This window comes from Oncorhynchus gorbuscha, linkage group LG04 (genome assembly GCF_021184085.1).
Source record: "Oncorhynchus gorbuscha isolate QuinsamMale2020 ecotype Even-year linkage group LG04, OgorEven_v1.0, whole genome shotgun sequence".
Lineage (NCBI taxonomy): Eukaryota > Metazoa > Chordata > Actinopteri > Salmoniformes > Salmonidae > Oncorhynchus > Oncorhynchus gorbuscha.
Genome location: NC_060176.1, coordinates 13893586 through 14037764, shown reverse-complemented (window position 1 = coordinate 14037764; position 144179 = coordinate 13893586). Strand labels below are relative to the sequence as shown.

General features: G+C 41.9%; 4 protein-coding genes across 8 annotated transcripts; 1 reads left to right on the top strand and 3 right to left on the bottom strand.

The window, feature by feature from the left end:
* Positions 1 to 36655: 36655 nt before the first annotated feature.
* Positions 36656 to 44001, bottom strand: LOC124033685 (interferon regulatory factor 8-like). 4 transcript variants are annotated; one of them, XM_046345869.1, is made up of 9 exons: positions 43803 to 44001; positions 43413 to 43586; positions 41273 to 41456; positions 40462 to 40553; positions 40107 to 40215; positions 39351 to 39398; positions 38829 to 39233; positions 38521 to 38636; positions 36656 to 38005 (listed from the first exon to the last, which is right to left on the bottom strand). In XM_046345869.1, exons 2-9 carry the CDS (start codon positions 43584 to 43586, stop codon positions 37808 to 37810), a joined length of 1326 nt encoding a protein of 441 aa, XP_046201825.1. In that variant the 5' UTR covers positions 43803 to 44001; the 3' UTR covers positions 36656 to 37807. The 4 variants fall into 4 exon arrangements, with proteins under 4 accessions (XP_046201825.1, XP_046201823.1, XP_046201822.1 ...); XM_046345867.1 differs by having other exon boundaries at positions 40462 to 40556; positions 43803 to 43998; XM_046345866.1 differs by having other exon boundaries at positions 40453 to 40553; positions 43803 to 43998.
* Positions 44002 to 45025: 1024 nt separating this feature from the next.
* On the bottom strand, positions 45026 to 101285 carry LOC124033104 (dual specificity protein phosphatase 22-A-like). 2 transcript variants are annotated; one of them, XM_046345042.1, is made up of 7 exons: positions 100992 to 101283; positions 97802 to 97835; positions 96956 to 97038; positions 96314 to 96363; positions 71045 to 71119; positions 70778 to 70949; positions 45026 to 46040 (listed from the first exon to the last, which is right to left on the bottom strand). In XM_046345042.1, exons 1-7 carry the CDS (start codon positions 101010 to 101012, stop codon positions 45924 to 45926), a joined length of 552 nt encoding a protein of 183 aa, XP_046200998.1. In that variant the 5' UTR covers positions 101013 to 101283; the 3' UTR covers positions 45026 to 45923. The 2 variants fall into 2 exon arrangements, with proteins under 2 accessions (XP_046200998.1, XP_046200997.1); XM_046345041.1 differs by lacking the exon at positions 45026 to 46040 and adding an exon at positions 54119 to 55435 and having other exon boundaries at positions 100992 to 101285.
* Positions 101286 to 101711: 426 nt separating this feature from the next.
* On the bottom strand, positions 101712 to 110298 carry LOC124033684. The gene is made up of 5 exons (XM_046345864.1): positions 110216 to 110298; positions 106129 to 106205; positions 105598 to 105762; positions 103222 to 103353; positions 101712 to 102027 (listed from the first exon to the last, which is right to left on the bottom strand). The coding sequence occupies exons 2-5, from the start codon at positions 106202 to 106204 to the stop codon at positions 101891 to 101893; spliced, it is 510 nt and encodes a 169-aa protein (XP_046201820.1). The 5' UTR covers position 106205; positions 110216 to 110298; the 3' UTR covers positions 101712 to 101890.
* Positions 110299 to 111721: 1423 nt separating this feature from the next.
* Positions 111722 to 114449, top strand: LOC124033683 (ER membrane protein complex subunit 8-like). Its single transcript, XM_046345863.1, has 5 exons — positions 111722 to 112235; positions 112549 to 112625; positions 112721 to 112790; positions 112895 to 112989; positions 113450 to 114449. The coding sequence occupies exons 1-5, from the start codon at positions 112017 to 112019 to the stop codon at positions 113607 to 113609; spliced, it is 621 nt and encodes a 206-aa protein (XP_046201819.1). The 5' UTR covers positions 111722 to 112016; the 3' UTR covers positions 113610 to 114449.
* The last annotated feature ends 29730 nt before the right edge of the window (positions 114450 to 144179 follow it).

Sequence of the window (144179 nt, the reverse complement as noted above, 5' to 3'; positions counted from 1 at the left end):
CATGTGTGTGTCCATGTTCACGTGTGTGTGCGTGTGTATGTTGTTGGTTGGATTAAGAGAGGGGGATGGGAGTGTTTGGTGCCTAATCCTTTGATTGATTGGGTAAATTGGGTGGGCTAGGGCTTGTCTGGGAGGAGAAGGGAGAGTGGGTCTTGTCTGGCCTCCCTCTGTCTCCTGTCTGATCCAGACTGCTTGGTGGCTATGTCCCTACCCCCACTGACTGATGAAGCCCTACGCCCAAACATGTCAGTGTGCATGTTATTTGATATGTCCATAAATGGATGAATGAAAGCTGAAAAAGCTTTTTTTTAAGTACACCCTACTTTTATCTCTTTGCAATGTCTCTCTGCTTGCAGACACTTTTTGTAAGTACTGTAGTTCACATTCACTTGTACTTGTTTTTGTGCGCAGGGACACTTTGCCAGTTTAAACTGAGCTCTGGTTGCTGAGTTTATGAGGGGGAGAGTTCTATCTGGTCTCTCTCTGCATGTCAGGGTGACTTTACTGGGATGATCTGACGCACTCCCTGTCCTAACATCCCTCTATCTCTCGCTCTTCTATCTCTCCCCCTCTATCTCTCCCTCCTCTGCTCTTCTATCTCTCCCTCCTCTGCTCTTCTATCTCTCCCTCCTCTGCTCTTCTATCTCTCCCTCCTCTGCTCTTCTATCTCTCCCTCCTCTGCTCTTCTATCTCTCCCTCCTCTGCTCTTCTATCTCTCCCCCTCTATCTTTCCTGTGCTGTCTCCTTGACATCTCTCTCTCTCTTTCTCTCTCGCTAACTCCTTCTTTCTTTCGCCCGCTTCTCTTTATTTTTCTATTTGAACTATCTCTGCCTCAACCATCCCTCTCCCTTGTTTCTCCTTCCTCCTCTCTCGCTGACTTTCTCCCTCTCCATCTCTCCCTCTCTCCTCTATCCCTCCATCCCCCTCTCCCTCCCAGTGTGTATGGGTCTAGAGGGAAGGGATGACATTCCCAGTCGTCCTAACCACCAGTGCCTGTGTGGCCTCCTTTGTTGGGATGTTACTCTTGGTGTTCCTTTTCCAGAGAAACCACTGTGTGTCACAGCTACAGAAATAGATCCCTGTTTATATTGCCCAGATCCCAACTGCATTTTTGTTTTCAAAGATGTTCAATGAAGAACTCTGTGAAATTAAAAAAATCTTTATTCTGGTTTGAACTTAAAGCACCAGGTGTACAGTATGTCTCCAATGAGGCTGTATTAACAGTGATCTTTGCAGCTATTCGTGTAACATAATAATAATTTTAGTAGCCATTGTTCTTTGTTCCAGTGGTCTGTAAGCTTTCTTGTCCTGTGATCCACCTAAACCATAGTTATCCATATTCTATTACGCATAGAATATAAGGTTTTTCTACCTCAGTCCTCTACTCCAGCTATTTTCAACTGGAATGGGTCGCTGGAGTCTGAGTTAAAAAACAACCAGATAAAAAATACATATTTATATATTTTTTTTACTAGAGAGAAAAAACTCCAGTTTAAACTTAAATGACTTAAACCAGGTAGAAAGTGTGTAGAAAGTATAATGAACCTGTTGTTGTTAAATAATTGTTTGATAATTGAATCTCATTAAAAAATAGTTTCAAACACATTATTTTCAATGTAAAGCTATTAGCAACAATGCAAACCAGTGAGTTTAACATTCTTCATCAAGAATATGGGCAACATTTTATTATTGACATTGAAAGAGGTGGGATTGTTGTTCCCTTGTCAAATAATTGGCATATGTACAATCAATATAGCACCAAAAATAGTTTTCCTGATTGTATTTGGTCAATTTTTTTTTTTACGATTAAAATATTGTGTCGCGACTGAGACAACCTGGTTCAATTTGGGTCCTGAGGCAAAACCAGTTGAGACCCAGTGCTCTAGTCAGAGAATGTGATGAGTGGTGTGGTGCAGGTCTACCAGGTCCTCTTACTGTCTGTCTTCTGTCTGATTGCATTGGTAAGGGCCCCCCCTGCTGGAGATAGTCTGCATTGCTCTATAGACAGCGTATGCGCACGTCTCCAGTTGGAAACGATGCAGATAGAGATTTTGCTGAGTTTTCATGCTGTTTATTGTAAATCTGGAAGAACCTGAATTTCGTAAAAAGGGGAAGTTTTGTCCTGATGAATCGTGCTCCAAGTATTGTGACCTTGTCACCCTTAGTGTCTGAGAGGTGAGTAAGCGTGATCTCTCAGTATGCTGTGTGTGCAGACTGTAGACTCTAAGTGTAGTGTGCTTCTTGATGTGGCAGCCTATCCAATACAGTCCCATACAGCCATAGTGATGATAACACGGTAGGTCAGATCAGAGTGGTCATCTCCTCCCCACACTGAGAACTGACCATAAATCACATTACAGTGTATGTGTGGCGTCCACCCACTCCTGGGAGGCCAGGGTAAATGTTGCTTTGTCTTCTTCTCTAGTGACAGATGACAGAGTCTGTGACAGGGAGTGAAGACACGAGAGAGACTATCACTGTGGACAAGCAGACAAGTATTCACTGGTGTCCCTGTTAACGCTGTGTGTGTGTGTGTGTGTGTGTGTGTGTGTGTGTGTGTGTGTGTGTGTGTGTGTGTGTGTGTGTGTGTGTGTGTGTGTGTGTGTGTGTGTGTGTGTGTGTGTGTGTGTGTGTGTGTGTGTGTGTGTGTGTGTGTGTGTGTGTGTGTGTGTGTGTGTGTGTGTGTGTGTGTGTGGTGTGTGCTCAAGCGGTTACAAAATAAAGAATAGTAACAGTAAATAGTAAAATAACAGTAAAGTAACAGTAAAGTAACAGTTCTGTAGTTGACTTGATGTTCCAAGAATAATTGTGTATGGCTTACGTGACTTTCTCCACATCTTTATGCAGTGTAATCATTCTCTCTCTCAGTCTCTCATTCTCTCATTCTCATTCTCTCTCTCAGTCTCTCTCTCTCTCAGTCTCTCTCTCTCTGTCCATAGAAGAGGAGAATACAGCCCAGCACTCTGTGGCTAAACATAGTAAGTCCCAGTGGCTTTGTTCATCTGTCTTCCTCTGACAGCATTGTAATCAGCGATAGAGGATCCAGGCTAGGCCGGGCCCAGACCAGGGGCTCGCCTAGGATCCAGTCCACTGGACAGCTGCCAGCAACTGGGAGGCGTGTGAGTAAACATTTCTTTAACCTCATCTGCTATTTAATGCCAGATAGAATAGTCATGGACAGCAGAGTATACACTGAAACAGAGTGCTGTTGTCATGGACAGAAGAGTATACACTGAAACAGAGTGCTGTTGTCATGGACAGCAGGGTATACACTGAAGCAGAGTGCTGTTGTCATGGACAGCAGAGTATACACTGAAGCAGAGTGCTGTTGTCATGGACAGCAGAGTATACACTGAAGCAGAGTGCTGTTGTCATCTACAGCAGAGTATACACTGAAACAGAGTGCTGTTGTCATCTACAGCAGAGTATACACTGAAGCAGAGTGCTGTTGTCATCTGGACAGCAGAGTATACACTGAAGCAGAGTGCTGTTGTTATGGACAGCAGAGTATACACTGAAGCAGAGTGCTGTTGTCATGGACAGCAGAGTATACACTGAAGCAGAGTGCTGTTGTCATGGACAGCAGAGTGAAACAGATACACTGAAGCAGAGTGCTGTTGTCATGTGAAACAGAGTGCTGTTGTCATGGACAGCAGAGTATACACAGAGTGCTGTTGTCATGGACAGCAGAGTATACACTGAAGCACTGAAGCAGAGTGCTGTTGTCATGGACAGCAGAGTATACACTGAACAGAGTGCTGTTGTCATGGACAGCAGAGTATACACTGAAGCAGAGTGCTGTTGTCATGGACAGCAGAGTATACACTGCAGAGTGCTGTTGTCATGGACAGCAGAGTATACACTGAAGCAGAGTGCTGTTGTCATGGACAGCAGAGTATACACTGAACAGAGTGCTGTTGTCATGGACAGCAGAGTATACACTGAAGCAGAGTGCTGTTGTCATCATGGACAGACAGAGTATACACTGAAGCAGAGTGCTGTTGTCATGGACAGCAGAGTATACACTGAAACAGAGTGCTGTTGTCATGGACAGCAGAGTATACACTGAAGCAGAGTGCTGTTGTCATGGACAGCAGAGTATACACTGAAACAGAGTGCTGTTGTCATGGACAGCAGAGTATACACTGAAGCAGAGTGCTGTTGTCATGGACAGCAGAGTATACACTGAAGCAGAGTGCTGTTGTCATGGACAGCAGAGTATACAGAGTGCTGTTGTCTGGACAGCAGAGTATACACTGAAACAGAGTGCTGTTGTCATGGTATACACTGAAGCAGAGTGCTGTTGTCATGGACAGCAGAGTATACACTGAAACAGAGTGCTGTTGTCATGGACAGCAGAGTATACACTGAAACAGAGTGCTGTTGTCATGGACAGCAGAGTATACACTGAAACAGAGTGCTGTTGTCATGGACAGCAGAGTATACACTGAAACAGAGTGCTGTTGTCATGGACAGCAGAGTATACACTGAAACAGAGTGCTGTTGTCATGGACAGCAGAGTATACACTGAAGCAGAGTGCTGTTGAGTAACTCAATGAAATACACAATGAGTCCTGTCTTTCTGTGTTAATATTGCATTGCATAATGCTGGTCTCATAAATGGACTAAATTTAGCAATTCTTAGTAAATCTCAAAAAGGTTTACATTCTGTATGGGGGGATATCTCATCACATCCACCTCCAATATTAAGTGTCCATTTGCAAAGGAGTCATCACCAAACTCCCAAAAATGTAGCTCATGGTAACACAGCATTGGAGTCTCCTAAATAACCGTTATGGGGTGTGATGCACACAGTGAATCTATTCTAAGGTATTAAAGGCCCAGTGTAGTAAAAACATGATTTCTTATGTTTTATATCTGTTCCTGCACTATGAGGATGGAATGATACGGTGAAATAGTAAAAATGCTGATAATGCCCTTTTAGTGCAAGAGTTGTTTGAAAAGACTTACCAGGTGGTAAATGAACAAGAAAGAGAGTTCTAAACCTCTCTGCCAATAACAGCTATGTTTCAGTTTGCCTCCCCCCACTCCCAGACAGTCCCAGCAAAACTCTTACTTCAGGAATTGCTATATGCAAAGTTATTTTTGTTTCTTTTTGACCATTCTAATTGAAAACAATCACAATAAGGTACTTAATTGTGACCCAGAAATGATTTGATATTGAGATTTTTTTTGAACCCAGCTGCATTGGGCCTTTAATCAGTTCATGGACTCGAGGCATTTTGCGCCTTACCAACCACAAGTCATTTTTTGGTTCACACCTTATTCCATTATTACTTGTGAATCAAACCATTTTAATAGCGTCAGTTCACTAATTGCTAAAGAACTTGCCTCAAACACACACACACACACACACACACACACACACACACACACACACACACACACACACACACACACACACACACACACACACACACACACACACACACACACACACACACACACACACACACACACACACACACACACACACACACACACAAACAGGGGCTTCAGAGAGAGAGAGGTGCTTCAGTGCTCTAAATTCCCAGCCCACATTGTGTTGGCCTCCCCTGCGTCATTCTGTTCAATCTGTGTAAGAGACATATTGACGCTCGTTGCAGTGGTCATTTCCTGTAATAAAAGAGCAGTTTGTGGGGATGAGGCTCTCAACAAGCTGATGCCAGGCTGTGATACCTGGACACTGGGGGATTCTGTCCTTTCTCAACCTCTCAGAACACTCTCCCATCAGAAAGAGGAGTCGTCTATTTCATTATTTGATCTTGTAAAGATGAGTATGATTAATCTATTGGGATAATGTGTATGGTAATGTATGTTGGTACACTCCTTGTCTGTCACTAATGATTTACACTGGTATAAGAGGAATCCTCTGTTGCAATACTCAACAATATAATGTTACAACTCTTGTTATCAGATGTCAGATGTGTGTGTGTGTGTGTGTGTGTGTGTGTGTGTGTGTGTGTGTGTGTGTGTGTGTGTGTGTGTGTGTGTGTGTGTGTGTGTGTGTGTGTGTGTGTGTGTGTGTGTGTGTGTGTGTGTGTGTGTGTGTGTGTGTGTGTGTGGTCAGCATAGGGCGATGTCTGTGAGATACTCACTGTTGCTCAGTCCTGGGAGAATACGGGGGATTGTTTCAGCCTGGTAGAAGAGCAGGAAGACCCCCCTGCCTCCCAATCATCGCCCTCTGCCCTCCCCTTTCTCCTCTGTCCTGTCCATCCATCGTGGGTCAGACTGCCTCCCCCCTCCATCCCCCAGACACCCGGTCTGCCCCGGCCCCTCCCCTTTCCCATGTGAACCTGCACCATGTGAGGGGTTACGAGCATTTAGCAAGACTGTGGCTCTGGGCTAATTCAGTCAAATCTCTCTCTCTCACACACAACACACACCACTCTCTGAGCCTGGCCTGGCTGTTTTATTCCCTCCTCCCTTATATCAATCACCCTGTCAGGTTCAGCTAGTCCCACCACACTGAGAGAGACCCCATCTGTTGACATGGGCCTAAAGAGAGAGGGAATCACTTTACAAGATATGCTAAGACAAACACACTCACACACAGTCTCAATGTGCTCACCATTGTGTAGTAAATCAAAGCCACAAATTCAGAATTGGAAGAGAATTCATCACTGACGGCTGTGGTACAACTGAGTATTCTCCATCATAACTGGTGTTGAGGGTAAAATAATATCAGACTCCAGGGAACTCTGTGTCAACACCATTGGTTAATGTGCTGTATTTAAAAACTACAGGAATAAAATGCATAGCAATCTGGCAGACCAGCTATGTCTGACATAATTTACTGTCACACCGTGTCTGTGTGTGTGTGTGTGTGTCAAGGAGAGCTCAGACAAGGAGATGAGGACAGAGAAATGATTGCAATTTTCATGAGCTGAGCAGACACAAGGCACATATTTAAGCTCCCAGCTCCAAACACAGCTGTTCTAGATATGGGGGGGGGGGCTGCATTCTGTCATACTGCAGTTCTTTCAGCAATAACATATGGTGTGTCTATATTGCTCAGAGAGAAATGTAGAGATTGAGTTTGTTGATTTGGAAAATAGCTTGGTATGGGTACATGGCAGCTAGATCATGTGATCTGATATCTAAAGTTGACACACACGCACACACACACACAAACACACACACCTTTCGAACAAGCTCTCTTACGGCTGGGTTGTACCCGGTTAAGGTCAGGGGTTGTCTCTAAGGGGTTGTCAAGGCCAGGGGGTCGCTGTCTCTACATACAATCACCATCGGGTCACTCAGACAGGATGTCGATAACATCCTGCTAGCCTTTACCTCCTCTACCTCCTTTACCTCCTCCACCTCTCTGTCTTTACCTCCCCCTCTCTGTCTCTACTTCCCCCTCACTGTCTCTACTTCCCCCTCCCTGTCTCTACCTCCCCCTCTCTGTCTTTACCTCCCCCTCTCTGCCTCTACCTCCCCCTCTCTGTCTCTACTCTCCACTGTCTCAACCTCCCCCTCTCTGTCTTTACCTCCCCTCTCTCTTTACTGTCTTTACCCCCCTCTCTGTCTCTACCTCCCCCTCTCTGTCTCTACCTCTGTCTCTACCTCTCTGTCTTTACCTCCCCCCTCTGTCTCTACCTCCCCCTCTCTGTCTGTCTTTACCTCCCCCTCTCTGTCTCTACCTCCCCCTCTCTGTCTCTATTTCCCCCTCTCTGTCTCTACCTCCCCCTCTCTGTCTCTACCTCCCCCTCTCTGTCTTTACCTCCCCCTCTCTGTCTTTACCTCCCCCTTTCTGCCTCTACCTCCCCCTCTCTGTCTCTACTTCCACCTCAATGTCTCTACCTCCCCTCTCTGTCTCTACCTCCCCCTCTCTGTCTCTACCTCCCCCTCTCTGTCTCTACTTCCCCCTCTCTGTCTCTACTTCCCCCTCTCTGTCTCTACCTCCCCCTCTCTGTCTCTACCTCCCCCTCTGTGTATTGCTGTCTCTCTCTCTCTCGTCTCTACTGCCCCTCTCTATCTATCTCTCTCCCCCCTCTCTATCTATCTCTATCTCTCCCTCTCCCTCACCCTCACCCTCACCCTCTCCTCTCTCTCTCTCTCTCTCTCTCTCTCTCTCTCTCTCTCTCTCTCTCTCTCCCTCCCTCCCTCTTGCACACCCTCAATGTTATACATATACATGACACACACACTACAGTACTGTTACCCAAAATCCTTTGCTTACTTTGCAAAGAGAGATTTTGAATACATTTTCTTTGAGCCCATAAAAGGAAAAAAAACTGAGAAAGAGGACGTCAAAGTTACATAAGAAATCGCTCAAATATGTCTGTGTGTATTATTGTGCATATATGAACATGTGTGTGCCTGCGTGCATGAATTTGGGGGATGGTTCCAGGACAGGTTGTAGACTAAACCCAGACATTACAGATAGAGATAGAGAGAGAGGGCATCAGTACCTCTGCCACCCAGCCAGCCTCTTCAACCAACAGACCAGACAGACACTACTCAGACTAGTTAATCATCCATCCAACTGGCAACATGATGTCAGGTACTGGTTGAGATTGATTTGACCTCGAATGAAGTCTTTTAGAATGTCCTTGAGGTTAACATAATGCTCTATAGCTGTTGAGTTTTATCCCATCACTGTTGCCATCAACACTCCCAGATTACCATATTAAACTACCTCTGTGGAACTATTTCACTTTCATTTCATGATTTACTGTGCGGTGTTACTGTGTTTCCGGTGTAGGCTGGAAACACGGTGTGGAAGTCACCCCTCTCCTGACCCCTCTGTGTGCCCAGCGTTAGGGTTAGGAAAGGGTCACACATTGTTCAGAAGGATGCAGAGCTGCAGACACAGTGGCTGATGGATGGCAGTTCAGACTTGTTCCCTGGTTCAGTCGCAGACGGGAAACCGTAATTCACAGTGGAGGAACATGAACAAGGACAAGGCCTCTCTCTGCGGCTCTGCACAAGTTTATTCCTGAATTCAGGAAGAGATGAAGAGGTTCTGGGAGAGGGAGGGAGGGAGGGGTGATGGAGAGGGAGGGAGGGGTGATGGAGAGGGAGGGAGGGGTGATGGAGAGGGAGGGAGGGGTGATGGAGAGGGAGGGAGGAGTGATGGAGAGGGAGGGAGGGGCGGGAGGGAGAGGGAGGGAGGAGTGATGGAGGGAGGGAGGGATGGTGGGGGATGGAGGGAGGGAGGATGGGAGGGAGGGAGGGATGGAGAGGGAGGGAGGGATGGAGGGAGGGAGGGGTGATGGAGGGAGGGAGGGAGGTTAAAGATGGTGGGAGTGATGGAGGGAGGGAGTGATGGAGAGGGAGGGAGGGATGGAGAGGGAGGGAGGGATGGTGGGAGTGAGTAAATCTGCTCACACATCTGTCCTCTATCTTCTGTAGTAGGATACCAGGACACTGCAGGTGATGCTATATACATACTATATACATACTATCTCACACTCATTACTATCATGAAACACCTACACATGACTGATGTACTGTACAGTCAAGTCTCATTTACTGTACCTGTCCGCTTCCATCACAAACACACTATCACACACTTAGAATGGTCAGCAAACAAGCATATTGGTGCACCACATGTGTGCACTCTCAATGACCCCAACACACATAGACACTGTACTGTTGACTAACCCCATTCCGTACCAAAACCGCGGCATTCAAACAAGGCTGCAATGAAAACTAATGAGACCGTAGCGACTGTGTTGGCATCAAAATCTGGGGTGTGAACTACGTTTCTATTAAAGCATTGATTGACATGGTAATGGCCCAATAGTATTGGAGAAAAGTGGAAAAAACTGACCCCTCTGACGCTGTACGTTAAATTGTGACATGTCATGACATAACATACAGCACGCATAATGCAAAGGATTACAGCCTCTCTCCACCAGGTATAGCGCTGCTCTCACAGTTTAAAAACAAGAAAGGGACAGGGACAGGGACAGGGACAGGGACAGGGACAGGGACAGGGACAGGGACAGGGACAGGGACAGGGACAGGGACAGGGACAGGGACAGGGACATCTAGTCAATTGTACAACTGAATGCATTCATTTTTTGCATCATCACTTTATGCCAACATGACTCTCAAAAGCCGCGATAGCTGCTGTTAACTTCAGAAGATAACTTCAGCGCCGCCCTAAAAAACCCATTCAAATTCCACACAGACCTTCAAATAGGTATGTCATGACACATTACATAAACTCTTTATAGTGTTTATTTACATTTTAAAAATATTGTTTCCCCACACTGGAAATCTATCACGAATTAGGTTTCTCTTCCCCACTTGTCAATTTTAAAAAGACGCGACAGAGCTCATTGCCTTCTTCAATCATGCAGAGACGAGCAGCATGAAGGTCTCGTCATTCATTTTCCTGGAAAGGGGAGAAGTTGTGCTTCACAATGGTATTCATATTACAGTTGACCTGGAAGTATTACGTTTTCAGGCTGCTAAAATAAGGTAAATTGTACGTTACAGCACGATGTACAGAACTTTTATCTTGGCCAGATCGCCAAGATAAAACTTGTTCTCAACTGGTCTACCTGGTTAAATAAAGGTGAAATAAATACCATTTCAAAAAAGTGCGTTAGCTAACTATAGTAGAGTGAGTATTCAATCAATATTGAAGCCGTGGCTTCTGTGTATACACCTCATTGTCCCTCTATGTATCTCTCTTTACTGCAGAAAGAGCTGAGGAGGAAAATGGCAGTCACAGAGGAATTTACTCTAGTGTTCCAACCACTTTAATCACAACCACTTTAGGAATGTCTCTCTCTCTCTCTCTCTCTCTCTCTCTCTCTCTCTCTCTCTCTCTCTCTCTCTCTCTCTCTCTCTCTCTCTCTCTCTCTCTCTCTCTCTCTCTCTCTCTCTCTCTCTCTCTCGCTCTTCAGCCCTATATTTAACCCCCCCTCTCTCCCTCTCTCTCTCTATCTATCTATCTATCTATCTCTCTCTCTCTCTCTCTCTCTCTCTCTCTCTCTCTCTCTCTCTCTCTATCTATCTATCTATCTATCTATCTATCTATCTATCTATCTATCTATCTATCTATCTATCTATCTATCTATCTATCTCTCTCTCTCTCTCTCTATCTATCTCTCTCTCTCTCTCTCTCTCTCTCTCTCTCTCTCTCTCTCTCTCTCTCTCTCTCTCTCTCTCTCTCTCTCTCTCTCTCTCTCTCTCTCTCTCTCTCTCTCTCTCTCTCTCTCCAGCCCTATATTTCTCTCTCTCTCTCTCTCTCTCTCTCTCTCTCACACACACAAAACATTAGAGTTCTGTCAATTGTATGAACACTAATTTCCTGAAGTTGGAAGACAATCTATGCATTATTGGCATGGGAAACATGTGTTAACATTGCCAAAGCAAGGCTCTGTGGGGTGTGTTTGTGAACAGAGCCCCAGGACCAGCTTGCTTAGGAGACTCTTCTCCAGGTTCATCTCTCTGTAGGTGATGGCTTTGTTATGGAAGGTTTGAGAATCGCTTCCTTTTAGGTGGTTGTAGAATTTAACGTCTCTTTTCTGGATTTTGATAATTAGTGGGTATCGGTATTTGGTGTTTTTCGTTGTACACAGAGGATATTTTTGCAGAATTCTGCATGCAGAGTCTCAATTTGGTGTTGGTCCCATTTCATGAAGTCTTGGTTGGTAAGTGGACCCCAGACCGCACAACCATAAAGGGCAATGGGCTCTATGACTGATTCATGTATTTTTAGCCAGATCCTAATTGGTATGTTGAATTTTATGTTCCTTTTGATGGCATAGAATGCTCTTCTTGCCTTGTCTCTCAGATCGTTCACAGCTTTGTGGAAGTTACCTGTGGTGCTGATGTTTAGGCCAAGGTATGTATCATGTTTTTGTGTGCTCTAGGGCAACAGTGTCTAGATGGAATTTGGATTTGTGGTCCTGGCGACTGGACCTTTTTTGGAACACCATTATTTTGGTCTTACTGAGATTTACTGTCAGGGCCCAAGTCTGACAGAATCTGTGCAGAAGATCTAGGTGCTGCTGTTGGCCCTCCTTGGTTGGTGACAGAAGCACCAGATCATCAGCAAACAGTAGACATTTGACTTCAGATTCTAGTAGTGTGAGGCCGGGTGCTGCAGACTTTTCTAGTGCCCGCGCCAATTCATTGATATATATGTTGAAGAGGGTGGGGCTTAAGCTGCATCCCTGTCTCACCCCACGGCCCTGTGTGAAGATATGTGTGTGTTTTTTGCCAATTTTAACCGCACACTTGTTGTTTGTGTACATGGATTTTATAATGTCATATGTTTTACCCGCAACACAACTTTCCATCAATTTGTATAGCAGACCCTCATGCCAAATTGAGTCGAAAGCTTTTTTAAAATCAACAAAGCATGAGAAGACTTTGCCTTTGTTTTGGTTTGTTTGGTTGTCCATTAGGGTGTGCAGGGTGAATACATGGTCTGTTGTACGGTAATTTGGTAAAAAGTCAATTTGACATTTGCTCAGTACATTGTTTTCATTGAGGAAATATACGAGTCTGCTGTTAAGGATAATGCAGAGGATTTTCCCAAGGTTACTGTTGACGCATATCCCACGGTAGTTATTGGGGTCAAATTTGTCTCCACTTTTGTGGATTGGGGTGATCAGTCCTTGGTTCCAAATATTGGGGAATATGCCAGAGCTAAGGATGATGTTAAAGAGTTTTAGTATAGCCAATTGTAGCCATCAACACCACATGCCTTTTTGGGTTGGAGGGTTTTAATTTTGTCCTGTAGCTCATTCAAGGTAATTGGAGAATCCAGTGGGTTCTGGTCGTCTTTAATAGTTGATTCTAAGATTTTTATTTGATCATGTATATGTTTTTGCTCTTTAAATTGGAGAAGTGGTTTACCCATACATCTCCATTTTCGATAGATAATTATTTGTGTTGTTGTTTGTTTAGTGTTTTCCAATTTTCCCAGAAGTGGTTAGTCTATGGATTCTTCAGTTACATTGAGCTGATTTCGAACGTGCTGTTCCTTCTTTTTCCGTAGTGTATTTCTGTATTGTTTTAGTGATTCACCATAGTGAAGGCGTCGGCTCAGGTTTTCCGGGTAGACTGTGATTTTGCTGTGGTCTGATAGGGGTGTCAGTGGGCTGACTGAATGCTCTGAGAGACTCTGGGTTGAGGTCAGTGATAAGTTGTCTACAGTACTACTGCCAAGAGATGAGCTATAGGTGTACCTACCATAGGAGTCCCTCGAAGCCTACCATTGACTATGTACATACCCAGCGTGCGACAGAGCTGCAGGAGTTGTGACCCATTTTTGTTGGTTATGTTGTCATAGTTGTGCCTAGGGGGGCATATGGGGGAGGGAATGCTGACACCTGCAGGCAGGTGTTTGTCCCCGTGTGCTGAAGGTGTCAGGTTCTTGTCCGGTTCTGGCATTTAGGTTGCCACAGACTAGTACATGTCCCTGGGCCTGGAAATGATTGATTTCCCCCTCCAGGATGGAGAAGCTGTCTTCATTAAAGTATGGGGATTCTAGTGGGGGGATATAGGTAGCACACAGGAGGACATTTTTCTCTGTTAAGATCATTTCCTTTTGAATTTCTAGCCAAATGTAAAATGTTCCTGTTTTGATTAATTTAATGGAGTGAGTAAGGTCTGCTCTATACCACATTAGCATACCCCCTGAGTCCCTTCCCTGTTTCACACCTGGTAGTTTGGTGGATGGGACTCTCTGTAACCTAGAGGGCAACTCGTGGGTCTGCCTCCTCTATACCAGGTTTCTTGCAGGATGACAATGTCTGTATTAACGATTTCTTTGGTGAAGTCCAGGTTCCTGCTCTTTAGGCCAAAGGCAGATGACCTCAGGCCTTGGATATTCCAGGATGATATAGTGAAGACTTTGTGTTCCATAAGGTGTCCAATGTTGTTGGTCGTGGTTTGGCCTCAGGCCAGTAAGTGTGAGCAGAGCCTGCTGAGCATCTGGTACATGCCATTGGCTTGGGCGAGTGTGAGAGTGGGGGTTGGGACTGTTTGCCCGCTCACTACCTGGGCATATGTGTGACTTCCATGTTGAGGCCCTCTTTGCGGGGGTGGGGTGCATGGGGTGGGCAGGAGGGGCATAGGTCTGATCTGAGGGGGCCTAAATGGGGTGTGGGCATGGTTGACGTGGGGGGTGTTGATTGGTTGGGGTGGGGGTGTGGATGTGGCTGGGGGTGATGTGGTCTGGATGTAAGTCCTTTTGGGTGGGTCCTCTATGTGTAGGTCCGGGGGGGGGGGTCCCGCAGGTCTGGGAGAGTGTCTTGCTGGTCTGGGAGAGTGTCTTGCTGGTCTGGGAGAGTGTCTTGCTGGTCTGGGAGAGTGTCTTGCAGGTCTGGGAGAGTGTCTTGCTGGTCTGGGAGAGTGTCTTGCTGGTCTGGGAGAGTGTCTTGCAGGTCTGGGAGAGTGTCTTGCTGGTCTGGGAGAGTGTCTTGCTGGTCTGGGAGAGTGTCTTGCTGGTCTGGGAGAGTGTCTTGCTGGTCTGGGAGAGTGTCTTGCAGGTCTGGGAGAGTGTCTTGCAGGTCTGGGAGATGGTCTGGGAGAGTGTCTTGCTGGTCTGGGAGAGTGTCTTGCTGGTCTGAGCGGGTGTCTATTGATCTGTTCCTCCTGTGTGAAGTGTTGGGGCTGCGTTTGAGAGCGATATCCTTTAGAGTCCGGGCGAAGGTGGACACATACACACACACACCTACCCCTTTGATAATCTGGTTGGGTTTGACCAAAACCATAAAATGCAGAAATCACACTCTCACAGCCCCAAAAGCTGAGGGAACTCTCACACTCAAATAAAACTAGAAAATAACTTTCACTATTTCACTCTATTTCACAAAAAGAGGAATAGGACTTATGACCACAAAGCACTAAACATTTGTTTTTCCTCAATGATATTATGATATTTCTAAGATTTATGTTCAGAATTCATCTTTCTACCTTCTTCGCAAGCTATGTTGGCATACGGTCAATGTGTCCTGGTGTCAAGGTATGAGCATTCATCCCAGTGCCAACTAGCTCCCTCTCATGGCTGAGTCTCATACTACAGTTGAGATATTCAGTCAACAGGATTTTTATTTATTTATTTCCAAACAATATTATCTCTGTGGGCACCACTGCCCATCTTTGACACAAAATGTAACATCAATACGTTTTTATTAGACTTGTATTGTGGATGAATATCCTGGGAACCTCTTGGACCCCATTAGACCCAATTTGCCAGCAGCATACCACACTGCATCCTGCTGCTGGCTTGCCTCTGAAGCTAAGCAGGGTTGGTCCTGGTCAGTCCCTGGATGGGAAACCAGATGCTGCTGGAAGTGGTGTTGGAGGGCCAGTAGGATGCACTCTTTCCACTGGTCTAAAAAAAAATCTCCCAATGCCTCAGGGCAGTGATTAGGGACATTACCTTATGTAGGGTGCTGTCTTTCAGATGGGATGTTGAACGGCTGTCCTGGTACTCTGTGGTCACTAAAGATCCCATGGCACTTATTGTAAGAGTAGGGGTGTTAACCCTGGTGTCCTAGCTAAATTCCCAATCTGGCCCTCATACTGTCATCTAATCATCCCCAGCTCACAATTGGCTCATTCATCCACACTCCTCTCCCCTGTAACTATTCCCCAGGTTTTAAGTTCCTCGGCGTACACATCACAGACAAACTGAATTGGTCCACCCACACAGACAGCATCGTGAAGAAGGCGCAACAGCGCCTCTTCAACCTCAGGAGACTGAAGAAATTCAGCTTGTCACCAAAAGCACTCACAATCTTCTACAGATGCACAATCGAGAGCATCCTGTCGGGCTGTATCACCGCCTGGTACGGCAACTGCTCCGCCCACAACCGTAAGGCTCTCCAGAGGGTAGTGAGGTCTGCACAACGCATCACCGGGGGCAAACTACCTGCCCTCCAGGACACCTACACCACCCGATGTCACAGGAAGGCCATAAAGATCATCAAGGACAACAACCACCCGAGCCACTGCCTGTTCACCCCGCTATCATCCAGAAGGCGAGGTCAGTACAGGTGCATCAAAGCTGGGACCAAGAGACTGAAAAACAGCTTCTATCTCAAGGCCATCAGACTGTTAAACAGCCACCACTAACATTGAGTGGCTGCTGCCAACACACTGACTCAACTCCAGCCACTTTAATAATGGGAATTGATGGGAAATGATGTAAAATATATCACTAGCCACTTTAAACAATGCTACCTAATATAATGTTTACATACCCTACATTATTCATCTCATATGTATACGTATATACTGTACTCTATATCATCTACTGCATCTTTATGTAATACATGTATCACTAGCCACTTTAACTATGCCACTTTGTTTACATACTCATCTCATATGTATATACTGTACTCAATACCATCTACTGTATCTTGCCTATGCCGCTCTGTACCATCACTCATTCATATATCTTTATGTCCATATTCTTTATCCCTTTACACTTGTGTCTATTAGGTAGTAGTTTTAGAATTGTTAGCTAGATTACTTGTTGGTTATTACTGCATTGTCGGAACTAGAAGCACAAGCATTTCGCTATACTCGCATTAACATCTGCTAACCATGTGTATGTGACAAATAACATTTGATTTGAGGTTGTTGCTGTAAATGAGAATGTGTTCTGAGTCAACTTACCTAGTAACATAAAGGTAAAAGACAATGACATCATAGGTCACTACAGTTGCCCAATGTGGCCTGAAGACCAAGACAGATGCTCTGGACCCAGGCATGCAATCCTCTCTCCCTCATACATACACATTCTCTTACTTTACTTCCTCCTCCCTCAGTCTGCCAAGTCTTCAATTTGGTGGCCCAGTGAGTAATTGTGTGTTGTTGATGAGTAAGTGAGAGTTGGTCATTAGGCTGGATGTGGAAAGTCTCTGCATGGGAAAGCCTTGTTTCCCCTGTCGTGTCCAGGGTGACAGTCTGAGAGAGGGTTTCTAAACACATGCCATTGTAAACACACTCTGAAGAGGCATGCAAGCAGTCCACCTAGCCTGTACAGTATACTTCTCCCTGGGTTATCATCCCCTCTGGTTGCATGGTGCTTTAATGGAACCAAAGATAATGGAAGATGCCAGAGAGCTGAGGGAGTCCTAGGTAGGGCCAAAGACCCCTTAAGCCCTTAGAGACTAGGTGGGAATACATTTCAATTTAAGTAATTCAGATTTTTTAAAATCAGATTTTTATATTGTTGTCATATCAACGTTAATAACACAGTAATCAAGACGCTGACCTCATTGTACAGGGTCACATTAATATTGGAACACCTGCCAATTCATTTGAGGTCTCTCCCTCTGCATGCAAGCAGTAAAATTATATTTAAAAAAAAAACAGATTAAAAAAACACCTTATGGAACAGCGGGGACTGTGAAGCAAGACAAGCATAGGCACACACACACACACACACACACACACACACACACACACACACACACACACACACACACACACACACACACACACACACACACACACACACACACACACACACACACACACACACACACACACACACACACACACACACACACACACACACACACACACACACACACACACACACACACACACACACACACACACACAGAGAGCAGGCTGAGAGCAGCAGAGAGCAGCAGACAGCAGGCTGAGAGCAGCAGAGAGCAGCACATAGGGTATTAGAAGTCATTGATGTATTTATAGAAAAAGCTGTGATTGTAAATGGAGATGGGGCTTATCTCGAGCACTGTCACTATCCCTGCAGGGGAAACAGCCTGGCCAACACACACACACACACACACACACACACACACACACACACACACACACACACACACACACACACACACACACACACACACACACACACACACACACACACACACACACACACACACACACACACACACACACACACACACACTATACATACATGTGGATTTACTACTGTAGATATGTGGTGGAGTAGGGGACAGAGGGCACACAGTGTGTTGTGAAATCTGTGAATTTATTGTAATGTTTTTTAAATTGTACAAACTGCCTTAATTTTGCTGGACCCCAGGAAGTGTAGCTGCTGCTTTGGCAGCAGCTAATGGGATCCATAATAAATACAAATGGAATTACAGAGAGCGAGAGACTGACTGTCAGGGGACTGTACAGTAGGGAATGCCCAGATACATGCCACAGCTATATTGGTGGAAACATGCAAACGTGTGCAGTTCTGATTTGACAGTTCTGATTTGACAGTTCTGATTTGACGGTTTAAGGGAAACTGCCTGTCAATCTACTAAACTGTTCCATCATTTTGATACATGAGCTTAGGGTTTATTATTGAGTTATCAAATGAATTATGAAAGAGATCGTTTTTTTGTTTTTTTACTATCTAATCATGGTATGGGGTTGTTCAATAACAGACATGTATTTGTTTAAAATCGATAATTTTAGAGTAACAAATAATCATGTTTTTTTTTGCAAAACGCTGTATATCTGCCTGACTCTCAGAGAAATAAATAGTACTGCTAGGTGTACACAGTCAAATGGAAGAAATACGTTTTATAAATGTATTAAGAACTGTACAAATGATACATTTGTGACATCAATATTAATATATATATATATATATTCAATAAAGTAATATGAGATTTGTGTGTAAAACATTTTACATTTGTCATTTTAGTAATTTAGCAGATGCTGTTATCCAGAGCAACTTACAGTTAATTAGTTCCTCTTAAGATAGCTACAGTACATGAGACAAGCACATATCAGAGTCAATTATACAGGATAAAATGGATGTATAGCGTTTTGCAAAAGAACACATTTGAATTCAATCTAAAATCTGTGAATTAAAACATCAGAGAAATTGGTGGATATAGTGTTGTGGAAATAAACTCTTCAAATACGGAGTTGTATTTTAGTTTCACCCTATGCCACTAATCCTGTATGTTTTGGGATATAAATAATGCTGTTGAGTAAACTACTGAATAATTGTTCCTCTTCAAGAAACTGTTGGATTGGTCACAAGTGTATTGGGTGCTGCTCACTCTAAGACTGTTTTCATGGAAAAGAAAATAATCAACCTTGTTTAAACAGATAACAAATAAGTGAAAAGATCTGTTTGTTCTGAAGGAATCATTTTGGGAAATCAGGGAATGTAATGTATTGTGTGGTTTGTGTCAGGAGCAAAGTTATCATGGACGGCATACTGCAGCTGCGTCCAGGTCTGAACGAACTAGCGATAGGAAGATTAACAGTAGATTTGATCTACTAAAACCTTTTCTCTCTCAAATACTGTTACTATTAAATAACTTACATAATATTCTGAATTTGATTTTCATTATATAAGGAATAGTGTTATTTATTCAGTAAATGTACTCATTTAATTCAGTAAATGATACATAATAGACATCCACTAGTTCCATCTTTAAAGTTTCCATACGTGACCCACTATTCATACATTTTGCAGGTAATGAAATAGCAGTCATTTTCTGATATTAAAATGAAAACACATTTGCTCTGTAAATATGCAACTTGAAAACATGGAAGTAAAAAGCAGAAGTGAAAGCAGAAAATCCCTCCGTATTTCAACATAGGTAAATAACCATGGCTAATGCTGTGCAATGGTTATTTTCATTTTAGTCACATGATTTGTCTCACATAATATTTCATTTGCCATTGCAACAAAGTCCATTACCGAGGACTACTGTACATTTCCGGGAGGTTTCCTGCACACAGATTAAGCCTAATTCTGGACTGAAAAGCATGTTCGATGGAAATCCTCCACTGTGTTAGCTTTTTAGTCAAAGACTTGTCCTAAATAGGTGTCTGGGAAACTGGCCCTTTGTGTTTCATGTCTTGACTCAATAAGAAGTAGTCCTGAGTAGTACCACTAGAGGGTGATGTGGTAACATAAACTCTGATGGTGGATTCGCTGGACTGGCTCGCGGTTTATTACAGAGTTGAATAGGGCAGAGAATTACCAAGGTCACTTAGGCTTTACCAAGGTGTATGGAAATAGCATTCGTACCCCATTCACTTGTTTTCCTCTTTCACAAGCTATCCTTAGCTTGTTTCGTGTCTTTGAAAGATTCCCCATAGCATTAAGGTAGTACTTCTTGGTTACATAACAGTGTTTATCCTCTACAGCTAGTGTAGCCTTCACTAGCATGGTTAGCCAGCCATAGGGGATGTGCTTCAGTGAGCTCTACAGCTCTGTGTTACCTTCCCCTCAAGCCCCAGTGTGGTGCATGTTAGACTTACATGCAAATGAGCAGACAGAAATAGACTTTCCCCGCTCACCTGGCTGCTGTTTATAACCATGCAAATGACTCCATGTTACCCTGCCAGGCTGTCGATGAGACTGTGTTTACTGGGAGATTATTTTAGCTCAGTGTTTGTTACGTTTGTGAACCATGACGTTGATATTCTTCATGGGTGGCGGGCTGAATGGTGGCTGTCAAGATCTTGTTAGCATGAAAACCTTCCAGATTGTTATCATGTGTGGTTCTTCTTTCAATTCATATCAGAAAAGTTCCCAGGTCCCTTTTTTATTTTCTCGTAATGATCATTGATTACAGAAAATTGTCCTTCATACTAAATAGTAGCCAAAATGTATTTACATCGACAACAGAATATTTTACAACTATTAATTAGCTAGTGATGTGTTTACATTATATTCAACCAATTCTTACTTTTCAATCAAAATACATCAGGATATTACAGATTGCAAGATATACAACCTTTGTTCAAATGTGTTTATATAATAGGTGGCTCATGTTCAGGTTCCGGTCGACCTCAGAGAGGGAAGCGTGTCCTACACACAGGCATTCCGCAGTCAACAGACAACCCTGTAGCCCTGTAGCTGAGGTTGGACCACATGCTCCTCCAGCTGCACTCCAACCGTTATAGACCGACTTTTATTCATATCCATCCCAGCAGCACCTGTGGCCTGGGCAGGCGGTTCTTCCTCAGTAAGAGGTTGTGTAATCACGGTAACATATCTGGGGTCTGACGTGGTGGTTTCACCTTCAACAATCTTGTTCCTCTATCATACATGACAGGGTTGGATCATTCCATTTTGAAGAAAACATATATATCAACATTAGTTTCAGGGGGTATAATGTGCATAACGTATATATCAACATTAGTTTCAGGGGGTATAATGTGCATAATGTATATATCAACATTAGTTTCAGGGGGTATAATGTGCATAACGTATATATCAACATTAGTTTCAGGGGGTATAATGTGCATAACATATATATCAACATTAGTTTCAGGGGGTATAATGTGCATAACGTATATATCAACATTAGTTTCAGGGGGTATAATGTGCATAACGTATGTTTATAAATGTTTGCTTTATGTTTTAGATTTCTTCAAATTGTGCTAAATGTGCTAAAGTCTTTTAGTGCAGGTCTGCAGGAAGTTATTTCCACCTCCTTGTTACCAACTAGCTTTTAATTCCTTCACAAAGCTGTGACCTCAGTCACCAAGACACTTGTGATTCACACATCGTAATACTGCTTGTTTACAACCTATTCTATAGAGAGAAATATGAATGGCCTCTTTTTGTAGGCACTAACTCCGCCCTGGTTCGTTGGACAAAACCTATGGGAAAACGAATGCCGTTTTTGTAGGGGTTTTTGATAAACGCCGAAAATAAGGTCTGTGGTAAACACAGGTTTAGGAAATGGTATATATTTTGCTCTATGAGATCATCTTCATCAGCTAACGTCACATTCTGTGAATTTTGAAGCATTTATGTAATAAAAAAAACATTTATGTTAACTGACTGATATTATGTGATTGAACAAAATGTATAAGATCTCCTAGGCCTGTGTTAACCTCAGACCTTATTTTTTGGATTTTAACCCTAAACTCTATTCCTTCCCTATTAATTTTCCCCATAGGAATGGATGAACAAACCAGAGTCAACTAATTTACGTTTTTTAGGACTACAAGCTATGAGAGCAATATACATATCATATACAGTACCAGTCAAAAGTTTGGACGCAGATACTCATTGAAGGGATTTTACTGTTTTCTACATTGTAGAAAATAGTGAAGACATCAAAACTATGAAATAACACATATGGAATCATGTAGTAAGCAAAAAGGTGTTAAACAAATTTAAATATATTTGAGATTTGAGATTCTTCAAAGTAGCCACCATTTGCCTTGATGACAGCTTTGCATAATCTTGGCATTCTCTCAACCAGCTTCACCTGGAATGTTTTTCCAACAGTCTTGAAGGAGTTCCCACATATACTAAGTACTTGTTGGCTGCTTTTCCTTCACTCTGCGGTCCAACTCATCCCAAACCATCTCAATTTGGGTTGAGGTTGGGTGATTGTTGATTCCGGGTCATCTGATGCAGCACTCCATCACTCTAATTATTGGTAAAATAGCCCTTAAACAACCTGGAGGTGTGTTGGGTCATTGTCCTGTTGAAAAACAAATGATAGTCCCAAACCAGATGGGATGGCGTATCGCTGCAGAATGCTGTGGTAGCCATGCTGGTTAAGTGTGCCTTGAATTCAAAATAAATCACAGACAGCGTCACCAGCAAGACACCCCCACATCATCACACCTCCTCCTCCATGCTTCACAGTGGGAACCACACATGCAGAGATCATCCGTTCACCTTCTCTTCGTCTCACAAAGACATGGAGGTTGGAACCAAAAATCTCAAATTTGCACTCATTAGACCAAAGGACGTATTTCCACTGGTCTAATGTTCATTGCTCGTGTTTCAGGGCTCAAGCAAGTCTCTTCTTCTTATTGGTGTCTTTTAGCAAATCAACCATGAAGGCCTGATTCACGCATTCTCCTCTGAACAGTTGAATTTGAGATGTACATTTTACATTACATTTAAGTCATTTAGCAGACGCTCTTATCCAGAGCGACTTACAAATTGGTGCATTCACCGTCTGTTACTTGACCTCTGTGAAGCATTTATTTGGGCTACAATTTCTGAGACTGGTAACTCTAATGAACTTATCCTCTGCAGCAAAGGAAACTCTGGGTCTTCCTTTCCTGAGGCGATCCTCATGAGCGCTAGTTTCATTATAGAGCTTGATGGTTTTTGCGATTGATTGACTGACCTTCATGTCTTAAAGTAATGATGGACTGTCTTTGCTTATTTGAGCTGTTCTTGCCATAATATGGACTATCTTCTGTATACCTCCCCTACCTTGACACAACACAACTGATTAGCTCAAACCCACTCAGAAAGAAAGAAATTCCACAAATTAACCTGTTAACTGAAATGCATTCCAGGTGACTACCTCATGAAGCTGGTTGAGCGAATGCCAAGAGTGTGCAAAGCTGTCATCAAGGCAAAGGGTGGCTACTTTGAAGAATCTCAAATATAAAAGATATTTTGATTTGTTTAAATCTATTTTGGTTACTACATGATTCCATATATGTTATTTCATAGTTTTGATGTCTTCACTATTATTCTGCAATGCAGAAAATAGTAAAAATAAAGAAAAACCCTTGAATGAGTAGGTGTGTCCAAACTTTTGACAGGTACGGTATACTTCAGCTATCCTCATCTCAGGTGCTTTTCTGTGTCTTTCACCTATCGGAACCCTATGACTGTCACCTGTCTTTGAGCTGGCCAACCACATCCTGTCCCCTGACACACACACACACACACACACACACACACACACACACACACACACACACACACACACACACACACACACACACACACACACACACACACACACACACACACACACACACACACACACACACACACACACACACACACACACACACACACACACACACACACACACACACACACACACACACACACACACACACACAATCCAGTGAGCACTGAGCCGTTTGAGATGGCCTGGGTCAGAGCGGCAGGTTGGAGCAGAAATCCCCTGTACTGTGACCCTGTGATCACTGTGGCAGCCCCCATACTCTCCCTTGGGACTGGCACCCCACCCCACTCTACATCACCACCACCCACCCCCTATTACCCTGCTGACACTGTAAGTTTTGTTTCATCCGAATTCACCCGAATGCGAACAGAAGTGAAAAGGGTCAACCTAGGACTCAAGTTTTTTTTAAACTATTTAAAAGTTGTCTATATTTCAATGGAGAACAATTCCTGTTCAGCAATGTCCTCTCGATATGTACAGACACCTTCCCGACACACAATTTCCCCTTTCACTTCTATATGTAGTATTATCTATATGAGTATAATCTATGTGCTCCAGCCAGGGTCTTTGATTCCTTGACCACTGTCTGTCTCTGGCTCCAATGCTCTGTGTCTTCTTCCTCTTTTCTATAGGGAAGTTGCATGCTGCTCAGTCAGATTCTCTCCGGTCCACATGCTCTTCCTGTCCAGGTCGGGGCCAGATGAGGAGGTCACAGATCACTCCTCCGGACAGGAACACCAGATGCTGCAACTCTCAACTGACTTTACACAGTGAGAGCTCTATGTATTTGATGTTCTATGGACTTTAAACTGGGATCTGTATGTGCATGTTAGCTAGTAGGAGATGGATACAGTGTGTTATATGTACTGTATAACTTTAGGGCTTTTCAGTTAAAAAAAGGTTAAAACAAAATAAATACAAGTAATGCCTTTAGACAGCCTACTGTATGCATTTCTCACTCATTTTAAAGGATGTTTAACACATGTGCAGTATGTGTCTTCAGCTGGTCTTATCTAACTCTTATTTCTGACATTAAAGCTTGCTAATAAACTTCCTATGGGTACAACCCCCTGTAGAGGCTGGTTACTCATGGGCTCAGACCCACTGGCTTATAGCAGATCACCATGCGCAATGCCAAGCGTTGGCTGGAGTGGTGTAAACTCGCCGCCATTGGATTCTGGAGCAGAGGAAACACGTTATATGGAGTGATGAATCACACTTCACCATCTGGCAGACGGACAGACGATTCTGAATTTGGCGGATGGCGTAAGAACGCTACCTGCCCCAATGGATAGTGCCAACTGTAAAGATTGGTGGAGGAGTGATAATGGTCTGGGACTGTTTTTCATGGTCCAGGCTAGGCACCTTAGTTCCAGTGAAGGGAATATTAATGCTACAGCATACAATGACATTCTAAACAATTCTGTGCTTCCAACTTTGTGGCAACAGTTTGGGGAAGACCCTTTTCCTGTTTCAGCATGACAATGCCCCGGCGCACAAAGCGAGGTCCATACAGAAATGGTTTGTCAAAATCAGTGTGGAAGAACCCTGACCTCAACCCCATCAAACACCTTTGGGATGAATTGGAACGCCAACTGCCGGCAAGGCCTAATTTCCCAACATCAGTGCCCGACCTCACAAATGCTCTTGTGGCTGAATTGAAGACCACGTGTAACCACGCCAACCCAGAACCCAGGACCTCCACATCCAGCTTCATCACCTGCGGGATCGTCTGACACCAGCCACTCGGACAGCTGTTTGCACAACCGAAGAATTTCTGCACGAACTCTTATAAACCGTCTCAGGGAAGCTCATCTGTCCCAGTTCTTCCTGTCCCAGTTCTTCCATGTATACACACCAGACATGTCAACCATTGAGCATGTTTGGGATGCTCTGGATCGAAGTACAGTACCAGTCAAAAGTTTGGACACACCTACTCATTCAAGCGTTTTTCTTAATTTTTAGTTATTTTTAATTATTTTTAGAATAATAGTGAAGACATTACAACTATAAAATAACACATGGAATCAAAATATATTTTACATTTGAGATTCTTCAAAGTACCCACACTTTGTTTGATGTCAGCTTTGCACACTCTTGGCATTCTCTCAACCAGCTTCATGAGGAATGCATTTCAATTAACAGGTGTGCCTTGTTAAAAGTTCATTTGTGGAATTTCTTTCCTTCTGAATGCTTTTCAGCATCAGAAGATAGCCATATTTGGTCCATATTATGGCAGGAACAGCTGAAATAAGCAAAGAGAAACAACAGTCCATCATTACTTTAAGACATGAAGGTCAGTCAATGCGGGACATTTCAATAACATTGAACGTTTCGTCAAAATCAAATCAAATCAAATTTTATTTGTCACATACACATGGTTAGCAGATGTTAATGCGAGTGTAGCGAAATGCTTGTGCTTCTAGTTCCGACAATGCAGTAATAACCAACAAGTAATCTAACTAACAATTCCTAATCTACTGTCTTATACACAGTGTAAGGGGATAAAGAATATGTACATAAGGATATATGAATGAGTGATGGTACAGAGCAGCATAGGTAAGATACAGCAGATGGTATCGAGTACAGTATATACATATGAGATGAGTATGTAAACAAAGTGGCATAGTTAAAGTGGCTAGTGATACATGTATTACATAAGGATGCAGTCGATGATATAGAGTGCAGTATATACATATGAGATGAGTATGTAAACAAAGTGGCATAGTTAAAGTGGCTAGTGATACATGTATTACATAAGGATGCAGTCGATGATATAGAGTACAGTATATACGTATGAGATGAGTATGTAAACAAAGTGGCATAGTTAAAGTGGCTAGTGATACATGTATTACATAAGGATGCAGTCGATGATGTAGAGTACAGTATATACGTATGAGATGAGTATGTAAACAAAGTGGCATAGTTAAAGTGGCTAGTGATACATGTATTACATAAGGATGCAGTCGATGATATAGAGTGCAGTATATACGTATGCATATGAGATGAATAATGTAGGGTAAGTAACATTATATTAGGTAGCATTGTTTAAAGTGGCTAGTGATACATGTATTACATAAGGATGCAGTCGATGATATAGAGTACAGTATATACGTATGCATATGAGATGAATAATGTAGGGTAAGTAACATTATATAAGGTAGCATTGTTTAAAGTGGCTAGTGATCCATGTATTACATAAGGATGCAGTCGATGATATAGAGTACAGTATATACGTATGCATATGAGATGAATAATGTAGGGTAAGTAACATTATATAAGGTAGCATTGTTTAAAGTGGCTAGTGATACATGTATTACATAAGGATGCAGTCGATGATATAGAGTACAGTATATACATTTACATTTAAGTCATTTAGCAGACGCTCTTATCCAGAGCGACTTACAAATTGGTGCATTCACCTTATGAGATCCAGTGGAACAGTCACTTTACAATAGTGCATCTAAATCTTAAAGGGGGGAGAGGGAATACTTATCCTATCCTAGATATTCCTTAAAGAGGTGGGGTTTCAGGTGTCTCCGGAAGGTGGTGATTGACTCCGCTGTCCTGGCGTCGTGAGGGAGTTTGTTCCACCATTGGGGGGCCAGAGCAGCGAACAGCTTTGACTGGGCTGAGCGGGAGCTGTACTTCCTCAGTGGTAGGGAGGCGAGCAGGCCAGAGGTGGATGAACGCAGTGCCCTTGTTTGGGTGTAGGGCCTGATCAGAGCCTGGAGGTACTGAGGTGCCGTTCCCCTCACAGCTCCGTAGGCAAGCACCATGGTCTTGTAGCGGATGCGAGCTTCAACTGGAAGCCAGTGGAGAGAACGGAGGAGCGGGGTGACGTGAGAGAACTTGGGAAGGTTGAACACCAGACGGGCTGCGGCGTTCTGGATGAGTTGAAGGGGTTTAATGGCACAGGCAGGGAGCCCAGCCAACAGCGAGTTGCAGTAATCCAGACGGGAGATGACAAGTGCCTGGATTAGGACCTGCGCCGCTTCCTGTGTGAGGCAGGGTCGTACTCTGCGGATGTTGTAGAGCATGAACCTACAGGAACGGGCCACCGCCTTGATGTTGGTTGAGAACGACAGGGTGTTGTCCAGGATCACACCAAGGTTCTTAGCGCTCTGGGAGGAGGACACAATGGAGTTGTCAACCGTGATGGCGAGATCATGGAACGGGCAGTCCTTCCCCGGGAGGAAGAGCAGCTCCGTCTTGCCGAGGTTCAGCTTGAGGTGGTGATCCGTCATCCACACTGATATGTCTGCCAGACATGCAGAGATGCGATTCGCCACCTGGTCATCAGAAGGGGGAAAGGAGAAGATTAGTTGTGTGTCGTCTGCATAGCAATGATAGGAGAGACCATGTGAGGTTATGACAGAGCCAAGTGACTTGGTGTATAGCGAGAATAGGAGAGGGCCTAGCACAGAGCCCTGGGGGACACCAGTGGTGAGAGCGCGTGGTGAGGAGACAGATTCTCGCCACGCCACCTGGTAGGAGCGACCTGTCAGGTAGGACGCAATCCAAGCGTGGGCCGCGCCGGAGATGCCCAACTCGGAGAGGGTGGAGAGGAGGATCTGATGGTTCACAGTATCGAAGGCAGCCGATAGATCTAGAAGGATGAGAGCAGAGGAGAGAGAGTTAGCTTTAGCAGTGCGGAGCACCTCCGTGATACAGAGGAGAGCAGTCTCAGTTGAATGACTAGTCTTGAAACCTGACTGATTTGGATCAAGAAGGTCATTCAGAGAGAGATAGCGGGAGAGCTGGCCAAGGACGGCACGTTCAAGAGTTTTGGAGAGAAAAGAAAGAAGGGATACTGGTCTGTAATTGTTGACATCGGAGGGATCGAGTGTAGGTTTTTTCAGAAGGGGTGCAACTCTCGCTCTCTTGAAGACGGAAGGGAGTAGCCAGCGGTCAGTGATGAGTTGATGAGCGAGGTGAGGTAAGGGAGAAGGTCTCCGGAAATGGTCTGGAGAATGAATAATGTAGGGTAAGTAACATTAAGGTAGCATTGTTTAAAGTGGCTAGTGATACATGTATTACAATAGGATGCAGTCGATGATATAGAGTACAGTATATACGTATGCATATGAGATGAATAATGTATGAATAATGTAGGGTAAGTAACATTATATAAGGTAGCATTGTTTAAAGTGGCAGTCACAAAAACCGTCAAGCGCTATGATGAAACTGGCTCTCATGAGGATCTCCACAGGATAAGAAGACCCTGCTGCTCAGATTGCAGCCCAAATAAATTCTTCACAGAGTTCAAGTAACAGACACATCTCAACATCAACTGTTCAGAGGAGACTGTGTGAATCAGGCCTTCATGGTTGAATTGCTGCAAAGAAACCACTACTAAAGGACATCGATAAGAAGAAGATACTTACGTGGGCCAAGAAAGACGAGCAAAGGACATTAGACCAGTGGAAATCTGTCCTTTGGTCTGATGAGTCCAAATGTGAGATTTTTGGTTCCAAGCACCATGTCTTTATGAGACACACCTCCAAGTTGTGTAAGGACTATTTTACCAATAATTAGAGTGATGGAATGCTGCATCAGATGACCTGGCCTCCACAATCACCCAACCTCAACCCAATTGAGATGGTTTGGGATGAGTTGGACCACAGAGTGAAGGAAAAGCAGCCAAAAAGTGCTCAACATATGTGGGAACTCCTTCAAGACTGTTGGAAAAGCATTCCAGGTGAAGATGTTTGAAAGAATGCCAAGAGTGTGCAAAGCTGTCATCAAGGCAAATGGTGGCTACTTTGAAGAATCTCAAATATAAAATATATTTGGATTTGTTTAACACCATTTTTACACATTAGTAAAAATAAAGAAAAACCTGTGAATGAGTAGGTGTGTCCAAACTTCTGACTAGTACTGTATGTGTTCCAGTTCCCTCCAATATCCTGCACCTTTGCACAGCCATTGAAGAGAAGTGGGACAACATTCCACAGGCCACAATCAACAGCCTGATAAACTCGAAGGAGGAGATGTGTCGCGCTGCGTGAGGCAAATGGTGTTCACTCCAGATACTAACTGGTTTTCGGATCCACGTCCCTACCTTTTAAAAAAAGGTATCTGTGACCAATAGATGCACATCTTTATTCCCTGTCATTTAAAATTCATAGATTACGACCTAATGAATTTATTTAAATTGACTGATTTCCTTATATGAACTGTAACTCATTCATAAAATGTAGAGATAGGTGTGACTTAAAGGACGCATTGACCCCCAGAACTTGTGGCTCCTCCGTCTTGCAGGGACCCCTCCCAGAGGGGCTTGGTGGTGGGTTTGGGGTCAGAGGGACCTAAGTGAACCGATACTGATTAGAGGAAACAACCCTGGACTGCCGGCCAATGTGTGTGTGTGTGTTTGTGGTTTGTGTGCATGCATGTGGGTGTGTAAGTGTTTGATGGGTGCGGTCAGGTGTCTATCCTCCAGGTTCCAGGAAGTGGGTTCCCTCTCCACCTGTCTCTCCACCCCTCAGTGTTCTCGCTGCTCTCCCAGTTCCTCTCTTGTTGACTATTTTCATCTCACACATGCATGTGTCTAACCCCACTCCTCCCCAGAGACACAAGAGACTCCCAGCTCACTCTGATTGCATAATAAAGATCCTTTTCTTAGGAAATCACAGGTTCTAGCATAATAGTACATTCTGTTGTTTTGTGTATGTCTTGGTTATGCTTCTGCTTCTCACTTAGTATTTACTTTGCCAAATGTTTTTTTTTTACCTCTATTGTAACAGGAAGTGATGATGAGACCATCCTCTCTTTCACTGATTAGCCTTGTATACAAATCAATACACATCTATATACTCCCCAGAGGCGCAGCGGTCTAAGACACTGCATCTAAGTGCTAGAGGCATAACTACAGACCCTGGTTTGATTCCAGGCTGTATCACAACCGGCCGTGATCCGGAGTTCCATAGGGCAGCGCACAATTGGCCCAGCGTCGTTAGGGTTTTGCCGGGTTAGGCCGTTGTTGTAAATAATAATTTGTTCTTAACTGACTTGCCTAATTAAATAAAGGTTAAATAAATAGACATCAATACACGAAAAGCAAAACACAATTATAGAATCATTCTTCAGTAAAAAGGTCCCATAATCATCCTTTTGAAATGCCCCAAAGGCACCAATTCATCCTCCTTTAGAGAGCCTTGGAGATCATTCCACAAGGAATGTGCAAAAACACTAAAAGCAGATTTAGCTAAATCAGTAGAGATGGAATGGATCTCCAGATTTAGCCATCCATGAAACTGGGTCTGATACCTGTACATCTGGAAGTAAAAAATTAAGTAATGTATGTAGGAAGTTTATAAAGGAGGGCTTTAAAGGAGTGCTATATAAACAAAATAATCACATAACAATTGAACAAAACAATGATATAATTGAAACAAGCAGTAGAAAATACCATTTAGCAAAAAGGTTAAGTGGGAAGGCACCTGTAGATCTCACCAAGACCTTTGAACTTTAAGTCATCATCTATTTGGGTGGGGCAGCTAAAGCATCATCAACAACAACTGTCAATCTTTAATCTGGTTTGTATTTACTGTATCAAATTCAATCAAATTTTATTTATATAGCCCTTCGTACATCAGCTGATATCTCAAAGTGCTGTACAGAAACCCAGCCTAAAACCCCAAACAGCAAGCAATGCAGGTTTAGAAGCACGGTGGCTAGGAAAAACTCCCTAGAAGGCCAAAACCTAGGAAGAAACCTAGAGAGGAACCAGGCTATGTGGGGTGGCCAGTCCTCTTCTGGCTGTGCCGGGTGGAGATTATAACAGAACATGGCCAAGATGTTCAAATGTTCATAAATGACCAGCATGGTCGAATAATAACAAGGCAGAACAGTTGAAACTGGAGCAGCAGCATGGCCAGGTGGACTGGGGACAGCAAGGAGTCATCATGTCAGGTAGTCCTGGGGCATGGTCCTAGGGCTCAGGTCAGTTGAAACTGGAGCAGCAGCATGGCCAGGTGGACTGGGGACAGCAAGGAGTCATCATGTCAGGTAGTCCTGGGGCATGGTCCTAGGGCTCAGGTCAGTTGAAACTGGAGCAGCAGCATGGCCAGGTGGACTGGGGACAGCGAGGAGCCATCATGTCAGGTAGTCCTGGGGCATGGTCCTAGGGCTCAGGTCCTCCGAGAGAGAGAAAGAAAGAAGGAGAGAATTAGAGAACGCACACTTAGATTCACACAGGACACCGAATAGGACAGGAGAAGTACTCCAGATATAACAAACTGACCCTAGCCCCCGACACAAACTACTGCAGCATAAATACTGGAGGCTGAGACAGGAGGGTTCAGGAGACACTGTGGCCCCATTCGAGGACACCCCCGGACGGGGCCAAACAGGAAGGATATAACCCCACCCACTTTGCCAAAGCACAGCCCGCACACCACTAGAGCGATATCTTCAACCACCAACTTACCATCCTGAGACAAGGCTGAGTATAGCCCACAAAGATCTCCGCCACGGCACAACCCAAGGGGGGGGGGGGGTGCCAACCCAGACAGGATGACCACAACAGTGAATCAACCCACTCAGGTGACGCACCCCCTGCAGGGACGGCATGAGAGAGCCCCAGTAAGCCAGTGAATCAGCCCCTGTAATAGGGTTAGAGGCAGAGAATCCCAGTGGAAAGAGGGGAACTGGCCAGGCAGAGACAGCAAGGGTGGTTTGTTGCTCCAGAGCCTTTCCGTTCACCTTCCCACTCCTGGGCCAGACTACACTCAATCATATGACCCACTGAAGAGATGAGTCTTCAGTAAAGACTTAAAGGTTGAGACCGAGTTTGCGTCTCTGACATGGGTAGGCAGACTGTTCCATAAAAATGGAGCTGTATAGGAGAAAGCCCTGCCTCCAGCTGTTTGCTTAGAAATTCTAGGGACAATTAGGAGGCCTGCGTCTTGTGACCGTAGCGTACGTGTAGGTATGTACGGCAGGACCAAATCAGAGAGATAGGTAGGAGCAAGCCCATGTAATGCTTTGTAGGTTAGCAGTAAAACCTGCTAACCTACTGTATGTCCCTTATTTATGGAAATTCACACAGTCTTTCTCCACATCCTTCTGTCCCGGGTTTCTGTTGCCTGCAGGATTCACATGATACAGTATCATCCAATCATCAGGGGCGGCAGGGTAGCCTAGTGGTTAGAACGTTGGACTAGGAACCGAGAAGGTTGCAAGTTCAAACCCCCACGCTGACAAGGTACAAATCTGTCGGTCTGCCCCTGAACAGGCAGTTAACCCATTGTTCCTAGGCTGTCATTGAAAATAAGAATTTGTTCTTAACTGACTTGCCTAGTTATTTAAAAAATCAGCAACTTAATAACAGTAGTCACAATACAGTATTCAAAATACATCGTAATACAGTTTAGAAAGTGAAATACATACAGTGGGGCAAAAAAAGTATTTAGTCAGCCACCAATTGTGCAAGTTCTTCCACTTAAAAAGATGAGAGGCCTGTAATTTTCATCATAGGTACATAGACTTCCTCTATGACAGACAAAATGTGGAGAAAAAAATCCAGAAAATCAAATTGTAGGATTTTTAATGAATTTATTTGCAAATTATGGTGGAAAATAAGTATTTGGTCACCTATAAACAAGCAAGATTTCTGGCTCTCACAGACCTGTAACTTCTTCTTTAAGAGGCTCCTCTGTCCTCCACTCGTTACCTGTATTAATGGCACCTGTTTGAACTTGTTATTAGTACAAAAGACACCTGTCCACAACCTCAAACAGTCACACTACAAACTCCACTATGGCCAAGACCAAAGACCAAGGACACCAGAAACAAAATTGTAGACCTGCACCAGGCTGTGAAGACTGAATCTGCAATAGGTAAGCAGCTTGGTTTGAAGAAATCAACTGTGGGAGCAATTATTAGGAAATGGAAGACATACAAGACCACTGATAATCCCCCTCGATCTGGGGCTCCACGCAAGATCTCACCCCGTGGGGTCAAAATGATCACAAGAATGGTGAGCAAAAATCCCAGAACCACACGGGGGACCTAGTGAATGACCTGCAGAGAGCTGGGACCAAAGTAACAAAGCCTACCATCAGTAACACACAACGCTGCCAGGGACTCAAATCCTGCAGTGCCAGACGTGTTCCCCTGCTTAAGCCAGTACATGTCCAGGCCCGTCTGAAGTTTGCTAGAGAGCATTTGGATGATCCAGAAGAAGATTGGGAGAATGTCATATGGTCAGATGAAACCAAAATATAACGTTTTGGTAAGAACTCTACTCATCGTGTTTGGAGGACAAAGAATGCTGAGTTGCATCCAAAGAACACCATACCTACTGTGAAGCATGGGGGTGGGAAAATCATGCTTTGGGGCTGTTTTTCTGCAAAGGGACCAGGACGACTGATCCGTGTAAAGGAAGGAATGAATGGGGCCATGTATCGTGAGATTTTGAGTGAAAAACTCCTTCCATCAGCAAGGGCATTGAAGATGAAACGTGGCTGGGTCTTTCAGCATGACAATGATCCCAAACACACCGCCCGGGCAATGAAGGAGTGAATTCGTAAGAAGCATTTCAAGGTCCTGGAGTGGCCTAGCCAGTCTCCAGATCTCAACCCCATTTAAAATCTTTGGAGGGAGTTGAAAGTCCGTGTTGCCCAGCAACAGCCCCAAACCACCACTGCTCTAGAGGAGATCTGCATAGAGGAATGGGTCAAAATACCAGCAACAGTGTGTGAAAACCTTGTGAAGAAATACAGAAAACATTTGACCTCTGTCATTGCCAACAAAGGGTATAAAACAAAGTATTGAGATAAACTTTTGTTATTGACCAAATACTTATTTTCCACCATAATTTGCAAATAAATAAATAAAAAATCCTACAATGTGATTTTCTGGATTTTTTCCCCTCATTTTGTCTGTCATAGTTGAAGTGTACCTATGATGAAAATTACAGGCCTCTCTCATCTTTTTTAAGTGGGAGAACTTGCACAATTGGAGGCTGACTAAATACTTTTTTTGCCCCACTGTAGACAGATAGTAAGACTATACAAACATGTATAATATTGAACACAAGTGAGAGAAGAAAACAAAGTGTTTGCCACTAGATATGACTCCACCCATGGCTTTATCATGCATTGTTTCCTGTAAATGTTGTCTTTGTCCAAAGAAAGACAAACAATAATGAAGTTTCAGAGTCTCATATGTGGCCTAGTTACATATAACTGAATGAATGCAATTCTTATTTCACATCAAAATGAAATAAATGGAAAACATAGCAGTACAGAAAATCCTACTTTCATGTTCTGCTTTTACATACAACTGGGCTCACAGGAAAAAGGGCATATTTTTATTTCCTGTGTTTTATTTCCTGTGTTTTCGAGTGTCAATGGTGAATGTGATGAAAGAAGATGAGGGGATTCACAGACCAAAACATTGTGAGGGAAGAGGGGGGGGTCATTGCTGACTATACAGCCCAGTTCAGAGACATCTTTACATTCTAAGAGAAGTCAGCAACAAATCCAGCCACAAAACCAGAAAGAGAAAAAGCAGATTTTCAAGGAAATACTTTGGAGAATAGTAATTCCTCTTTATTTAATATTTCATTTCTTTGACGGTTCTAGTTAGTTCGTGAGAGGCTGAAGTGTATGTCAGTGTCTCTATATCTGGCATAATGCATGTGTAGAGACCATTACATTCAATTACTACTCTAGTGTCTGTATGCTACTACCACAGCCGCTGATGTTGAATGTAAGTCTTGCTTTTTTATGATAATTTATTGTGGGTAACCTCAGACGCCACAAGGCAGTGTTGCAACAGGAGACAACACACTGCAGACATTGCAACTATAGACAGAAAATCGAAGCTTGTGCTTTGTGCATAAGGGCACTCCAACACCCCCATACCCAACTTTTCTCATTATAATAACTAGGGACAGCAGTTTTTCCTGACCACTTCATCTGACCAGGAAGTCTGAGTTATTAGGCCTAGAGTTTGTCCTGCTCAGATCACATAAGTAGAGGCAATAGACCCAATTCTATTCTTCTGAATATTAGAGACACAGGGGTTTAAATTAGCCTAGTCTCAGACAGATCTTATTTGGGGGGTAGACTTGGTTTCCTGTGAAAGATTCTGACGGCTTGCAGTCAGTCCCTGCTTGTTGAAACCCTGTAGAGGGGTTCTGACAGATGTGTAACACCTCTACATGTCTCAGGACAACAACGCACGCACACACACACACACACACACACACACACACACACACACACACACACACACACACACACACACACACACACACACACACACGCACACACACACACACACACACACACACACACACACACACACACACACACACACACACACACGTATCTGAGCCAGCCCAGTACAGTTCTTGTCAGCCCTGTAGTGTTAATCAGGCACAAATCAAGTGAAATATATTACCTAGACTATTTGTAATGAGAGTGTGCATGTGCAGCTTGTTAGCAATGTTTTGTAGCTGAATTCCAAATAAATAACTGCTGTGTGACCTGAGAACTCTGAATCTGTGTGGGTGTGAAGTGGGCATGTTTGTGTAGGTTGTTCTTCTGTAATTTAGCAGTTTCTTGTGATATAGAATAGCCCATTCTCTAGAAGTTACCAGAAATGAGATGAACAATAAATGAACCCCCCACAGAGGGAATGGGGAGATCACAAAGACCTTTGTCTCTCTTCTTCTGCCCTCGTCCTCCTTTCTCCATCAGCCATGTCTTACTCACTGGGGATGTCCTAGACACTAGTTTCCCTCATCTATGGTCCATCCTCTCTATGGTTTCTGAAAATGTTGACTGTTGTTCCATCACTAATAAACTCATTCCTTCCCTCAGACACACACGATTTCACTTGTGGGATGTATGGTGACGGGTGCTATACCATGGAACTGAGAGTCTATGGTGGCTAGTATGGGTACACCTCTGGAAAAATTATTTTTTAGGCCGCCTGCGTCTTTCAAAGTATTCAATGAAATACACACACAGGAAAATTATGTAATTTGACCATTTATTCTGGTTTATTGTGTGCTGAATAGTTTTAGCTGTAAGTTTTCAAGCCATCATCAAAGACTCAATCAAAGATATGTTCAGTAAGTGACTTCATAGATATTGTTGTATAACAGCTTATAAATAAAATACAAGCCAAATGAACAGATTCACTGAAAAGTTTGATATTCATTTCAAAGTTTGAAAAATGAATTCAGAGAGTAAAACAGTGGGCAGAATAGGATAGTAAAACCTATCTATATCAAATACAATCCAAGCAATCATGTTGCTGTTAAAATCTCTCATACAGTATAAGAAAAAAATTATACAGTACAAATTGAAAAAATATAAAAGTTTTAAGGAGGTTATACATTTAAAGAAAATAAGTAATCTGGTGTACTGGTAGCTAAATGTCCTGCTATAGTGGCCCTTGATTTAACATGTATAAATGTATATACACTTTGACATGATGACTAGTATGGACTATTGGATTGAATATCAATCACATTTTCCATCATAAAAAAATACATTAAAAGCAGGTGAGAAATCTGACAAACAAGTCAATTGATAGTCAATTGATAGACACAAATTCTAATATAACATTCAATACTTCAGGGTTTATTGAATCACATTTACTGCTGTAGTAAACTCACCCAGTTGTTTAAAAATGAATAGTGATAACCTTGATGATAGTAGGTTTACAAGACAGAATAGTTAAAACCCCTATTTATTCAGAATTGTATTAATTAAATTTGTACTGTGTTTTATTTCTGGATTGGTATATGTGGTATACTTCCTGGGGTGGTATATTTGATGAGTAAACCCTTTAATACCGTTACAGCACCATTTTTAATATGGTTGTATCGTACTTCCCTTTCTTGACACACAGTGTCTCTGTAACACCCAAGCTGCATAGCGTTGGGTCCTATCAGTTCACACCTTGCAAGTGTTGGCTTTGTTCTGATCCTCTATCCCATCTCTTTCTCCATTCATCAAAGTATGCCCTCGCTCATTGGCTCTGAAGAATTGAAAAGCATTGCTGTAAGCAAGGGCTAAAAGGTGTGAGAGGCTGAAGTGTATGTTAGTGACACATTTCACCATATGTCATGTCAGTCCTTTCTTGTGTTATCAATGAGGGGGAGTGAAGGAAGGTGCTCTGTTCAGGCGGTGATGGGCATGTTGTCCCTGTAGCAGGCTGCCCTCTGGGGGGCGGTGTAGCTACACAGGTCCTGGTAGATCCGGGCCATCTGCTCCCCGGCATGCAGCTCGTCTGACTGGATCTCCAGGTTAGGACTGCTGTACTGGGAACGATGCATGCTCACTGCATCCAACAGCTGCTGGCAGTTCACTGGAGTGACCTGTAGCCGAACACAGACAGAGAAAGAAGAAAAGGAGGGGAGAGTGAGAGAAGGAGAGGGGCAACTGTAAGCTCAGTCTGCCAGCTCCTGACAGTAGACTGGAGTGATCTGAACACAACCAGACAGGGAGGGAAGAGAGGTAACTGTTAGCTCAGTTTGTATTTTTATGGTACACTCCTAGAAAAAAAGGTGCTAATCTAAAACCTTAAAGGGTTCTTTGACTGTCCCCATAGGAGAACCCTTTGAAGAACCATTTCTAGTTGCAGGTTCCATGTAGAACCTTTTTCTACAGAGGGTTCTACATGGAACCCAGAAGGGTTCTACCTGGAAGCAAAAAGGTTTGGGGAGACCCCAAAGAACCCCTTTGAAACCCTTTTTTCTAAGAGTGTAGTGGTGCCCTTTTGACCAAGTCACCTTGAAGACTAAAGTTACCTCTATTTACTCAAACACATTCTGGGACTGTGCTGGGGGGATACCACATGTTTCAGTGATCCAGGGGATATAACCTCTGTTACCTGGACGATGATAAGTTTGCTCTTGGCTGTGCTGAGGTCATGAAGCTCCTCCCCGAAACACAGGGTCACCATGGGGTCAGGGGCGGGAAGCTGGCCCTCTTGGTACAGCTGGAGAGCTGGGACAAACAAAGCAGACAGAGAAGAGTTTATTACACAGACAGAGACTGCTTCATCATAACTGCACACTGATGAGTAAAGGCATGAACTCCAAAGAGTATATGTCTGTCAGTCAAGAGTACATGAATTCCTGTCCTCTTCAGAGCACATCATCCTAAATCAAAAAACAACATGAGTTCCTTCCTCCTCACCTTCGAAGAACCTTCCTGTGTCAAAAATCTTGACCACAGCGTCTCTCTCCAGTTTGCATGGCCCCCCAGGGCTGTAGTGGGGGCCCAATCCACCCTGCCCGCTCCAGAACACACGACTCTGGCACAGCCTCTTGATGAAGATGCCCTCGCGGTTGGCACGGACCAGCACACCCCTCTCCAGGTGCCCCAGGAGCTTGCGAGTGACATGGCGTTGGCGCTCAACCTCGATGAGCTCAGCAGGAGGGAAACGGACGTTCTGCAGGCTGTCTGGGAGACAGTAGGGGGACCTGTGCTGGACCAAGGGAGACTGACCCGGAGAGATACGACAGCCATCAGCATGAGATGTCACCACGCTGTCCATCAGCTTCCCACCATAGAAGAAGTTAATGATCATCTGGGAGAAGGCTGGAAACAGAGGAAGGGAAGGGAAGTGTTGAGTAAGCCACCGCATTGTCTTCTATTAAGTCTCGCAGAGGAATGCAAATAAATACATCTGTATTTAGAAATAGTGAGGAAACATACCGGCATTGAAAGAACCCATCGGCGAGGGATCTTGATGCCCCGGGAAGACTGCAGGGTAATAACATTTAAAAAATATAACTGACTGTGGTATAGATTTTTTATATCATTTTATATTATATCTATCATGAAATTCAAATGTTACCTTCCTCTTACATATGCAATATGCTCGTTAAGATGCAATGATCTTGAGTGACCGTGAAAAACATCTGACCCCTCTATCATGTCATGATTTGTCATTTCATCAAAAAATACAGCCCGTCAAGCACAACAGACTCACAGGCTTTGTGACCAAGAAAAAAACACCTTAGTCAGCAAAGTGCTAAAGGAAATGAGCAAATCCTTCCCCCTCTAGGATCTAGAATCATGTAAACTAGCTTGTGTTAGAAGCCAAAACTGCAAGGTAGTGTCGCAGAGTTTTGCGTCGCTATATATGCAGTTATTTTTAAATGAATAAATCGCAACTCTCACAAAGGAGGAACTGTAGCCTCATAGAACATACCACAATAACGCCCATTTTGATACAGGAGTCATAAACATGCAAGTTTCTCTGCATCTTAAAAAATGTTCTCATGGAAAACAGCTAGACAGATACTTTTAACAAAGGACAATATGATGTATAGGCATTTGCTAACTAATTAAATAGATCAGATAATTCACATATATATGTTCCAGTTGCCACTGTATGAAAGTGTTTAAATGGACATGACACCACTGCATGTTGGAGACACTCCACTAGATTGGATGAAAGACCCTTACCACTGGCGCTGCCCTGGGACCAGTACTCCGGGCTGGGCTGCATCCTACAGCCATCCTCCTGGGGAGAGTGGCTCCTCTTGACGATGCCAAGGTACTCATCATTGGAAGACTGACAATGGAATGACACACCATGCAATTAGTCTCTAATAACCATACATCAACAATCATACATATAATCACACATATTTAGAAACAGAAGAGGTAAGATAGTTGATAGTGGAGGATTGCTGCAGAAAAGGAGAGAACTTGAGCGACAGTAAAACAAGAAAACAGAGAGAGTGAAGTCGGTGAGAAATATAGATAGAGAGAGGAAGGGAAGAAATGGATGGAAAAAAGAAAAGCATACCTGCTTCACCTCTTTGATGAGCTCCTCCAGGTGTGCAGAGCTGCAGTCCATGTCAGTACTGTCACCAGGGCTAGATGTCAAAACTGCTGCTGCACTTTTACCTGCTGGAGCAGAGGGGACAACATGGTTGTTAGTCTTATTATCACAACTATTCTTTCTATTTACTACGGAAAAGGCTGATGGTCAAATGTAAATCAAGTCTCAGCAGCAAGCTGTCTTTGTCCAGGTGTCTATGTTTTCAACTCTGATCAAGGCAACGTCCTGCTGCCCGAAACATTAGTGACTTTTAATAGATAATTTGGGTTTGTTTTAGTAGCTACTATCTTGTCTCATCGCTACAACTCCCGTACGGGCTCGGGAGAGACAAAGGTTGAAAGTCATGCGTCCTCCGATACACAACCCAACCAAGCCGCACTGCTTCTTAACACAGGGTGCATCCAACCCGGAAGCAAGCCACACCAATGTGTCGGAGGAAACACCTGGCAACCTTTGTTAGCGCGCACTGCACCCGGCCTGCCACAAGAGTCGCTGGTGCGCGATGAGACAAGGATATCCCTACCGGCCAAGCCCTCCCTAACCCGGACAACGCTAGGCCAATATTGCGTCATCCCACGGACCTCCCGGTCGAGGCCGGTTGCGACAGAGCCTGGGCGTGAACCCAGAGTCTCTGGTGGCACAGCTGGCACTGCAGTACAGCGCCCTTAACCACTGCGCCACCCGGGAGGCCCTGCATGGGCGCAATTTGACTCTACATCCATTCAATGCAGGTGTTTATAATGTTCATTATTCTAATGTCTCCATAGTGTAAATATGAACTCACTCTTCTGCTCCTCCTCGGGGACAATGCGATACACCTTGTAGGGCTCAGAGATGTCCAGCTGGGACCTGTCTCCCACCTCCTCGAAGTCGGGGCTCTTATTGAGGGCACACCGCAGCCTGGTCTTCCATGTAGCAGGCTCAGCCTTCTCCCCCTCCTTAAACTTCCCCTTAAACACCGCCCAGGCCTGCAGGGAGGGAGCAGGTGCATTAGAACGAGAGCCATGGTAACATACATCCAAACATAACACATACCTGCTGGTGAGGTCAACAACTTGTTATATTCAAAAAGGTCTGGAACTGAACGAAAGAGATTAGAAAAGTCCACAATGAAGCCATGCATAGAAGTAATTAATACAATTAATCACATGATAAATACAGGTAGGATACATGAAACAAAAGGTTGAATTGTAATGACATGAAACTGGACAGGTTCTGGTTTAAATGATTTGTCAACTATTAAGTTATAATTACACAAAGATATTAGATTTTCAATCTCTCTGCTTGACTTCTTATGGCCATAGGCTCTAATTTAGCTGGCTCCAAGGAGGCACAAGTGTCAAACGCAGATTAGTTTGCAATTTCATCATGTAAAAACTGGTGCACTGGCATTTTCCAGCCATTATGCCAGGTTCGGCAATTTACCTGTCTAACATCAGCTCACTTGCTGAGGGGGGAAGGGTGGCAATATTTGAGGTGTGTCCTTAAATACAAGCGCAAAAGTCACAATTTCATGGAGCGCTAATGGGGAGTTTAAAGAGCCACAAAAAGCAGGTCTTAACGGTAACACAGTTGATAATGGCATGGCTTTTGAGAGGTAGCCTATCCAGGCATGTTGCACAGTGCCCATGGAAAAGAGATGTGCCTTTCATGCCAGTGAATCTCGTATTTAGAAACATAAAAAAACTATGTTTAATTCAAAAATGTTTTTTAAATAATCATAGCCTCCCCTTATTCAAGGCCGATTTAGCAGCATTGCATAGATGCATCTTTTTATCCGGGCCATTAGCCAAGTAGCCGAATAAAGGGGCTTTAAGGTATGCTGAGAGTGCTTGGAAATATTTCGCCCTCATGCTTTCTCACAATTCACATACCTGCATAGTTAATATCGCTTGTTCAAGTATCCATCATCTCCACAGAGTGCATTTAATCTGGTTACCAAAAATACGCTCCTCCAAACGTATAAAAATTATTCAATTAATCAGCGGCTATATTTTGCTTATTGATAACGTGCCTCACACATACAATGCGATTTGTGGGAGCCTAGTATTTTTTATTTTAGATGAAGTGCGATGCGTAAAGAGATGTAGGCTATAGGCTATGCTCGTTGAAGCCAATTACAACACTGTTGACTGACACCATTCCAAACATAGACTATTGAGCTAACTCATGTTTTTTTTACTGTTGTTATTACTTATTACTGTAGAATATGCTATTTAATAAGCTGTAGTATAAATCCACAATGGACCAGGACGAGAATAGTCCATGGCCCCAGTCGAATTGGAGTTGTTGACAATACAAAGATCATCAATAACCTACAGAACTCGAGACAAATGCATGCATTATTAAGCCATGCAAATTGTTGAGGGGTCAAGCCCTTGTCACACCTACAACGTATTTATTTATCAAATCCCAGCCCTTTAGCGCCACTGCCACCTATCGTGCTTATAATTCTGGCTGTGAAAACAGCACAAATGTTTCTGACACACCCCCAGACCAAGAGTTACTGCCAGCACTTAGATTTAGCATTGTGTTAGGTTTGTTAAAATAGAGCCCCATGACTCATAGATCAACGTATTGTCAATTATGTCATCATACTCTGTCGCCTATTTATGTGCGTTACAGGTGGTGAGAATGTGTTAATAAACCAACAACACGTAATGCACACCTGATTTATTTGTAGGCGCATACTAAACAATTAATGTGTCGCCTATTTATGCGCGTTACAGGTGGTGAGACTGTTTTAGTAAAACCAACAAAACGTAATTCACACCTGCTCTATTTGTAGTTGCGAAAAAAAAGTTTGTGCTATATGTCTCTCCATAAGTGGTGCGGAAGGCTAAACATATCGGTGATCTAAATATGCTCTCAAATCTACCGCTATCAACAAAATCCTCGTTTGAAATGTATGCCGATGAACCTACCTTGAAGATAGAAGCGTCAACCTCCTGGTTGTAATCCTGCTTCCCAGCATGTTTCCAGGGGATGCGGAACATAGTGCGACTGTCGTCCTCCCAGAGCAGCCCCGGGTACTGGCCGCTCTGGATCTGCTCAACTAGCCACTGTTTCAGCCTCCGACCGCCCGGGTTTACTGACATCTGTCATAAACATTCACAAGACATGTCACTGTATGGGCTGAACGTTTGTTTTCATTTGATACTTCTTTGTGATAATTATGAACTTATTTCAAGAGAGAGAGAGAGTAAAAAGTAAAACAAGATAATATTGGTTTATTATTTCAAAACAACTATATTTTTATATAGCTAACAAGGGACCACTCTTGAAGAGTTTAAACAAAGACAACTAAACCTTACCTTTTATTTTTGTATTGATAAGTCCTTTAGATATCCTTGTGATATCCTTCAAATAGCTTATTGAAGACTATTAAACCCTAACACCAAATCGATGTCTCAGAGTCAATAGAATAAATCTTTACTCGCACAACAGTTTAATCTCTTCTTTCAGATGAATGAAGCATTGACTGCAAGCTGATTGGACAGATGCGTTTCACTTGTATCCAATCGGGTTTAGGAAATACTTATAGATAAACCAATTCGGAAGTCTTGTTCTTGGAAGCATGGGCATTTACAAGAAATTATCTGACAGGAGATATCGTAGTAGGGTCTATGCCACAGTTGGCTACAGACGGCGGGGGTATTGAACAATCCTGGATAATAATTAGTAAAGGATAAAGGGAATTTCACCGCGTCATAAAATGACATTTTACTGTAAAGGTCGGTCCAACAGGTATTGTTCCTTCGTCACCCCACTGGTGCAGGTTTTACTACAGCCTAGGCTGCATTCAAACATACTGTCGGTGTAGGCAGAGTGACTTTCATGTTGGCTATGTTGGACAGATATGTACTCTGAACTAGATGCAATTATAAAGTGTTTATCATGTTACCATGTGAATTAGTTTTTATTTTGTGGGAATAAGAGTGTAAAAAAAGAAGACGAAGTCTCTAATGCCAACATGCGTATTCATAGCCCTTATACTGAAAGGACTATACACAAAACATTAGGAACACCTGCTCTTTCCATGACATAGACTGACCAGGTGAAAGCTATGACCCAATTATGATGTCATCTGTTAAATCCACTTCAATCAGTATACATGAAGGCGAGGCGAGAGGTTGAAGAAGGATTTTTAAGCCTTGAGATATGGATTGTGTATGTGTGCCATTCAGAGGGTGAATGGGAAAGCAAAAGATGTACAGAACACCATACAAAGAACACCATACCTACTGTGAAGCATGGGGGTGGAAACATCATGCTTTGGGACAGCCCCAAAACATCACTGCTCTAGAGGAGATCTGCATGGAGGAATGGGCCAAAATACCAGCAACAGTGTGTGAAAACCTTGTGAAGACTTACAGAAAACGTTTGACCTCTGTCATTGCCAACAAAGGGTATATAACAAAGTATTGAGATAAACTTTTGTTATTGACCAAATACTTATTTTCCTCCATAATGTGATTTTCTGGATTTTTTTTCTCATTTTGTCTGTCATAGTTGAAGTATACCTATGATGAAAATTACAGGCCTCTCTCATATTTTTAAGTGGGAGAACTTGCACAATTGGTGGCTGACTAAATACTTTTTTGCCCCACTGTACATGCAACTTAAAAGTTAGATCTCACAAAATGTATATTTGAAAATGCTTGGACATCACAGCAACCTTGAGGGAATCTTATTTGTCAGAAAAGGGATGTTCATATGATCGGGAAGATATACAAAACCTTGCAGAGAGCATATCCAACTGACAATCTCTTAGAAAAAAAGATAAACTATTGAAACAAAGACTTTAAAAGACTGATGTTGGCACAAGATGGAAGTAATGTTAGCATAACTAATGAAATTACAGCTAACAAAAGAGTATGCTTAATCCAGTGTAAGATAATGTATAGAATTTATTATGCAAGAGACAAAATTCACAAATTATACAGTACAACGGCAGAATCATGTCTTCACTGTTAAACAAATAATGACTTAATAATCAATGCTTTTTATGAAGTCCGGAAGTTGTGGATGGAGCTAGAAAGTTGGCTGTCAAAAGTATTGCAATGTAAACTTAATTTGAATCTATTCTGTCTGCATATTTCAAGACATTGCATATGGGGGTGTAGTGAGATGGACGATTCTCTTCTCATCACTCATCTTGAAAAAATGGATACAAAAAACTTGGAAATCAATCAATTTGCCATCATTAACACAATGGGAAAATGATTTATTATTTAAATATTGAAAGTGCGTGGGCTACGGAGAGAAACAAAATGATGCAGTTTCAGGCCATGTGGCGGAAAATGACGTGGGCCCTGGAGATGGGGGTCTGTGCTAGTGGGTCTAGCCAGGTGGGATGTAGTTATTGTTTGTATGATGTTGTCATTTGTGTGTATGTTTTGTATTGTTTATAAAATCTTATAAAAAAGAATGGTTCACCACCCAATGGACATCCAGACAACTGTGGGAAGCATTGGAGTCAACATGTGCCAGCATCCCTCTGGAGCACTTTTCACACCTTGTAGTCCATGCCCCGACGAATTGAGGTTGTTCTGAGGGCAAAAGGGATGCAACTCAGTAATAGGAAGGCGTTCCTAATGTTTCGTAAACTCTGTGTATATGCTAAAAATAGCCTGCCCTACAGCAGAGAGCTGATTTCATCTGACTAATATTAAAACTACACAGGAATGGTTCAGTGGTTTCAACAGATACTGCAGGACTGAATGTTGGTGGAGGGGGTTAACTTGTTGTGCCCCATCCTCAGTACTGTATTCAGACAGCCTTTGTATGTATCATTTCGAAACTGAGGAAAGCAGTTGTGGTGAAGGTAAGGTCACATGTCCAGGGTGCATTTTGAGGATTTGAGCCATGTCGTGGTCTGGCCTCACCTGTATGGCGGGGGTGGAGTCTGTATAGGGGGGGACTGTTTGGGGAAGCTGGGGGTGGCATGGTATCTGGGTCAAAGAAGGACTTCTCACTGAGGGGAACAGAACACTCATTGTTACTCCTGTGTCCATGCCAGTCTGGGGTGGCACTGCCAAGGCACTCTGTCTCTGACCAACCCTCCATCTCTGGGTCTTTCCCTAACACATACACAAATAACATTTTATTTGTCACATGTTCTGAATACAGTAGGTATAGACTGAATCGTGAAATTATTATTTACGTGGCCTTCCCAACGATGCAGAGTATAAACATATATATTTTTTAAATGGTAACACTAGGAAAAAATACACAAGAATGGAGCTACACTACATGACCAATAGTATGTGGACAGCTGATCGTCGAACATCTCATTCCAAAATCATGGGCATTAATATGGAGTGGTTCCCCCATGTGCTGCCTACACTCTTCTGGGATGGCTTTCCACTAGATGTTGGGACATTGCTGCGGGGGACATTAGTGAGGCTGGGCACTGATGTTTGGCGATTAGGCCTAGCTTGCAGTCAGTGTTCCAATTCCTCCCAAAAGGGTTTGATGGGGTTGAGGACAGGGCTCTTGGCAGGCCAGTCAAGTTCTTCCACACCGATCTCGACAAACCAATTCTGTATGGACCTCGCTTTGTGCACAGGGGCATTGTCATGCTGAAACAGGAAAGGGCCTTCCCCAAACTGTTGCCACAAAGTTGGAAACACAGAATCACTAGAATGTCATTGTATGCTGTAGTGTTAAGATTTTTCTTCACTGGAACTAATGGGCCTAGACCAAGCAATGAAAAACAGCCCCAGACCATTATTCCTCCTCCACCAAACTTTACAGTTGGCCCTAAGCATTGGGGCAGGTAGTGTTCTCCTGGCATCTGCCAAATCCAGATTTTTCTGTTTCTGTCATCACTCCAGAGAAAGAGTTTCCACTGCTACAGAGTCCAATGGCGGTGAGCTTTACACCACTCCAGCCGACGCTTGGCATAGTGCATGGGGATCTTATTAAGCTTGTGTGCGGCTGCTCGGCCATGGAAACCCATTTCATAAAGCTCCAGACAAACAGTTATTGTGCTGATGTTGCTTCCAGAGGCAGTTTGGAACTCTGTAATGAGTGTTGCAACTGAGGACAGATGATTTTTATGTGCTATGTGCTTCAGCACTCGGCAATCCTCTCCTGTGAGTTTGCATGGTCTACCACCTCGTGGCTGAGGCTTTGTTGTTCCTAGATGTTTCCACTTCACAATAACAGCACTTGCATTTGACCAGGGCAGCTCTAGCAGTGCAGAAATTTGAAGAACTGACTTGTTGGAAAGTTGGCATCCCATGATGGTGCCACATTGAAAGTCACTGAGCCCTTCAGTAAGACCAATGTTTGTGTATGCAGATTGCATGGCTGTGTGCTCAATTTTATACACCTGTCAGCAACAGGTGTGGCTGAAATAGCTGAATCCACTCATTTGAAGGGGTGTCCACATACTTGTATACAGGTCCTGTGTAGCTCAGTTGGTAGAGCAGGTCACTTGCAACGCCAGGGTTGTGGGTTTGATTCCCAAGGGGGACCAGTATGTATGCACTCTACTGTAAATCGCTCTGGATTAGAGCGTATGCTAAATGACAAAAATCTCAAATGTAAATATATACAGGAAGTACCAGGTCAATGTGCAGTGGTTTGAGGTAGATATAGAAAGTCTACTCACCCTTTCAACATTTTCGTCTCATAGACTGGAATTAAAATGTCATTTGTTCCCCATTGATTTACATATCCTAACCCCACAACTACCAAGTTTAAAAAATATTCTGGAATTTTTTATTAAATCTATTTAAAAAAAATTGGACTGAAAAGCTTGGTAAGATAAGTGATAACAATCCTGAATTACCTCAGGTGTAACCAATCACCTTCAAAATCACACACTAAGTTTATTGGCCTCCATCTGTGTTAAATTGTAGTGATTCGCATGATTTCAGGATAGATGAAGCAGTTCAAATCAAATTGTATTTGTCACATGCACCGTTTTCAACAGGTGTAGGTAGACCTTACAGTGAAATGCTTAATTACAAGCCCTTAACCAACAATGCAGTTAAGAAAAATACCTACAAAAATAAATAAAAGTAACAAATAATTAAAGAAATAATAATAGTGAGGCTATATACAGTGGGTACTGGTACAGAGTTAATGTGCGGAGGCACCGGTTAGTTGAGTTAATTGAGGTAATATGTACATGTAGGTAGAGTTATTAAAGTGACTATGCATAGATAATAATAAGAGAGTAGCAGCAGCGTAAGAGGGGGGCAATGCAAATAGTCTGGGGAGCCATTTGATTAGATTTTCATGTGTCTTATGGATTCGGGGTAGCAGCTGTTTAGAAGTCTCTTGGACCTAGACTTGGCGCTCCAGTACCGCTTGCCATGCGGTAGCAGAGAGAACAGTCTATGACTATGGTGGCTGGAGTCTTTGACAATTTTTAGGGCCTTCCTCTGACACAGCCTGGTATAGAGGTCCTGGATGGCAGTAAGCTTGGCCCCAGTGATGTACTGGGCCGTACACACTACCCTCTGTAGTGCCTTGCAGTCGGAGGCCGAGCAGCTGACATACCAGGCAGTGATGCAACCTGCCAGGACACTTTTGATGGTGCAGCTGTAGAACCTTTTGAGGATCTGAGGACCCATGACAAATATTTTCCGTCTCCTGAGGGGGAATAGGTTTTGTCATGCCCTCTTCACGACTGTCTTGGTGTGCTTGTACAATGTTGGTTTGTTGGTGATGTGGACACCAAGGAACTTGAACCTCTCAACCTGCTCCACTGCAGCCCTGTCAATGAGAATGGGGGCGTGCTTGGTCCTCCTTTTCCTGTAGTCCACAATCATCTCCTTTGTCTTGATTACGTTGAGGGAGAGGTTGTTGTCCTGGCAACACACGGCCAGGTCTCTGACCTCTTTCCTGTAGGTTCCCTCTGCTGGGTAGTGAATTGCAAAGCAAACACTCAACCATAAGCACCAGGGAGCTTTCAAAAGAACTCTGGGACAAAGTTGTGGAAAGGCACAGATCAGGGATGGGTATAAAAATATATAAAATGCCTTGAATACCCCTTGAAGCACTTGGGAGATTCTATAACCATGTGGTCAAAATGTTTGTGGTCTGACAAAATGAAAATGAAACTATTTGGCCTAAAGGTAAAGCTTTATGTTTGGTGCAAACCCTACATGGCACATCACCCAAAGAACACTATCCCTAATGTGAAGCATGGTGGTGGCAGCATCATGTTATGGGGATGTTTCTCATCATCAGAGACTGATCAGGATAGAAGGTCAAATTAACGGAGCAATGTACAGAAAAGTCCTTGAGGAAAACCTGCTACCCTCTGCAAGAAAGCTGAAACTGGGAGTGAAGTTCACCTTTCAGCATGACAACAACCCGAAGCACACAGCCAAAACTACAGTGGTGTGGCTAAGGAATATAAAGGAACATTTCCTTGAGTGGCACAGTCAGAGCCCTGACGTAAATACAATCAAAACTTTGCAGCATGACTTGAAGATTGCTGTCCATCAGCACTCCCCAAGGAACTTGAAAGAGCTTGAACAGTTTTGCAAAGAAGAATAGTCAAATATTGTCAAATGTAGGTGCGCAAAGTTGGTAGAAACCTATCCCAACAAACTCACACCTGTAATTTCTGTCAAAGGTGCTTCCATCCACTCAGGGGGGTGGAGAGGTATAAAATTATGACATTTCAGTTTAGTATTTAATATATATATTTTTAGCGCTTTGGTACTATTTTCACAAGTATGTGGTACATTTTCAAAACTCTTAGTACAAAACTCAAAACTGGTCACACTTGTAAAGCAGTCAGTCTTTCATTCAAAACCTGTCACTGTGCATTCATTTGGAATGTAAACATCTCTCACTGCACAACCAACCATTGATTCAATATATACATTTGTGAAATGTAATGAGAACATTGGTTTAATCCCCAAAACACAACATTGATATCGTTTCAATCTGGTCGCTTTAACTACCAGTTAATCCAATACCAAACAATGCAAGATACATGTTTCGAATCACCCTTAGAAGTGATGAAAGTAATATGCTACAGTACAGTAAATTACAGTAGATTACAGTTTTCACATTAGGCAATACACTTAGATTACCCAACAAAATGGATAGAAAATCTATCATTTCCATAATATCTATCCAATGTGTAATCAAAGGTGTGATCAATGAAGATATCCTCTACAACCATTCATGCAACATTTAAAAAATGCAATATAGGTGTACTGTCTAATAAAATGTAAGAAATTAAATGAAACAAATTCAATTGATGAAAATAAAACACAACATTTAGCACGCATTCATTTGTATCAAGACTGTCTTGAGCATTTGGCCATAAATTCATCCACATCACAGTGAATGTCCTCATTGTTCATGCACCACGGGAAAAATATTTTGGCATGGCGAAGCCAAGCTTGACATTTGGTCGTCATTGATGTCATAACATGCCTCATCCATGGCCAGAAGGAGGGTGGCAAGCTCATGGGGATGGCGATCGTACAGCTTTGACCTTCAACCCTATTGAAAATCCTCAATAGGGTTGAAAGAATAGAGAGTATGGGGCAGATATAGCATCATGAATTGGGGATGGGCCCGAAACCATGCCTGAACCACCTCTGCATGGTGGAACGTAGCATTGTCCCACACAATGACCCTTCACCTTGACAGGCCCGCTCAATTTGATTGAGAAACACAATGAGCTGTGCAAGTAATGGCCGATGTCCGACCACAACATCTTCAGAGATAGCCGTTTCCCCCACGTTGTCCAGGCACTTGGATGGTCGCCAGTTGGCCGATGTCCGACCACAACATCTTCAGAGATAGTTGTTTCCCCCACGTTGTCCAGGCACTTGGATGGTCGCCAGTTGGCCGATGTCCGACCATAACATCGTTAGAGATAGCCGTTTCCCCCACGTTGTCCAGGCACTTGGATGGTCGCTAGTTGGCCGATGTCCGACCACAACATCTTCAGAGATAGCCGTTTCCCTCACATTGTCCAGGCACTTGGATGGCCGCCAGTTGGCCGATGTTCCGCCCACGGAGACGAGTTTTGGCCAGGTTGAAGTCCGCTTCTTCATCAACAAAGATATACTTGTGATTGTTCACAGCAGCATCAAGCACCCTCTTAAAATATATTTTGGTTAGTTACTTTTACAGTATAGTTCCAATATGATATTGTGATTCTGAAAATAGAACAGAGTATACTGTCAATAGATCATACTGTAAGAATACTGTAACATGTTTTGTGAATTTAAATACATTACAATGTCATTTACTGTACATGTAATGGTAATATGCATCGTTCATATTCTCTAGACTTACAGGTTTTCTTGGTGAAATGTTCCCATTATCAAATTGACAGTTGATCTTTTTAGATCGGGGTGAACTAATTTGGCAGCCTCTGCCATGGTAAGGCCTCTGTTTGCCACGAGGTCAATGACGATGACCCGGGCTTCATTAGACACAACAGTTTCCTGACGGGGCCCGTGCCCACATCTTTGACCTCTTAATGTTTTAAATTTGAGGATATGTTTTGAGTTTGTACTAAGAGTTGTGATATTTTACCACATACCTGCGAAAATAGTACCAAAGCGATTAAAAAGCAGCGTTTCCCAATCTCGGCTCTGCCCCCCTGGGTACACATTTGATTTGGATTCAAATCATCAAAGCTTGATGAGGAGTTGGTTATTTGAATCAGCTGTGTAGTGCTGGGGCAAGAAACTAAATGTGCACCCGAGGAGGGAGGGGTGCAGAACCAAGTTTGGGAAACCCTGCTCTAAAGCACTGACACAACAAAATGTGAAAAATGTTCAAGGGGGTGTAGACTTTCTATAGGCACTGTAGACATCAGCATAGATAATAAGAACATAAACAACATAGTAGCAGCAGCATATGATGTGTAGAAGTGTGTGTGTGTTTGTGTTATGTCGGTATGTGTGTGTGTGTGTGTGTGTGTGTGTGTGTGTGTGTGTGTGTGTGTGTACACTACCAGTGTGTGTGTGTGTGTGTGTGTGTGTGTCATTGTGTGTGTGTTGTGTGTTATGTGTTGTGTGTGTTTGTACATGTGTGTGTGAATACATACCGGTCAAATAGTTTTAGAACACATCAAAAGTATGAAATAACACATAAGGAATCATGTAGTAACCAATAAAAGTGTTAAACAAATCCAAATATATGTATATTCTTCAAATAGCCACCTTTTGCCTTGACAGTTTTGCACACGCTTGGCATTCTCTCAACAATCTTTATGAGGTAGTCACCTGGAATGCATTTCAATTAACAGGTGTGCATTCTTAAAAGTACATTTGTGGACTTTCTTTCCTTCTTAATGTGTTTGAGCCAATCAGTTGTGTTGTGAGAAGTGTGTGTGTGTGTGTGTGTGTGTGTGTGTGTGTGTGTGTGTGTGTGTGTGTGTGTCAAAAGTGTGTGTGTGTGTGTGTGTGTGTGTGGGGGGGGGGGGGGGGGGGGGTAGTGTACAAAAGATAGACGTATCTGGTAGAAGACCAGGTCCATAGGAATGGAAGACCCAGGGTTAAGGATAAGGATAAGTTAATTAGAGTTACCAGCCTCAGAAATTGCAGCCCAAATAAATGTTTCACAGAGTTCAAGTAACAACTGTTCAGAGGAGACTGTGTGAATCAGGGCTTCATGGTCAAATCAATAAGAAGAAGATACTTGCTTGGGCCAAGAAACACGAGCAATGGACATCAGACGGGTGGAAATCTGTCCTTTGGATTTTTAGTTCCAACCACCGTATCTTTGTGAGACGCTGTGTGGGTGAGTGGACAATCTCCACATGTGTATTTCCCACCGTAAAGCATGGAGGAGGAGGCCTATGGTGTGGGTGTGCTTTACTGGTGACACTGTCTGTGATTTATTTAGAATTCAAGGCACACTTAACCAGCATGGCTACCACAGCATTCTACAGCGATACGTCATCCCATCTGTTTTGGGCTTAGTGGGACTATCATTTGTTTTTAAACAGGACAATGACAAAACACAGGCTGTGTTAGGGCTATCTGACCAAGAAGGAGAGTGATGGAGTGCTGCATCAGATGACCTGGCCTCCACAACCTGCCAACCTCAACCAAATTGAGATGGTTTGGGATGAGTCTGACTGCAGAGTGAAGGAAAAGCAGCCAACAAGTGATCAGCATATGTGGGAACTCCTTCAAGACTGTTGGAAAAGCATTCCAGGTGAAGCTGGTTGAGAGAATACCAAGAGTGTGCCATGAAGGCAAAGGGTGGCTATTTGAAGAATCTCAAATATAAAATATATTTTGATTTGTTTAACACTTTTTTGGTTATTACAGTGAGGATTTTGCGTGAGAGTGTCAGTGTAGTGTGAGTGTGAGAGAGTGTGCATATATAGTCATGTGAGTGTGCATAGAATTAGTGCAAGATAGGGTCAGCGTGGATAGTCTGGGTAACAATTAATAATTTAGCAGTCTTATGGTTATTTAGCAATATTATGGCATGGGGATAGAAGCTGTTGCAGAGCCTGTTGGTCCAGCTGAGAGCATACACTTTCCAGCACAAGCTCTCTCCATCTCTGCACATACACACACACATTAGTTTAGTTATGATTTGATAATACTTTGGTTTGTAGCCAGCCTTATACAATTGCTGTAAGGTTGTTTCAGTCTCAATATGCTGCTTTGGCTTCATAATAGTATTTATTAGCATATATATTTTTGGCAAACAATGAAAGTGTACATTTGAATATTAATAAAGCATATACATACACTATGATACAACATCATTTGTACCACTAAACATTTAACAAAGATCTTAAAACTCCCTAAAACTAAAATAATATTTATAACTTCTGATAAATTGACAAGCAAATTTCCAAAGAAGATTTACGGTAGATTTTTAGGAAGACCCCATATTATGACTTTGGTCTGTGATGATCCTTCATTTTACTAGCTGGAACGAGGCATTCATTTTCTATTGGCAAAGCTGCTGTTATTTAAAGCTTTATCACATGCAGGTATACAGTAGCTGGATCAGTTTAAATTAGGGCGGAGAGCATCTTATGTTCATTCATATGTCCATTCAACCCTCAACACCAATCAGATCTTCCATCTAACCAGCGGACTGCATTTAACATGATGTAATCATGGTACCATGTAATAACATATTGATAAACATATTCATTATAATTAATGATAATGTAATGTTAGGTGTAGGACATTTTCCTGATCATGTGACCTAACCAGGTCCTCGTTATAGGTCTTAGGCAGATGATTAAAAACAGAAAATGCTAGTCCTACACTTCTTTATCTGTTTGGCCTTAAAAGTTGACATGTTGGGTTTAGAGATGAGTTGAGGCGACGTTATAGGACAGGTGAAGCCTCATGGTAGTATGTGGCTGCAAGGTCAAGGTGTTGAGGTGTGGAGGTGTTTGGATTAATGCTTCAGTGACCATCAGAGCTCCTGATCAGGCTGTACTAAGGTCAGTTTAGTGGCGAGGGACATGGGAGGTAGTGCAGTGGTGAGAGAGTCAGTTAGACAATACCCCTATGCACTTGGGACCTGCAAGTACTAAATAGTTACACGCAATAAGGTGACAATTCCACCTAGTCTATCAGAGGGCAGGGTGGAGCTATTCCCATATTGCTTAGGAGGACTAGGTTCTTGAGAATGTCTTGGTCAAGAGAAACCCCTGGCCCTACTTACACCCATCAGATCCTTTCAGATCTAAGTGCCTAGGGATTGGGAAATTGTCTCACTCTACAGGCAGGCCTGAGCTGGAGGTTGGTGGGACCAGGGAGACTCCTCTTTTTCGCCCAGAGCCGTTGTAGGCATTGTAGGGTAGAGGGTAGACACTGGAGACCTGGTTCATCCAGCCCTGGTCCCCTCCTCTCCTCTGGTTCTCCTGCTGCTGCTGCTCTATGTACTGGTACAGCAGCACTCCCACCTGCTCCTGGTCCTTGAAGGGACTGTGGCGGAAACTGGCCCGCAGCCACACCCGGTACTGGAGAGAAGACAGACAGAAAAGACCATTGTTTGATGGTTCAGATCAATTATTGTTCTATGGTCCCCCAAGGGTGGGATGTTAGAGCAGAGTGTTCTGGAGTCAGAGCAGAGTGTTCTGGCATCGGAGCGGTGTTCTGGAGTCAGAGCAGAGTGTTCTGGCGTCGGAGCGGTGTTCTGGAGTCAGAGCAGAGTGTTCTGGAGTCAGTGCAGAGTGTTCTGGAGTCAGTGCAGAGTGTTCTGGAGTCAGTGCAGAGTGTTCTGGAGTCAGAGCAGAGTGTTCGGGCATCAGAGAGGTGTTCTGAGTCAGAGCAGAGTGTTCTGTAGTCAGAGCAGTGTGTTCTGGCATCAGAGAAGAGTGTTCTGGAGTCAGAGCGGTGTTCTGGAGTCAGAGCAGAGCGTTCTGGAGTCAGAGCAGAGCGTTCGGGCATCAGAGCAGAGTGTTTTGGCGTCAGAGCAGAGTGTTCTGGAGTCAGAGCAGAGTGTTCGCGTCAGAGCAGAGTGTTCTCGCGTCAGAGCAGAGTGTTCTGGCGTCAGAGCAGAGTGTTCTGGCTTCAGAGTGTTCTGGTGTCAGAGCAGAGTGTGTTCAGAGCAGAGTGTTCGGGTGTCAGAGCAGAGTGTTCGGGTGTCAGAGCAGAGTGTTCGGGTGTCAGAGCAGAGTGTTCTGGAGTCAGAGCAGAGTGTTCTGGAGTCAGAGCAGAGTGTTCTGGAGTCAGTGCAGAGTGTTCTGGAGTCAGAGCAGAGTGTTCTGGCGTCAGAGCAGAGCGTTCTGGAGTCAGAGCAGAGTGTTCTGGAGTCAGAGCAGAGCGTTCTGGAGTCAGAGCAGAGAGTGTTCTCAGAGTGCAGAGTGTTCTCGCGTCAGAGCAGAGTGTTCTGGCGTCAGAGCAGAGTGTTCTGGCGTCAGAGCAGAGTGTTCTGGCGTCAGAGCAGAGTGTTCTGGCGTCAGAGCAGAGTGTTCGGGCGTCAGAGCAGAGTGTTCGGGCGTCAGAGCGGTGTTCTGAGTCAGAGCAGAGTGTTCTGTAGTCAGAGCAGTGTGTTCTGGCATCAGAGAAGAGTGTTCTGGAGTCAGAGCAGTGTTCTGGAGTCAGAGCGGTGTTCTGGAGTCAGAGCAAAGCGTTCTGGAGTCAGAGCAGAGCATTCTGGAGTCAGAGCAGAGCGTTCTGGAGTCAGAGCAGAGCGTTCTGGAGTCAGAGCAGTGTGTTCTGGCGTCAGAGCAGAGTGTTCGGGCGTCAGAGCAGAGTGTTCTGGCGTCAGAGCAGAGTGTTCTGGCGTCAGAGCAGAGTGTGTGGGCGAGAAGTTATTTTTCTATTACCACACTTTCACTTGGTTTATTTTCCTTACCAGTAGACGGTGATAGATGTAGATAGAGTTAGTTACAATCTAAGCAATTTATCTCTAGATCAATCTCTGTGTGTGGTTGGCAAACGGACAGCAGACATTCCTGAAAACAAGGTACTTTTCTCAGCAGCTCAGAGAGCCATAAGAGGTCCAACAGCTGTGCCCCCAACACACTCACTCTGGCTTTAACAACACTGCTTCTGGGCTTGATCCCAACTTGAAATCTGTGCACGTAAATCATGCATTGATGTCATTGCATGTGTAACTTGTGAAAATTCAAGTTACACATGCTGATCTCAAGATGAGATGTGACCTATGAGGACTGAAAGTATCATATATTTACATAGACAATGTCCTCTAAAATGGCCCAGTGTCTGGGTTTAACGGTACACAGGGATTAATCCTGGTGAGAGGGCCTCGAGGAGGCAGCAGGGATTGGGTGGGAAACCCCTGGCAGAAGTCCCAGGTATTTAGCCCAGCAGTCAGTGGGCCCACATAGGGACCAGTGAGTGCTGATGAAGGGGTGGGGGAAGCTAGCTCTGAATCAGACCTTTACCAAGAACCTGCCTCCACTTCCGTGACTCCTCCTCTGACGTTCCTGCTCACACATTAGCTACGGGCTCTCAAACAAAAACAGATCTAGGACCAACCTCGATTGTAGTGACTGTGTAAGTGACGTCACCCAATTCCATTGAAGCTTGTAGAAAAGTACACTTTACAAAAAATGACTTAGGAAAATTGCAATTGGTTCAGAACAGTGCAGCACAGCTGGCCCTTGGATGTACACAGAGAGATAATATTAATAATATGCAATATCACAATACTTATTTTCCACCATAATTTGCAAATAAATTCATAAACAATCCTACAATGTGATTTTCTGGATTTTTTCCCTCATTTTGTCTGTCATAGTTGAAGTGTACCTTTGATGAAAATTACAGGCCTCTCATCTTTTTGAGTGGGAGAACTTGCACAATTGGTGGCTGACTAAATACTTTTTTGCCCCACTGTACATACACACACACAAACAGTAGCATATGCACTATATAGACACGTACACATGGATTTTGTACTTTAAATACGTGAGGCACACAGTCTGTGAATGTATTGTAATATTTTAAAAGTTGTGTCACGACTTCCGCCGAAGTTGGTCCCTCTCCTTGTTCGGGCGGCGTTCGGGGTCGACGTCACCAGCTTTCTAGTCACCACCGATCCATGTTTAATTTTCGTTTGTCTTTATTATTACACACCTGGTTTCCATTCCATAATCAAATGTTCCTTATTTAACCCTCTGGTTTCCCTTTCTGTTTTGTGCGTGGTTGTCATTGTCATGTGGTTTCGTTATTTTGTGCTCTAGATATTTGTGATTTTCCTTGTTGGAACATTGCTTAATTATTGAGTAAATTCTCTGATTATTACTCATACCTGTGTCCTGCGCCTGACTAATCCATTCACCTAATCGTTGACAGAATCACGCACCATAGGATGGAGTTAGTAGGTGCAACCAGCCCTCCTCTCCCAGTGGAGGAGCGAATCCAGCAGCACGCAACTATGTTACAGAGTCTCGGTACAACATCGCATGCTGCAAACCATGGACCGATGGGAGAAAGGGGGTTTTCCGGTTAACCCATCATCATCACCCCAGCTCCCACAACAACCTACACTGATGTCCACCCCTCCTTCATCAGGATCCAGTGGGATTCGGCTCTCGCTCCCGGGAGCGTATGATGGAACGGCTGCCGGGTGCCAGGGTATCCTACTCCAGCTGGAGCTCTACCTGGCAGCCGTTCAGCCGGCCCCTCATCTCTTGTCTGACTGGTAAAGCACTGGAATGGGCCAACCTCATCTGGAGAATGTTGGACTCAGTTGGACAATTACGAGGATTTCACCCGCCGCTTCCGGGCGGTTTTCGATCATCCACCTGAAGGGAGAGTGGCGGGGGAAAGCTTGTATCATCGAAGACAGGGGATGAGGAGCACTCAAGAGTTCGCTGGACTTTAGAACTCTGGCTGCCGGTGCGGAATGGAATGAGCGGGCCCTGATCGACCACTACAGGTGTAGTTTACGCGAGGACGTTCATAGGGAGCTAGCCTGCAGGGACACCACCCTTAACCTTGACCAGCTGGTGGATCTATCCATCCGGGTGGATAACCTGTTGGCCTCTCGCGGACGTCCGGATCGGGGTCCGTCAGTTCCATCCCCCAGCACTTCTGATCCAACCCCGATGGAGCTGGGAAGTGCTGCTATGAGGGGGACCAGAGGATGGACCATTCCCTGCACCATCTTTGGCCGCAGAGGGCACAATGCTGGTCGGTGCTGGGGAGGTTCGCCAGGGGGTCGAGGTAGCAGGCGGAGCACTGGTGGATCATCCCAGGTGACTCACTCAGAGCTCCCTGTTGCACACACGTGGTTTTATATAGAATTTCCTGAGCTTTCCCCGCGTTCCCAGCATAAGGTGCTAGTAGACCGTTCCTTCGCACTTAGATTAGGGATCTCTATTGTTCCTGTTGATGTTCCCTTCCCTGAACATGCCTTAGATAGTCGTCCTTTGGGGTCGGGGCTAATTAGGGAGGTCACAGCTCCACTCTGTATGATAACGCAGGAGGGTCATGAGGAGAGATGTAGTCTCTTTCCTGACCGACTCTCCTGCATTTCCTGTTGTGTTGGGCATTCCCTGGTTGGCCTCTCATGACCCCACTATTTCGTGGCAACAGAGGGCTCTCAAGGGATGGTCCCGTCAGTGCTCAGCGAGGTGTGTAGGTGTTTCTTTAGGTGCAACTACGGTGGAGAGTCCAAACCAGGTCTCCAACCATGCACATTCCCGCCGAATATGCCAATTTGGCACTCGCCTTCTGTAAAAAGAAGGCGACTCAATTACCACCCCATCGACAGGGGGATTGTGCGATAAATCTCCTGGTAGACGCTTCACTTCCCAGGAGTCACGTGTATCCTCTGTCACAGGAGGAGACGGCGGCTATGGAAACATATGTCACCGAACCTCTGGGAATAGGGATACATTCGGCCTTCCACTTCACCTATCTCTGAGTTTCTTTTTTGTGAAGAAGAAGGATGGAGATTTAGGCCTGTGTATTGACTATCGAGGTTTAAATCAGATCACGGTAAAATACAGTTACCCGCTACCTCTCATAGCCAGTATGACAGTCATTGCACGGGGCGCGCTTCTTCACAAAATTGGACCTCTTACAACCTGGTGCGTATCTGGGCGGGGGATGAGTGGAAGACGGCATTTAGCACCACTTCTGGCACTATGAGTACCTCATCATGCCGTACGGGAGCAGTTAATCCTCTTGGTACTAGGGGGCAATATATTCATTTTTGGAGAAAAAAAACATTCCCGTTTTAAATGGGGTATTTTGTCAGGAAAAGATGCTACAATATGCATGTAATTGACAGCTGTCGATGGAAAACACTAACGTTTCCAAAACTGTAAATATATTGTAGGTGAGTATAACAGAACTGATGTTGCAGGCAAAAGCCTGAGAAAAATCCAATCCGGAAGTGGCCCAGGTTTTTAAAGCGCTGCGTTCCAATGACTCCCTATTCAGCTGTGAATGTACCATCAACGAGCTTACATTTTCTACCTATTCCCCAAGGTTGATGATTACGCTCCAGCATGCGGGTTTTGGAGTAACAAAAGGTTTTAATGAATGCTCCATCAGTCTTCCAATCCTTGGTATATGAGATTTTCAGTGACCTGCATGGGCAGGGTGTAGTGGTGTATATAGATGACATTCTAATATACTCCGCTACAAGCGCCGAGCATGTGTCCCTTGTACGCAGGGTGCTTGGTCGACTGTTGGAGCATGACCTGTACGTCAAGGCTGAGAAATGTCTGTTCTTCCAACAGTCCGTCTCCTTCCTAGGGCATCGCCTTTCTGCGTCAGGGGTGGAGATGGAAAATGACCACATTTCAGCCGTGCGTAATTGGCCGACTCCAACCACGGTAAAGGAGGTGCAGCGGTTCAGGGTATATATGCCATTTAGCAGACGCTTTTATCCAAAGCGACTTACAGTCATGTGTGCATACATTCTACATATGGGTGGTCCCGGGAATCGAACCCACTACCCTGGCGTTACAAGCGCCATGCTCTACCAACTGAGCTACAGAAGGACCTAGTCGCCGGTAACAACAATGTGACTTTTGCCATTGCAGTCAAAAAGGTCAACTCCAACTTTGTAGTAGGGTCTGTTGGGTACTGGATGAGGCATTAGCGGCTCTGCTTGCTGCTTTGGCCTGTAGGTCAAACACAGTTCACATGAAGCAGTGGTCTGGCTGATTTCCTGGTTCATTCTTGGCCAGTACATTACTTCGCATGCTCGTTGTTTGCATTTTTCCTCACCCACGTGGCCGTCGTGTATTTTCTGTAGCATTTCATTGCGTAGTGTCATGGGAATGACAATTTTGTTGCCTTTGAACACTATGTCATCCACAATCCTATCGGTGTTGTTTCTTTTGACTCTGTCATTGTCTGGTCATCTGTGATCTCTCTTTTGATCTGCTCCATTCTCTCAGAAGACACAGGAAGTGATGCTACAATCATGTTGACGTAGGCCTGAATCTGTGTTTTTCTGTGTGTCGAAGCTCTCCTTCTTGTCAACTGCTCGAGAAAGAGTGTCGGCGGCAAACATGAACTTTCCCGGGGTATAGATCATCTTCACATCATATTTTTGCAGTCTGATCAACATTCTCTGGATTCTCATTGGACAATCATTCAGTGTCTTAGACATGATTGACACCAATGTTTTGTGGTCAGTTTCTACTTCAAAATCTCATCCGTAGATGTGTTGGTGAAACCTTTCGCAAGCGTATGTGCTCGCCTGTAGTTCTTTCTCTATTTGTGCATACCTTGTCTCTGTGCCTGTCAAGGCTCTGGACGCATAAGCGATGGATTGCCATGTGTCGTCATACTGTTGCAGAAGAACTGCTCCCAGGCCAAACTGTGACGCGTCTGCAGAAATCCTTGTGCTTTTCTCTGGATCATAGAACCTGAGCACTGGCTCTTCTGTGATTGTCTTCTTTAGGTTTTTGAAGCAGTTTTCCTGTTCATGGGACCATTCCTATTCATTTTTTCTGTTCTAGAAGACATCTGAGTGGAGCGGACTGTGCTGACAGTTGAGGTATTAACTTTGCAAGGTAGGTGATCATGCCCATGAAGCGTCTCACATCGTCTTTGTTCTTTGGGCACTCCATGTTGTTGATGGCTGATGTTTTCCTTGGGTCTGGTTTGACTCCATCCTCTGAAAGTACGTCTCCCACGAAGGTAAGTGTTTTCACACCAAACTCGGATTTGTCCATGTTTAGTTTTAGGTTGACTTTCCGTGTCAGGTCCAGCACTTGTCTCCCTCTCGTGTTCTTCTTTTGTGGACCTCCAGACGATGATGTCATCCATCATAGTCTCCACTCCTGGGATGCGCACAAAGATCATATGGATTGTCTTGTGATAGACCTCTGGTGCTGAGAGAATCCCATATGGTAGATGAAGAAATCTGTACCTGCCCTCAGGTGTGTTGAATGTGCATAGCCTTGAGCTTGCATCGTCTAGCTTCATTTGCCAGAATCCTGATGAGGCATCAAGCTTACTGAACCACTTTGCTCCAGAAAACTGTGACATTATCTCTTCTCTGGTAACTTGAAATGCTCTCTCTTGATTGCTTTGTTGAGATCTCTCGGGTCTGGACATATCCTGAGATCGCCGTTCTTTTTCACCACAATACCCATTGACCTTACCCAGTCTGTAGGTTAATCCATTTTTGTGAAGACGTCTAACTTTTCCATGAGATAGACGTCAAAGTGTTCCTCTTTGAGATTTTCCCTCAGTGCAAATTGAACTTTTCTGCATGCATGCACAACTGGAGTCATTTTGTCATCAGTACATATTTTGTGTTCTCCTGGTAAACATCCAAGACCCTCAAACACATCCTCATACTCACCCAGTAGCGATTATTGGTCATTTTCAGTCTGTCACTACATATACTCTTTTCAACAAATTGAGCTTTTCACATGCATTGATTCCTAGAATAGGCTGTACACTCTTTTCCACAATAAGCAGCTGTGCTCTGAACTGTTTTCTTTTGACTGGTACGTTCTCCCCAGTATAACCAGTAACCTTCATTTTCACCGGGTGTATTTTGCTCTTCACCTTCGGTGTTTTGTAGTCATCCAGAGACAACAGGTTTATCTGTGCTCCAGTTTCAAGCTTGAATGGTATTATAGTTTCATTCACCTTCAATGGCACAATCCATTCAGCATTTACTGCATTGCATATTTCCAAAGAATAATCAATGAAGAATTCTATCTCCCCGATTTTTCCCACAGTTGTTACATGATTTGCAATGTGCAGGGTATTTTTTTGGCTTGTGGATAAATCCACATTTTCCACATGTAGTGTTTTGATTTCTATCTTTTGCTTGTTTTTGTTTTGTAAGGCCTTGTGTGTGGTGCTCCTCTCTTGTTATTGCATACACTGACGTCTCATCCCTTCACAGCTCTTTAGCTTGTGCTCTGCTGGTTTCTGCTGCTCGACACATATTCACTGCTTTATCCACAGTTAAATCTTGATCCGCAGCAATCTCTCCTTGAGTCCTTTATCAAGTATGCCACAGACTATCCTGTCTTTCACTAGTGAGTCTTTCAGATTTTCAAATTCACGATTTGCTCAGTGTGTTCAGCTCAGCCAAATACTGGTCAAAACTGGCTCATCTGACCACTTTTATATTGACAGAGTCACTGGTGCTTCCTGTTTTAATTTTAGCTTATAAGTAGGAATCAAGAGGATAGAGTTATGGTCAGATTTGCCAAATGGAGGGTGAGGGAGAGCTTCGTACGCGTCTCTGTGTGTGGAGTAAAGGTGGTCTAGATTTTTTTCCCTCTGGTTGCACATCTAACATGCGGATAGAAATGAGGTACAACTGATTTAAGTTTCCCTGCATTAAAGTCCCCAGCCACTAGAAGCGCAGCCTCTGGATGAGCTTTTCCTCTTTGCTTTTTGGCGGAATACAGGTAATTGAGTGCGGTTTGAGTGCCAGCCTCTGTCTGTAGATAGCTACGAAAAATACAGATGAAATCTCTCGAGGTAGATAGTGTAGTCTACAGCTTATCATGAGATACTCTACCTCAGGCGTGCAAAACCCTGAGACTTCCTTAGATATCGTGCACCAGCTATTGTTTACAAATATGTCCATGTCTTACCAGAGGCTGCGGTTCTGTCCTGCCAATAGAGTGTATAATCCGCCAGCATTATGTTCTTAATGTCGGCGTTCAGCCACGACTCTGTGAAACATAAGATATTACAGTTTTTAATGTCCTGTTGGTAGGATATATGTGCTTTAGTTGATCTCATTTATTTTCCAGCGATTGAACATTAGCTAGCTAGCAGAATGGAAGGCAAGGGCAGATTAGCCACTCATTGCCTGATCCTCACAAGGCATCCTGATCTCTTTCCGCAAAACCTACGTTTCCTTTTCCAGCGAATCACGGGAATCTGGGCCTGGTCGGGTGTCCGTTGTATATCCCTCGCGTCCGACTCATTGAAGAAAAACTCCTCGTCCAATTTTAGGTGAGTAATCCCAGTTTTGATGTCGAGAAGCTCTTTTCGGTCATAGGAGAAGGTAGCAGCAGCTTTATGTACAAAACAAGTAAAGAACAACGCATTAAAAAAATAGCATGGTTGTTTAAGAGCCGATAAGACGGCAGCCCTCCGGCGCCATCTTCATTAGCTGCCTTGGTAGCAGCTAATGGGGATCCATAAAAAAATACAAATACACAAGAAATTGTATTTGACCGATATTGTTTTTCATTCCTTCTATTCATGTGTTCCATTTCTATGTCAGTCCTGGTGATTCTGTAAGTGTAACACACCATAAGTTAATTGAACATTACCCAGCCCTCCTTTTACCACAGTGGAACCACAGCCTGTGGGACATGCTCCATCTTGCCCTTACAATAAATCTCTAACCATTTAGGTCAACAAGTCCAACAGACCATCCAGATCTGCGGTTTCTGGAGGGAATCCAGGAAATAACCATCTAATCATTTGTTGTGTAACACCATATATATTGCGAAATAGGACGAACTGAAAGTGTCTCTGAAAGTAATATATGGAATTATGTTCCATTTCAGTAACGCAATATGAATACAAAGAGGGAACTGTAGATTATAAAGAGACAAATAAAATGTTCACACTAGTGTGAACCTAATGAAGCTAAACATTCAGTTTCGTTTCACTTCAGTTGTCATATTCTTTTGCCACCTGTGTGTTCACTAATCAAGGTTAATGCAGCTTAGATGTGCTCCACACTGGATCTATAGACATAATTTATGAACATTTTGGAAATGCAGTGAGAAATTAAAACAACAACACAGTTGGACATATTATTGTTCTGACATGAACATTGCTACCCCTCACCGAACACATCAAACATGGATGGGATGTCCTTGTAAGACCAGCCGAGTATAGTGCAGTTTATGCTCTTTTGGGTCAGACTTCCACACAGGACAGTGGGATTGATCAGTGTAGTTCTCAGCTGTGCTGTGGGAAGAAATGGCTGACATTTTAAACAACGGAACATCACATCATGGGTTTCTGGTAGACAGGTGTTGAACATCACATCATGGGCTTCTGGTAGACAGGTGTTGAGCATCACATCATGGGCTTCTGGTAGACAGGTGTTGAACATCACATCATGGGCTTCTGGTAGACAGGTGTTGAACATCACATCATGGGCTTCTGGTAGACAGGTGTTGAGCATCACATCATGGGCTTCTGGTAGACAGGTGTTGAGCATCACATCATGGGCTTCTGGTAGACAGGTGTTGAACATCACATCATGGGCTTCTGGTAGACAGGTGTTGAGCATCACATCATGGGCTTCTGGTAGACAGGTGTTGAACATCACATCATGGGTTTCTGGTAGACAGGTGTTGAGCATCACATCATGGGCTTCTGGTAGACAGGTGTTGAGCATCACATCATGGGCTTCTGGTAGACAGGTGTTGAACATCACATCATGGGCTTCTGGTAGACAGGTGTTGAACATCACATCAGGGGCTTCTGGTAGACAGGTGTTGAACATCACATCATGGGCTTCTGGTAGACAGGTGTTGAACATCACATCATGGGCTTCTGGTAGACAGGTGTTGAAAATCACATCATAGGCTTCTGGTAGACAGGTGTTGAACATCACATCATAGGCTTCTGGTAGACAGGTGTTGAAAATCACATCATAGGCTTCTGGTAGACAGGTGTTGAACATCACATCATAGGCTTCTGGTAGACAGGTGTTGAAAATCACATCATAGGCTTCTGGTAGACAGGTGTTGAACATCACATCATGGGCTTCTGGTAGACAGGTGTTGAACATCACATCATAGGCTTCTGGTAGACAGGTGTTGAAAATCACATCATGGGCTTCTGGTAGACAGGTGTTGAAAATCACATCATGGGCTTCTGGTAGACAGGTGTTGAAAATCACATCATGGGCTTCTGGTAGACAGGTGTTGAACATCATATCATGGGCTTCTGGTAGACAGGTGTTGAACATCACATCTTGGGCTTCTGGTAGACAGGTGTTGAAAATCACATCATGGGCTTCTGGTAGACAGGTGTTGAACATCATATCATGGGCTTCTGGTAGACAGGTGTTGAAAATCACATCATGGGCTTCTGGTAGACAGGTGTTGAACATCATATCATGGGCTTCTGGTAGACAGGTGTTGAACATCATGTCATGGGCTTCTGGTAGACAGGTGTTGAAAATCACATCATGGGCTTCTGGTAGACAGGTGTTGGATGGAGTGGTGGGTGGCTACTAGTATCAATGCAAAGCCACCAATGTGATAGTTCAACAAAAGATTGCAATGTGTATTTATTTAGTAATTTTCTTATAAATGACCTATAATTTATTACAGTAGTGTAAAGGTTAACACACTTGTGGTACATTATTTACATTAGTTGAGTAATCATGAAATACAGTATAATTTTAAAGTTATATACAAAATATATGCAGGAGTTCCAGATGAACCAAGACAGTTCCCATGTCAGGTAAAAGAGAAGAGTTGTGTTCAGGTGTTACGTGCCTCCTGACAGAGGGAGGTGCAGGAATCAGGAGCAGGAGAGCAAGGAATTCCCAGTGGAAAAATAGTTTACTGAGTAGTCCAAAACACAACTACAACATGGGACTGAAACACGCCCAAACAAGGTTGCCACACACACAGGGAAATAAAGTGCTACACACGGAGGAGAAACCTCTAGTCCTAAACTCAATACCTAAATGGCACAACTACCGTGAGAAACTCCGTGGTGCAGACACGCACCCCTCAATAACGTAACCACAGAAAACAATCCCGCACAAAGACTAGCAGGCAGCGGAGGTAAATATACCCACCGAAATCAACTAATCAGACACAGGTGTAAAGAATACAGACAAACACAAACGAAAAGGAAAAATGGATCGGTGGCTAGTAGGCCGGCGACGACGACCGCAGAGCGCCACCCGAACAGGGAGACGAGCCACCTTCGGTGGAAGTCGTGACATCAGGTGTGTCACTGTGCATGTTTCCTCCCACACAACCATCAGGTGTCACAGCGACTCCCACACATTACCACCATCCATAACCAGCCATACAACATACTCAAACCTCTTTACAAGAAAATGGACTGTGTTACAAAAATACACAGGTAGGTACAATGTACAGTTAGACTACACACGATAAGGACAGATGGGAGACTTGAGTCCCAAACCCAGCTTTGAGTCAGACTCTCCACCATCCCTTTACCAGTTTTCACTTCCAGATCAACTATTCATGAGAAAAGGATTACTCAAAATTGGAACAAATTATGTAAATTTCAGTTTTGTTCATTTGAAAACATCTCCCTGCTTTGAATCCATTTAAAGTAAGTCAAAGTCCAAACTAAGGAACAGTGACCTCGACACAACCCCTAAGTCACTATCACACTTACTGAACCTTACCTTACGTACAACAAAACACCCACATAATAATGCATTTAGAATCATTTTTAACAACAGACATGCCTTAGTTGTATCAGTGTTTTAGGCAAAGTGTTGTGAAATTTAAAAAAATATACAATTGATCACCTCTATATACAGTATAACACTATAGATAAAACTATTGGGATGACAAGAGCAAATTCTCTCTAAGACACCGTCGTGGGAAAAACATGAAGAAAGGAATCCCATTTCCCCTTTGATCCTCAAAATCACTGCCAACTCAACCAAACAAAAAGAAAATAAATGTTTTTTTCTTCAGTGAAGACATGTTGCAAGCTTCTGACAGTAATTAGTCACGTGATTGTTAGTGCCAGGCTAATGCAATTTCAGCAAGCCCCTCCAGTTCCCCTTCTGTGTACAACACACACGTACTGAGTACCACTGGCTGGGTGCATGTCATCAGCTAGAGAGACAAAGCCCTTCTCAGCAACATCCATACACAGATCTTTTTGCAGAATGGTCTAGAAACGTGTGTGTGTGTGTGTGTGTGTGTGTGTGTGTGTGTGTGTGTGTGTGTGTGTGTGTGTGTGTGTGTGTGTGTGTGTGTGTGTGTGTGTGTGTGTGTGTGTGTGTGTGTGTGTGTGTGTGTGTGTGTGTGTGTGTGTGTGTGTGTGTGTGTGTGTGTGTGTGTGCATGTCACACATCATTTCACAGGTTTGAAGTCTGATGTGTGTGGAAATAGCTGCCCCACAACAGGAAAGCCATTTTCTCACCTCACTACATCTTTTGTGAATAATTTGCAGATGGGTATAAATAAACTGACAACACAGATACTCACTTTGAAACCAGCAAACACTTTAGTGTAGGTCTAGTGACACGAGAGTGAAGTTACGGTTCATATGCATGATGGTGGCACTTCTAATTAAATAACTTGTGTATTTCTGGTGGCCCAGATGAAAGTCACATAGTAACAGTTTACACACGATCTAGTGGTCTTCTGTTTGCCTAGATACATTGAGGGTTCATAACCCACCTCGGTCATAACAGCAAGTCCAGAGAAAGCCATCAACCATCACAAAGATCATCTCCCAGATTGCTAATGAGCAGTATGATGAGTTTAGGAAGATCCCTGGTAGGCCATATAAAGTTGAGAAAGGCAGCCAGGAAGGATGGGCTCCAGGTTTACTGTCAGAGACCCACCTCCATCTACAGAAGTGAAAGTAAACCAAAAGTATGAACCTGACAGGGCAGGAGTGGCCTTGTAAAAAACGGCTGCATCATTAACTGATAGCGGCTGAATGATGACACATTCCTGTGACTCTGTACTATGAGTGGGAGTAAGCTAACAGTTTGGCTTCCGAGTGGGTGTTAGAGAAGAGGTGGGCCTTAACCGGCATTCTTCTTACTCACTGAAATTGTTTACCTGAACTAATCAAGTCTAAATATTACACTTGAGCTGTGTTACAGGGTGTTTTTCTGGTCACATTGAATTGCGGGAAGTTGTAGAATAATAATAACAATTTGGGGGGGTGCTTATATTTGTCCTGTCTTTTTGTTGCATATCCGTTTTTTGTTGCATATCCGTGAACCCACTCCCTGCGGGTGTCTCACGGGGAGTGAGACACCCGGGAGTGGGTTCACGGACTGGGTCACCATTGTACAGCACCCCTGGAGCATTAAGCCCCCCCCCCCCCCAGGTGGTAAGAATAGGCAACAATACATCTGCCACGCTGATCCTCAACACTGAGGCGCCTCAGGTACGGTATTAGTCCCCTCCTTGTATTCCCTGTTCACCCACGACTGCATGGCCAAACATGACTCCAACACCATCATTAAGTTTGCTGACGACATAACAGTGGTAGGCCTGATCACCAACAACAGTGAGACGGCCTATAGGGAGGAGGTCAGAGAACTACAACCTCTCCCTCGATGTGAGCAAGGAGCTGATCGTGGACTACAGTAAAAAGCAGGCCGAACAAGCCCCCATTAACATTGACCGGGCTGTAGTGGAGGGGGTCTAGAGTTTCAAGATCCTTGGTTTCCACATCACCAACGAACTATCATGGTCCAAACGTACCAAGACAGTCGTGACGAGGGCACAACAAAACCTTTTTCCCCTCAGAAGACTGAAAGACTTGGCATGGGCCCCCAGATCCTCAAAAAGTTCTACAGCTGCACCATCGAGAGCATCCTGACCAGTTGCAAAACCGCCTGGTTTGACAACTGTCGGCATCTGATTGTAAAGCGCTACAGAGGGTAGTGCAAACGGCCCAGTACATCACTGGGGCCAAGCTTCCTGCCATCCAGGACCGATATAATAGGCTGTGTCAGAGGAAAGCCTATAAAATTGTCAGGGACTCCAGTCACCCAAGTTATAGATTGTTTTCTCTGCTACCGCACGGCCACCCGCACCGGAGCACCAAGTCTAGGACCAAAAGGCTCCTCAAAAGCTTCTACACCCAAGCCATTAGACTGCTGAACAATTTATCAAAATTGCCACCGGACAGTTTACATTGTACACCGGACATCCCCCCTGGCACACTGCTGCTACTCGCTGTTTGTTTGTTACCTATGCACAGTCACTTCACCCCCACCTACATGTACAGATTACCTCAACTTACCTGTAACCCTGCACACTATAATAATATATGCCATTTAGCAGACACTTTTATCCAAATCGACTTACAGTCATGTGTGCATACATTCTACGTATGGGTGGTCCCGGGGATCGAACCCACTACCCTGGTGTTACAAGCGCCATGCTCTACCAACTGAGCTACAGAAGGACCACACACACTGACTCAGTACCGGTGCCCCCTGTATATAGCCCCGTTATTGTTATTCTTATTGTGTTACCTTTTATTCTTACTTTTTATTTGAGTCTACTTGGTAAATACTTTATTCTTCTTGATCTGCACTGTTGGTTAAGGGCTTGTAAGTCAGCATTTCACGGTAAGGGCTACACTTGTTGTATTCGGCGCATGTGGCATGTGATTTGATATACAGGGTGTGTGTGTTTAAATGTGTGTGCGCCTACCTCTGTGACTTGGTTCATCTGGTACTCCTGTGGTTGCTGTTGGAAGCCATAGTTCAGGCCTACGAAGGAACGCACGGCCTTGACAGCTGACAGACACTCCTCCCAGCTGTAGGTGGTGACGGTCATCAGGTAGGCCACCACCATGGTGGTACTACGGGACACACCGGCCAGGCTGCATTATGGGACAGGGACAGGGAGAGCATAGTCAAGAGGGGTCAGGTACGGTCAACAGAAAGTTAGTGGTTTATGGTTAGGTGGTGTACGTACCAGTGCACCAGACAGGCCCCTCCATTTAGACGACATTCGTGGATGAACCTGATGCTCTCTTTGAAATGCTTTGACCTGCAAAGACACAAACACATGGCCTTATAAGTACAGAATTAACCGTGTAGTGTAAAAAGTGTATCACTGATCATATCAGGATGTGGATTGTCATAGGTGAGACTAGGGCTGTTAAGATGACCATATTACTGCCACACCAGCGGTCACGAGTCATGATGGCAATCAAATTCTACGTGACCAATTAACGTGACTAAATGGTCACGTGGAATTTGATTGCCATCATGACTCGTGACCGCTGGTGTGGCAATAATATGGTCATCCTAACAGCCCTAGTCTCACCTATGACAATCCACATCCTGATATGATCAGTGATACACTTTTTAGGCTTCTCCAAGCCTAATTATTGTGCTCCAAAAGGGAGGACAATAATCTGTTTTACAACGGGTGTAGAGACTAACTGGTATACATATGAAGCATGTAAGTTTCAAGTATGGGGAAGATCATCACATGACTGTAAGTCGCTTTGGATAAAAGCGTCTGCTAAATGGCATATATTATTATTATTATTATATTATAATTTTCACCATAAAAATGCACATTTACAGTGGGGAGAAAAGTATTTGATACACTGCTGATTTTGCAGGTTTTCCTTCTTACAAAGCATGTAGAGGTCTGTCATTTTTATCATAGGTACACTTCAACTATGAGAGACGGAATCGAAAACAAAAATCCAGAAAATCACATTGTAAGATTTTTAAGTAATTAATTTGCATTTTATTGGAATTGTTAGTTAGATTACTTGTTGGTTATCACTGCATTGTCGGAACTAGAAGCACAAGCATTTCGCTACACTCGCATTAACATCTGCTAACCATGTGTATGTGACAAATAAAATTTGATTTGATTTGATTTGTACATCAGAAAAGCAGAACTTAATATTTGGTACAGAAACCTGTTTGCAATTACAGAGATCATACGTTTCCTGTAGTTCTTGACCAGGTTTGCATACACTGCAGCAGAGATTTTGGCCCACTCCTCCATACAGACCTTCTCCAGATCCTTCAGGTTTCGGGGCTGTCACTGGGCAATACGGACTTTCAGCTCCCTCCAAATAAATTCTATTGGGTTCAGGTCTGGAGACTGGCTAGGCCACTCCAGGACCTTGAGATGCTTCTTATGGAGCCACTCCTTAGTTGCCCTGGCTGTGTGTTTCGGGTCGTTATCATGCTGGAAGACCCAGCCAAGACCCATCTTCAATGCTCTTACTGAGGGAAGGAGGTTGTTGGCAAAGATCTCGCGATACATGGCCACATCCATCCTCCCCTCAATACGGTGCAGTCGTCATGTCCCCTTTGCAGAAAAGCATCCCCAAAGAATGATGTTTCCACCTCCATGCTTCACGGTTGGGATGGTGTTCTTGGGGTTGTACTCATCCTTCTTCTTCCTACAAACACGGCGAGTGGAGTTTAGACCAAAAAGCTAAATTTTTGTCTCATCAGACCACATGACCTTCTCCCATTCCTCCTCTGGATCATCCAGATGGTCATTGGCAAACTTCAGACGGGCCTGGACATGCGCTGGCTTGAGCAGGGGGACCTTGCGTGAGCTGCAGGATTTTAATCCATGATGGCATAGTGTGTTACTAAAGGTTTTCTTTGAGACTGTGGTCCCAGCTCTCTTCAGGTCATTGACCAGGTTCTGCTGTGTAGTTCTGGGCTGATCCCTCACCTTCCTCATGATCATTGATGCCCCGCGAGGTGAGATCTTGCATGGAGCCCCAGCCCGTGGGTGATTGACTGTCATCTTGAACTTCTTCCATTTTCGAATAATTGCACCAACAGTTGTTGCCTTCTCACCAAGCTGCTTACCTATTGTCCTGTAGCCCATCCCAGCCTTGTGCAGGTCTAAAATTTTATCCCTGATGTCCTTACACCCTCTCTGGTCTTGGCCATTTTGTAGAGGTTGGAGTCTGTTTGATTGAGTGTGTGGACAGGTGTCTTTTATACAGGTAACGAGTTCAACCAGGTGCAGTTAATACAGGTAATGAGTGGAGAACAGTAGGGCTTCTTAAAGAAAAACTAACAGGTCTGTGAGAGCCGGAATTCTTACTGGTTGGTAGGTGGTCAAATACTTATGTCATGCAATAAAATGCAAATTAATTACTTAAAAATCATACAATGTGATTTTCTCTATTTTTGTTTTGGATTCCGTCTCTCACAGTTGAAGTGTACCTATGATAAAAATGACAGACCTCTACATGCTTTGTAAGTAGGAAAATCTGCAAAATCAGCAGTGTATCAAATATTTGTTCTCCCCACTGTATAATAAAAGCATTACATTCATAATTGCCTTTGCGGTCACTTTTGAGAATTGTGTTTTCCTGCTAATGGAAGATTTGTGCTTATAGCTTACTACAGTGTGCACATTGCTGCACTTATAATGTGAAGAAATATCCTAATAGTTTATCAACATTTTAAGCTAAACGTTCTGATCTGTTGCTTCAGGCTCATTGCTTAAAAAAGTTGTTTTGATGCTAGTGGTTGGATTCATCTGGAATCTATCACATCCCACAACTGTCCTACACTATATTTGGAATATTTATTTCTCGCACAGAATATGAAGACTTTTGTACTATGGGGGAAAGTAGATTGACATAGGATAGTGCTTTCGCTGTTCATTAGGCCGACTCAACTTGTTGGCTGACGAAAAGTACATGTGGACAGTTCTTCCTCTGAATTGGATAAGGACGCACACAGTTGCCTCCCCGATGTGTCTCTCTTCACTTGTAGCCTGTGAGAAAGACCCGTCACATGATGGAGAGCCATGTGAGTGAGAGGTGCTTCAGAGCGTGCAAACGGGAGAAGGGAATTATAATAATTATATTCAGCCCAAGAGCACAATGGCCACTGGCCGCAAAATACATAGATTATTTTTGGGACGCCACCGGAAAATTTGAGTCATTATCAAGAGCTTGTCAAAGTGTGTACAGCCTTTGCAAAAAAACAAAGCAGAGCTCATGCCTTTCATGCAACTTTTTTCAAAACATCATTAGAGTCGCATCATTAGAGTCACATCATGCAGCCTTATTGTATTAAAAATCAGAAGATATAGCCCGATGTTTGTATCACAACCAAAGATACATAAATAACTTGAATTTAAGTATTTTAGGAGTACCTGTTTCTTTGTTAAGCGCTCAACACAGAATAACTGCATATGCACTCCTTTAAAATGTTTGGAGAAAATATCCTTTCTATTTTATTCAGCTATGTTCAATTGTATTCTTCATTCTATACAATCATGTAAAATAATGTCACAGAATTCTAAGCAAATCTTGTCTGCTAAATGAACTAGTGTACAGTTCCACAGCCATATGGCATAGCCAGATCAGGGCCTAACACGAGGACAACTCAGAGTGTGCTATTCTGTTCTTCTGAAATAGACTACATTTTCTTCATATCATGTTTATTTAGACCGGTCTAACAGATTTATTGTGATGATGTGGGCTCTTACATGGATATATTCAACTTTTTTAAATGTAGATGTACCAAAGATCTGCATCAGTGGCAATATGTGGAAGCCAGGAGATGCTAAATGTGTTCATGTTAATTAATGGTCAATTACCGTGAAACTGGCAGTTATTTGCTTGACAATCACCGGCTGACAAAATGTCATGACCGCGACAGCCTTAGGTGAGACCAGATCTATAAATATATCAATTGATTTCAGGTCACATTTTATGGGATATGAGAAAGAACAGGAAGAAGTGAAACTAAAGTGTAAAAGTCATCTGGACCCCATCTCTGCACAGCACAAGTTCCTTCAATCCGTTTCATCTTAGTCATGATGTCCAGATAGATACCTGTCCTGTCTTATACCCAAGTATCTGTGTCCAAACATCACATCACTGGGAAGTCCCAGGACATATTTTACAGTCTAGTCATTTAGCAGACGGTCCTATCCAGAGTGACTTACATTAGTGCATTCATCTTAAGATAGCTACTGTAGGTGAGACAACAACACATCACAATCCTATCAATACATTTTCCCTGAACAAAGTGGTTACCAGCAAAGTCAGTGCTAGTAGGAAAAGACGCATAACGATGTTATGGAGGGGGAAGGGATGGGTAGCTTACACTCAAGATGGTGGTGGAAGTGATCTTGTCTTGTTTAGTAGAACTCTCCACTGGACACTACCAGGAGAACCTAGAACTATTTGCTATTCAACTTCCATTGTCATCCAAGAAAGTCTTAATCTCTCTCACACAACCCTTTGGTTTGTCAATTCATGCACCTTTGTAGGACTGAGGTAATGAGAGTATAGGGGACTCCTGCACTGCTTCCCCTCCCAGACTTTACAACCACTATCATTCCATCTTTAGAGATCATCTTTTCATGTAGATCAATACAGCATATACCCCAACTAACATTCTCCTTCAGTCTACCCTAAACTGTAATGTAGATCAATACAGCATATACCCCAATTAACATTCTCCTTCAGTCTACCCTAAACTGCAATGTAGATCAATACAGCATATACCCCAATTAACATTCTCCTTCCTGTCTACCCTAAACTGTAATGTAGATCAACACAGCATATACCCCAATTAACATTCTCCTTCCTGTCTACCCTAAACTGCAATGTAGATAAATACAGCATATACCCCAATTAACATTCTCCATCCTGTCTACCCTAAACTGTAATGTAGATCAATACAGCATATACCCCAACTATCATTCTCCTTCAGTCTACCCTAAACTGTAATGTAGATCAATACAGCATATACCCCAATTAACATTCTCCTTCCTGTCTACCCTAAACTGTAATGTAGATCAATACAGCATATACCCCAACTAACATTATCCTTCAGTCTACCCTAAACTGTAATGTAGATCAATAGAGCATATACCCCAATTAACATTCTCCTTCCTGTCTACCCTAAACTGTAATGTAGATCAATAGAGCATATACTCCAACTAACATTCTCCTTCCTGTCTACCCTAAACTGTAATGTAGATCAATACAGCATATACTCCAACTAACATTCTCCTTCAGTCTACCCTAAACTGCAATGTAGATCAATACAGCATATACCCCTATTTACATTCTCCTTCCTGTCTACCCTAAACTGTAATGTAGATCAATACAGCATATACCCCAATTAACATTCTCCTTCCTGTCTACCCTAAACTGTAATGTAGATCAATAGAGCATATACCCCAATTAACATTCTCCTTCCTGTCTACCCTAAACTGTAATGTAGATCAATAGAGCATATACTCCAACTAACATTCTCCTTCCTGTCTACCCTAAACTGTAATGTAGATCAATAGAGCATATACTCCAACTAACATTCTCCTTCCTGTCTACCCTAAACTGTAATGTAGATCAATACAGCATATACTCCAACTAACATTCTCCTTCCTGTCTACCCTAAACTGTAATGTAGATCAATAGAGCATATACTCCAACTAACATTCTCCTTCCTGTCTACCCTAAACTGTAATGTAGATCAATACAGCATATACTCCAACTAACATTCTCCTTCAGTCTACCCTAAACTGCAATGTAGATCAATACAGCATATACCCCAATTAACATTCTCCATCCTGTCTACCCTAAACTGTAATGTAGATCAATACAGCATATACCCCAATTAACATTCTCTTTCCTGTCTACCCTAAACTGCAATGTAGATCAATACAGCATATACCCCAATTAACATTTTCCTTCAGTCTACCCTAAACTGTAATGTAGATCAATACAGCATATACCCCAACTAACATTCTCCTTCAGTCTACCCTAAACTGTAATGTAGATCAATACAGCATATACCCCAATTAACATTCTCCTTCAGTCTACCCTAAACTGAAATGTAGATCAATACAGCATATACCCCAATTAACATTCTCCTTCAGTCTACCCTAAACTGTAATGTAGATCAATACAGCATATACCCCAATTAACATTCTCCTTCAGTCTACCCTACACTGTAATGTAGATCAATACAGCATATACCCCAATTAACATTCTCCTTCAGTCTACCCTAAACTGTAATGTAGATCAATACAGCATATACCCCAATTAACATTCTCCTTCAGTCTACCCTAAACTGTAATGTAGATCAATACAGCATATACCCCAATTAACATTCTCCTTCAGTCTACCCTAAACTGTAATGTAGATCAATACAGCATATACCCCAATTAACATTCTCCTTCAGTCTACCCTAAACTGTAATGTAGATCAATACAGCATATACCCCAATTAACATTCTCCTTCAGTCTACCCTAAACTGAAATGTAGATCAATACAGCATATACCCCAATTAACATTCTCCTTCAGTCTACCCTAAACTGTAATGTAGATCAATACAGCATATACCCCAATTAACATTATCCTTCAGTCTACCCTAAACTGTAATGTAGATCAATACAGCATATACCCCAATTAACATTCTCCTTCAGTCTACCCTAAACTGTAATGTAGATCAATACAGCATATACTCCAACTAACATTCTCCTTCCTGTCTACCCTAAACTGTAATGTAGATCAATAGAGCATATACTCCAACTAACATTCTCCTTCCAGTCTACCCTAAACTGTAATGTAGATCAATACAGCATATACCCCAATTAACATTCTCCTTCCTGTCTACCCTAAACTGTAATGTAGATCAATAGAGCATATACTCCAACTAACATTCTCCTTCCTGTCTACCCTAAACTGTAATGTAGATCAATACAGCATATACCCCAACTAACATTCTCCTTCAGTCTACCCTAAACTGCAATGTAGATCAATACAGCATGTACCCCAATTAACATTCTCCATCCTGTCTACCCTAAACTGTAATGTAGATCAATACAGCATATACCCCAATTAACATTCTCCTTCCAGTCTACCCTAAACTGCAATGTAGATCAATACAGCATATACCCCAATTAACATTTTCCTTCAGTCTACCCTAAACTGTAATGTAGATCAATACAGCATATACCCCAACTAACATTCTCCTTCAGTCTACCCTAAACTGTAATGTAGATCAATACAGCATATACCCCAATTAACATTCTCCTTCAGTCTACCCTAAACTGAAATGTAGATCAATACAGCATATACCCCAATTAACATTCTCCTTCAGTCTACCCTAAACTGTAATGTAGATCAATACAGCATATACCCCAATTAACATTCTCCTTCAGTCTACCCTAAACTGTAATGTAGATCAATACAGCATATACCCCAATTAACATTCTCCTTCAGTCTACCCTAAACTGTAATGTAGATCAATACAGCATATACCCCAATTAACATTCTCCTTCAGTCTACCCTAAACTGTAATGTAGATCAATACAGCATATACCCCAATTAACATTCTCCTTCAGTCTACCCTAAACTGTAATGTAGATCAATACAGCATATACCCCAATTAACATTCTCCTTCAGTCTACCCTAAACTGTAATGTAGATCAATACAGCATATACCCCAATTAACATTCTCCTTCAGTCTACCCTAAACTGTAATGTAGAACAATACAGCATATACCCCAATTAACATTCTCCTTCAGTCTACCCTAAACTGAAATGTAGATCAATACAGCATATACCCCAATTAACATTCTCCTTCAGTCTACCCTAAACTGTAATGTAGATCAATACAGCATATACCCCAATTAACATTCTCCTTCAGTCTACCCTAAACTGTAATGTAGATCAATACAGCATATACCCCAATTAACATTCTCCTTCAGTCTACCCTAAACTGTAATGTAGATCAATACAGCATATACCCCAATTAACATTCTCCTTCAGTCTACCCTAAACTGTAATGTAGATCAATACAGCATATACCCCAATTAACATTCTCCTTCAGTCTACCCTAAACTGTAATGTAGATCAATACAGCATATACCCCAATTAACATTCTCCTTCAGTCTACCCTAAACTGTAATGTAGATCAATACAGCATATACCCCAATTAACATTCTCCTTCAGTCTACCCTAAACTGTAATGTAGATCAATACAGCATATACCCCAATTAACATTCTCCTTCAGTCTACCCTAAACTGTAATGTAGATCAATACAGCATATACCCCAATTAACATTCTCCTTCAGTCTACCCTAAACTGTAATGTAGATCAATACAGCATATACCCCAATTAACATTCTCCTTCAGTCTACCCTAAACTGTAATGTAGATCAATACAGCATATACCCCAATTAACATTCTCCTTCAGTCTACCCTAAACTGTAATGTAGATCAATACAGCATATACCCCAATTAACATTCTCCTTCAGTCTACCCTAAACTGTAATGTAGATCAATACAGCATATACCCCAATTAACATTCTCCTTCAGTCTACCCTAAACTGTAATGTAGATCAATACAGCATATACCCCAATTAACATTCTCCTTCAGTCTACCCTAAACTGTAATGTAGATCAATACAGCATATACCCCAATTAACATTCTCCTTCAGTCTACCCTAAACTGTAATGTAGATCAATACAGCATATACCCCAATTAACATTCTCCTTCAGTCTACCCTAAACTGTAATGTAGATCAATACAGCATATACCCCAATTAACATTCTCCTTCAGTCTACCCTAAACTGTAATGTAGATCAATACAGCATATACCCCAATTAACATTCTCCTTCAGTCTACCTAAACTGTAATGTAGATCAATACAGCATATACCCCAACTAACATTCTCCTTCAGTCTACCCTAAACTGTAATGTAGATCAATACAGCATATACCCCAATTAACATTCTCCTTCAGTCTACCCTAAACTGTAATGTAGATCAATACAGCATATACCCCAATTAACATTCTCCTTCAGTCTACCCTAAACTGTAATGTAGATCAATACAGCATATACCCCAATTAACATTCTCCTTCAGTCTACCCTAAACTGTAATGTAGATCAATACAGCATATACCCCAATTAACATTCTCCTTCAGTCTACCCTAAACTGTAATGTAGATCAATACAGCATATACCCCAATTAACATTCTCCTTCAGTCTACCCTAAACTGTAATGTAGATCAATACAGCATATACCCCAATTAACATTCTCCTTCAGTCTACCCTAAACTGTAATGTAGATCAATACAGCATATACCCCAACTAACATTCTCCTTCAGTCTACCCTAAACTGTAATGTAGATCAATACAGCATATACCCCAATTAACATTCTCCTTCAGTCTACCCTAAACTGTAATGTAGAGATCAATACAGCATATACCCCAATTAACATTCTCCTTCAGTCTACCCTAAACTGTAATGTAGATCAATACAGCATATACCCCAATTAACATTCTCCTTCAGTCTACCCTAAACTGAAATGTAGATCAATACAGCATATACCCCAATTAACATTCTCCTTCAGTCTACCCTAAACTGTAATGTAGATCAATACAGCATATACCCCAATTAACATTCTCCTTCAGTCTACCCTAAACTGTAATGTAGATCAATACAGCATATACCCCAATTAACATTCTCCTTCAGTCTACCCTAAACTGTAATGTAGATCAATACAGCATATACCCCAACTAACATTCTCCTTCAGTCTACCCTAAACTGTAATGTAGATCAATACAGCATATACCCCAATTAACATTCTCCTTCAGTCTACCCTAAACTGTAATGTAGATCAATACAGCATATACCCCAACTAACATTCTCCTTCAGTCTACCCTAAACTGTAATGTAGATCAATACAACATATACCCCAACTAACATTCTCCTTCAGTCTACCCTAAACTGTAATGTAGATCAATACAGCATATACCCCAATTAACATTCTCCTTCAGTCTACCCTAAACTGTAATGTAGATCAATACAGCATATACCCCAACTAACATTCTCCTTCATGTCTACCCTAAACTGTAATGTAGATCAATACAGCATATACCCCAACTAACATTCTCCTTCATGTCTACCCTAAACTGTAATGTAGATCAATACAGCATATACCCCAATTAACATTCTCCTTCAGTCTACCCTAAACTGTAATGTAGATCAATACAGCATATACCCCAACTAACATTCTCCTTCAGTCTACCCTAAACTGTAATGTAGATCAATACAGCATATACCCCAATTAACATTCTCCTTCAGTCTACCCTAAACTGTAATGTAGATCAATACAGCATATACCCCAACTAACATTCTCCTTCCTGTCTACCCTAAACTGTAATGTAGATCAATACAGCATATACCCCAATTAACATTCTCCTTCAGTCTACCCTAAACTGTAATGTAGATCAATACAGCATAAACCCCAATTAACATTCTCCTTCAGTCTACCCTAAACTGAAATGTAGATCAATACAGCATATACCCCAATTAACATTCTCCTTCAGTCTACCCTAAACTGTAATGTAGATCAATACAGCATATACCCCAATTAACATTCTCCTTCAGTCTACCCTAAACTGTAATGTAGATCAATACAGCATATACCCCAATTAACATTCTCCTTCAGTCTACCCTAAACTGTAATGTAGATCAATACAGCATATACCCCAACTAACATTCTCCTTCAGTCTACCCTAAACTGTAATGTAGATCAATACAGCATATACCCCAATTAACATTCTCCTTCAGTCTACCCTAAACTGTAATGTAGATCAATACAGCATATACCCCAACTAACATTCTCCTTCAGTCTACCCTAAACTGTAATGTAGATCAATACAGCATATACCCCAATTAACATCTTCAGTCTTCTCCTTCAGTCTACCCTAAACTGTAATGTAGATCAATACAGCATATACCCCAACTAACATTCTCCTTCAGTCTACCCTAAACTGTAATGTAGATCAATACAGCATATACCCCAACTAACATTCTCCTTCAGTCTACCCTAAACTGTAATGTAGATCAATACAGCATATACCCCAACTAACATTCTCCTTCAGTCTACCCTAAACTGTAATGTAGATCAATACAGCATATACCCCAATTAACATTCTCCTTCAGTCTACCCTAAACTGTAATGTAGATCAATACAGCATATACCCCAATTAACATTCTCCTTCAGTCTACCCTAAACTGTAATGTAGATCAATACAGCATATACCCCAACTAACATTCTCCTTCCTGTCTACCCTAAACTGTAATGTAGATCAATACAGCATATACCCCAACTAACATTCTCCTTCAGTCTACCCTAAACTGTAATGTAGATCAATACAGCATATACCCCAACTAACATTCTCCTTCAGTCTACCTAAACTGTAATGTAGATCAATACAGCATATACCCCCTAAACTGTAATGTAGATCAATACAGCATATACCCCAACTAACATTCTCCTTCAGTCTACCCTAAACTGTAATGTAGATCAATACAGCATATACCCCAACTAACATTCTCCTTCAGTCTACCCTAAACTGTAATGTAGATCAATACAGCATATACCCCAACTAACATTCTCCTTCAGTCTACCCTAAACTGTAATGTAGATCAATACAGCATATACCCCAACTAACATTCTCCTTCAGTCTACCCTAAACTGTAATGTAGATCAATACAGCATATACCCCAACTAACATTCTCCTTCAGTCTACCCTAAACTGTAATGTAGATCAATACAGCATATACCCCAACTAACATTCTCCTTCAGTCTACCCTAAACTGTAATGTAGATCAATACAGCATATACCCCAATTAACATTCTCCTTCAGTCTACCCTAAACTGTAATGTAGATCAATACAGCATATACCCCAACTAACATTCTCCTTCATGTCTACCCTAAACTGTAATGTAGATCAATACAGCATATACCCCAACTAACATTCTCCTTCATGTCTACCCTAAACTGTAATGTAGATCAATACAGCATATACCCCAATTAACATTCTCCTTCAGTCTACCCTAAACTGTAATGTAGATCAATACAGCATATACCCCAACTAACATTCTCCTTCAGTCTACCCTAAACTGTAATGTAGATCAATACAGCATATACCCCAATTAACATTCTCCTTCAGTCTACCCTAAACTGTAATGTAGATCAATACAGCATATACCCCAACTAACATTCTCCTTCCTGTCTACCCTAAACTGTAATGTAGATCAATACAGCATATACCCCAACTAACATTCTCCTTCAGTCTACCCTAAACTGTAATGTAGATCAATACAGCATATACCCCAACTAACATTCTCCTTCAGTCTACCCTAAACTGTAATGTAGATCAATACAGCATATACCCCAACTAACATTCTCCTTCAGTCTACCCTAAACTGTAATGTAGATCAATACAGCATATACCCCAACTAACATTCTCCTTCAGTCTACCCTAAACTGTAATGTAGATCAATACAGCATATACCCCAATTAACATTCTCCTTCAGTCTACCCTAAACTGTAATGTAGATCAATACAGCATATACCCCAACTAACATTCTCCTTCAGTCTACCCTAAACTGTAATGTAGATCAATACAGCATATACCCCAATTAACATTCTCCTTCAGTCTACCCTAAACTGTAATGTAGATCAATACAGCATATACCCCAACTAACATTCTCCTTCAGTCTACCCTAAACTGTAATGTAGATCAATACAGCATATACCCCAATTAACATTCTCCTTCAGTCTACCCTAAACTGTAATGTAGATCAATACAGCATATACCCCAACTAACATTCTCCTTCCTGTCTACCCTAAACTGTAATGTAGATCAATACAGCATATACCCCAATTAACATTCTCCTTCAGTCTACCCTAAACTGTAATGTAGATCAATACAGCATAAACCCCAATTAACATTCTCCTTCAGTCTACCCTAAACTGAAATGTAGATCAATACAGCATATACCCCAATTAACATTCTCCTTCAGTCTACCCTAAACTGAAATGTAGATCAATACAGCATATACCCCAATTAACATTCTCCTTCAGTCTACCCTAAACTGTAATGTAGATCAATACAGCATATACCCCAATTAACATTCTCCTTCAGTCTACCCTAAACTGTAATGTAGATCAATACAGCATATACCCCAACTAACATTTTCCTTCAGTCTACCCTAAACTGTAATGTAGATCAATACAGCATATACCCCAATTAACATTCTCCTTCAGTCTACCCTAAACTGTAATGTAGATCAATACAGCATATACCCCAACTAACATTTCTCCTTCAGTCTACCCTAAACTGTAATGTAGATCAATACAGCATATACCCCAATTAACATTCTCCTTCAGTCTACCCTAAACTGTAATGTAGATCAATACAGCATATACCCCAACTAACATTCTCCTTCAGTCTACCCTAAACTGTAATGTAGATCAATACAGCATATACCCCAATTAACATTCTCCTTCAGTCTACCCTAAACTGTAATGTAGATCAATACAGCATATACCCCAACTAACATTCTCCTTCCTGTCTACCCTAAACTGTAATGTAGATCAATACAGCATATACCCCAACTAACATTCTCCTTCAGTCTACCCTAAACTGTAATGTAGATCAATACAGCATATACCCCAACTAACATTCTCCTTCAGTCTACCCTAAACTGTAATGTAGATCAATACAGCATATACCCCAACTAACATTCTCCTTCAGTCTACCCTGAACTGTAATGTAGATCAATACAGCATATACCCCAATTAACATTCTCCTTCAGTCTACCCTAAACTGTAATGTAGATCAATACAGCATATACCCCAACTAACATTCTCCTTCATGTCTACCCTAAACTGAAATGTAGATCAATACAGCATATACCCCAACTAACATTCTCCTTCATGTCTACCCTAAACTGTAATGTAGATCAATACAGCATATACCCCAACTAACATTATCCTTCAGTCTACCCTAAACTGTAATGTAGATCAATACAGCATATACCCCAACTAACATTCTCCTTCAGTCTACCCTAAACTGTAATGTAGATCAATACAGCATATACCCCAACTAACATTCTCCTTCAGTCTACCCTAAACTGTAATGTAGATCAATACAGCATATACCCCAACTAACATTCTCCTTCAGTCTACCCTAAACTGTAATGTAGATCAATACAGCATATACCCCAATTAACATTCTCCTTCAGTCTACCCTGAACTGTAATGTAGATCAATACAGCATATACCCCAATTAACATTCTCCTTCAGTCTACCCTAAACTGTAATGTAGATCAATACAGCATATACCCCAACTAACATTCTCCTTCATGTCTACCCTAAACTGAAATGTAGATCAATACAGCATATACCCCAACTAACATTCTCCTTCATGTCTACCCTAAACTGAAATGTAGATCAATACAGCATATACCCCAACTATCATTCTCCTTCCTGTCTACCCTAAACTGTAATGTAGATCAATACAGCATATACCCCAACTAACATTCTCCTTCAGTCTACCCTAAACTGTAATGTAGATCAATACAGCATATACCCCAACTAACATTATCCTTCAGTCTACCCTAAACTGTAATGTAGATCAATACAGCATATACCCCAACTAACATTCTCCTTCAGTCTACCCTAAACTGTAATGTAGATCAATACAGCATATACCCCAACTAACATTCTCCTTCAGTCTACCCTAAACTGTAATGTAGATCAATACAGCATATACCCCAACTAACATTCTCCTTCAGTCTACCCTAAACTGTAATGTAGATCAATACAGCATATACCCCAACTAACATTCTCCTTCAGACTACCCTAAACTGTAATGTAGATCAATACAGCATATACCCCAACTAACATTCTCCTTCATGTCTACCCTAAACTGTAATGTAGATCAATACAGCATATACCCCAATTAACATTCTCCTTCCTGTCTACCCTAAACTGTAATGTAGATCAATACAGCATATACCCCAATTAACATTCTCCTTCCTGTCTACCCTAAACTGTAATGTAGATCAATACAGCATATACCCCAACTAACATTCTCCTTCAGTCTACCCTAAACTGTAATGTAGATCAATACAGCATATACCCCAATTAACATTCTCCTTCAGTCTACCCTAAACTGTAATGTAGATCAATACAGCATATACCCCAACTAACATTCTCCTTCAGTCTACCCTAAACTGTAATGTAGATCAATACAGCATATACCCCAATTAACATTCTCCTTCAGTCTACCCTAAACTGTAATGTAGATCAATACAGCATATACCCCAACTAACATTCTCCTTCCTGTCTACCCTAAACTGTAATGTAGATCAATACAGCATATACCCCAACTAACATTCTCCTTCAGTCTACCCTAAACTGTAATGTAGATCAATACAGCATATACCCCAACTAACATTCTCCTTCAGTCTACCCTAAACTGTAATGTAGATCAATACAGCATATACCCCAACTAACATTCTCCTTCAGTCTACCCTAAACTGTAATGTAGATCAATACAGCATATACCCCAACTAACATTCTCCTTCAGTCTACCCTAAACTGTAATGTAGATCAATACAGCATATACCCCAATTAACATTCTCCTTCAGTCTACCCTAAACTGTAATGTAGATCAATACAGCATATACCCCAATTAACATTCTCCTTCAGTCTACCCTAAACTGTAATGTAGATCAATACAGCATATACCCCAATTAACATTCTCCTTCAGTCTACCCTAAACTGTAATGTAGATCAATACAGCATATACCCCAATTAACATTCTCCTTCAGTCTACCCTAAACTGTAATGTAGATCAATACAGCATATACCCCAACTAACATTCTCCTTCAGTCTACCCTAAACTGTAATGTAGATCAATACAGCATATACCCCAATTAACATTCTCCTTCAGTCTACCCTAAACTGTAATGTAGATCAATACAGCATATACCCCAACTAACATTCTCCTTCAGTCTACCCTAAACTGTAATGTAGATCAATACAGCATATACCCCAATTAACATTCTCCTTCAGTCTACCCTAAACTGTAATGTAGATCAATACAGCATATACCCCAACTAACATTCTCCTTCAGTCTACCCTAAACTGTAATGTAGATCAATACAGCATATACCCCAATTAACATTCTCCTTCAGTCTACCCTAAACTGTAATGTAGATCAATACAGCATATACCCCAACTAACATTCTCCTTCCTCCTTCAGTCTACCCTAAACTGTAATGTAGATCAATACAGCATATACCCCAACTAACATTCTCCTTCAGTCTACCCTAAACTGTAATGTAGATCAATACAGCATATACCCCAACTAACATTCTCCTTCAGTCTACCTAAACTGTAATGTAGATCAATACAGCATATACCCCAACTAACATTCTCCTTCAGTCTACCCTAAACTGTAATGTAGATCAATACAGCATATACCCCAATTAACATTCTCCTTCAGTCTACCCTAAACTGTAATGTAGATCAATACAGCATATACCCCAACTAACATTCTCCTTCATGTCTACCCTAAACTGTAATGTAGATCAATACAGCATATACCCCAACTAACATTCTCCTTCATGTCTACCCTAAACTGTAATGTAGATCAATACAGCATATACCCCAACTAACATTCTCCTTCAGTCTACCCTAAACTGTAATGTAGATCAATACAGCATATACCCCAACTAACATTCTCCTTCAGTCTACCCTAAACTGTAATGTAGATCAATACAGCATATACCCCAACTAACATTCTCCTTCAGTCTACCCTAAACTGTAATGTAGATCAATACAGCATATACCCCAACTAACATTCTCCTTCAGTCTACCCTAAACTGTAATGTAGATCAATACAGCATATACCCCAATTAACATTCTCCTTCAGTCTACCCTAAACTGTAATGTAGATCAATACAGCATATACCCCAATTAACATTCTCCTTCAGTCTACCCTAAACTGTAATGTAGATCAATACAGCATATACCCCAACTAACATTCTCCTTCAGTCTACCCTAAACTGTAATGTAGATCAATACAGCATATACCCCAACTAACATTCTCCTTCATGTCTACCCTAAACTGTAATGTAGATCAATACAGCATATACCCCAACTAACATTCTCCTTCCTGTCTACCCTAAACTGTAATGTAGATCAATACAGCATATACCCCAACTAACATTCTCCTTCAGTCTACCCTAAACTGTAATGTAGATCAATACAGCATATACCCCAACTAACATTCTCCTTCAGTCTACCCTAAACTGTAATGTAGATCAATACAGCATATACCCCAACTAACATTCTCCTTCAGTCTACCCTAAACTGTAATGTAGATCAATACAGCATATACCCCAACTAACATTCTCCTTCTGTAATGTAGATCAATACAGCATATACCCCAAGTCTACCCTAAACTGTAATGTAGATCAATACAGCATATACCCCAACTAACATTCTCCTTCAGTCTACCCTAAACTGTAATGTAGATCAATACAGCATATACCCCAACTAACATTCTCCTTCAGTCTACCCTAAACTGTAATGTAGATCAATACAGCATATACCCCAACTAACATTCTCCTTCAGTCTACCCTAAACTGTAATGTAGATCAATACAGCATATACCCCAATTAACATTCTCCTTCCTGTCTACCCTAAACTGTAATGTAGATCAATACAGCATATACCCCAACTAACATTCTCCTTCAGTCTACCCTAAACTGTAATGTAGATCAATACAGCATATACCCCAATTAACATTCTCCTTCAGTCTACCCTAAACTGTAATGTAGATCAATACAGCATATACCCCAACTAACATTCTCCTTCCTGTCTACCCTAAACTGTAATGTAGATCAATACAGCATATACCCCAACTAACATTCTCCTTCAGTCTACCCTAAACTGTAATGTAGATCAATACAGCATATACCCCAACTAACATTCTCCTTCAGTCTACCCTAAACTGTAATGTAGATCAATACAGCATATACCCCAACTAACATTCTCCTTCAGTCTACCCTAAACTGTAATGTAGATCAATACAGCATATACCCCAACTAACATTCTCCTTCAGTCTACCCTAAACTGTAATGTAGATCAATACAGCATATACCCCAATTAACATTCTCCTTCCTGTCTACCCTAAACTGTAATGTAGATCAATACAGCATATACCCCAACTAACATTCTCCTTCAGTCTACCCTAAACTGTAATGTAGATCAATACAGCATATACCCCAACTAACATTCTCCTTCAGTCTACCCAACTGTTTTTTGGTGTTGGTGGATGACTACCACTCCAAACACTATTAGGAAATAGTAGTGGAGCGTTGCACAATAGGAGAGTCATATGGTGGGGAGCATTGTCCTATAACAGCAAAGGCTGCTTGGTTACCCAACCAACTCAACAGCCAGGGGCTAAAATAGATGGATTGCACGTTTCCCTCCTTCTCATTTGAAGTCAAACTCTTGCTGAAGGAAGTCTCCTCAGCACTTTTCAAATTATTCCTGGTCCAGAGGTTTCCGGCTATCTTGTTAAATGTGCAGATATGTATTGTGTGGTGATTGTTTTGTGTTTTGAGAGGCTGAACTCCAAATGAAGACAAAAACAATTAGGATCTTACACTGAGTATACAAAACATTAAGAACACCTGCTCTTTCCATGACAGACTGCCCCGGTGAATCCAGGTGAAAGCTATGAACCCTTATTAAATCCGTTTCAATCACTGTAGATGAAGGGGCGGAGACAGGCTAGAGAAAAATTAAGTCTTGAGACATGTATTGTGTCTGTGTGCCATTCAGAGAGTGAATAGGCAAGACAAAAATTTTCAGCGCCTTTGAAACAGATATGGTTGTAGGTGCCAGGCACACCAGTTTGTGTCAAGAACTGCAATGAGGGAGGGGAGGGGTGTTTGGTATACTCAGTGTATATTTATGCAATAAGCCACAAGGAGGAGTGGTATATAGCCAATATTCCATGGCTAAGGGCTGTTCTTACGCACAACCCATCGCGGAGTGCCTGGACACAGCCCTTAGCCGTGGTATATTGGCCATATATCACAAACCCCTGACGTGCCTTATTGCTATTATAAACTGGTTACCAACTTAGTTAGAGCAGTAAAAATACATGTTTTGTCAAACCCGTGGTATACGGTCTGATATACCACGGCTGTCAGCCAATCAGCATTCAGGGCTGATTAGCATTCAACCACCCATATTATAATCACAAATGAAGGACAGTGGCAAATTGTATGGTTGAATCCAAACAAAGACTCTGTAGTGCTTTAGTTTGTGATATCTGAAGATATAGGACATGTCCACCTGAATCTAATTCTTGTTTCTTGAGTTTTTAATAAAACAACATGAAGTGGGGGTCAGGTCAGCATCCTACCACAATAATGACATACTCTCAGAGACTCATCAGGAGAGAGGCCCCCAGTCCTAGCCCCTAGGGCCCCTAGCCATGTCAGTCCCTGGCCTGGTCTCTAAAAGCGGGGAACAGGGGGACGTGTTGAAACCAGCGGGACGACCGTTAGCCCTGTTTTCCCAGCCTAGGGATTGTGACAGAGAGGGACTATAATAGGCCTGGTGACTGAGGCACAGCAGGATGTCACAGCAAGGCTTCCTTCCTGCTGCCTGCAGACCAGTTGGTTGCGACAGGGGGGGTCAGAGGCCCCCCAACCCAACAACATCCCCTCCTCCCCTCATCCGCAACCTCCAACCACCCTCATCATCATCTCTCTCCTTCTTATTTTCCTCTGAGAAGACAAGTGATTGACAGACTGACTGAGTTATGCTCTGCTTACGGGAGGTAAAAAAAAATACTTACTAGTCGCCAAAGTTATGGAGCATGTCTTTAACACTAGTGTCTGTCTTTTTCTGACTGACTGGCAGACAGGGTGTTTCTGTCCAGGTATGAAAAGAAGGGTAGGATATTCCACCCTGGTAGTTATACTTACTGCGCTACACAGTGTTCTACAATACTAATGTAATGAGCCATAATCAGTGAACACAGAACAAACTCAACAAATGGTGCAGGTCATAGGTACCAGGGAAGTAGCTCTCTCTCTTTTATAGGATCTCTAAAAGTGGTGCGTGGCCAGCGTAATGTGTGGCTTTGTATTGGAAAATGACACAATCATTTGTGCTTTTTTGGTCTTAGGCTCATAAAATGTCTTTAATGTATGGCTCATCAGGCTTCAGGCTTGAATTTTCATGCCAATCAAAGCTCTAATCAAATCCAGACATACAGTTGAAGTCGGAAGATTACATACACTTAGGTTGGAGTCAATAAAACTCATTTTTCAACCACTCCACAAATTTCATGTTAACAAACTATAGTTTTGGCATGTCGGTTAGGACATCTACTATGTGCATGACACAGGTAATTTTTCCAACAATTGTTTACAGACAGATTGTTTAAATTATAACTAACTGTATCACAATTCCAGTGGGTCAGAAGTTCACATACACTAAGTTGACTGTGCCTTTTAACAGCTTGGAAAATTCCAGAAAATAATGTCATGGCTTTAGAAGCTTCTGATAGGCTAATTGATATAATTTGAGTCAAATAGAGGTGTACATGTGGATGTATTTCAAGGCCTACCTTCAAACTCTGTGCCTCTTTGCTTGACATCATGGGAAAATCAAAAGAAATCAGTCAAGACCCCAGAAAAAAATTGTAGACCTCCACAGGTCTGGTTCATCCTTGGGAGCAATTTCCAAACGCCTGAAGGTACCACATTCATCTGTACAAACAATAGTACACAAGTATAAACACCATGGGACCATGCAGCCGCCATACTGCTCAGGAAGGAAACGTGTTCTGTCTCCTATAGATTAATGTACTTTGGTGCGAAAAGTGCAAATCAATCCCAGAACAACAGCAGAGGACCTTGTGAAGATGCTGGAGGAAACAGGTACAAAAGTGTCTATATCCACAGGAAAACGAGTTCTATATCGACATAACCTGAAAGGCCGCTCAGCAAGGAAGAAGCCACTGCTCCAAAACCGCCACAAAACCGCCAGACTACGGTTTTCAACTGCACATGGGGACAAAGATCGTACTTTTTGGAGAAATGTACTCTGGTCTGCTGAATCAAAAATAGAACTGTTTGGCCATAATGACCATTGTTATGTTTGGAGGAATAAGGGGGAGGCTTGCAAGCCGGAGAACACCATCCCAACCGTGAAGCACGGGGGTGGCAGGATCATGAGGCAGGGAAATTATGTGGATATATATAAGCAACACCTCAAGACATCAGTCAGGAAGTTAACCTCTTGAACCTCTGGGGGCAGTATTTCATTTTTGGATGAAAAACATTCCCATTTTAAACAAGATATTTTGTCACGAAAAGATACTCGACTATGCATATAATTGACAGCTTTGGAAAGAAATCACTCTGACGTTTCCAAAACTGCAAAGATATTGTCTGTGAGTGCCACAGAACTAATGCTACAGGCGAAACCAAGATGAAACTTCAAACAGGAAGTGAGACAGATTTTTGAGGCGCTGTGTTCCAATGTCTCCTTATATGGCTGTGAATGCGCCAGGAACGAGCCTACACTTTCTGTCGTTTCCCCAAGGTGTCTGCGGCATTGTAACGTATTTGTAGGCATATCATTGGAAGATTGACCATAAGAGACTACATTTACCAGGTGTCCGCCTGGTGTCCTCCGTCGAAATTGGTGCGTAATCTCCAGCTGCATGTATTTTTCCATGTGATTCAGAGGAGAAACCAAACTTCCACGAATTATATATCATCGAATAGATATGTGAAAAACACCTTGAGGATTGATTCTAAACAACGTTTGCCATGTTTCTGTCGATATTATGGAGTTAATGTTGAATAAAGTTTCAGCGTTTTGATGACTGAATTTTCGTTTTTTTTTCCTTAGCCAAACATGATGAACAAAACGGAGCGATTTCTCCTTCACAAATAATATTTTTGGAAAAACTGAACATTTGCTATCTAACTGAGAGTCTCCTCATTGAAAACATCGGAAGTTCTTCAGAGGTAAATGATTTTATTTGAATGCTTTTCTTGTTTTTGTGAAAATGTTGCCTGCTGAATGCTAGGCTTAATACTATGCTAGCTATCAATACTCTTACACAAATGCTTGTTTTGCTATGGTTGAAAAGCATATTTTGAAAATCTGAGATGACAGTGTTGTTAACAAAAGGCTAAGCTTGAGAGACAATATATTTATTTCATTTCATTTGCGATTTTCATGAATAGTTAACGTTGCGTTATGGTAATGAGCTTGAGGCTATAATTATGCTCCCGGATACGGGATTGCTTGTCGCAACAGGTTAAAGCTTGGTTGCAAATGGTTCTTCCAAATGGACAATGACCCCAAGCATACTTACAAAGTTGTGGCAAAATGGCTTAAGAACAACAAAGGTATTGGAGTGGCCATCACAAAGCCCCGACCTCAATCCTATAGAAAATCTGTGGGCAGAACTGAAAAAGCGTGTGCGAGCAAGGAGGCCAACAAACCTGATTCAGTTACACCAGCTCTGTCAGGAGGAATGCGCCAAAATTCCCCCAACTTATTGTGGGAAGCTTGTGGAAGGCTATCCGAAACGTTTGACCCAAGTTAAACAATTTAAAGGCAATGCTACCAAATACTAATTGAATGTATGTAAACTTCTGACCCACTGGGAATGTGATGAAAGAAATAAAAACTTAAATAAATCATTCTCTCTACTATTATTCTGACATTTCACATTCTTAAAAAAAGTGGTGATCCTGACTGACCTAAGACGAGGAATCTTTACTAGGATTAAATGTCAGGAATTGTGAAAAACTGAGTTTAAATGTATTTGGCTAAGGTGTATGGAAACTTCCGACTTCAACTGTACTTACCCAGCGTACAAAACATTGCTCTTTCTATGACAGACTGACCAGGTGAAAGCTATCATCCCTTAATGATGTCGCTGGTTAAATCCACTTCAAATCAGTGTACTTGAAGGGGAGGAAACAGGTTGAAGAAGGATTTTTAAGCCTTGAGACAAGTGAGACATGGATTGTGTATGTGTGCCATTCATAGGGTGAATGGACAAGACAACAGATTTAAGTGCCTTTGAACGGGGTATGGTAGTAGGTGCCAGGTGCACTGGCTTGAGAATGTCAAGAAGTGCAACGCTGCTGGTATTTTTCACACTCAACAATATTCCGTGTGTATCAAGAATGGTCCACTACCAAATGGACATCCAGCCAACTGTAGGAAGCATTGGAGTCAACATGTGCCAGCATCCCTGTGGAACGCTTTCGACACCTTGTGGAGTCCATGCTCCGATGAATTGAGGCTGTTTTGAGGGAAAAAGGGGGAGCAACTCAATATTAGGAAGGTGTTCCTAATGTTTGGTACACTCAATGTATATGTTTCATATGCTTTGGAATGACACTTCCGGTTTTGGCGGGAAATACCTGGTGCCTGAGAGAAAAGTGATTTATTCTCGGGATGGAACATTTTTTAATTCCGGGGAAAATATTCAACACCTACTAAAGACTGAATGTGAAATTGATAATGGCATGGGTGGAAGGAAGGACACCCACACAGAGCAGAGCAGAGCTGAGGACAACGCTCTCAGTGCTACAGGGACTCTACCCTCAGCTGTTAAGTCACTTGGAGAGACATCACAGGGTTACCATGTGATGCTAAATGGACTATTCTTTTCAAATAACCACAATGTGTAATCAAGTGACATGAAAGGCCTGCCTCCAATGACCACCACAACACTAGAGTCGGTGTCCCTTACTACTGAAATGATTCTCGTCTCACACTGTTACAGCATTTGTATTATCATTTTCAGGGGTTGGAACCGGTTCAAGGAACAGAACCGAAAACCAGAAAATAACGGAATTTTTCAAGGAACAGATATGGAACCGGGAATGAAAGTGATCCATACCGTTCCGGAACAGAAGCGTTATTTTAAAAGCAAGGAAACCCGGTTAATAACGTTATTTTACATTCCAAGCATTTTTTTCTAGTTCCACAAAAAATGCAACAAAGCGCCAATGCAAAGCCCACACTCTGTCACTCAGAAACTTATTCCAGCGTCTGCCTGCAAGCTAAAAATCGTTGCCAGTGTGTGTGCATGTTTAAGTTACCTGCCTCTTCCCCTTCCGAAGCATAGGCTACTGTACTGACGTTAAAAGCGTGAGAAGATGGGGAGAGATATTTTTCATTAGCTAAAGAAAAATGTATTAACTTTTTCAATGCTAGTTAAGAATATTATAGGCCTAGTTACTGTATCACTCTGTGGACCTAATTCATATAATAACAAGATGCTTATTGCTTCAAGCCTGCTCCTTAACCCACTCTGTTCTCTCCCCACTCGTAACATTTCAGTCACATCTTGCGCAATAGGCTACACTTGTCTATCCATCATGCATGTAAACAACTAGCTTGCCTGCTCTCTCTGTTCTGATTGGTGAAGTAATATAATGAGCAAAATGTAAAAAATGGAAGATTTCACAGGTTAAAAAAGAAACAGAAAGGAACGATATAAACTGGTACTTTTTTTGCGATTCGAACCGGTTCAGAACTTTATTTTGCTGGTCGGAACAGTGGAACGGAACAAAATAAATAGTGGTTCTGTTCAGAACGAAATGATTGGGAAATGATTTCGGTTCCAAACCCTGATTATGATTATTCTTTATTTTCAACTGTTACATTTCTGCAACTTCTTTTATAACTGTATTTATACTAAATGGTAGTATGCCAATGGAGACCCACCAAACATGAGAGCAGCTTAGAGACAGAGAAGTAAATGTTTTGGTCTGCTGCTATAATGACAGAGGGGGGACTTGATAACACACGTGAAGCAGCAGTCTATCAAGCTCATTTCACACAGTGGTGATGGGGTCTATATAAAACTACAGCCATTTAACATACTGCACCATCTCCACACTCTTTCCTGCTCTGATAGCAAAGCCAGACAAGTCAAACTGAGATGTCTTTCTCTCAGTCCTTTAGATTATCAGGTCTTAGTGTTTTTTTTTACTGTTTTGGTCTCTGACTTGATAATGTAGGTACCTTGTTTATCTCTACCTGATACATACTGTATGAACCTTTAAAAGACTTCCAGGCTTATTTCAGTCGTTTCAAAGACAAAGTGACAAATCTACTTTTCCTGCCTGCGTGTCACCCTGGAGACACAGAATGAAGAGTTACGTTCAACTGATGTTGTTGAAACAATATGACACATGAGTCATGTCTTGTTCACAGGAAGAAAAGAGGGACCTCTGACAATGGTACACAGTGGAGTGGCTTGTGTTGGTGGATTTGTTTGACAATGAATGGTGTGTGTGTGTGAGTGTGTGTGGTAACTCACAGGTTCTGGCTAGACACATCAGCTGTGTGGATACACAGGTAGGTCATGTCCTGTGAAAAGTAAACAGATAGGAGTACAAACACAACACGAGGGTCAGTTTTGTTCTGCACACAACACATACCATCTACATGTGGTCACAGTACAGTTTATCAGCGGTATATCATTCACTTTCTGCCAACTAGCATTCTTGTAATGTTTTCTATTGTTTGAAACAGTAATTAGTAGATAAGGTGTGTGGTCATCAACTGCACATTGCTGTTGGATGAGTCAAGTAAAGACATACACATACTCAACTGAGTTTTATAAATTAACCACATAGGTCAAATACAACTAAAATATGATGCTTCAAGAGTGAAGTGCTTTATTGAACAGTTAAAGCTTTGTCTGAAGATCTTCAGCCCAATGTCACTGGTATGTATTAAACTGAGACAACACTACCCCCAGCAGGCTTCAACTATGTACTACAAATTCTCTGTTTTACACTTCTACAAAATGATGTCATACTGTACGGATGTCATTACACTACACAATTCCCATGAATCAAATCAAGGAACTGAATACTGGCCCAAAAAGTTATTAGACGTCTTTCTAGAATTTGAGACAACATCCCATATTCACTGACTGAGTATGAGCTCCACTCACCTCCAGCACGGGTTTAGCATTGTTATACACAGACAGGATGTGGGTGATGCTGTTCTGGGACAAACTTTCTCTGTTCTCCGAGTCTGGCAAAAGACGGAGGGAGAAAATGTCGATCAGTGATTCTTCTCGGTGAATTTCTATGAGACCCTCAGTAGACAAAGCAATGCCATAAGGAGAGAGAGGAAATGCATCATTTGAAGTGTTTAAAACCCAGGAGTGGCATCTGTGACTGTGTGGCTGTAATTTTGGTAGCAATCATTTGGCCTTGACACTTAAAGCTATTTTCAGTGTGTGAGCAGTACTTGGACCATCTAGTGAAGCCATCATCAGTATGGCAAAAATTATAGCAGGGTAGATGTCACATTAAGCTGGTAGGGCAGAAACCCCCTTGGATGAGGAGCAGATAAATCACCAACACTACCAGAGGGAGTAAATGTGCCATATTCTACTGATGGATACAGTATGATGCATGCAGCAGCCTTAATTCAGGCCATGCCTTAGTTCATTGAGCTACAGTACACGTATAACCTTCTGCTACTCTATTTTGATCTACACATAACTATAGTCCACTCACTAGATAGTTATCTCTTCCCTTGTAAGATTTGACCGTACCTTACAGGTAACGTATCAACAACATTATAACAACAGAAGGACAGAGAAAGTAAAGGTCGTGTGCATCAATAACAGAAGAAAATGCCTGAGTCTCTTTGAAAGCTGCCCTGGATTCAAGCAAGCTGCTGCTGGTGCCTCACCTAGGGAATTAGTGAGTGTTGTCTCTTGGGTGGGATGCCTGACTGTGCAACATATAAAACAATTGAATGGATTTCAACAGAATCCTGTTCTCACCTCTGATATTTCCCAGGTAGAGCCCATTAACAACCTGCAAATAGGAAAACAAAGATACATTTCACTAGTTAGATATTCATAATTTGAGCATGGCCTTAACCTTAGTGATGCTCCTTATCTATGGTCGTAGGACGTATTCAGGTGTCCAGTTTGGTCAAACAGTATTTTCCCAATTTAGAAAACAAACAGGAACCATTCTCATAGCTAAATCAAGCCTTATAGGGTCTGTAATAAATAGTATTGCCTGGCATGACTGGGAGTGAGGAGCCCTGAACCAACTCTGATGGTTAAGGCCATGTTGACACAAAGCTGTGCAATAAAACTGTAGTGATCCGATCATGATCTCATCTAGACATTACAAGACTCCTGCATTATTTAAGACGTCAAAAAAAAGTATATGCCTGCCTATGATGTTCGTGTCCTCTGAAATTCAGAAAAGCTTAGAGCTTCAGTCAGGGTGGAATTACAGTGGTGCCCAGAGGTGCTTCTGGACACTCACATCACCGTTAACGGGACACGATGATGTGTAATATATACAGTACCAGTCAAAAGTTTGGACACACCTACTCATTCCAGGATTTTTTTTTATTTGTACTACACTGCTCAAAAAAATAAAGGGAACACTAAAATAACACATCCTAGATCTGAATGAATGAAATATTCTTATTGAATACTTTTTTCTTTACATAGTTGAATGTGCTGACAACAAAATCACACAAAAATGATCAAACGTCCTGCACGGTGTTGGGCTGTAAGCACAACCCCCACCTGTGGACGTCAGGCCCTCATTACCACCCTCATGGAGTCTGTTTCTGAGCGTTTGAGCAGACACATGCACATTTGTGGCCTGCTGGAGGTCATTTTGCAGGGCTCTGGCAGTGCTCTTCCTGCTCCTCCTTGCACAAAGGCGGAGGTAGCGGTCCTGCTGCTGGGTTGTTGCCCTCCTACGGCCTCCTCCACGTCTCCTGATGTACTGGCCTGTCTCCTGGTAGCGCCTCCATGCTCTGGACACTACGCTGACAGACACAGCTAACCTTCTTGCCACAGCTCGCATTGATGTGCCATCCTGGATGAGCTGCACTACCTGAGCCACTTGTGTGGGTTGTAGACTCCGTCTCATGCTACCACTAGAGTGAAAGCACTGCCAGCATTCAAAAGTGACCAAAACATCAGCCAGGAAGCATAGGAACTGAGAAGTGGTCTGTGGTTATCACCTGCAGAACCACTCCTTTATTGGGGGTGTCTTGCTAATTTCCTATAATTTCCACCTGTTGTCTATTCTATTTGCACAACAGCATGTGCAATTTATTGTCAATCAGTGTTGCTTCCTAAGTGGACAGTTTGATTTCACAGAAGTGTGATTGACTTGGAGTTACATTGTGTTGTTTAAGTGTTCCCTTTATTTTTTTGAGAAGTGTATATTCTACATCGTAAAATAATAGTGAAGACATCAAAACTATGTAATAACACACATGGAATCATGTAGTAACCAAAAAAAGTATTAAAACAAAACATATTTTGGATTTTAGATTCTTCAAAGTAGCCACCCTTTGCACACTCTTGGCATTCTCTCAAACAGCTTCACCTGGAATGCTTTTCCAACAGTCTTGAAGGAGTTCCCACATATGCCAAGTACTTGTTGGCTGCTTTTCCTTCACTCTGATGTCCAACTCATCCCAAACCATATCAATTGGGTTGAGGTTGGGTGATTGTGGAGGCCAGGTCATCTGATGCAGCACTCCATCACTCTAATTATTGGTCAAATAGCCCTTACACAGCCTGGAGGTGTGTTGGGTCATTGTCCTGTTGAAAAACAAATGATAGCCCCACTAAGTGTAAACTAGATGTGATGGCGTATCGCTGCAGAATGCTGGGGTAGCCATGCTCGTTAAGTGTGCCTTGATTTCTAAATAAATCACTGACAATTACACCAGCAAAGCACTCCCACACCATCACACCTCCTCCTCCATGCTTCATGGTGGGAACCACACATGCAGAGATTATCCATTCACCTACTCTGTCTCACAAAGACACAGCAGTTGGAAACAAAAATCTCTAATTTAGACTCATCAGACCAAAGGAAAAGATTTCCACAGGTCCAATGTCCATTGCTTGAGTTTCTTGGCCAAGCAAGTATCTTCTTATTATTGGTGTCCTTGAGGAATGGTTTCTTTGCAACAATTCGACCATGAGGGCCTGATTCAACACAGTCTCCTCTGAACAGTGGATGTTGAGATGTGTCTGTTACTTGAACTCTGTGAACCATTTATTTGGGCTGCAATTTCTGAGGCTCGTAACTCTAATGAACTTATCCTCTGCAGCAGAGGTAACTCTGGGTCTTCCTTTCCTGTGGCGGTCTTCATGAGGGCCAGTTTCATCACAGGGCTTGATGGTTTTTGAGACTGCACTTATAAAATGTTCTGCATTGACTGACCTCCATGTCTTAAAGTAATGATGGATTGTTGTTTCTTTTTGCTTATTTAAGCTGTTTCTGCCATAATATGGACTTTGTCATTTGACAAATAGGGCTGTCTTCTGTATACCACCCCTACCTTGTCACAACACAACTGATTGGCTCAAATGCATTAAGAAGGAAAGAAATTCCAAAAATTAACAAGGCACACTGTTAATTGAAATGCATTCCAGGTGACTACCTCATGAAGCTGATTGAGCGAATGCCAAGAGTGTATAAAGCTGTCATCAAGGCAAAGGGTGACTACTTTGAAGAATCTAAAATATTTAGATTTAACACTTTTTTAAATTACTACATGATTCCATTGTTATTTCATAGTTTTGGTGTCTTCACTATTAAAATAAAGAAAAGCCCTTGATATACAAAACATTTAAACACCCAACTATTGACATATAACAATAAGGGCTTTAAAACAGTCAAAATAGTAGGGCTAGGTGTTTTTCTCCATTTGAAACCCTAAATCCAAACCTGTATGAGTTTTCACGTTATTATATTAAGTGACAGTGTGTGATGAGTAGCCTACCCTTTGGTTTTATTCAGGGGACCATAGGGACGTTCAGTGTTGTAGATGACTGATGTAAATACCATGACATATTTCCCGCGCATATCTATGTGCAACGTTTACGCCCCTCTGAGGAAGTGCCTTGCTACAAAATAACAATCAAGCCATTGAACAGAACAGACACATTAATAATAGAAACACAAAGGCTACCCTACCTTGTTCATTCCATTTCCCATGTCTCTCGCAGACGACAAAAATTAAGTATTTACGTCTCAATGCAACAACGCAAAATATTGGACAATAACACGAAGGGGTGCGAGTGATTGCGAAATGGTCGGTCCGTCACTTGTGAGACCACTTTTCTCCCCTGTAGTTCAACATGGGTGTATTTTGACCGCTTTGTCTACATTGCCTCACAAGACGATCGCCATAATGCTGCTCTGTATAACCTTCGCTCCATAATCATCTTCCGGGTTTCCCCCTAGAAATCATATCATTGGTACATGGGATCGTAATGCAGCCCAGTCCGCGCGGGTTTCGTGACATTAGACCCGTTAAGGATTATCATCAATTTATCCAGTACTACTTATTGTACTGTCTTAAATAAATGCATTTGAAGTATCGAATAACCTATGCTTTTTCATTCCTGTAAACCCACACATGCCTGCCATAGCCTAATCCAGGACTACAGCATGGATTCCTTAAAAATGTCAACTAAAAACATGGTGCTAGTACGATATTCACACAATTAGATAAGAGGCAGGAAAAGTCTTGCCAGGTTTCAAAATAGGGTAAATCCATGGATGTGGATACCTATGCTCTGTTTATGCTGTGTACTAGTAAACCCTACATATTATTGACATGTAGGGCCTACTCCTCCAGTGGCATTTAACCCTCCACAACATGGTAGATATAACAGCAAAGGGGAGACATACTATTGGCTAGACATAGGAACTTTTATTTTGCTCTATAATACATGACCTTAAGAGGAAGAGACCTTCCAAAACGTATTGACTGAGGTAATGTGGACAATAGATAAATACAGACAAGTAATTGGTATGTTTGTACATTTGTTGGTGTCATGGTATGTAATGTGGTCCTCTGGATGGTTGGTTTACTTCTTCCATTCCTTGTTCTCATAGTCCCATTTGGCTGAGAAGCCCTCCACCGGGTTGATCCTCATGTCCAGCATCCTCTGCAACTCCTTCTCTTTCCATTCTGACTCAAAGGTGGGGGGGACAGGTCCATACACTGCAGCGAGACAGACAGCTTGTTAGGCTCTGCCTCAAAGTTCACCCATGAACATATATTCTTTAATAGTCTGTATTGAACATTTATCTACCAAGGTAATCATTATTGAGAACATTGTTTCACAAAAGCAACCTGGTTGCTTGTCTGTTAGAACAATTATGGTTGAGGCAATACAATGGGAAAGAAGACACGTAACCTATTTATTTGAAGGGGCACTGATGGCCAAATACAATATTTGAATTATGTCATAAATAACATCTTGTATATCTCTCTCATTGAGAAAGAATGCTGCCTTATGGCTTTTAACAGGTGGGTGGAAAAACCATGAACATCAATGTACACCAAACAAAAATATAAACACAGCATGTAAAAAGTTTGGTTCCATGTTTCATGAGCTGAAATAAAATATCCCAGAAATGTTGTACAAAAAGATGTTTTGCTCAAATCTTGTGCATAAATTTGTTAACAGCCCTATTAGTGAGTATTTCTCCTTTGCCAAGATCATCCCTCCACCTGACAGGTGTGGCATATCAAGAAGCTGATCAAAGAGCATGCTCATTAAACAGGTGTACCTTGTGCTGGGGGACAATAAAAGGCCACTAAAATGCACAGTTGTGTCGCACAACATAATGCCACAGATGTCTGAAGTTGAGGGAGCCTGCAATTGGCATTCTGACTGTAGGAAGGTCCACCAGAGCTGTTGCTAGAGAATGGAATGTTCATTTCTCCACCGTAAGCTGCCTCCAACGTTGTTTTCGAGAATTTGTCAGTACGTCCAACCGGCCTCACAACCGCAGACAATGTGTTACCACGCCAGACCAGGACCTTCACATGCGGCTTCTTCACCTGCAGGATCGTCTGAGGGTGGGTGGGGGATGCTGAGGAGTAATTCTGTCTGGAATAAAGCTCTTTTCTGGGGAAAAACTCATTCTGATTGGCTGGGCCTGGGTCCCCAGTGAGTGGGCCTATGCCCTCCAAGGCCCACCCATGGCTGCACCCCTACCCAGTCATGCGAAGTCCATAGATTAGGGCCCAAGTTATTTATTTCAATTGACTAATTTCCTTATTTGAACTGTAACTCAGTAAAATCTTTGAAATTGTTGCATTGATATTTTTTCAGGATATTACAACAGAATGATCACAGACTCCCTCCACAATAAATGTTCCCATTCCTTTTCTTATTAGAAGACATACCAAACTTCCTCTGCCATAGGACAACCAGTCCTGTCATGCCAATAAAGAAGAACATTCCTGCGATAACAGATTTCCACTCCTTTGTGCCCTCGTTCATCTCTGCGAAGCTCTGCTTGAAGCTAATACGGTACACTGTTGGTAAAGAGAAAATGCAAGACCTTGGTTAAATAACAATTTAACACAGCCTAACGGGTAGGGATGTGCATCTCTCCTTACAAGCACAATTCAATATGCATCTAGATACATGGGCTCCGATACAGGAATGATATTTTTAGTTTGAAACGATTTGACGCAATTCAATTTAATTAGTGGAATGAATCAATGCGATTAACAATTGATGGCATGAACACATTCATTCTCCATTCTAAATTAATATCTGATAGTGATGGAGCTCAGGAGCTGAGTTGGATCTGTCTGAGCTGACTTCTCTTAGCTGAGTGAATGAACCATGGCTTGTCGTTGCTGTATGATAGAAAAGTATTTCTGCTGTGTGTGTGTAATGTGTGAGTTGATCCATAGGGCAGACTGAGCATCTGCCACTAGCAGATTAGGGGGCGCAATTTATGTTTTGTCCCCACACTGCTATAACTTGTCATATACATTGAGCTAGTAAAATGTATATATTTATCTTAAGAAATTAGCTTTGACATACATAGCCAATTAATATAAACACAGCTTTGGATTTCACCTGCCTCAAAAGTGAATGGTTTTGACCATTTGGAACCAGAGGTGATCTATTCTCCCATTCTGACCAGTGCGGCTGGAGAAAATGATTGCGGTCCTTGTTATGAAATTACACCTTTACCCTGTTCATGTAAAAATGACCAAATCCAAACAGAACTAACAAAAATATTTTGTACGATGAACCTGGCAATCGAAAAACCCAAATCAGCAGTTAGATGTGCAATCAGCAAGATGTGAGTTATGTCCACTCCAGTAGCCCACAGAGCTCCACCAGTAAAATTATTTTATACAGCGCATTTGGTAACACAAACCAGGTTTCCATCCAACCTGTTAATGCAAGTAAAGTACCCGTTGGAACCCAATAAAATGTATGCCATTCCTGATGGAAAATTTGTCAATAAACTTTCCAAATGTCAACAAAACACACTAGACAAGGTGGGATCCTTTAGTGTCTGTAAACTAATTATGCTTGACATGTCAGTGGAAACGCTTTAATGAGCAAATAATGATAAAATAACCCATCATATCGAAGTAAACTTGGAGTCACACGATGACGTGTGATCCTCCCACATTAGGAAAACTAGCAGTTTATTAGGATACAGATGAAATAAGTTCTGATGAACTTCACAGGGTGGTGAAAGTGCAGGTGATGAGCGTGATGCTCTTTTCCAATAAATAAAGGGTCTTATTCTGGTGACATGATCGTTGACGCTTGGCTGCCGTACTAAAAATAATCCCTATTTTGTCCATAATAATCTAATGTAGGCTATACCCACACTGTGTCTGTGACCTGATGGCTACAGCGCACGTGCCAATACCAGAGTGGGCACACTATATAACGCAACATTTTTTGTGAGAAAACCATCAGTAGATATGCAGTGGAAACCCACTTAACTATTCAGGTACATGGGAATTGAACCGAAGTCAATTTAATGTAAAAATGTAAGAAAATGTGCATATTGTTTTTATGCAGATTTGAGAATATTCGCATGACAATCTGTCACCAATTGGACGGAAGCCTAGCTAAATGACATCGGTTGTCCCTCAATAAAACCGATTTAATATTGCGAAAGCCAGTTTAAAAACATCTTAATGCTGAAGGTGCTGTGCAGATGTTGCCTACGAATATTAGAACAGGGATATGGTAGCCCTAGCTCTCGTTGGCGCAAGCAGCTGAGTCTCCTGCACTGCACAGTTCTGACTTGTAGATCAATATCACATGCAGATACATGAAAAGAAGTTTGATAGGCTGAAGGAGAGGACGCATCAATTCAAACAGATGAGCTATTTTCAGAATAAGGCAACAAAAAAAAAATAGCATAATAAACATTAGTGAACCGCCGATTTGTAACATTTTCATTGGTTCTTACCGATGCATGCTACATATGGATCGGTTTGGGCTCCCACGGACAGATGCACTCACATCTTAAACATTTGAACCGGGGACTGACGCGTATCGGTGAATTGTGTAACTCTGTGTTGTTGTCTGTGTCACACTGCTTTGCTTCATCTTGGCCAGGTCGCAGTTGCAAATGAGAACTTGTTCTCAACTAGCCTACCTGGTTAAATAAAGGTTAAAAAAAATATCCCTACTAACATAACATAGGCAAACAATACTTCGGTCTTGTTTTGAGTAAGCAACAAAACTGACAAATTTCAAGTATTCAACAACAAAAGGTAAAAACCACTTACATGCAATCTTCTCCTCATTGGAGAGTGTGGCCCAGGAGCCCTTCTCCTTCTCCTTTAAGGACTTCTGCACTGCACTCAGCTCTGTCACAAACTGGACGTCTGGGAGGGGGTTCTCCCGCCTGTCAAAGTAGGCTGGGAGAGCGTAGTCGTCTACCTTGGCAACACCTGCAGGAAACTCACCATGTTACTACATCGGACTGAGACACACAATCAATACATGTATTCAAACCTGCATGGGACCTACATAGCAAATATGTGCATACGAGAATACATACTGTGTGCCTTTGGGAGCCGCATAACTGCTTTTTCAGTTTACCTAAAAAAACTTACATATCTTATTCTACAATAAGCTGGTATCGTCTGATTACTGTACATCTCCAAACCATGCTGGTGGTGGTATATTTTATCCATTGTTTACATTTGTTTCTGTGCCAACTTTTTAGTGGTAGGTACAATTTACAGAGGATGGTTTTATAGGTCCATACCATGAAGGTCAAGTATGTGGTGTGTACTGCCAACATAGTCACTCACCATGTCCCCCACGTACACAGATTGATGTGGAAATGGCACGTTTGCCAACAAGGCTAAGTGCTCTGGTGGCCAGCATTCTGAAAGAAAATAACATGTATGAGAAAACCCTCGATGAAAAATGAATATAGCTAGTTACTACTGTAACAAAACATTATGACCAACGAATCACAAAGAAGTTATTCTGATGACATGAAACTATAGCCTTAGGCTAGCCATTGATCTTTGTAAAATAGAGTGTGGTTAGTTTTATTCTTAGTCAATTAAATTTATAGAAAAATAGCAACTGTTCAACAAGAATTTATGAAACTGCATGCATCCCATATCTGACATTTAGCAACTAGTTATGGTCACTGCTCAAGCACACGTAACTAGCAACCAGTTTTTGTAACAAATAAAATCTAGTTAAGAGAACTGTCAAAAAAGAGGAAAAACTAGCTACTACCTTAACCTAGATAAAGTTACCCAGCCAAAATGTCTATGCTAAAAAGTTGCCTAGCAAACTAAAAATAGCTTGCCATCTTTCGATTTAGCCATCCATCTGCAAAGGACGTTCCAATGGTAACAAACAGGCTAATAGACAGCTAGAGTCCACGTTGAAAACATAGTTATAGTCAAACTAGGCTAACGTAAACTGAACTAGTACCTGGGTGTGTGGAGGGGATGAATATGATGAGATTTCCTCCGACACTCAGGATCCTTCAGTTCAAAGTCCCAATAGCCAGCTCTGCAAACTTGAATTATGTCAAAATGCGTTCCGGACTCATCAAAATATGTAGTTTCGCAGAACTACTATCGTTATTACTGATGTTATGCATTGCACGCACTTTCAAAAAAAGGTCAACAAAAACAGTTATTTTACTTGGACCTTTTTTGGAAGTACAAACCATGCGTAACGGCAGTAATGACAATAGTTTCTCTATGAAACTCCATATATTGTTGAGTACCGAGCATTTTGGCATAACATTTGCAGAACTGGCTAATGGGACTTTGAATTGAGGGATCTGATCATCTCCTCAAGCCCAGGTACTGGTTTAAACCAATGCCGCATATAAACTATGGATTGCTGATTCTATGGCTGCAGTCCAAACACTTCAAATCAAATGTATTTATAAAGCCCTTTTTACATCAGCCGATGTCAAAGCGCTATATAGAAACCAAGCTTAAAACCCCAAACAGCAAGCAACGCAGAAGTAAAAGACACACACTATCCCCTCAAATATTAAGTGGAGACGTATCATGATGTCCGACGAGTATACACTTGCAGGGCAAGGAATTATTTTTAAATCGACCACCTTTGCCCGGATATCGACACTTGTTCAATCCTGCAATAATTGTGTTTTCAGCCACCAGTAGCTTTATATGCACTACAGTCAATTATGATTGCATGTCTACTTATATGAACTATATAAGTACTCATATACACCTACTGTATGATAGCTTGCAAATTAATTAGCTAATTAACGTAACGCTAGCTACCATACAGTAGTCGTATATAAAATGATATAGTTAATATAAGTAAACATGCAATCATAATTGACGTAGCGCATATAAAGCACCCACAAACTACCGGTGGCTGAAAACAATCGTCGCAGGACGAACGAGTGACAAATTTTTGGGCAAGGGCGGTACATGTAAAAATCATTATTTACCAAATAATATATAAATAATGATTTTTAAATGGACCGCCCTTGCACGAAAATTTGTTTTCGTACCCTGCAAAAAGAAATTGAACTGTATTTTAAGACGGTTAAATGCTCTAACAAAAAAGCTGTTAGAATTGTAAGTATATGCATGTCCCTTAAGGTCCTTGTGTAATTGTAATGTGATATTGTACCCCCTAGCTCGATTGTCTATTGTTTGTAATCAATGTATGCTTGTATTCACTCATGTGCTTTATGTATTGATTTGTTGTTAATAATACAATTTAAATTAAATAATCATTTTAAAAAATCATTTTTTAATGAACAAATCAATACAGGAAGTACATGTGGGAAGAAAAGTATATATCAATTATATACAAACATTACACAAGGACCTTAAGGGACTATTCTAACAGCTTTCTTGTTATAAAATACAGTTCAATTTTTTTTGTAAGGTAATAGAATGTGGTGTTTGTAAATTTCCATTTGTGAATATGAAACGTGGCCAAAAAAAACAATAATTTATTACATAAATGTTTCAGCTTATTTCTATCATAGGTAAAGAATCCAAGCAGTACATCTCTCCACAATAGTGTAAGATCTTCATAAATGTGTCAATTATAAATCTACTTATGTCTTGCCGCAGTTCTTACATGAATACATTGCCAAAAAAAGATGCAACACTGTTTCTGGGTGGTCATTACAAAAGGAACAATTTGAGTTGATGTTTTCCTTAAAGTTTCACTGGAACTTCGTCAATATTATAATTGCAAACCAACATGAAGGCCACCAAAAGAAGAGAAGACATGATGAGGAATACAATTCCACATAGAACTAATTGATCTCAAAAGTATTATTTAAGGTAGTAAAGTTGAAAATTCAGCCCACCATTCTCATAAGTGTTCATTACAACAGTTTTCCTAATTTTAATGGGTACGGTTTCTCCAAAAAGTTGAAAAGCATCTGGTTGCTTATTTTACCGTCAAGATAGAGTGTCATATGTTAGTCTAGAGATACCTTCAGCCTTGGTTATTAGGACACTTCCTTTTAAAGATAAGTCCCTCTGTAGCCATTGATTTAGCTTCTTTGTTTTGTTTTTTAAACAAGAGGGTAAAATTGAGTAAGCCTCTAGACTTCTGATCCTTTGTAATGGTTATGCCTAAATATGTAAGTTCTTCTATTACTGGAATACCATAATATGAAGGTGTCACACAATCTGACAGCCATGAGTTCACATTTATTAATGTTACAATATAGACCAGAAGCTTTGGAAAAGGATTGTATCACATTGATCGATATGAGAATTTGTTTAGCATCTTTCAGAAAAAGTATAGTATTGTCAGCCAGCTTGCTTATAATAATTTCTTTACCAGCTATTGAAATACCTTGTACAGGACTATTATTGAAAGAATTTCTATTAAGTTGGGTGATTAATAAAAACAGGTATGGGAGATCAGACCTTTCCTAATTCCTCTCTTTAACTCAAATCTAGGTGAGGTGCCATATTTCTATTTGATAGATCTGTTACCATTTGTATAGTCTTAATAGCATTACAGAATTTAAAAAATCCTATTTAAAAATCATTCCTTCCTCACCCTGCAAGTGTATACTCGTCAGACAGCATGATACGTCATCGAAAGTGTCCACTTAATATTTGAGGGCTGAGGGAATAGTGTTCCTTTTAAGTGTTTGGACTGCAACCTATGTATTAGTCATTGAGAGACAAAATGTTATGCATTTATGTATATTTGTTGTTGGACAGTAACATTAGTACTAAACAAATATAATATTAGGAAATTGTTTGCTTCGCTCTCAATGTAAACGTATGCATGAAGGTGTCTAATAGAATTAACGTGTCAAAAACGAATGGCGAAATTAATAAATGCATTTCTATTGCATCCAAAAATCTGTTTTACAATTGAGACGTACCAACATGACTACGCAGTGATCTCAATACAGTCAGGCATCCGGGGTTTATACACATCATTGGTTCAAACGTTAGTAGCAGGAAGGCTCAAACGCAAGCTGACAATGCTAATCATCGCTAACTGGTACAAGGTCAAATACATAGCAGACACCCAACATGTTATTCCTTGGTAATATTCCTGCTCCGGACTAACCTCCACGGTAACATTACAAATGACTATGAGGAGGAATACCCACAAAATATTATACTACATACAGGAAAAGGGCACCTTAACTAACGTTAGCTAGGATGCTAGCCTAGCCAACCATAGCATATTTGCCCCTTGTCTTGTCTGCCTCTTTTCAATGTCAATGTCAATCCCTTCATTCGGCTCGTTCGGAAACGTTGACAAATCAATTTCTGATAACACAGCAGACATGTAGCATGTTTTGTCTTAATTAAAATGTATATATAATATGTTCTACGATAGCTGAATATCAGACGTCTAAATAATTTAGAAAAGTCACCCGCCATCTCTTACTTTTTCTCCTTTCGCCGACGCTCCAAACACCATAAAGGAAGTGTGATTAACCGGAAATTACGTAGCTGGTGAGGGAAACTGCGGTCGGTGCAAATGTAGTCACACTATTATATACATATTAAAATATGTTTGTAAAATAATGTGAGTGGTGATTAATTTAGCTGTGCAATTGAATTCGAACTTTTACGACATTAATGTAGAAAACTAGTGTTCATTTGCTACCATGTTGCGCAGCATTGGCATTCTTCCTGTCACGCGGTGTGCCCTGAGATGAACCAAAATGGTGTTTGTGGCCTGCCATATGGTGTGGGATTCATCCCGGGTGTGTGTTACCTTCGTCCCGCCAGCAAGAATAAGCCAGACCTAGCAAGAACAAGGCCGTGACCTCGGTGATTTTACTTTAAAATAAAAGTTTCGCAATGAAGATGGTGAAAAATTATACAAATGGTCAAAATTCGTAACATTTTATGAGGAAATGTTAGGAGACTTAGAATTTTGTGAAAAAGCAATAAAGTTAATCGCCATTATAGCACAAATAATATTATAGCATTGACATTATTGTTAACAGCATTCAAATAAATTTTATTTAACCTTTATTTATCTAGGTAAGTCAGTTACGAGCTAATTATCTACAATGACGGCCTACCAAAATACAAAAGAAACAACAATACATCACTTAAAGCAGCCACCACTGTCAGTAAGAGTGTCCATGACTGAGTCTTTGAATGAAGAGATTGTGACAAAACTAGTGATGACTAAATAGTTATCATGGTAAGAACAGTAATAAATAACAAAACATGATTTATAATGCTACCATTAATACTAATAGTAATAACAATATTAATAATATTATAATAATGATAATAATCAACTTTCGAAAATACTTGTAAATACCATTCTTAATTAACCCATTCATATTTAACACTGTTCAGTACGTTTTTCTTTTAGCACAGTAGTACACAATCTATTCTACTTAGGAGCACTCAAAGTTTCCAAATCCATAGATCCATAAAACCAAGTTTCCAAATCCATTCATGCTCATTTGGTTGGGCCTTATAGGTTGGCCCATCAACTTAAATAAAACAGATTTTTCATATTGGACATTGGATTTAAATTGATGGGCCACTCTTTAAAGTCCACCAAATCAGCAGTGATGCTCTGGGTGTAAACTCTGGATTTGGAAACTAGAAGTGCTCCTGAGTAGAGTGGAACTCCCTTTTACTGTGACACAATGTACAGATACTTTTATAATGTGCAATAAATGAGTACTCACACAAAAAAAAAATAATTGATGACCATTTGGGCTTTAAAAAATAAACATCAACAAATAAATTACATGTCTTATATAATTACTTTTACTATGATAAGTAGTATACAATGTATCGATAATTGTGCACATTTTCCATAATTTTCGCCCTAGTTATTCATTCTACAGGGCTGGATTTTATTATGAATTATTCAAAAACTCCGTGACCCGGAAGTACTTAGTTATTCTTGCCTATTTCACAGCGATTCATATGGTGCCGGTGCAAACCACCAGAGAGAAGCCAAGCAGCGTTCATTTGTAGTAGGATATAACGTTACCGTCGTGACCAACATACAACAGTAATGCACTGTAACATTCACGAAGAGTTGCCTTTATGTAGGTAGCTAGTTATAAGAGACTCGATTACCGTAGTCAACCTGGCAGAGCTGTCACTGTCTCTCTGTTGTATCGGGTATGATATCCGTTGGCTAGCTGTCAAGCTAGCAGTCTCCAGACCATCCTTGTACAATTAGCTAGTTTAGTGTTTATCTCGAAATGAGAATGAGTATTAAATTGACAACTCAGGCTTATTGCAAGATGCTTTTGCATGCTGCTAAATATCCCCATTGCGCCGTGAACGGATTACTGGTTGCTGAGAAACAGAAAGAGAAGAAAAAAGACAGCCACTCCACTCCAATCCTCTGTGTGGATTGTATACCACTATTCCACGGCACACTTGCATTGGCACCTATGCTGGAAGTGGCACTTACATTGGTGAGTGAATTGATCGTCTTTATCTTCTATTCACATGTCATGTTTCAAAAATGTTCATGTTACTCCACTGCATGTTCACTGCATGTTCACCACTGCAAGTTACTGGGCCTGTTGAAGTAGAAGTGCATTAACAGCTGTCAGTCCTGCTGACTTGTCAAGCTAAACTCAACATCATGGTGAAAGAAGTTTCTGATGTTTCAACTTGTTTCAACTTATACATTGGTGGAGTTTATCAGAAACGTCCTTCACAATGGTGTTGAGTTTAGTCAGCTAGTCAAACAAGCGAATATATTTTTTCTTTCCCCACATCCAGATTGACACGTGGTGTAAAGAGAACAAATATGTCATAGCTGGGTATTACCAAGCCAACGAGCGCACAAAGGACTTCAGGTAACAAGATGTTGATACAGGATCCCTTTCGTGCTCTGTGGAGAGTTGTGTTGATATGGTACACAATGTACTCTGTCTTCTTTTGACTCCCACAGACCTAACCAGGTTGCTGAAAAAGTTGGGGCCAGGATTGCAGAGAACTTCAGCGAAGCAGCAATGATTATGGTAAATCCTCTATTAGCTGTCCAGTATCAGAACTGCCACATTACTGAATTCACACATACGATCTACACTGACCACTGTATCTCTAATAATGTTGTGTTCCTCAGGTGGACAGCACCAGATTCACCATGGGCTGCTATGAGCCCATATTAGCCATCTATGACCACCATGAAAACAAGTGGAAATGCAGGGACTGTAATGTGTAAGTGTTCCTGAGCTGACCAAATATGTCATGTGGGATAGATATATCACAGCTACTGAACAGCCATTTATCCAAAAAGATTTGGAACGACATGGTATACTATGCCAATATCTGTTAGTGAAATAGAACCCAGTGTGGTAGATATTTATTTTACTCTTATCTGTCCTGATGCCTACTTACTTTACCCTGCCTCCATGTACATATCTAACTCAAATACCTCATACCCCTGTACATTGATATGTTACTGGTACTCCCTGTATATAGCTCCATTCTTGTGTATTTTATTCCTCTTGTGTTACTATTTTATTTTTAAACTGAATTATTGGGAAGGGTTCAGAAGCAAACATTTCAAGGTGAAGTTTATACCAGTTATATTCGGTGTATGTAACAAATAAGATTCAATTTGTGATTCCCGAATGTGGAGCTGAGGTTCTGGAGTGTTGGTTTGTGTGTGTTCCAGGGACAGCTTTGAGGACTGGTGTGAGGCTCAGAAGATCACGTCGGCTCTGCTGGAGGGCAGGTCCTACGAGAGCCTGATCGACTTCGACAATCACCTAGATGACCTCAGGAATGACTGGACCAACCCTGAGATCAACAAGTCTGTCCTGCACCTGTGCTAAGCCTCCCAGCTGAGTGACTGCACTGCACCAGACAAAGACATTGCGGCCAAAACGGCGTTGGACGTGCTAATACTACTGTAGCGCAGGAATGCTGAATGCTAAGGCTTTGTTCCCAGTGAATTGCTCTCACAGGGAAGAGAGCTTTCAGAGCACTGGTCAGTCTATTTTCATGGGCAAGCAGAGGACAGGTACCATTGGGATCTTTGTTCCCGTAGTAGGGAGGATCAATGTGATCAAGACCTAGGTGTCATTCAATGCAACGTGTTAATTTTCTTTCTCATTTTGAGTACGGTTTTTGTATGCTAATAGTTAATGAAGATGTATGCGAATTCTGAATGGTAGGGAAACATGAATATAATTTATTTAGACTTATATTGAATACTTTAGGTTCTTCAGAAATAGTAGTGTTTCAGAGATGATAGACATTATAAATTATTGTTCTGAGATTTGATTTGAAATATTACAGAATTGTAATCAACAAGAGATGTTATGTTTTTTATTTCACTACCTTAATGTTTATATTCTCAGAGAACGGTTTCACTCCTGTTTTCTTATAAGAGATAGCTTAGTATTTATTTGTTAAAGGATGATCTGATTATTCTTTATTTTATTTGCTGAAATAAATCTTGTTATTGCATAAGTAATAAACTGTAAGTCACTTGGGATTAAAGCATTTGCTAAATGTCCATATTATTATTGTTGATTCATGAATTATATATTTCGGGTTGGATTAAGATATAAAAGCCTGAAAAAAATAAATTGAGGTTTTGATATATTAAACCTTTTTGTAAAAAAAAAATTGGACTGAATGTACGAATAAAATTGAACTTTTCAGATGTGCATGTTTTTTTATGCCTTTTTCTAAAATCACTCCCTTACCCTAGCGCTGCCCTACATACTTGACGAATCCATAGATCTGAATGAGTTGGGTGTTCAATTTACTTTGGGTTGAGACAGTTCCATCACTTTGGGTTGAGACAGCATATAGTGGATATTAATGGAAAATACTTTCTACCCCCCTTTTTCAATCTTGCCTCATTTCTGCAACTCCCCAACTGGCTCGGGAGAGGCAAAGGTCGAGTCATGTGTCCTTCGTAACATGACCCGCCAAACTGCGCTTCTTTACACCCGCCTGCTTAACCAATTTGTTGGAGAAAACACCATTCAACTGACGACCGTAGTCAGCCTGCAGGCGCCCGGCTCACCACAAGAAGTCGCTAGAGTGTAATGAACCAAGTAAAACCACCCCGGCCAAACCCCTATAACCCGGACAATTGTGTGCCACTTTATGGGACTCCCGGTCACAGCCAAACCATCTCTGGTAGAAGTAAGGGGCCATGATAAATGGTGTGGTAAAAAAATGATTCCTGAAAGAGTCCCTACCCCAAAGAACTTTCAGAATCAGAATATGATGGAACTACTACCATAGGGCCCAATTCCGACAGGAAATGTACGCCTTTCTTACACATACCTTTCCTAAGTACTTCTCAGTAGTTAGTAGTCTAACTTATCCAGAGCTTGGATTGAAATAGGTGTCGGTACTCATTTCTGGTGCCGTTACTATTTACATTTAGGTGCAGGAGCTCCACAATACTTTAGAGCTAATATTTTATAAGCGGAACAGGAGCTCAAGCAGTAGAACATTTGAGGTGGTTCCCTTGCATGAGCTGATTACATTGAATTCAACGTTGAAAACATTCTCACTTGCTGGCCAACAGAGTTTTCATTCAATAGGATTTATAGTACATTTATCTTAAGCCAACCCTTTAAATATGGTGTGCCTTTAATTAGATTTTTGTAGAGAGACTAGGAAACATAGCGAGACGGGGCTCAGAATATAGGATCAATGAAAGAAAGATATCTAAATATATGGATATTCATCTCTCTTTCAGCACCAACTGGTAGACTATAAAATGCACTGATATTTTAGATACATTTTAGGGTTAAGAAAGTATATATGAGTCATTAAAAAAACAGGTTTGGAGAGCAGTTTGATTCATCCTGAAGGTTGTCAAATACAAGTTCAAACCATTAAATATTGGAAGGTGGAAAAAAGCGGACAATAAGGGTTAAGAGTTCAATTAATCTACCCTAATCCTCACCAATCATGGAACTGTATGACAATGTGTATGTGGGGTCTGAGTTCCTTAATGATTCAAATAGGCTACATGTCCCACACTATTGCACAACATTACCCTTTCATGATCCACTAATGCTAGCGACCCTCAGGAACAACTACACAGGCGTGACAGGAAAGACAGGTAAACGGAATGATGCAAAATTAAGAAAACGAACACTAACGTGACAGTTATAAATGTATGTGAGTATTACTGATGGTGGGTCCTGATATTAGCCAATATTTAACATGGTACAAATTGTAAAATAAAATGGAGAAAAGCCCAGGTAGATACACTACCGTTCAAAAGTTTGGGGTCCCTTAGAAATGTCTTTGTTTTTGAAACAAAAGCACTTTTTTTGTCCATTAATGTAGTGGGATGTCCCTTGGGGGCATCCGTACCTATGTAGGACATGCAAGGGTTAGGTTAATAAACAGGCTGGAGCTAGAACCTCGTGGTCGCGCATCTTTATTTTAGATCATACTACAATTAAAATAGCATCAAACAATAAGAAATACAGTGTAGACATTATTAATTTTGTAAATGACTATTGTAGCTGGAAACTTAATATATTTTATGGAATATCTACATAGGCGTACAGAGGCCCATTATCAGCAACCATCACTCCTATGTTCCAATGGCACGTTATGTTAGCTTATCCAAGTTTATCATTTTAAAAGGCTAATTGATCATTAGAAAACCCTTTTCAATTATGTTAGCACAGCTGAAAACTGTTTTCTGATTAAAGAAGCAATAAAACTGGCCTTTAGACTAGTTGAGTTTCTGGAACATCAGCATTTGTGGGTTCGATTACAGGCTCAAAATGGCCAGAAACATATAACTTTCTTCTGAAACTCGCCAGTCTATTCTTGTTCTGAGAAATGAAGGTTATTACCTGTGAGAAATTGCCAAGAAACTGAAGATCTCGTACAACGCTGTGTACAACTCCCTTCACAGAACAGCGCAAACTGTCTCTAACCAGAATAGAAAGAGGAGTTGGAGGCCCTGGTAAACAACTGAGCAAGAGGACACATACATTAGAGTGTCTAGTTTGAGAAACAGACGCCTCACAAGTCCTTATCTGGCAGCTTCATTAAATAGTACCCGCAAAACACCAGTCTCAACATCAACAGTGAAGAGGCGACAGAAGCCTATAGCTTGGGTCTCCAAATTTCATCCACTTAAATTGTGAAGGCACACAATTGCAATTCTGAATAACGGCACAGCTATTTGTAGTCTATTTAACTGTTAGTGTTTATATGATTTTCTGTTTGCGTCCACATGACTGGTTTCACATTAGTCTCCAGGGATCATAAGGGAAAATCATATAAAACAAATTGCTATGTCTAGTTACCATCCCTTTCACCAAACGGATTACTCATTTACCTAGATCTTAACAATAGCTCTTATCAGTTGATGAATTACAGTGCTTGGAGAATGCTGTAATTTCTATGGGGGAAAAAGGAAGTAGATGCTTTTTCCACTAGGAAAGGGCAGGTTCACTTGACCTTATTCATGGTTTCCTAGGGTATAAAGGCTGTGGAATCATAAGGGAATTATAGAGCATATCTGTAGACAAAAAGGAACAAAGGGATTTGCCATTATAGCACAACATTTTTTTGTATTTATTTATTTGTATTTTATTTAACCTTTATTTAACTAGGCAAGTCAGTTAAGAACAAATTATTATTTACAATGACGGCTTATCAAAAGGCAAAAGGCCTCCTGCGGGGGTGGGGGCTGGGATTAAAAATAAAAAATAAAAAAATATATATAAATATAGGACAAAACACACATCACGACAAGAGAGACAACACTACATAAAGAGAGACCTAAGACAACAACATAACATGGTGGCAACACATGACAACACAGCATGGTAGCAACACAACATGACAACAACATGGTAGCAACACAACATGGTAGCAGCACAAAACATGATACAAACATTATTGGGAAAAGTCAACAGCACAAAGGACAAGAAGATAGAGACAACAATACATCACAAAGCAGCCACAACTCTCAGTAAGTGTATCCATAATTGAGTCTTTGAATGAAGAGATTGAGATAAAACTGTCCAGTTTGAGTGTTTGTTGCAGCTCATTCCAGTCGCTAGCTGCAGTGAACTGAAAAGAGGAGCGACCCATGGATGAGTGTGCTTTGGAGACCTTTACAGAATGTGACTGCCAGAACGGGTGTTGTATGTGGAGGATGAGGGCTGCAGTAGATATCTCAGATAGGGGGGAGTGAAGCCTAAGAGGGTTTTATAAATAAGCATCAACCAGTGGGTCTTGCGATGGGTATACAGAGATGACCAGTTTACAGAGGAGTATAGAGTGCCGTGATGTGTCCTATAAGGAGCATTGGGGGCAAATCTGATGGCCGAATGGTAAAAAAACATCTAGCCGCTCGAGAGCACCCTAACCTGCCTATCCATAAATGATGTCTCCGTAATCTAGCATGGGTAGGATGGTCATTTGAATCAGGGTTAGTTTGGCAGCTGGGGTGAAAGAGGAGCAATTACGATAGAGGAAACCAAGCCTAGATTTAACTTTAGCCATACTCCCAAGTACTTGTATGAGGTGACTATCTCAAGCTCTAAACCCTCAGAGGTAGTAATCACACCGGTGGGGAGAGGGGCATTCTTCTTACCAAACCACATGACCTTTGTTTTGGAGGTGTTCAGAACAAGGTTAAGGGTAGAAAAAGCTTGTTGAACACAAACAAAGCTTTGTTGTAGAGCATTTAACACAAACTCCGGGGAGGGGCCAGCTGAGTATAATACTGTATCATCTGCATATAAATGGATTAGAGCTTCCTACTGCCTGAGCTACATTGTTGATGTAAATTGAGAAGAGCATGGGGCCTAGGATCGAGCCTTGGGGTACTCCCTTGGTGACAGGCAGTGGCTGAGTTAGCAGATTCTCTGACTTTATACACTGCACTCTCCTCAGAGACGCCGATACTTCTTAGCCGGCTCACAAGAATGGAATGATCTACCGTATAAAAAGCTTTGGCTAAGTCAATAAAAATAGCAGCACAACATTGCTTATAATCAAGGGCAATGGTAACATCATTGAGGACCTTTAAGGTTGCAGTGACACATCCATAACCTGAGCAGAAATCAGATTGCATACCAGAGAGAATACTATAGACATCAAAAAAGCCAGTCAGTTGATTATTGACAAATGTTTCCAACACTTGTGATAAAAAGGGAAAAATAGAAATAGGTCAGTTAGAATCAGCTTGATCTCCCCCTTTAAATCAAGGACAATCCGTGGCTGCCGTCCAAGCAATGGGAACCACCCCAGAAAGGAGAGACAGGTTAAAAAGGTTGGAGATAGACTTGGCGATGATAAGGGCTGCAACATTAAAGAAGAAGGTCTAAACCATCTGACCCAGATGATTTTTGGGGGTCAAGTTTCAGGAGCTCCTTTAGCACCTTGGACTCAGTGACTGCCTGCAGGGAGAAACTTTGTAGATGGGCAGGGGGAAAAGAGGGAGAACCATCGGGGATAGACGCATTAGAAGGGGTGGGAGATGAGGAAATGTTGGACGGGCAAGGAGGCATGGCGGAGTCAAATAGGAATCCTGACTTAATGAAGTGGTGATTGAAGAGCTCAGCCATGTGCTTCTTGTCAGTAACAACCACATCATCAACATTAAGGGACATGAGCAGCTGTGAGGAGGAGGGTTTATTCTCCAGGTCTTTAATCATTTTCCAGAACTTCTTGGGGTTAGACCCACAGAGAGAGAACTGCTCCTTAAAGTAACTAACTTTGGCCTTCCGGATAGCCTGAGTGCACTTATTTCTCATTTGCCTGAACGAGAGCCAGTCAGCCTGATTTTTTTTTTCACCTTTATTTAACCAGGTAGGCCAGTTGAGAGCAAGTTCTCATTTACAACTGCGACCTGGCCAAGATAAAGCAAAGCAGTGTGACACAAACAATAACACAGAGGTACACATGGAATAAAGAAATGTACAGTCAATAACACAATAGAAAAAGTCTATATACAGTGTGATTATAACATGCTGACCAGTCAAGGACACATCGCGAGCGTTGCAAAATGCATTTTGAAATCCATGTTATTAAATTATTGCACCCACACTGCTCACGCGCGCCAAAGAGCATCTGCATTGCCAAGGGCTAAAATAGAACTCCTGTCTATTTTATGCAGATCGCCCTACTAGTCCTGCCTCTCCCATCTCCTCATTGGTTACACCCACGTGCTATCTCCTCATTGGTTATACCCACGTGAGTGATTGAAAGAAAAACTGTTTTGCCGGTTGTCGTGGTAATACTATGAAAGTGTAGATGCCAATCACCATATAAGTTCAAAGATGAAAAAGCCTGGAAGGAGGAGAGATGACTAGAAACGATTCGGTTGGCCGTTTTATGTGTGGATTAATTGTCGGAGTAGAGGACCTTGTGCATTTCAGGTAAAATAACAACTCATTGTTTATATCTCAGGACAAATTAGCTAGCAACAGCAAGCTAGCTAAATAGGACAAATTAGCTAGCATGTGCAGGCTAACTAGCTAAATTGCCATACATGTTTAATGCTTTTCGACCTGTCCCCAAGTGAATGTCATTGGTTCAGAGTTTGTTTTCATATTTTAACCTGTGTGTCGTAATCACATTTTGTGTAGGGGGACAAAATACATTTATGCACGATAGCGCACGATGGCGCACACGCGCAGCTGGTTTGGTTTCCGTGTAACATTGACATTATTGTTAACAGCATTAAAAGTAATGATTACTAAATAGTTATCATGGTAAGAGCAGTTCAAAATAACAAACATTATTTATAATGCTACTATTAATAATAATAGTAATAACAATATGAATAATAATAATTATGATGATCAATTTTAGAAAACACTTTTTAAATCCCAATGTTAATTACCTGATTCCTATTGAACACTGTTCAGTAGGTTTTTCTTATTGGACATATCTGTCACACCTTAATTTATTACCTCTCCAGCCTGAACGAATAGCGGGTTGACATATCTCTGTCACACCTTAATTTATTAGCTCTCCAGCCTGAACGAATAGCGGGTTGACATATCTCTTATTAGCTCTCCAGCCGGAACGAATAGCGGGTTGACATATCTCTGTCACACCTTAATTTATTAGCTCTCCAGCCTGAACGAATAGCGGGTTGACATATCTCTGTCACACCTTAATTTATTAGCTCTCCAGCCTGAACGAATAGCGGGTTGACATATCTCTGTCACACCTTAATTTATTAGCTCTCCTGCCTGAACGAATAGCAGGTTGAATAGAATCAAGGTCATCATACACAGAGCGAAAAGTGCATAAAAAGGGAATTAGCCTATGTTCCATTTACGCGTGCTTAACTCGGGTCGGAATCGACCCCATATTGCTTATTACACCCATCCAATTATTTCAGGTGGCAATATGAAGTGTAGTTTGGATACAGCTATTGATTTATAATTTGACTGGAATTAGAAGGTGGCTCCTAATTGTGTGTTCAGTGTGTTGTTATATATCCCTGTTTCTCTGCAGTGCATCTGATAACATTCCAAAAAAGCGGATGAGATCCGCACACTGGTCAAGGACATCTGGGACAAGCGCATCGCCAAGTTTCGCCTCTCCGCTGACCGCTTCATCAGCCAGCAGGAAGCACACACCAAGGTATCAATCAATCACTGAAGAAGTTCGATTAGAACCAGGTTGTGGCCCTTCATGTGACCAAGCAAAACCGATGAGGGTGGACAGCCCTGCTCAAATCAAACAGTAGTCGGCGCCACCGGGTCATATTGTCAACAAGGCAGCATGATAGACTGTTCAGAAACATAGGCTAGTCTGGAAAGGCAGATAAAGTGATACATGGGTTTATATCAAGAGCAAACCGTTTTGCATGTGAAAACAAGAAATTCAAGCAAAACAAACTCACTCAATCCAACTTTATTTCACATACATTTACACAACGGTCCCAACACACACAAGAAAAGACACCTGGCATTAATAAGATGATAGAAGTAAAGCATAGTTAGATGAATGCATCTCTATATGTTGTTAAATGTGTGAACTTTGTGTAGAAACATTATTTTTCCCCTTATTTACATTCTCTTTTTATCCCCCTCTCCATCTTTCCCTCTCCAGCTGGATAACCTAACTCTGATGGAGATTAACACGACACAGTCGTTCCGGCTGGACACTCTCAACTGCATGTATAAACTGCGCTCCAACCTCCAGCTCGGCTCCAGTGGGGGCAAAGCCCAGCACCACTGATCTGTATTTATGGACTAGAACTGGACCTGGGCCACAGTCTCTCCTCTCCAAAGCAAGATGGAGCAGACTTAGGCCCAGCTATACTAAACATTTGCACCAGCTGCAAATTAAAATAACGGAATCACGGAATCCAGACATTTAAAACAGAATTCAACAACATTCAAAAATGCATTGAACTTAGTAGGGAATATTATTGAACATTAAGGCATGAACAGAATGCATCAGTGATTTGTATTTCCTGTAACTTTTCTATTAAAAAATGTTTTTTTTTTGTGAAAACCTGAAACCTGAAAAACAAAATGAAAATGTAAATAAAATCGAATGGAATCAGGCAAAAAATAAACTTCCTGTGACATCGGGTGCTGTAGGTGTCATGGAGGGCAGGTAGTTTGCCCCCTGGTGAGGCGTTGTGCAGATCCTTGCGGTTGAGGGCGGTGCAGTTGCCGTACCAGGTTGTGATACAGCCCGACAGGATGCTCTCCATTGTGCATCTGTAAAAGTTTGTCAGGGTTTTGGGTGACAAGCCAGATTTCTTCAGCCTCCTGAGGTTGAAGAAGCACTGTTGCGCCTTCTTCACCACACTGTCTGTGTGTACGCCGAGGAACTTATAACTTTCCACTGTCTCCACTGCTGTCCCTTCGATGTGGATAAAGGGGTGCTCCCTCTGCTGTTTGCTGAAGTCCAAGATCATCTCCTTTGTTTTGTTGACGTTGAGTGAGCGGTTGTTTTACTGACATCACACTCCGAGTGCACTCACCTCTTCCTTGTAGGCTGTCTCATTGTTGTTGGTAATCAAGCCCACTACTGTTGTGTCATCTGCAAACTTGATGATTGAGTTGGAGGTGCGCATGGTCACGCAGTCTAAGGGTGAACAAGGAGTACAGACAGGGGCTGAGCACGCACCCTTGTGGGGCCCCAGTGTTGAGGGTCAGCGAAATGGAGATGTTGTTTCCTACCTTCACCACCTGGAGGCGACCCATCAGAAAGTCCAGGACCCAATTGCACAGGGCGGGGAGACCCAGGGCCTCCAGCTTGATGATGAGCTTGGAGGGTACTATGTTGTTGAATGCTGAGCTGTAGGTATTCCTCTTGTCCAGATGGGATAGGGCAGTGTGCAGTGCGATGGCAATTGCGTCGTCTGTGGACCTGTTGTGGCGGTATGCAAACTGAAGTGGGTCTATGGTGGCCGGTAAGCTGGAGGTGATACGATCCTTGACCAGTCTCTTAAAGCAGTTCATGATGACAGAAGTGCGTGCTAGGGATGCTGTCTGAGCCAGCAGCCTTGCGAGGGTTAACACATTTAAATGTTTTACTCACGTCGGCCACGGAGAAGGAGAGGGGTAGGCGCAGTCCTTGTTAGTGGGCCGCGACATTGGCCCTTTATTATCCTCAAAGCGGGCAAAGATGGTGTTTAGTTTGTCTGGAAGCGTGACGTCAGTGTCTGTGACGTGGCTGGTTTTCTTTTTGTAGTCTGTGATTTCCTGTAGACCCTGCCACATATGTCTCGTGTGTGAGCCATTGAATTGCGACTCCACCTTGTCCCTGTACCAGCATTTCACTTGTTTGATTGCCTTGCGGCGGGAATAACTACACTGTTTATATTCAGCCATTTTCCCCAACCTATTTCCATGGTTAAATGCAGTGGTTTGCGCTTTCAGTTTGCGCGAATGCCACCATCCTGGTTAGGGTTTCTGGTTAGGGTAGGTTTTAATAGTCACAGTGGGTACAACATCTCCAATGCACTTCTTTATAAACTCGCTCACAGAGTCCGCTTATAGGTCAATGTTGTTTTCTGAGGCTGACTGGGACATATTCCAGTCTGGGTGATCAAAACAATCTTGAAGCGTGGCTTCCGATTGGTCAGAACAGTGTTGAATGTTTCTAGTAACTGGTACATCCTGTTTGAGTTTCTGCCTATAAGACGGTAGGAACAATATGGCATCGTGGTCAGATTTGCCGAAGGGAGAGCAGGGGATGACTTTGTGTGCATTGCGGAAGTTAGAGTAGCAGTGACCCAGTGTATTACCCCTGCATGTAGTGTATTCAATATGCTGATAGAATTTAGGTAGCCTTGTTCTCAAATTCGCTTTGTTAAAATCACCAGCTACAATAAATGCATCCTCAGGATATATGGTTTCCAGTTTACATAGAATCCAATGAAGTTCCTTTAGGGCTGTCTTGGTGTCTGCTTGAGGGGGAATGTACACAGCTGTGACTATAACTGATGAGAATTCTCTTGGGGAGTAAAATGACCGACATTTGATTGTAAGGAATTCTAAGTCAGGTGAGCAGAAGGACTTTAGTTCCTGTGTGTTGTTATAATTACACCATGAGTTGTTATTCATGAAGCATACCCTCCTGTCCTTCCTCTTCCCAGAGAGGTGTTTATATCTGTCTGCGTGATGCATGGAGAAGCCCGGTGGCCGGACCGATTCCGACAACATATCCCGAGAGAGCCATGTTTCCGTGAAAAAGAGAATGTTTCAATCTCTGATGTCTCTCTGGAAGGCAACCCTTGCTTAAATTTTGTCTACCGTGTCAAGAGACTGGACATTGGCGAGTAGTATACTCGGGAGCGGTGGTCGGTGTGCATGTCTACGGCGCCTGACCAGGAGGCTGCTCCATCTGCCCCTTCTATGGCACCGTTGTTGCTGGGATTAGATCCATTGTCCTGGGTGGTGGTCCAAACAGAGGATCCGCTTTCGGGAAAGTTGTATTCCTGGTCGTAATGTTGACGTTGCTCTCCAATAGTTCTTCCAGGCTGTATGTAATAAGACATATGTCAGAGGAGAAATTGCAAGATTATGTTATAATACTTTTATTACATCAAATGGTTGTTTTATTCAACATAATAGAGTATTTTGTTAACTATTCTGTGTGTGTTCTACTGAGGATGGGCCTCTGGGAGATAACACTGACAGGAGATTTACATTGTCTTTTGGGTGGTAAAACCTAAAGAGCATTCCAGAGCATGAGTTAATGTTTCTGTCCTATACCGTACCAGGGAGAGATGGTTCCAGTTTGGAGTCGGAGGGACAGACACTGGTCTCTATACAGTGAACACTGTTGACACAGCAGATACTGTCTGCTATGTATAATAGGTATCTTTCATAAAGATTTGAACCTTGTGACCCATTCCATATATCTGTTGATCGTCATGTAGGTTGAAAGGGATGTATCTTGGCTATAAAAGACCTTTGTACCTTTGTCTCGGCGCTTTTCAACGAATCATCAAAGAGACGGTGATTCGTTGACAAGCCATCGCTATTGCAAAGCTCTCACTATTAAAGATTTGCTTTAAGTATAACTCTGACTTGTGTGATAAGTTAGTCTCTCCTCTTTTGATAGTGAAGAAATGAACCACCACACATAAGATTTCCCGGGGTAGCAATGTGAGAAATAATACGTAAAAAAACAAAATACTGCATAGTTTCCTAAGAACTCGAAGTGAGGCGACCATCTCTGTCAGCGCCATCTTGCAACTTTGAGGTTTGAGGTGGAGATGAAAGGAATGCATGTGTGGTGGAGGTGTGTCTAAAGATACTCTGTATTCTATGCTGTTTTTAAAAACGTAATTCCCTCATAATTCCACCCCCATTATGCATGAAAAAACAAATAAGGTAGAGCAACTTGTCGGTTCCAAGTGGAACAACATCTACTTTATTTTTTCAGACAGAAATAATACCATTCTCAATGCACTGTAATTTACAACTTGATAAAAGCTAGGTAAGTGAGTAATCTGTTTGGATAATGGGATTGTAATTATAAATGACAATTGTTTAGAATCTCTTACCTTATGATTGCTGGAGACAAAATGAAGTTTATGAAATGCTGGCAGAGATGACATTTGGAGACCCAAGTTATAGGCTTCTGTAACCAAGCACAAATGACAATGTAGTGCCAAACCTACCAAGTTGATTTATGATTTCTACAATGTTGTAATTATACATTTGTCTAATCTTCAAACATTTCATAGATTGAACATTTGAATATGGCAACATTCAGGATGAATCAAACCACTGTATTTTTTATTCACCAATATATTTAGTGTGTAAAGCCTCTCTTAACATATTTTTAATGATTATTTATGAATACTTTCCTAACCCTAAATAACATACAATATTAGAACAAAAATGTTATTGACAAATTGGGGTTGAAAACGAGACAAAAATGTGTGTATTGACATGGCTTTCTTTCATTGATCCCTAATATTCTGAACCGTTCTGTCCATACATTCTGTTAAGTCTGTCGAAAATTCGAATTAAAGTTGAGCTGACAGCCATTTGCACTGTTTTGCTATGTCTGTAGTCAATAATCTAGCAAGAGGGCAATGTTTTATTAATCTTGCTATGACCTTTGACTTACCTGGAATTGTTTATTTATGTCTGAGGAAAAAAACACTTTCAACACACATGATCTAGTACACAGCAAAAGTATAATAAAACATTCAGATTTTTTTAGGGGGGGGGGGATAAAGTATTTCTGTCTGTAATAAAGCCCCTTTGTGCTGAAAAAAAAGAATACTGGTTGAATGGGCATGGCTCACAAGTGGGTGGGCCGATGCCCTCCAAGGCCTATGCCCTCCAAGGCCTATGCCCTCCAAGGCCCACCCAATGCTGCACCCCTGCCCAATCATGTGAAATCCATAGTATATTTAGATCCACCTGCTCTAGATAAATTCAGCGATTGCTTTGCCATGTCTGCTATGAAGCAGCCCAGCTGGATACATGTTTTACTACGGACTGCTCCATTGACATGACGCAGTCAGTAAGTAAAAGTAAGGATAACTTTAGAAAATTACTCAAGAAAAGTGAAAGTGACCCAGTAAAATACTACTTCAGTAAAAGTCTAAATGTATTTGGTTTTAAATATACTTAAGTATCAAAAGTAAATGTAATTGCTTAAAACATACTTAAGTATTGAAAGTAAAAGTATAAATCATTTCAAATTCCCTATATTAAACATACCAGATGGCACGATTTGTTTTTATTTATTTACGGATAACCAGGAGCACACTCCAACACAGACATAATTTACAAACAAAGCATTTGTGTTGAGTGACTCTGCCAGTTCAGAGGCAGTAGGGATGTCCAGGGATGTTTTCTTGATAAGTGCGTGAACTGGACCATTTTCCTGTCATACTAGCCATTCAAAATGTAACGAGTACTTTTGAGTTTCAGGGAAAGTGTGTAGAGTAAAAAGTACATTATTTTCTTTAGGAATGTAGTGAAGTAAAAGTACAAGTTGTCAAAAATATAAATAGTAAAGTAAAGTACAGATACCCCCAAAAACGACTTAAGTAGTACTTTAATGTATTTTTACTTAAAGTACTTTACACCATTGGTTGGTCGCAGTGAAGTGATATAAATTGATGTGATGATGCAGCCGACCACCAGAGGGAGGTCTGTCTCCAGACTTATAAAACGGAGGGAAATCAATAAAACTCTGTTTTGTTATATCTGATTAACAATATGAGTTCATAAGAAGGGATTGTGAGACACGGACAAGGAGTAATTCAAGTTAATGAACACCATTCCAACTAGGAAGAAAATAATGGGTTGTGGATTAAGTAAACAGATAAGGTGTGTCAACCTATGGTTGAACCAACGAAACTGAGCTCTGGGGTTTTTAGATAAGGAAGTGCATTCCTAGGTTCTCTGTTAATTAGAACTGTCAGCTAAGTGGTGATCGATAATGTTGGGGGGGTAAAAAGTTAATTCAGTTATGTTGTGTGACCTGTGTGTGTGTTAGTAAGTTAGAATGAACTATTAACCTCACTTTGTCCCGGTCGAGAGGAGGGGTGTAACGCCTTGGTCATTATATTTTGTGTTTTTGGTATATGTTTGTGTAAGCCAGGGTGTGACATGGGTTTATATGTTGTGTTTCGTATTGGGGTTTGTAGTAATTGGGATTGTGTATGATTAGGGGTGTGTCTAGTTAGGCTTGGCTGCCTGGGGCGATTCTCAATCAGAGTCAGGTGCTTGTCGTTGTCTCTGATTGAGAACCGTATTTAGTCAGCCTGACTTTTGCGTTGTATTTTGTGGGTGTATGTTCCTGTCTTAGTGTTGTAGTCACCAGATAGGCTGTAATAGGTTTCACGTTTTGTTTGTTGTTTTCATATACAGTTATTTCATGTACCGCGATTATTTTAATTAAAGTCATGAGTAACCTACACGCTGCATTTCGGTCTGACTCTCTTCATACAACAGATGAACTACGTTACAGAAACACCCACCACTCACAGACCGAGCAGCGTGTGAACTGGCAGGATCTAAAGGAGGATGTTATGGACAGTAGAAGCATGGATTATACGACGTGGGAAGAAATCGACAGCTGGGCGGCCGACCCAAAGCGAGTGCAGGGGCCCGCCTGGGATTCCCTACAGCAATGCGAAGAGGGCTATAGACGTATGGAGTCGAAAAGGAAAGCATGGCTATACAGAGCGAAAACCGAAAGTAACGGGGAAAGCGCAGAGAGAGAGTGGCTGAGTCAGGAGTCAGACCTGAGCCTACTCTTCCTGTTAATCATGAAGAGCAGTTGCAGTGGGAGAGGCTGCATCATTTGGAGATTTGGACATGGGAGGAGGAATTAGACGGAAAAGGACCCTGGGCGAAGCCGGGAGAATATCGCCGTCCCAAGGAGGAAATAGAAGCAAATAAAGCGGAGAGGCGCAGGTATGAGGAGGCAGCACGGCGACGCGGTTGGAAACCGGAAAGTCACCCCAAAAAATTTATTGGGGGGGCTAGAAGGGAGAATAGTTATGCCAGGTAGGAGACCTGCGCATACTCCCTGTGCTCACCGTTGGGCTAGAGAGACCGGGCAGGCACCGTGTTATGCTATGGAGCGCACGGTGTTTCCAGTGCGGGTGCAGAGCCAGCTGCGGCACATACCAGCCCTTCCTATTGGCCGGGCTAGAGTGGGCATCGAGCCAGGTAAGCTTGGGAAGGCTCGGTGCTCAAGAGCTCCAGTGCGCCTGCACGGTCCGGTCTATCCAGAGCCACCTCTACACACCAGTCCTCTGGTAGCAGCTCCCCGCACCAGGCTTCCTGTGCGTGTCCTAGATCCAGTACCACCAGTTCCAGCACCACGCACCAGGCCTCCAGTGCGCCTCGCCTGTTCAGCAAAGCCAGAGCCTTTCTCCTCTCCTGCCCTGCCGGAGTCTCCCGCCTGTTTAACACAGCCAGCGCCTTTCTCCTCTCCTGCGCTGCCGGAGTCTCCAGTCTGCCCAGCGCGGCCAGTGCTCCCAGTCGGCCCAGCGCGGCCAGTGCTCCCAGTCGGCCCAGCGCAGCCAGTGCTCCCAGTCTGCCCAGTGCTCCCAGGCTGCCCAGTGCTCCCAGTCTGCCCAGCTCTGCCAGTGCTCCCAGTCTGTCCAGCTCCGCCAGTGCTCCCAGTCTGCCCAGCTCCGCCAGTGCTCCCAGTCTGCCCAGCGCCGCCAGTCTACCCAGCGCCGCCAGTTGGCCCAGCGTCGCCAGTCTGCCAGGATCCGCCAGAAGTGCCAGTCTGCCAAGATCCGCCAGATCGGCCAGACAACCTGAATCATCCAGTTCCACTAGCCAGCCAGGATTTACCGGAGCCTACTACCTGCCTGAGCTTCCTCTCAGTACTGAGCTTCCTCTCAGTACTGAGCTTCCTCTCAGTACTGGGCTGCCTCTCAGTACCGGGCTTCCCCTCAGTACCGGGCTGCTTCGGTCCCGGGCTGCCCCTCTGTCCCGGGCTGCCCCTCTGTCCCGAGATGCCCCTCTGTCCTGAGATGCCCCTCTGTCCTGAGCTGCCCCTCTGTCCTGAGCTGCCCCTCTGTCCCGAGCTGCCCCTCTGTCCCGAGCTGCCCCTCGGTCCCGAGATGCCCCTCTGTCCCGAGCTGCCCTGCTGTCCCGGGCTGCCCCTCTGTCCCGAGCTGCCCCTCGGTCCCGAGCTGCCCCTCTGTCCCTAGCTGCCCCTCAGTTATGTGGGGATCAGGGTGAGGACTATTAGGCCATGGTCGGCGGAGAAGGTGGATTATCCCAGGACGCGAAGGGGAGGAACTAGGACATTTATGGAGTGGGGTCCACGTCCCGAGCCAGCACCGCCACCATGGACAGACGCCCACCCGGACCCTCCCTATGCTCTTGAGGTGCGTCCCGGAGTCCGCACCTTAGGGGGGGGTTCTGTCACGCCTTGGTCATTATATTTTGTGTTTTTGGTATATGTTTGGGTAAGCCAGGGTGTGACATGGGTTTATATGTTGTGTTTCGTATTGGGGTTTGTAGTAATTGGGATTGTGTATGATTAGGGGTGTGTCTAGTTAGGCTTGGCTGCCTGGGGCGATTCTCAATCAGTCAGGTGCTTGTCGTTGTCTCTGATTGAGAACCGTATTTAGTCAGCCTGACTTTCGCGTTGTATTTTGTGGGTGTATGTTCCTGTCTTAGTGTTGTAGTCACCAGATAGGCTGTAATAGGTTTCACGTTTCGTTTGTTGTTTTCATATACAGTTATTTCATGTACCGCGATTATTTTAATTAAAGTCATGAGTAACCTACACGCTGCATTTCGGTCTGACTCTCTTCATACAACAGACGAGACGTTACAAGGGGATTCTGTTAAGCAATGAAATGACATCATGTTATTGTATATAAACTGTTGCTCGTGGTAAAGTGGCAGCGCGCTCCGAGAATAAATTCTGTTACCTATTATTGAAATGGCTGGTCTCCGTCTATTTTATGCAAACAAGAATCTTACAAATTCTCATAAAATAGATTAAGGGTTTTCAATTAATGAAAACACATTGGCATAATTAAATTACAGTATCAGTAATGTAAACATATACACATTTTTGGAAGTAATTCTAATGCCTGATTTCAGGGACTGTCAGTTTAAGAGGTACACCAATTTAAAAGAATAGCTTTAGATAAATTAAAATCCTATTGAATGAAAACTCCACGAGAAAATCTGTTGGCCAGCAAGTGGGAGGGTTTTTGAGCATATGTCTGAATACCAACTACTGAGAAGTGCGTAGGAAAGGCGTGAGTCGGAAAGTCTGCATGGGGCCCTTAGAGTGTTTTAAATGTAGTATTTGGTCCCATATTCCTAGCACACAATGACTACATCAAGCTTGTGACTATTAACTTGTTGGATGTATTTGTTTCGGATGTTGTGCCCAATAGAAATGAATGTTAAATAATATCACTTTTATTGTAAAGTTACATTTATTGTAAATAAGAATATAATATGTTTCTGAACACTTCTATGGTAATGTTGAAGCTACCATGAATACGGATAATCCTGAATTAATCGTGAATAATGATGAGTGAAAAAGTTAGAGGGTCAAAGATCATACCCTCAAAACATGCTAACCTCTGATCATGATATGTATGCCTCTGTAGCTTTCTCACTTATATTTATTCACAATTCATTCATGATTGTCCATAATCATAGTAGCATCCACATTAATATAGAAATGTTCAGAATCACATTCTATTCTTATTTACAATGAAAGTGACTCCAAAAGGACACAATATTATTTGCCATTCATTTCTATTAGGCACCACATAATCCAAAACACAACCAAAACCAACTGCAAATGCAGCCAACAAGTTTGTAGAGTCACAAGCTTGATGTAGTCATTGTGTGCTAGGAATATGGGACCAAATACTAAACTTGACGAAATTGAATACGCCGTAAGTGAATTTCTCAGAATACATATGACGCCTTCAAATGGGGGGACTAGATACATAAAGTTTAATATCTAAACGGTAAAACAGATATGTATGAAAATACCCTCAAATAAAAGGCATCATTCTGTACTGTCACCTTGATCTCAAATCCAAAATGCTGGAGTATACAACCAAATGAAAAGTTTTAGCTTCAGTCTATGTCCAAATAACTATGCACAGAACTTTGCCTCAGCGTATGCATTCTTAATAAAATGTCTAGTGTTGCAGTGTTGTCAGTGTAAACTGACATGATTTCATGTAATAATGTCCTCACAAGAATATGGTTTGCTGCAGGAGAATTACAGCCCTAGATAGCGCTAGTAAGAACAACACACCTGTCCAACTACAGATAACTAGTATGAGTCTTCCTCCCTGGTAAGACCGTGGAATAGAATCATACAGGTTTTATTATTAACAATGTTGTGTAGCCTTTCTATTTACTGATAGAATAGAAGTTACACCTCAGGAAGTGCTTTCCGTGTGGGAGTGGTCAACCCTGCTGCATGTTGCACAGTTCCTAAGAAACGATTATAGGAGTGGTTTCTTGCTGATTTAGCATTTTACTGGTAGGTATCTATTTACTGTAGATGAGAAGTTACACCTCAGGAAGTGTTTTTCATGGGTAGCCCTGCCGCATGTTGCACAGTTCCTAAGAAACGATAGGGTGGAGAATTAGATCTCAGCATACTTGAGAAATGTTATCCACCCACATAAAATCCTTCCTCTTCCATCTCTGGTTAACCCATGCCATGACTACTGTTATTCTGGTTGAATTAATCCTATTAAATATGAATTAATGTACAATATATCTTGTCACATTATAGCCTATATAGTCCCAGAAGCATAGCAATGACTATGTATCCGGGACCATCCCGGACGAGACCATTGTGGCTATGCTTCCGGGCCATTCTGGCTACGCATTCGGGCCATTCTAGCTACGTTTCCGGGCCATTCTGGCTACGCTTCCGGGCCATTCTGGTTACGCTTCCGGGCCATTCTGGCTACGCTTCCGGGCCATTCTGGCTACGCATTCGGGCCATTCTGGCTACGCTTCCGGGCCATTCTGGCTACGCTTCCGGGCCATTCTGGCTACGCTTCCGGGCCATTCTGGTTACGCTTCCGGGCCATTCTGGCTACGCTTCCGGGCCATTCTAGCTACGCTTCCGGGCCATTCTGGCTACGCTTCCGGGCCATTATGGCTATGCTTCTTGGACCATTATGGCTATATGTGATAACCTCCCCTCATGCAATGCTTTATTATAAAGGTCATATTACTTCACCCTTCCCCCTCGCGGTGAGTCAGCCCCAGGTTTTCAGGGCAGAGCCCTGAATTTTCTAAAACTCTGATGATGTTTCTGTTAGGGAAGTTGGTTCTTTAGCAACACAACCCACGCTTGTCAACTATGGGGCAAAACAGATGGGACTGGCTAATATATTTTATTTTTTAAATGTATTTTTATTTGCCATTTTTTATGATTCTACAGACAACGGATAGAACAGGTAGAGGGCAGAACACACACGGATCCCCTACCAAGTCAAACCCACCCCAACCCCCCATGCTCTAACAGAACACACACGGATCCCCTACCAAGTCAAACCCACCCCAACCCCCATGCTCTAACAGAACACACACGGATCCCCTACCAAGTCAAACCCACCCCAACCCCCCATGCTCTAACAGAACACACACGGATCCCCTACCAAGTCAAACCCACCCCAACCCCCCATGCTCTAACAGAACACACACGGATCCCCTACCAAGTCAAACCCACCCCAACCCCCATGCTCTAACAGAACACACACGGATCCCCTACCAAGTCAAACCCACCCCAACCCCCATGCTCTAACAGAACACACACGGATCCCCTACCAAGTCAAACCCACCCCAACCCCCATGCTCTAACAGAACACACACGGATCCCCTACCAAGTCAAACCCACCCCAACCCCCATGCTCTAACAGAACACACACGGATCCCCTACCAAGTCAAACCCACCCCAACCCCTCATGCTCTAACAGCACACACAGATCCCCTACCAAGTCAAACCCACCCCAACCCCCATGCTCTAACAGAACACACACGGACCCCCTACCATGTCAAACCTACCCCAACCCCCATGCTCTAACAGAACACACACATATCCCCTACCAAGTCAAACCCACCCCAACCCCCATGCTCTAACAAAACACACACATATCCCCTACCAAGTCAAACCCACCCCAACCCCCATGCTCTAACAGAACACACACAAATCCCCTACCAAGTCAAACCCACCCCACCCCCCATGCTCTAACAGAACACACACAGATCCCCTACCAAGTCAAACCTACCCCAACCCCCATGCTCTAACAGAACACACACATATCCCCTACCAAGTCAAACCCACCCCAACCCCCATGCTCTAACAGAACACACACGGACCCCCTACCAAGTCAAACCCACCCCAACCCCCATGCTCTAACAGAACACACACAGACCCCCTACCAAGTCAAACCCACCCCTCTATTAGAGCCCCACCTCAAAACTAGACTTAAAGCAGGCATGATATACAATGAGTAATATAATCAAATAGTTTAAAAAAATACAACAATGTTATAAAACAAAAAGTAAAAAAATAGTAAAAATAATTATACAAATTCTAATTTGGGTTGGTTTATGGAGTTGTGAAATTTGTTGGGTCTATGCCTTCTACAAAGGATAGGAAAGGTTGTCAGATATTATAAAATGTAATTGCAGATCCCCTAACGGAGTAGCGTATTTTCTCTAGCTTGAGATGTTGCATAACTTCCTTCCTTCTTCCTAAAAGTAAGAGAAAACCAATCCTTCCACTTAAATAGTATGCCAGCATGTTGCCCATAGAACTGTTTAGATGGACCTCCTGTGGTGCCACTCCATAGAACTGTTTAGAGGGACCTCCTGTGGTGCCATTACATAGAACTGTTTAGAGGGACCTCCTGTGGTGCCACTCCATAGAACTGTTTAGAGGGACCTCCTGTGGTGCCACTCCATAGAACTGTTTAGAGGGACCTCCTGTGGTGCCATTACATAGAACTGTTTAGAGGGACCTCCTGTGGTGCCACTCCATAGAACTGTTTAGAAGGACCTCCTGTGGTGCCACTCCATAGAACTGTTTAGAAGGACCTCCTGTGGTGCCACTCCATATAACTGTTTAGAAGGACCTCCTGTGGTGCCACTCCATATAACTGTTTAGAAGGACCTCCTGTGGTGCCACTCCATAGAACTGTTTAGAGGGACCTCCTGTGGTGCCATTCCATATAACTGTTTAGAGGGGCCTCCTGTGATACCATTCCATAAAACTGTTTAGAGGGTCCTCCTGTGATGCTACTCCATAGAACTGTTTAGATGGACCTCCTGTGGTGCCACTCCATAGAACTGTTTAGATGGACCTCCTGTGGTGCCACTCCATTGAACTGTTTAGAGGGACCTCCTGTGGTGCCATTCCATATAACTGTTTAGAGGGTCCTCCTGTGATACCATTCCATAGCTAGCAAATGTTTTGCCATATTAGCATAGATGTGGCAACCTCAAAACAAGTTATGGTATCAAGAACAAGATAAAACTAGCTGAAACAAGACACCTACGATTCCCCACAAGGCAGCTTCTTGTCATTGTTGCGAACAATCACTCAACAACACATTGACTTCTGCCCCATTGAAGCGTGCACATCGTTTTCGTGACATTGTCAGCTAACCTTATATCGACACAGGGCTAGACCCAGATGCAGACACAGGAGGCAGATGGTTAGAGTCTCTGATGTTTATTGAAATAAAAGGGGCAGGCAATAGGCAGGTCAGGGACAGGCAGAAGTTCATAAACCAGGTTAGAGTCTGAAAGTTACAGTGGGGGCAGGCAGGCTCGAGGTCAAGGCAGGGTGAACGGTCAGGCAGGCAGGCTCAGTGTCAGGGCAGGCGGAACGGGTCAGGCAGAACGGGTCAGGCAGGCGGGCTCAGTGTCAGGGCAGGCAGAACGGGTCAGGCAGGCGGGCTCAGTGTCAGGGCAGGGTGAACGGTCAGGCAGGCGGGCTCAGTGTCAGGGCAGGCGGAATGGGTCAGGCAGGCGGGCTCAGTGTCAGGGCAGGCGGAACGGGTCAGACAGAACGGGTCAGGCAGGCGGGCTCAGTGTCAGGGCAGGCAGAACGGGTCAGGCAGGCGGGCTCAGTGTCAGGGCAGGCGGAACGGGTCAGACAGAACGGGTCAGGCAGGCGGGCTCAGTGTCAGGGCAGGCAGAACGGGTCAGGCAGGCGGGCTCAGTGTCAGGGCAGGGTGAACGGTCAGGCAGGCGGGCTCAGTGTCAGGGCAGGGTGAACGGTCAGGCAGGCGGGCTCAGTGTCAGGGCAGGCGGAACGGGTCAGAACCGGGAAGGCTAGAAAAACAGAGACTTGGAAAACAGGACCACGGAAAAACACGCTGGTAAGCTTGACAAGACAAGACAAACTGGTAACAGAGAGGGGTGGAGACAAGCACAAAGACAGGTGAAACAGGTCAGGGTGTGCCAAACCTGGCTATAGAGATATCTGTAGGCCTACACTACTGCCTCATTAAAACTAAATGTATTCATTCAAATAACCAGTCACACTTTACTGTATTTATTTCCACAAATGCATGTACTACAGTTACGTATGAAGACAGACTACTGTGTAATGAGGTATGATGTTTTGGTAATAGGAAGTACCAAGAACGAGAAGTAGAACCTTGTATCAGAGAGCAAACTGAACGATAATTTATAGCTAATGCTATCTGGCTATGGGATAATCCTCTTTCAAGTAAAAGGCCCTTTGTGAAGTTTCTAAGATCTGTGGTTCGTCATTCTGAGTTGAGAAGGGTGTATCTTGGCTATAAAAGATGAAGTATTCTATTGTAAGGACTCTCAGAATTAATTTATAGACACTGACTTGATCTGAGAGTCACAGTGCTATGGTGAAGCTCATATTATTAAAAGATTAAGTTTAAGTATAACTCTGACTTGTGTGTGGTTTGTAAACTCTCCTTATTTAGTAATACAGGAAATTACCACGACAGATGACTGCAGGGAAGGTTATACAGTATGCCTCTCCCTCAGATGCTTCCCTCCACCTATTACAAAAGGAGCACAATATGCAGATAACTTCATTCTTCAGACGTATAAGAGGCCACATCCTATTCTGGGCTTCATAAAGAGGAACCTTCAACAGCTCACATACAGAGCTTCTGCCTCAAAGGACCACTCATTGAAGCATACATTTAAAAAAGTCATGCAAAGACAGTGGAGTGATCAGAAGAAGATTAGTGGGTCAGACTTTGTTTCAGGTTTGATTGTATATTTACGTCTTCGTCTAAATTGACAGGATTGACTATCAGAAACAGGGAAAAAGCCTATATGACAATTTAGCAAAGTATTTTTGTTATGTAATTCAATTGACACTAAAGGACTAGGGTGGGGATTCAGTACAAGACTCAAGTGTAAATTGCCTTTAAATCCTCTTAAGGCCACTGAGACGCTAGCGTCTCACCTTAGCCACTAGCCTTGGGAAATGCGTAGCGCCAAATTCATATAGTACTCGTTAAAACTCAAACGTTCATTAAATCACACATGCAGGGTACTCAATTAAAGCTACACTCGTTGTGAATCGAGCCAACATGTCAGATTTTAAAAATGCTTTTCGGCGAAAGCATGAGAAGCTATTATCTGATAGCATGCAACACCCTGAAATACCTGAAGGAGACGTAAACAAAATGATTAGCATAGCCGGTGCTACACAAAACGCAGAAATAAAATATAAAACATGCATTACCTTTAACGAGCTTCTTTGTTGGCACTCCAATATGTCCCATAAACATCACAATTGGTTATTTTTTTCGATTAAATCCGTCCATGTATACCCAAAATGTCCATTTATATAGCCCGTCTGATCCAGAAAAAAACAGCTATCCAAAACGCAACGTCATTTTTTAAAATGAAAAATGTTGCCTATAAACTTTGACAAAATACTTCAAACTACTTTTGTAATCCAACTGTAGGTATTTGTAAACGTTAATAATCGATCAAATTGATGATGGGGCGATCTGTATTCAATAACAGCAAGTCAAGATATCATGGACGATTTTCTCTCTTTCAAAACTTTCCACCATGTACCCTCTGACAGGAAGTGCCTATTCTTCATTTCACCAAAGATGAACGTCAACCCAATTCCCAAGACTGGCGACATCGTGTGGAAGCTGTAGGAACTGTAAACTGGGCGCTATACAATTTCCCTTGCCATAGACAATACAGGGAACTGGCGGAGGGATATATATCTATTTTTTTGTGAACAGTTTTTCCTTGGGGGTTTGCCTGCTACACACGTTCTGTTATAGTCACAGACATGATGTAACCAGTTTTATAAACTTCAGAGTGTTTTCTATCCACACATACTAATCATATGCATATACTATATTCCTGGCATGAGTAGCAGGACGTTGAAATTTCGCACGCTTTTTATAAAAAAGTTGAAAAAAAATGACCCTAACCTCTAAGAGGTGCCTTTAAATTACCTTTACTGTAAATGATCAACTCAACTACCTTGCTATGGGAAAATGCCATGTTAACAAAATGTTAGTGTTATTACAGCGGCATAAGTGTTAACAGTAATATTAACAAAACTAAATATAAGACTAAGTATCTACGGGAATATCTAAACACTGCCTTGTTGAATCGACTACAGCCAAGGTACTGGAAAATAATGTTAATTTGTATTCTGATGAAAATATCCCATTAAAGTTGGTATGATGTGTATATTTGAAACTTATTTGTATTTGAGCTCAAGCAGTAGAAAATATTAAGTGCTGGTACTCAGCTTTGGTGAGCTCCTACACAAGTCAAGCACTGTGAATTTTGACAGTGAAACTACATTTTACATTTTGGATATATAGTGCCTCTAGAAAGTCTACAACCCCCTTGGATTTATTCACATTTTATTCTGTTACAAAGTGGGATTAAAATGGATTTGATTGCCATTTGTCTGTCAATGAGCTACACTAAATATTCTGTAATCACAAAGTGGAAAAAAGTCTAACATTTTTTAAAGATTCATGAAAATGTTACATCTAAAATATAGTAGTTTCATAATAGGGGCTAGATACATAAAATGCTTTTATTTCTAAATGGAAAAACAGATACAGGGCATTCAGAAAGTATTCAGAACCCTTGACTTTTCCACATTTTGTTACATTACATCCTTATTCTAAATTGATAAAAACGTTTTTTTACTGTGTGTAGATTGATGAGGGAAAAAACACATTTAATCAATTTTAGAATAATACCCCATAATGACAAAGCAAAAACAGTTGTTTTTTGTGTGCAAATGTATTAAAAATAAATAATGGAAATATCACAGTATATACGTACTCAGACCGTTTAAACTGCCGCCTCAAGTCTTCTTGAGTATGATGCTACAAGCTTGGCACACCTGTATTTGGGGAGTTTCTCCCATTCTTCTCTACAGATCCTCTCAAGTTCTGTCAGGTTGGATGGGGAGTGTCGCTGCACAGTTATTTTCAGGTCTCTCCAGAGCTGTAAGAAAGGGTTCAAGTCCAGGCTCTGGCTGGGCCACTCAAGGACATTCAGAGACTTGTGCCGAAGCCACTCCTGCGTTGTTTTGGCTGTGTGTTTAGGGCCGTTGTCCTGTTGGAAGGTGAACCTTCGGCCCTGTCTGAGGTTCTGAGCGCTCTTGAGCAGGTTTTCATCAAGGACCTGTCTGTACTTTGCTCCGTTCATTTTCCCCTCGATTCGGTCTCCCAGTCCCTGCCGCTGAAAAACATCCCCACAGCATGATGCTGCCACCACCATGCTTCACAGTAGGTATGGTGCTAGGTTTCCTCCAGACGTGACGCTTGGCATTCAGGCCAAAGAGTTCAATCTTGCTTTCATCAGACCAGAGAATCAGGCTGTCATGTGCCTTTTACTTTTGACCATCGGGTTCTTGGTCACCTCCCTGACCAAGGCCCTTCTCCCCCGATTGCTCAGTTTGGCCAGGTGGCCAGCTCTAGGAAGGGTCTTGGTGGTTCCAAACTTATGTAATTGAAGAATGATGGAGACCACTGTGTTCTTGAGGACTTTCAATGCTGCAGAAATGTCTTGGTACTCTTCACTAAATCTGTGCCTCAACACAATCCTGTCTCGGAGCTCTATGGACAATTACTTTGACATCATGGCTTGGTTATTGCTTTGACATGCACTGTCAACTGTGGTACCTTATATAGACAGGTGTGTGCCTTTCCAAATCATGGTCAATCAATTGAATTTATCACAAGTGGAATCCAATCAAGTTGTGGAAACATCTCAAGGATGATCATTGGAAACAAGATGCATCTGAGCTCAATTTCGAGTCTCATAGCAAAGGGTCTGAATGCTTATGTAAATAAGGTATTTCTGTTTTTTTATATTTAATTCATTTTTGCCTTGTCATTGTGTGGTATTGTGTATAGATTGATGAGGATATTTTTGTATTTGATCCATTTTAGAATAAGGCTGTAATGTAACAAAATGTGGAACAAGTGAAGTGGTCTGAATACTTTCTGAATGCACTGAATTTATCATGATGTCTGTATGTGCTGTTCAAGGAGTAACATCTGATTGGTTGATTGGTTTGTTCATTTACACTCGTTCAACTAATCTGCCATTAGTGAAAGGTTGCCAATCTAATTGTTTCTGAAAATAATCCCTTTCTGATATCTGTATTTAAATATGTTTAGTTTTTAAATTTTAAGTAGTCCCTTATTGCTGTATTGTCTGTATTAAAATGCAGTATTAGTAATCACCCCCTAATGATAGTCAACTTTTGTAGTTCCACAGATAATATTTGGAACCATAGTTATCCAAAATGAGCTCACAACAATACTTCCTCATGTTGTACAGTAAATAACAAACCACAGCAGTGATGCAGGTGTTTTCTTGCGAACATATCCGAAAAGGAAGATGGGTCTCTAATGAAATATTCAACATGGTGGAGGAATGTTGGTGACCTGCAACACAACACAAGTCCCACAGGGAAACTACTGGGGTAGATTGCTGAGAACATCAACAGATAATGTGTTTTTTAGACAGGCCTAATCTCATCTCCGTCTTTAGAGGCATTAGGAAAAACCTTCATCTGAATCATTTAGTTTCACTAAGAAACAAGGAAATAGTGAATGCGTTGATCGATGTCTTCATCAAATGTAGTATGCTATTCTAAGCTCTAGTATATTCTCTATCAACATTCAAGTATCAATGAAGTATGGTTGGATTTATCAAATGTCAATAGCCAGTAATGAAATGAGAATCCATTCTCGGTAACAGGACAGTGCAAAAAAATATTACTACTTACAATTATTTAGCAAACGAAGAAGATTTATGAAATGGAGATGTATTGCACATATCATTTGATTTGAAATAGATCCTTTCCTCCTCTGAGTCTTGTGCTTTCATACAGTAGGTCTGTCTGAGACATCATGGAGGGTAACAACAGACAACAGAGAGAAAGGTCAGGAGAAAGATCCCCAGAGACGTCTCCTATGCTGGTTCCGGTAACCCAGCCACGCTCCTCAATGTTCCCCTGCTGTTTGGGGATGGCATCTGATGAACCTGTAGGCGTCCCAGCTAGTAATGTAACACAAGGTTAGAAGAGAATGGTTTATCACTACACATTCAATCTAACTAACTCTACCTCTTTCCCAAAATGCTCTGTCTCTGAATAGCCTGTTTCTCCCCTCAGACTCTATTATGAAGCAGCCCACCAGACAGTCTTATGTCGACATCCCAGACACCAGCGAACGCATAATACGGTAGGGAGAAAATGACTCATGAAGGATGTTTTGGAGGAAAACATTTGGGTGATGGGGGTGACACAGTCCTCTCAAAGTATGTTTTCTTATTACTGGTAGCTATGTTATAACTTGTTATATGTTTTCCTATTACTGGTAGCTATGTTATAACTTGTTATATGTTTTTTTACCTATGTTATAACTGTTATATGTTTTCCTATTAGCTATGTTATAACTTGTTATATGTTTTCCTATTACTGGTAGCTATGTTATAACTTGTTATATGTTTTCCTATTACTGGTAGCTACTTGTTTATAACTTGTTATATGTTTTCCTATTACTGGCTATGTTATAACTTGTTATATGTTTTCCTATTACTGGCTATGTTATAACTTGTTATATGTTTTCCTATTACTGGCTATGTTATAACTTGTTATATGTTTTGGCTATGTTATAACTTGTTATATGTTTTCCTATTACTGGCTATGTTATAACTTGTTATATGTTTTCCTATTACTGGTAGCTATGTTATAACTTGTTATATGTTTTCCTATTACTGGCTATGTTATAACTTGTTATATGTTTTCCTATTACTGGCTATGTTATAACTTGTTATATGTTTTTTTACTGGTAGCTATGTTATAACTGTTATATGTTTTCCTATTAGCTATGTTATAACTTGTTATATGTTTTCCTATTACTGGTAGCTATGTTATAACTTGTTATATGTTTTCCTATTACTGGTAGCTATGTTATAACTTGTTATATGTTTTCCTATTACTGGCTATGTTATAACTTGTTATATGTTTTCCTATTACTGGTAGCTATGTTATAACTTGTTATATGTTTTCCTATTACTGGCTATGTTATAACTTGTTATATGTTTTCCTATTACTGGCTATGTTATAACTTGTTATATGTTTTCCTATTACTGGCTATGTTATAACTTGTTATATGTTTTCCTATTACTGGCTATGTTATAACTTGTTATATGTTTTCCTATTACTGGCTATGTTATAACTTGTTATATGTTTTCCTATTACTGGCTATGTTATAACTTGTTATATGTTTTCCTATTACTGTAGCTATGTTATAACTTGTTATATGTTTTCCTATTACTGGCTATGTTATAACTTGTTATATGTTTTCCTATTACTGGCTATGTTATAACTTGTTATATGTTTTCCTATTACTGGTAGCTATGTTATAACTTGTTATATGTTTTCCTATTACTGTAGCTATGTTATAACTTGTTATATGTTTTCCTATTACTGGCTATGTTATAACTTGTTATATGTTTTCCTATTACTGGCTATGTTATAACTTGTTATATGTTTTCCTATTACTGGCTATGTTATAACTTGTTATATGTTTTCCTATTACTGGCTATGTTATAACTTGTTATATGTTTTCCTATTACTGGCTATGTTATAACTTGTTATATGTTTTCCTATTACTGGCTATGTTATAACTTGTTATATGTTTTCCTATTACTGGCTATGTTATAACTTGTTATATGTTTTCCTATTACTGGCTATGTTATAACTTGTTATATGTTTTTTTCCTATTACTGTTATATGCTATGTTATAACTTGTTATATGTTTTCCTATTACTGGCTATGTTATAACTTGTTATATGTTTTCCTATTACTGGCTATGTTATAACTTGTTATATGTTTTCCTATTACTGGCTATGTTATAACTTGTTATATGTTTTCCTATTACTGGCTATGTTATAACTTGTTATATGTTTTCCTATTACTGGCTGTTATAACTTGTTATAGTTTTCCTATGTTATAACTTGTTATATGTTTTCCTATTACTGGCTATGTTATAACTTGTTATATGTTTTCCTATTACTGGCTATGTTATAACTTGTTATATGTTTTCCTATTACTGGCTATGTTATAACTTGTTATATGTTTTCCTATTACTGGCTATGTTATAACTTGTTATATGTTTTCCTATTACTGGCTATGTTATAACTTGTTATATGTTTTCCTATTACTGGCTATGTTATAACTTGTTATATGTTTTCCTATTACTGGCTATGTTATAACTTGTTATATGTTTTCCTATTATGTGTTATAACTTGTTATATGTTTTCCTATTACTGGTAGCTATGTTATAACTTGTTATATGTTTTCCTATTACTGGCTATGTTATAACTTGTTATATGTTTTCCTATTACTGGTAGCTATGTTATAACTTGTTATATGTTTTCCTATTACTGGCTATGTTATAACTTGTTATATGTTTTCCTATTACTGGCTATGTTATAACTTGTTATATGTTTTCCTATTACTGGTAGCTATGTTATAACTTGTTATATGTTTTCCTATTACTGGCTATGTTATAACTTGTTATATGTTTTCCTATTACTGGTAGCTATGTTATAACTTGTTATATGTTTTCCTATGTTATAACTTGTTATATGTTTTCCTATTACTGGGCTATGTTATAACTTGTTATATGTTTTCCTATTACTGTAGCTATGTTATAACTTGTTATATGTTTTCCTATTACTGGCTATGTTATAACTTGTTATATGTTTTCCTATTACTGGCTATGTTATAACTTGTTATATGTTTTCCTTTACCTATGTTATAACTTGTTATATGTTTTCCTATTAGCTATGTTATAACTTGTTATATGTTTTCCTATTACTGGCTATGTTATAACTTGTTATATGTTTTCCTATTACTGGCTATGTTATAACTTGTTA

Excerpts from the sequence above, each read along its gene's own strand:
- LOC124033683 (XM_046345863.1), top strand. The coding sequence starts at position 112,017 with ATGAGAATGAGTATTAAATTGACAACTCAGGCTTATTGCAAGATGCTT. Across the intron at positions 112,236-112,548 it reads TGGAAGTGGCACTTACATTG|ATTGACACGTGGTGTAAAGA; the intron begins GTGAGTGAATTG and ends CCCCACATCCAG. Across the intron at positions 112,791-112,894 it reads GCGAAGCAGCAATGATTATG|GTGGACAGCACCAGATTCAC; the intron begins GTAAATCCTCTA and ends TGTGTTCCTCAG.
- LOC124033684 (XM_046345864.1), bottom strand. The coding sequence starts at position 106,204 with ATGCTGGCCACCAGAGCACTTAGCCTTGTTGGCAAACGTGCCATTTCC. Across the intron at positions 105,763-106,128 it reads CTGTGTACGTGGGGGACATG|GTGTTGCCAAGGTAGACGAC; the intron begins GTGAGTGACTAT and ends AGTTTCCTGCAG. Across the intron at positions 103,354-105,597 it reads CAATGAGGAGAAGATTGCAT|TGTACCGTATTAGCTTCAAG; the intron begins GTAAGTGGTTTT and ends CTTTACCAACAG.
- LOC124033685 (XM_046345865.1), bottom strand. The coding sequence starts at position 43,586 with ATGTCAGTAAACCCGGGCGGTCGGAGGCTGAAACAGTGGCTAGTTGAG. Across the intron at positions 41,457-43,412 it reads TTGACGCTTCTATCTTCAAG|GCCTGGGCGGTGTTTAAGGG; the intron begins GTAGGTTCATCG and ends CCCTCCCTGCAG. Across the intron at positions 40,216-40,452 it reads TCATCAAAGAGGTGAAGCAG|TCTTCCAATGATGAGTACCT; the intron begins GTATGCTTTTCT and ends TTCCATTGTCAG.
- LOC124033104 (XM_046345041.1), bottom strand. The coding sequence starts at position 101,012 with ATGGGAAATGGAATGAACAAG. Across the intron at positions 96,364-96,955 it reads ATGCTAAACCCGTGCTGGAG|GACATGACCTACCTGTGTAT; the intron begins GTGAGTGGAGCT and ends TACTTTTCACAG. Across the intron at positions 55,436-70,777 it reads AGATGAACCAAGTCACAGAG|TACCGGGTGTGGCTGCGGGC; the intron begins GTAGGCGCACAC and ends TCTTCTCTCCAG.